The sequence below is a fragment of the Falco peregrinus genome, chromosome 1, assembly GCF_023634155.1.
Source record: "Falco peregrinus isolate bFalPer1 chromosome 1, bFalPer1.pri, whole genome shotgun sequence".
Taxonomy (NCBI): Eukaryota; Metazoa; Chordata; class Aves; order Falconiformes; family Falconidae; genus Falco; species Falco peregrinus.
The window spans coordinates 107,630,774-107,747,027 of NC_073721.1; the positions used below are offsets into that span (position 1 = coordinate 107,630,774).

At 42.9% G+C, this 116,254-nt stretch overlaps 6 protein-coding genes across 15 annotated transcripts in view; 1 reads left to right on the top strand and 5 right to left on the bottom strand.

Annotated features, from left to right (window-relative positions):
• Window positions 1-5,616: 5,616 nt before the first annotated feature.
• On the bottom strand, window positions 5,617-11,716 carry PSMA4 (proteasome 20S subunit alpha 4). 3 transcript variants are annotated; one of them, XM_055805940.1, is made up of 9 exons: window positions 11,609-11,716; window positions 11,399-11,436; window positions 11,193-11,235; window positions 10,262-10,424; window positions 8,796-8,873; window positions 8,463-8,551; window positions 6,848-6,978; window positions 6,497-6,620; window positions 5,617-6,022 (listed from the first exon to the last, which is right to left on the bottom strand). In XM_055805940.1, the coding sequence occupies exons 2-9, from the start codon at window positions 11,399-11,401 to the stop codon at window positions 5,868-5,870; spliced, it is 786 nt and encodes a 261-aa protein (XP_055661915.1). In that variant the 5' UTR covers window positions 11,402-11,436; window positions 11,609-11,716; the 3' UTR covers window positions 5,617-5,867. The 3 variants fall into 3 exon arrangements, with proteins under 3 accessions (XP_055661915.1, XP_055661926.1, XP_013157317.1); XM_055805951.1 differs by having other exon boundaries at window positions 11,605-11,661; XM_013301863.3 differs by lacking the exons at window positions 11,193-11,235; window positions 11,399-11,436; window positions 11,609-11,716 and adding an exon at window positions 10,890-11,029.
• HYKK (hydroxylysine kinase) lies at window positions 10,918-18,324 on the bottom strand. Of its 3 annotated transcripts, none has more exons than XM_055805914.1 (8): window positions 18,214-18,324; window positions 16,592-16,939; window positions 15,660-15,802; window positions 13,190-13,373; window positions 12,089-12,477; window positions 11,399-11,436; window positions 11,193-11,235; window positions 10,918-11,053 (listed from the first exon to the last, which is right to left on the bottom strand). In XM_055805914.1, the coding sequence occupies exons 2-8, from the start codon at window positions 16,932-16,934 to the stop codon at window positions 10,925-10,927; spliced, it is 1,269 nt and encodes a 422-aa protein (XP_055661889.1). In that variant the 5' UTR covers window positions 16,935-16,939; window positions 18,214-18,324; the 3' UTR covers window positions 10,918-10,924. The 3 variants fall into 3 exon arrangements, with proteins under 3 accessions (XP_055661889.1, XP_055661904.1, XP_055661897.1); XM_055805929.1 differs by lacking the exon at window positions 18,214-18,324 and adding an exon at window positions 17,288-17,328; XM_055805922.1 differs by lacking the exon at window positions 18,214-18,324 and adding an exon at window positions 17,155-17,278.
• A 2,127-nt stretch (window positions 18,325-20,451) lies between these two features.
• IREB2 (iron responsive element binding protein 2) lies at window positions 20,452-45,673 on the bottom strand. Of its 2 annotated transcripts, XM_055805907.1 has the most exons (22): window positions 45,549-45,673; window positions 44,161-44,250; window positions 40,716-40,881; window positions 39,376-39,513; window positions 37,059-37,280; window positions 35,339-35,408; window positions 33,953-34,136; window positions 33,234-33,373; window positions 32,241-32,412; window positions 30,829-30,929; window positions 30,226-30,342; window positions 28,885-29,044; window positions 27,891-28,026; window positions 27,114-27,198; window positions 26,356-26,512; window positions 25,949-26,073; window positions 25,560-25,664; window positions 25,159-25,301; window positions 23,831-23,978; window positions 23,624-23,746; window positions 22,779-22,964; window positions 20,452-22,134 (listed from the first exon to the last, which is right to left on the bottom strand). In XM_055805907.1, the coding sequence occupies exons 1-22, from the start codon at window positions 45,565-45,567 to the stop codon at window positions 22,021-22,023; spliced, it is 2,901 nt and encodes a 966-aa protein (XP_055661882.1). In that variant the 5' UTR covers window positions 45,568-45,673; the 3' UTR covers window positions 20,452-22,020. The 2 variants fall into 2 exon arrangements, with proteins under 2 accessions (XP_055661882.1, XP_027647205.1); XM_027791404.2 differs by lacking the exons at window positions 35,339-35,408; window positions 39,376-39,513; window positions 40,716-40,881; window positions 44,161-44,250; window positions 45,549-45,673 and having other exon boundaries at window positions 37,059-37,183.
• A 20,346-nt stretch (window positions 45,674-66,019) lies between these two features.
• On the bottom strand, window positions 66,020-79,547 carry CRABP1 (cellular retinoic acid binding protein 1). Its single transcript, XM_055792452.1, has 4 exons — window positions 79,334-79,547; window positions 78,829-79,007; window positions 76,022-76,135; window positions 66,020-66,353 (listed from the first exon to the last, which is right to left on the bottom strand). Exons 1-4 carry the CDS (start codon window positions 79,401-79,403, stop codon window positions 66,303-66,305), a joined length of 414 nt encoding a protein of 137 aa, XP_055648427.1. The 5' UTR covers window positions 79,404-79,547; the 3' UTR covers window positions 66,020-66,302.
• A 24,877-nt stretch (window positions 79,548-104,424) lies between these two features.
• SKIC8 (SKI8 subunit of superkiller complex) lies at window positions 104,425-112,335 on the top strand. Of its 2 annotated transcripts, none has more exons than XM_055808917.1 (11): window positions 104,425-104,825; window positions 105,016-105,059; window positions 105,153-105,180; window positions 105,524-105,629; window positions 106,522-106,694; window positions 107,819-107,967; window positions 108,325-108,418; window positions 109,179-109,272; window positions 109,903-109,995; window positions 110,647-110,725; window positions 112,088-112,335. In XM_055808917.1, the coding sequence occupies exons 2-11, from the start codon at window positions 105,048-105,050 to the stop codon at window positions 112,175-112,177; spliced, it is 918 nt and encodes a 305-aa protein (XP_055664892.1). In that variant the 5' UTR covers window positions 104,425-104,825; window positions 105,016-105,047; the 3' UTR covers window positions 112,178-112,335. The 2 variants fall into 2 exon arrangements, with proteins under 2 accessions (XP_055664892.1, XP_055664888.1); XM_055808913.1 differs by having other exon boundaries at window positions 104,427-104,845.
• An 856-nt stretch (window positions 112,336-113,191) lies between these two features.
• Window positions 113,192-116,254, bottom strand: part of DNAJA4 (DnaJ heat shock protein family (Hsp40) member A4) — a 5,808-nt gene continuing 2,745 nt past the window's right edge. For all 4 annotated transcript variants that reach the window (XM_055808884.1, XM_055808904.1, XM_055808894.1 and 1 more), the window contains 5 exons: window positions 115,823-115,927; window positions 114,822-115,049; window positions 114,512-114,742; window positions 113,881-113,981; window positions 113,192-113,799 (listed from right to left, as the gene is read on the bottom strand). In XM_055808884.1, the coding sequence (XP_055664859.1) occupies window positions 113,581-113,799; window positions 113,881-113,981; window positions 114,512-114,742; window positions 114,822-115,049; window positions 115,823-115,927 (884 nt within the window). In that variant the 3' untranslated portion in view covers window positions 113,192-113,580. The remainder of the gene's footprint in view (window positions 113,800-113,880; window positions 113,982-114,511; window positions 114,743-114,821; window positions 115,050-115,822; window positions 115,928-116,254) is intronic.

Sequence of the window (116,254 nt, forward strand, 5' to 3'; positions counted from 1 at the left end):
TGCCGTTCGTGGGAACACTCGGTGTCTGAACGTTTCTGAATCGGAATGTTTTGAACTTTCAATCAAAACCAGATAAACCTTAACCGATGCAAGCCAAGCACAGCCGGGGTGTTCCCGTCTTTGTGTGCATCAGAGATCCATCACACGTGTGACAAACTGCACAAAACCTCGCTTTTTTCTCTGTCAGATAAAAAGCTGTTATGCAAGACAACTTTAAATGCACCGGCTGTGAAATATAATTAGTAATTTTCCCTAAATCAGCCTAATGGAGATGTACAGTGTACACATGGCGGTGGAAAGCTGAATGGCTTTACACAGGGTTAATCCATACCCGATTCCTCAGGAGGATGGACCTTGTTCAACCCAAATAATCTCAGCAACTTTGTAGCTTCCTAAAATGAGCATTACCCAAAGCAGTAATTTTATTAAGCATGTTGTCAATTATCAACATTCTTTTATATCAAGTGTTCATTCTACAGAAAAATAGCGTGCCTCTTTGTGTAAATCATGCATCTTTCCGATGACCAAAACAGAGCACTTATGCATTTCAATCCCGTTCTTAATTCTTAAACGCGTGGTTTGCTGTATTATTCTGCAGCTATATTTAGGTTGAACATGTCTGTGCAAAACATAATGCAGTCTGTGCAAGCCATCCAAAAAAGGATGCTTACACACTAGTTTCTTCCAGCACGCTGCCAGTGACACGTTGTATTGATTTTGAATGCTCTGCAGTAAATGTGGTCATTTTATATGCTGCAAATCCATTTGTGTACTGCTTGTCCTCCACAATCAAATATATATGTGTTAAAGGATGCAACATGGCTCTTATTTTGAAATGCTCAGTGTGTATGCAGCAGTCAACCCAAGATTTTAGAGCAAATAAGGATATATTTTAGCCCAAAGAATGGCACAACAAAACCCTATCTTATCCTTTTATGACACATTAGAGTTCCGATGTTTTCTGTGCGCTCCAAAAATCACCGGATAATATTTCTACTGAAGTTGCAAATCTGTAGTTTTTGATAACAACTGGTCCACCGCTGCACCTGGTGTTCCTGACATGAGGTTATCACGTAAAATCTGTATTTCTGTTAGCAGTGTATGTGTGTTGCAGTAAATGCATTTTAGAACCATAATGTCTAGTTAACAGTGTTAAAAATAGCTGCCACTCGAATGTGCAGGACATAGCAAACTGGTTTTATTACATAACTATGAATTTGTTTGCAGCTGGGTCCTAGCTAGGCAAAACAGATGCTGTAAGATATAATAGGATTAAACTGTCTAGGTTACATGCCCAACATTTTGCTAAATATTTTACGTAGCGTCATCTGGCACACATTAATTATGGGGTATTATTACTGTTTTAGAAAAGAATAGTTATAAATAGGAAGCCATTTTTTCCTGCTGCTTTGAACTCAAGAGCACAATGTTAACACTAACAGCAGCACATGTTAAGTTTAATATTCATCATCAAGTGAAAGCCTAAACAATTATATGAGTCATGTCTGCTGTCTTTCAAAGGGTCCTTCCAAGCAGGAGTTGACATCTGAAGGTCCCCACTAAAGTATGTTCTGAGAATCTCCAGTAAATTGGCTGATGGCAGTTTTTACTGTGCACTGAAGAATACTTTAACTGGAAAGCCAAATGCCAATAATCACAGATAAAAAGAGCAAGCTGCTCAGTTTTCTTTGTAAAATCAGAAATACCCTAAAAAAATTTTTGTGAAGCTGAATTTTCTCCAGATTAAAGCCAGGAACTATATAAGGGAACTCTCTGATGAAGTTATTTTAGCAGGTTTTCATGCTGTAATAGAAGTAACTGCAATTAAAACTTGAAAACCAGGCCAACTTTTGCTACAGAAAAATGGAAAATACTCTATAAAGAAAATGAAAAACATTTAAGTGAGGCCTATCATCTCATTCAGTCAGAAGCTACATCATTTCTCTCATGTATGAGGTACCCAAGTGCATTAACTTCTTGGACTTGGATGTCTTATATACCCTTAGCTATGTTACCTATGTATCACATACAGTTCTGTGGTCTCTAAACCTGTGACTTTGCATGCCTTGAAATCATTAATATACTTGTTATCACAACACAGTAGAGAAGCATTGTCTCTAATTTTTAGATTATGAACAGAAAGAATAAATAATTACCTTGGGAATCAGTAACAAAACAGAAGCAACAGTCAAATTTAACATTAAAAGTCCTTTTTTTATCATCTCAATTTGGGTGCTTTTATAACTCTGACAAGTACAAATGTTTGGAGGAATAGGAAAGCATACTTCTGTCTTCCAGTGCACTGACTAGTAAGTCACATAAGAAGCAGTCTTAGAAGTTAATTTTGCCTTTATTTGAACAGAATACAGTCATCTAGAAAACAAGCTAACTGTTTTTTGTTTGTTTTTAATATTGACAGATGCAAGAGACACCACAGGTATTACTGGAGAAGCAGTAGTTTCATTATCTCTTAAACTACTTAGAATAACAAACCACATCACAGTTTCTTAGGACAGTCTATTTGTGAATACTTGCCGTAACAAGTCCTATCATGCACTCAAGTGATATATAAACTATCCAGTCCTTAAGTTTACTAACATCATATTATGCGAACTGTTTCAAGTAAATACTTCTACCTAATTTGAAAAATCTGTCACCTTCCACAGCACCACATGAAGTTCTGGTGTTAAAATAACATTTAATCCACAGCAATAGCTAAATATTTGAAATACTTATGTAATACACTGTAAACTCCACGTAAACACTACAAACACCAAAAAAAAAACAAACCACCAACTAAAAAAACAAAGAACAGGAAGATCATTTTTATTAGCAAAGACAACTCAAATGTATCGCCAAAATCATTTTTCTGTTCTTACGACTTATCCCCAAACCACTCCCAGAGAAGGCACAGATAGTGGTGGTGGTTTTTTTTGTTGGTTTTTTTTTTTGTTGTTTTTTTTAAAAAACACACAAAGCCAGAATCAACACAATAGGCCTATGCAGTCAAACACTGCTCTATTTCTAGGAAAAATAGGTAAGGAACTTTGATTAGTGTAAGGAAGTCCCAAGAAGATTCTAGTCAATAAAAGATCTCCAGCATCTGCTTACTGTCCTAGGTTCAAGTGCAGAGAAGAATCAGAAGTTAAATCTAGTTTAACAGCGCTTTGCTGTACACCTTGACTGTGAATGCCAGCTAGAGTTACTTGCCTGTTCCAAGGTGGTACTGAGGCTCGTCTCACCATCAGCTATTAATGGCACTCAGCAGAGATGTTGCTTTTCAAATTAAATTGATAATTACTGTTCAAAGATTATACTCAAATACAAAATACTCAAATAAAAAAGTATTTGACAATACTTTTACTTTGGGTAAACAAAACCTTTAAATAAATAGGTACCTTAAAATGTAGCGTAACTACACAACTTATCACAATGCTTCAATACATAATGGAATACAGATCAGAAAATTATTTAAATAATTCTGACTTTTGATTATCTACAAAGTTTTGAGTATCTTTTGAGATACTTTTGAGTATCTACAAAGTTCTCCTTTACCAGCAAATGATGCAGTGTTTTGCAAATAAATGCTATTGGTAATTATTTAAATAAAGTTCAAAATACCTTTGTTATCCCCATTTTGTTAGAAACAGAAGCATTTAGGAAAAAATATTTTAATAAATCTATATCCTAAGCTATCTAGTAATATTTCTACTAGTACACTAAACAAATTGCTTTGTATGATTTACATACATAGATGAACCGAAGACTCAGATGCTTTAACCGTTTCCTAGAGGACCAGAAGCATTGCTGCAATCGATCACATTTTGTTTCAAGTGTTCTTTGAGAAGTTAGAAAAAACTCCATTTTGGCATTGCTGCTTTTAGGGCATATTCCAAGCACTTGTATAACCATCATCAGTGATCTAGAAATCTGCAAAAGATGCTGATATATTGCATTCATGGTATCAAAAAATAAGATTGAGCACTGAACCTTCTACATAAAAATGGAGTTTGAGGTATTTGTACAACCCTTTGTAATGGTGATTAAATCTTACCCATTGCATATTGTCTGCAATTATTCAGGACTCGTTACATGAAATATCATTCCTATGTTACTATTTGGAAGATATACTGTTGTACAAGGTGCAAACAAAACTCAAGTCTTTTATTAGCTATAAAATTTGAATACTAACAAAGTACTAAGTTCAGTACAAAAGACTAAAGCAACTGGCCTGCACTGAGACTTAGAAAATTAAAACAAGCAGGTCCTGCAGCCTGCGCAGAACCCGTGCCGCCCACACCACGCGCTCTGCAGAGGTTCCAAGGCAAGTGCAGTACATTCACACAAGCTGCAGCACAGACACCTCAAGTCAGATTCCTTCCCTCCGCTCTCAACAGTGAATCTTACAGCAATGAGCTCAAAAATGGGTTTTGTGGAGACTAAAGGTAATTTCTGGCCATGTTGACAAAGTACATTTTACCAGTCAAAAGTCCATGGGATAGATTAAAAATAAACCACTGTATAGATTCACTCATTTCTTTAAATGGTCATATTAAATCCTGTAAATACCAGCTATCCTTCGGGATTAAAAAAAACCCACCCAAACACACACCATAAAAGCTCCCCAAAACAAAACAACCCCAAAAGCTACATGACAGCACAATCCAGGGGCAGCAGGAAGGGGCTGGATCACCAGTGTCACAGTTTGAAATTCAGAAGGTAAGGCCTCATTTCAGCATGGCACTCAAGTGAGCTTTTCAGTTTGCATCTGATGACTGAAAGGGTGCAAAACAATTTTCAGTAACTTGTTTTCCATCTCTTCTATTAACTCCAGATCCTTTTTTTTTTTTTTTTGTCCAGAACTGTAAGATCTTTTGTTAATCTGAAAATCATATTATTTTTGCATTCAGTATAGGGACAATCTGAAGAGAAATTATGGTAACTTTGATTCATGCACAAATATTATTATTTCTCAAGTGGTTAATGGGTTAGTTTTCTAGACTATTGATCGTCAGAGAAGGGAACAGAATTCTCTGGGGAAGTATCAGCAACACTCAACTAAATATAAAACATCTCAATTTGCTTTCAAGATAAAATGTAAAATAGTCAACACGGACTGAAAAATCACGCACTATTCTGTTTACCTAATTTGTATTTTGACAAGATTGTTTAACATTTTCACATGGCCTTTGTAAAATGTCTTTCTAGTTTGTGTGAATATATATAGTGTTACATGGCTAACTTCTTAGAAAACGCATGCGCTCATGAAAGGCTATGATAAACTGAACACATTTGCTACAGGGCGTGTTTAAAACACTACTGCTTGCAAGACCATCAGTTTGATATAGCCCATTATAGAACAAAATAGGCCAAAATTAAAACTTGGCATGCCAGCACACTTTAATTCTGTATTTGTGAAATGATTTTTCAAACTTAGGAGCCCTTTTCACTACTTTAAAAGGAAACCCCACACATACACACAAAATTCTAACAATTCTAACACAACATTTGTTCTTTACCAACTAGCATATACCTTGTTTTAATAGTTTAAAGTGATTAAATCCCTCAAGATTGTGCAGATCCAGGCATTACTGAGGAAATAAAGACACTCATCACTATTCTTCTTAAATTTTATTCCGTAATAAAAAAGAGAAGATGAAAGAAAGAGTGTTCCAAGAATTAAAGCAATTATTGGTCAATGTAAGGAGCAGTAAACTAATTAGCTGCATGACAATTAAGGACCTGGTTCATCAAAAGTAATTCTGGGTCCACCATGGCATATTTGTAGGCTTCTACAAAACAGAAATCCGGACTATCTTTTACTGAAGCAGGTCCTATATTATCTACAGAACACTTGATTTCATTTTCTATTTATCCTTCTCTTTTTGTTCTTTCTCCTTCTTTTCACGTTCAGCTTTTGCTTCCTCCTCCTCATGTTGTTTTATCAACTGTTCCACCTCCTTTTGCTTCAGAACCCTTATTACTGTCTTTCCGTTCTCTCTTGTCAGTGTTGCAATTTCAACTGAAACATATGGAACAGACAGCGGTGTTACATTTTGTGCTTTAGGCAAAGCAATCATCAGAAGCATAAGATTTACAGTTACAACTGACAACGAAGCAGAAGGCTCTTGTACAGCCTCTACAAAGCTTGACTGACAAGCCAGATGGCAGCAGTCCTCTTCCACAGCAGCCTACACAAGCACATTAATACCTCTCCAGTGATTCTTCTACCAGACACACAGCCATTTCTGCTACCGCACCAATGAGGCCTGCGACCCCGGAGCAGTGGTCTAGCCCCCAGAGCCAACCAAGATGGATCACCCTCAGCTAAGCCACCTCTATGGTTCTTAGAAAGGCCAAGGCGAGCTGCTGCATCTCCTAAAAACGTTTCTCATGTCCAACTAAAAATCCAATAAACCCCATCTAGCGCATATACATTCGCGACATTTCCTTTTTTTAAGCAAAAGGTGTGCTCCCGTCTTAGCAAACTGCTTACCTTTCTCTGCAGAGAGTTTGCTAACATCCATGGTTTTGTTTAGCACCTTAATGGCTAATGCAAGCGCGGTCTTTAAGGTCATTTCTCCTTCTTTGTAGTCTTGCTTTAGCATTGACACAGCTGCCTACAAACGTCACAGAAATTAAAAAGGTATCTTTGGGCAATCAACCAAACAGTTGCTTTTTGCCAGATAATATCACTACACGAGTAACAGCAAGATTTCTACAGTTACCTATTTCCATTCTGCACTAGTAATCAACAACTCCGTTCAATTAGTGTTTGTGAAAAGCAGTGCAATTCATACTTTCTTTTTCGCTTGACTTTTTGAAAGGAAAAAAACCCAGAACTTACAGCACTATTATTTCCAATGCACGTAGCTTTCCACCCTCCATAATTTCCACTAGGATCACTTTGATACAGCTGAAATCCATAATGCTTATCCCAGCCAATATACAGCAACGAAACACCAAAAGGACGTTTTCCTGTTGAAAAGAAGGCTATTAGCAATCTAAATTTAACAAGATTGGTCACAAGTGACAATTATTTTCTTTGATGTTTTTTCATCTATTCCTGTGAACTAGGATTTAACAAGACTGTTCTGCACTTCTGTTGCTTGAGATAAGGATGCCAGCGTTTCTTTCTAAGTCGTGTGGGGGCAGCAGAGATTTATTTCATTTAACCCTAAGAACAGCTCATTTCTGTCTCCACAAATGGTAATTTATCATCTCAGAACTTCAAATCACAACTTAATATTTTAAGCGTGTAGCTGAGCTGTTAAAGCGTGTAACTTCACAGTGTTACCGAAATCTCGGAATGAAGAACTTATCGACACCAATGTGATGTAGATAAGCAGACACTTCTTTATTAACGGCCGGGTGCGTGAGTGAGTCTTCTCATGATCAGACACCATATATAGAACTTATCATGATTATGCATGAATACTTAATGAATATGCATGAATATTTCCCCAAAATCATTAACATATTATCCTCCTAGATCCGATTCTGCGCAGTAGAGCTTAGAAAGGTCCAGAAATGGGTCTGGGGTACGATTTGGGTAGGTGGTACATGAGTCGATGGTCGCGATCTCCCCCTGCCGGAATTACCTTTTACTAAAGTTCACGTTTTCTTGGCAGGTAACTACAAGTTGTTCCAGTCGACTCTCCCCAGTTCCCATTAATTCTATATTCTGACATTTCAATACACTCTCTACATACGGAAGACTAGTTAACTACAAAGAAACCTTTCAAACCCTAAATTTATTACCTAAGTTTTAAACACTGATTCTAACCCATTCTTCTGGCCTTGGTACAGGACTGTACAAAGGATTTCATAACAGCTTTTACTGTGCAAATATATTTCTTATCCCTCTATATTTCTATTAAAAATGATTTTATAAAATCAAATAAAGTCAATCAATCTTAACTTATTAGCAAATCTGTAACAACAGTGTCAAAAGTCAGGTACATAAAAAGGTCATTCTTTCACCCTAGATACATGTAAAATACCAGCTCATCAGTTCATGTACTAAGGAACGCTACTTACAACATCATTTTCTAACCTGTTGCTCGATCCACAGAAAAAGTTTTTAAAAAAAGTGTTACAATATTTATACCCCTACATATAATCTTATTTGTGATTCATTTTGGGCCCATCCAGCGTAACAGCACAACGCTGAAAGTCTTTTGAGGGCATTCACTCAATTTGAAGCGCACTCAAAAGCATTCTACATGATGGGCTACAATCCCAGCCACCAATTTCTCCATCATTACAAAGTAGCACCTTCAGCAGCAAAACAGTAACAGTGACTACTCAACCCTCCTCTTAAACATGACTATTGTTTTTCTCAGTATAACTTGTTACAGAAGAACTTGGTAGAACTGTCCAGAGACTGAGATGCTTCAAATGACTTAACAGAATCATTCTTTAGACATTGAAAAGCAGGGTGGCTCATCACACTTCATTACCTCCGAACTGTGTATAAGCCTGCTTGATATCACATAGTGCTGTTACCAGTTGTTCACAAGGAATAGGCTCTTGATATTGTAACAAATACCTAATAAGAAAGAGGGGGGAAAAAAAAAAAAAAAAAAGTTTTCAAAACTTGCTTTGCTGACTACCCTGTACCACATTTAACAAGAAACAAGTTCCTAAGTTAGAGCCTCTTTGATCTAGCTGTTTTATTTCAAACAATCTACTTCTGCTCTACTAAATGCATGTTCATTTTTATTTAATACATAGGCAGAACTGAATCTGACAATGCAGACAAGTAAAACCATGTTAACTATGAGCAAACCTACCTCTGTGCAATCAGTCTCAGTTCATTTGTTAAAACATTGGCATCTGAAGTTATTCCTGCAACACTGCAAGCCATATCCCTGCAATAAAAACATACAAATTAACTGAATTCCTATCAATGTCCAGCAAATAGTCACAGTTTCATAGAGTGGCTCACGCAGAACACCTACTGTTGGGCTTTTCTGATCAAAACTATTAGCTGCCATGTAAAACAGATTCATCAGCTCCTGCCTTTAGGGTAAGCCAAAAATATTATTTAACCGCTGCACAAGAGCACAGGCGGACAGCAAAAAGTAAGCGGGTCAGTATGTTAAATATACATATAGTTCCGAGAAAAGGATCATGCCAAAGGTGATTGAATCTTGAATGTCTTTCTCAAGAGATGTTTGCAACATGCAAGTGCCTATCAGTAGGCCACCTGACACAGCATACCAGAATACGGAAGGAGAAAAGTGCATCATATAGATGTGACAGGGCTTCAGTGCAAGATGCTGGCTGACACATTGCATTGGTGTAACTGAAACTTAGTGATCTTGATTTGATCATAAGAAAAACAGCACCTCACATCCTTGCTTGTTTCATTAGCTCTTAATTTAAGGTCTCTTCTGCCAAAACCGGTATTGCTACAAAGCTTTCACTACACAGAAAGGATTCAAGAAAAAAAATCCAGGTTATTTTTTCCAAGTGATCTTAAGAATTCTTCAGAATATGGAAGGACTAGCCTAGGCGAGCACTCCACTACACTGTTACACTGCCTCCTTGAAAATCCAGCACTTCCTACAGTTCTAGCTGCTTTCAGGATCAACACAGAATGGGAAACTGACAGGGTGAAAAGCAATTTTGTTTTATGTGCACCTTCTGGCAAGGACAAAGCTCTACTTCCCTGATAGGCAAGAGAGCATAATCCGTAACGCTCTTCACCCCGACATCACAAATTTAACTCCCAGAGAGCTAAAAAGGAAGGCGTAACAGGGAGATACATCATCTCTGCTACATTTGTGGCCAAGAAATCTAAGGCATGTTTTACCTAATTATCTTGTTCTCTTTGAATCACAAAAGAAAAACTTAGAAGAGGATGCAGAGCTGAAACAGCATGGTGATTTTTGTGTGCATTCTTTATTCTGCCCCCTTGAATGGTATTTTGCAAAACAAAGAATTCCTGATTTTCTTAACTGCTGCAATAACTTTATCTTGTATCAGGAAGGACCAACAAATGAGCTATTCCACCTAGAAAATTCTCCTAGACATAGGGGGTGCGGAAGAAAAAAAAAGAAGAGATGCTTCTACTTTAAGGGAACTACTGAAGCGTACGAGGACAGAATAGTCAGATTGCTCTAAAACATCCGAACAAAAAGCATACTAACACTTCAGATAAAATAAAACCAGGTGCAATGCTAAAATGTTTGAGTAACAGCAGTGTTTTGTTACTGGTAACATCACTGGATTGCTGATCATCATTTCAACTTACTCATTAAGTTTGTATATCTTCTCAGAGAAAAACACTTCATCGAGAAGCTTGTGGATGTTGCGTCTCTCTGCTGCTAGCAAAACACCATCATTTGCTAGGATTCCCAAGCAAGTACCTGCATGTCCAATGGCTTCCATTGCATACTCAACCTGGTACAAGCGACCTAGGAAAGGATTTAAATTAGTAACATCATCAAAAAAGTAACATTGAACAATACTAAGTACGCAAGATCACTTAAATTCGCAAGAATCTGACAGATGCTTATTGTATACCCTAGTCTTACTTCTTTGGTCTGTTACCAGTTGACAGTAAATTAATTGGTTGAAGAGGAGGAGGGAGACAGTGACAATCTGATGAGGTAATACAGGTCATCACCAATGTGGAAAAAAATCCCTTTCTTTAAAAAAAAATAAATATCTACAGAACCCTGCTATAGTAGAATGAGCCAAAATGGATTTTCAATAATCAAAGAAAATATTAAGTCAGAGTCCATCCCATCTAAGAAACAGGAACACATGGTTTGTATGTACTTGTTGCAGCATGTATAAGAATAGCAAGGTGAGGTGCGATTGTGGAATATTATGCATTCTTGGGGTGGGGGCTGGGAGAGATCAACAGCAAAACCCACCCATCTTCAACAAAAAGCAGACGGTGAAGGTTTGCTCAGGTTAGTTCAGAAACACGGCAGGAGGCATGGCTCACGCACGGGCACGGTCTCACTGCTGCTCCAGCTGGGATGCACCTGGAAGCCCCCACTTTGGACCCCCGGTGCTCAGAGAGCGCGGGGCGCCGCTGCCGGGGCGAGCAGAGTCTGTGACTCACGTGTAGATGGGAACCCGCTACAAACGGCCATGCTTTGCGCAGGCGGCTCCTTACTCAGTTTTGACAGAACAGGCAAGAGTTTACTTGAAAGTGTGCGGTTAAGAAATACCTTCTGGAGAAAATATGGTCGTTCTGGAGTCGTATCTTCGAGACTGTAAGAAGCAACAGCTGGTTAAACGCCACCCTGCCCCCCCCCCCCCCGGGCCGTGACGGAGGCGGGCCCGGCCCGGGGACCCCGCTCCGCCCGCGGCCCCAGCCCCGCCGCCCGCCTCAGCGGGGCCCCGGGGCAGGCTTCCCCGCGCCGCCGCCACTCACCATGGTGCCGGGGTCGCGCCGCGCGGCCGGGAGCGGGCCTGCAAGACACCACACGGCCGTTACCGGCGCCCCGCCCCGCCGCAGTGCAGAGTCATGCCCCTGCGCACGTCCAGGGCCCCGCCGCCGGCCCGCGCTCCCTCCCCCCCCAACCCCACCCCCCGCCGGCCCTCGCTCCCTTCCCCCCCCCCACTCACTCACTCACTCACTCACTGGCGGCGGGGCGGAGGGGGCGGGCGGGCAGGTCCCGGCCGGCGGGGAAGAAGCGGGCGCTACCGCCGCGGCCGAGCCTTCACCGCTGCGTCGGAAATGGCCGCCGCGCCGGCGCGGTGCCGCAGGCCCCTCCCCCTCCCACCCGCCGGGCGGGGCTGGCGTGTGCCCGCGCCCCCGCCCAGGGGAGGGGCGTCACGCGCAGCGCCCCGCCTCCCGCGGCTCCCGCGGTTCCCGCGCCCCAGCCGCCCCCCGGCGCTGTGAGAAGACGCGGCCGCCCCGGGCTCTGCCAGCCGCGGCGGGGCCGCTGGAGCCAGGGCAGGGCAGCCCCCGGCCCGCCCCCGGCCGCGTACAGACCGCTGAGGACGCGCTGCAGCACGGGCGGCACCGCCTTTATTGCAAGAGAGCCGGGCGTCAGGGTGCGGGGCGGCCGTAGGCCTCGGCAGTCTCGAACCACGCCTTCTCCACGGCTTCGCGGCCCACCTCAAACATGTTCACCAAGTGTTTCCACCCGGTTTTGGCCGTGATCATGAGGTATTCCTTATTCTCCGGGTACAGCAGCGCCGTGTGGGCCGCTATGACAAGGGACTGGGAAAACCTCCCGCTGACCAGGAGGAAGAGGGCCCCCCTCTCCTCCCCTGTGAGTGGCTGGACGCTTTCAAACCCTGCCAGCACATGGCCCCCCACACTCAGGGGATCCGGGCTCTCGATCATCATGTACATGATGGCTATTGCAACTTCAAATACATAATAGCCATAACTCATGTCACTAAAATCCAGGATGCCGGACACTTTGTACTGAGGATTCTCCAGGGAAGCAGAAGTAGAGTCTACTAGAATGTTGTGGTCATTAAGATCTCCGTGATTGACACCTAAACACAGAAGAAAGTGAAACTATTTAATAAGTATTAAACAGTAGAATCCAATTTTTTATTATTTTTTTTTTAAAGTTTTCTTCCCCATTTCTCAGTGAAACAGCTTTGAGAAGATGCATATAGGCTCAGACTAACACTCAACCACAAAACCGTACTAGTCTTCCTCAGCACCAAGTGTTGCCTTTCACAGCCTTACTGCTTCCCTAGGAGCCTCCATCCCAATGACAGGTGACTGGACACCAACTGACAAAGGGAGCGTCACCACATCTTACTCTGGCCCGGTACTACCTGTGATATGCTACATGTTTTCCAAACACAGAACAGCAGTTTTCAAATCAACAAACTCTCAAGTGATCAACATCACTGTCAGCTGAATTCCAAAAATATGATTAAACAGTTATTTGGCCTTTCTGAAAGGAAGTAGTGTACACCATATATTCTTACTAAGCTGATGTAACGGCATGACAATCATCACCTTAGCTGGAAGCAAACTCATCAGAAAGATCAAGAACTGACTGTGGACAGCACATTCCTCCTGGCTTATTCTGTGCTGTGTTCAGTCAGCAAAATATTTGCACTTATCTAGCTAGGGACAAAGGAGACCCTGTAAAGAAGACAATTCTTTGCTTCTTTCTCCACAGACCCAAACTCCTGTAAGAAACTTCAGTGTCTCAGTTCAACAAAATTACAATGAGAATAAAATACTCACAGGCTCGAAAACTGCTTAGCTTGGGTATTATTTTCCCTTTAAACTGCTCAATAACTTGTTCCACAACTTCACGGTATTTGTTCTGGCCCAAGGCATAAATGTACTGATCTAGAAGAGGAACATTTGCCAGGTTCCAAATGAACTGACCTCGATGCAGACTTTTCACTGATGGATGATGGAATTTCTTTGGAAAAAGCACAAGATAAAACAGGCCATAAGTAAAAATCCTGTTTTTTATGATTGCACGGCTTGATTCAAAGCCCCTATTAATTTTATCCGGTTCCTAATGGGGCTCACTGAAAAGCACTGTAACTGTAACTGACAACAAGTAAAAGAATAACCTAAGGAATGATTAAGGCAAGCATCTTGATTTCTACATACAACCTGAATGGAATGTTTTTTTCCCCATTTCCTAGGCACATTAATCACTTAATTTAAAATCAGTACTGACTTTCTGCAATGTGACATTATGCAGCGAGTTTGAGGCCTTGCCAAGGCTGGAGTCCCACACTGGCAGAGCCTGGATTGCACAGCTGGTGCTATGGAAAGCAGTCGGAGCAGGAGAGACACAAAACCTGCCAGTGTGCTGGGAACAGGCACACTCTGTGTGTTCAAAGGTAGCAGCTTCTGGGGATGACCCTTAGCATCAGCTGGTACGTGAAAAACCCTGATGACAGGAGTGCATTATGGAGATACTGGGCAGAGCTTTATTCTTATGAAAATTTGCCTTTGTACAGCCAGGTGGCCTAAATATTTTAAACAAACAAGGTCCTTAACCTCTCTCCCCCTAGCAAATTGAAAAGGTGGTTTGGAAAGTGACACTTGGGGAGGAAAAGCATCTCTCCCACTGCACACCACACCTACCCTTGAATCCTCTAACACACGTATTAACGTGGCTCACGGGCCAGATTCTACCAGTGCATAGGGCAAATAAAAAAAACCTCCCACAAGAGTAGCTGGCTTCTTAAAAAGAAACCTATGCTTGTAATTAAGGCTCTTAAAGGTAGCTAAATGATTGTCAGTGCAGGGTCCCTAATGTGGCGCTTTAAAGCACCACACTGGAAGGAAGAATGCCACCTGGTAAGCAACCGCTGCAATCCTCCCAGCACAAAGCTGGCGTTCCAGCAAGCTATAAATAGGCTACCAGGTGTGTGAAGGGAAAAGTCATGAGCCCTTGTTACTGTAAAGCCACAGACAGTCGCTTTACAGCCATGAACTTCACTTCCATTTAGAGAACACAAGGCACACCTAAACAAAAGGAGACACCACCAGCGAAAGTGGTGGAATACCATTTTGTGCACAAAACAAAAGCATGACACATTGCTTTGCTATCAAGTTGGCAAAGTAAATTAACTGGGTAGAAAAGATAGGCTGTATGTTCTGATCTGCCATCAGAAAACATAATACCATGGGTACTATTTTTAGTGTCAATGATCTTTTGAACTTTTGACAGTAACGATTGTAATTTTCCTTCTTTTAAATGACAAACCTTGGTAGATGGTAATCCGTATGTTAAGGGCATAAAGAGCCTTTGCTGTCAAAATTTGCTTTCTCATCAACTATTTTCTCCTTTGCAGGAAAAGTAACAGGCATATTTTGAGGCTAGCTGGTCTATATAAATTGTTTTAATCACATTATAAAAGCGTAACCAGAATGCTGGAAGGCGACAGTAAATTATCCTTCCCAATTGAAAGAAGCTCTTGTAATTTAAGAAAGTGCTTAGTTAAAGCTGGCAATTCACATTTCATAATTGTCTGAAGCTGATAGCCAGAACATAAGAAGGAAAGGTTAATGAAAGTCAATAAATAATGCAGGAATCCTTTTATGTATCAAACTCAATTACTGGCTGATTTATCAGCTTTATTATCCCGTATAACTCCAGAGTAAAGAAAGAACTTACTGTACATCAAAATTATTTGACTGGAAGTGGTGCAAATGAGAGAAGTGTCACAGATCTCTGTTCATTGGCACAGCTGGTATTGTGGAGAAGGAACCAACTGCTACCAATGTTAAATGACCAGGAGAAAGAGAGCAAGTCAAAATTAATTCAAAATAATAGATCAGCCAGCTGTGCCTGATGTGCACTAAACAATGCTTTAAAACAAGTTTCACATGCTTCTAATTTGAGCACCGCAGAGTTCACTTCCCTTATTTGCCATGTTTGAATCACCAAACAGGTGAGTTTTGCTTAAGTAAAAAGAAATACTTATCTCCCTGTTTGTGGTACAAAAACACATTGCAAAAGGATCACCAGTACCACATCATAAGCGTTAACTGGTCACGTTATTCCGGGCAATGCTTTGATAACAGCCAGCCTAGAGGCTGGCACCTGAAGGATGACTTAACTGACATCTGCCTGCACCGACTTCAGTTTTGCAGACCGGGAAAGCAGACAGCAAGCAGAAAAAGGAATACAAAGGAGAAGTTAATTGAGAAAGAGGTTTGTGAGGCCAGAGCAACAAAAACTCACCTCTGAGAGAGCTTTATCCAGACTGGCAGCTAGCTTACCGATCTCGTACAGAATCTGAGCATTTGTAGCAATTTTTGCTACAGGTGTACCTGGCAGGTAAGTCAGCAGCCTGACCATGTACTTTTTGTTCCCAGGCGCAGTACCTAACAGGCACAAAGAGGCTCAGTCAGTTGCTTCAGTATACGCTACTGAGCAGTAGCTATGGCAAGAGGCAAAAAAGCTTTATCCCAGTGCAGAAGTCATCAAACGTAGCTGATAAAAGAGATTTCATTCAAAGATTTTGTTTACCAGGATGTTGCATGGTGATGTGCAAACCTTCACACACCTGCAGTCTATGCTGGACTTCCAGTCCCTGTGCTTGGACCCGACTGATACAGCCGGTTTCCCCCAGTGCCTGCAGACACCCCCTTACAGCTTTCACAGCAGAATGGGAGGTCTCAGGAATCCCAGCTTTTGTATGGAAGTTACAGTGGAGTTACAAGCAAAATGTCAACATGATTTTTCTTCCAAGCGCTGTTAAAGCAATTTGTTCTGGCATCACAGATGGGCCTGAGCTGTATTTTACACCCTTCTGCAGGCAAATAGTTTATAACATCATTTGGCCTACAAGGCTTTTTTTTTTTCCCTTTTCTTGTGCGCTGACAGGTCAAATCCATGTTTTCTCCAATTGGTTATACTGAAGTTATTTCCTGAGTGCTTTCATAGTTATTACCCTCTTTGCTTTGCTTCTGGTATTCTAAGTTTGGACTACAGCTTTGGATTTGGATTTAAATCCACATCTAAATTTGGATTATGGCTGGACCTACAGGTCACCCAATTAATTTTTAAAAGTAAGCCCAGAGCTTTACTCCTGTGTGTGCATGGCACGCCACACACCGAGCGGCTGCCAAGCTAGGGGTGCCAGCAGTGCAGCAGAGGCGCTAACTACTCACCTCCTGACTCCAGAGACATGATGTTCCCGTCTCTGGTGAGGCGAGGCGTAGCCGAAGGAAAGCCTTCGGCGCTGAGAAACATCATGGCACGGGTCTGCGCCTCGATGAGCTCCGGCTCCTGGCTGTCTTCTGAATTGGTGATTTTGAGGACGTACTCGCCAGCACCTTCGGCCGCGTCTTCGCTTCTCCCGACTCGCACGTGGAAGTTCTGGTCGTCGTAGCTGGGGAGTGGCTGGACCCACGACACCGTCAGCCCGAACACCCGCTCGACCAGCGCCGCCGCCTCCCGCTCGCCCAGCGCAGGTTTGGAGCGCGACTGGGGCCGACCGCTTCCAGCGGACATCGCGTCTCTGGGGAGAGGAGAGACGGGACATGGCGCACCTGTGCCGGCTGCAGCTACAGCCAAACGCGTGCGGACACCGGGGGGTTCCCGTGCTGGCCACACCGCGCACCCCCCGCCGGGCGGGCGGGCGGCTGCCCGGCCGCGGGACACGCGGCACTCCCGGCACCCCCGCAGCGCGCAGGGGTTCCCCAAGGCCCCCCCGAGCCGCCCCCCCGCTCACGGCTACGGGCGAGCCCCGCCTCACGGACCCGGCCCCGCGCCCGGCAGCCCCGCGGCGCGGCCTGCGCGCAGCACACGGAGCGGGGGGCGGCCCCCGCCGGCCCCGCCCCCTCCCGGGCCCGCCCGGCTCAAACCCCGCAGCGGCGTCGCGGCCTCTGTGCGCGCTGGCCCGGCCCGGCGGGGAGGGAGGCCCGGCCCGGCGGGGAGGGAGGCGAGGCCCGGCCCGGCGGGGAGGGAGGCCCGGCCCGGCGGTGGCCGCTCGCAGGCCGGCGGCCGGGGCCCGCGGGGGAAGGGCGCCCCACCCCGGCCGAAGGTCACTCCCCCGGCGGGGCTGAGGCCCAGCGCCGCCCGCCCTTTAGCCCGGGCCGGTGGAGAGTTACGCACTTAATTAACGTAATTACCAACCGCAGTTCCTCACACATACTAACTTTCAAAATCAAGATATAAATCTCCTCTATAATTTCTAATTAATAATAATAAAACCGAAGTAATCTTCCACAATAGATGAGATCCCACCATGGCAGCATTAGGAATCTGAGGGAAAAAAGTATTTAGGAAAGGCTTACTGTAGCTTAAAAAAAAAAAGATTTCAATAAACCCGTTACTAAGAATGCCCTATCTCGATTTTTAAGTGTAATTTGTAATATAAAGGATGTAAAATTGAAAACGCTATTTTAATCGACTAGGGAATTTAGAAAAGGGAAACAGTTTCCCCAAGAAACAAGTATGTTCCTTGTATTTTTTCCCCATGGTTTCCAAACAGACATTACTAAACAAAGCCGTTGAGCAACTAACAAGTATTTTTACCAACTTCACTCTGCTCCACCCCCACCCCACCCCTCAGGAATGGCACAAACATATTTTTTCAAGAATAAAAGCTCCCGAAAATATTTAGGGTGCCCTCTCTGAATTTCTGAAGGTTTATCTCACTGGAACACGGCTGGTGTAACAGGAAAGCATTCTTGCTACGCTCATGACTTTATGATACGTAGGTTACAGAAAAATCAGAATATATTCGTTCTCTGTAAACAAAATCACAATGCATTTTGCAGATCTGTACCTTGTTAATCTTGCCTCAGTTTCCTGACAGAAGTGCCAAGACCTACAGGCTTCTGTGCTCCTCCTGCCAGCCCTGTGCCCTGGTGGGAAGCCACAGAGGTGGTGAGGCAACACACGGGACTCGGGTTGTACTTCGGCCTCTCATTCCCTGTACGAAAGATCAGACTTGCATAATCTAGCACCTCTGTGTCGGGTGCAGGGCTAATCCCCTTCTGACAGCAAGTCCTCAGCTTGGACACCCCTAAATAACTTCTAAAGATCTTGTCATAGCTGTAAGCTCTGTGCGCCGCAGCTGTAACATCGGCCAACAGCTTGGTTTAACAGGGCTTGATCTAGATTCTAAATTAGACATTTTCCTGAAGAAAAAAAATGGGTTATTCAAAAAGTATTTGATGTAATGTCCGGACTAGTATCTGGGGCTCAGCTAACACAAAACTCTTTCTACACCAGCCAAATATGCTTTGGGAGCCCAAAGGTGAGATACCCCTAACGAAAATACAAAAACATTTTGCATAATTTTATACCCTTTTCCTCATTCATCCCACCTTTTATACATACTTACAGTACCATTTTAAGTGTATTCTATACTAGCTATTCAAAATAGATGGTAACACATGAGAACTGTGATCTGCTTGCTTCGTGATACAATTTTCTTTATTAAAAATAATTTACATCATTGGTAACATTTTATGGACAATTGTTATCAGTTGAACTTAAGCTATATCTATACAATACTTACTGAACTTGAAACTTACACTGTTCTGTTGGCTTTAAACAGCAGACACTGATTTGAAGTTGCTTAAATATGATTAATATACATAGTTTCATGTCCTTATACATAGATGTAAAATGTATAAACATCAACACTATCCCAAAGCTCTGTCGTTTTGGAGGGGGAAGGAGGAAGAGGGGTGCAAGGAGAGGAAACATTTAGGAAAACGGGAACAGATTCTTCCCCCAAATTAAATCGGAGAGGAGTCTAGGTGAAATACACCGAACACACCGAGTCCCTTCAGAAAGGTGCAGTTCCGCCTGAGCTGCCGACGCTGCACCGAGGGCTGATCGAACAGTGTTTTGTGTGGGATCCCAGCGATCCTGGACTGAGCCGGATCCCACCGCCGCCAGGAAGCAGATGTTGCTCTTGCCCATCTAAAGCTCATGGGATCCCAGCAGCGTGTCCGAAGTGCAACGTCTCCCCTTCAGCGCTGGGCTGTCCGGTGGGGCTCTGCTGCCTGCAGGAGGCACAGGTGCACAACCGCAGATAACCACTGATAACCAGGGATAACCAGGCAAGCGTTATCCTGCCGCCTGAGGAGCGGGAGGTGGGTGCATGAGCAGCGCTGCTCCTCGCAGCGCAGGGATCGCGAGGGTCGGGGTCAGCCCCTACAGCACACAAAGGCAGCAGCCTGGAGCTGGACAGCGACTGTGCAAAGCACAGCTCAAAGGCCGGTTTGACCAATTGTAAGACATAGGAGTGGAGCAGAGTTAAAGTAGTTGCTATGGCAATGAAGCCCATCGTGTCTCTTAAGAGACGAGGGGCTTTATCAGTGACACCTTGCAGATAAGTCACATCCCTTGAAGCTGCACTTCACAACATTGCTTTACCTTGACACGGCTTGGACCACTGCCGCCTCTTGAAGCAACGAGTGCATTACTGTGCTAGGGAGGGCGGAAGGCTGTGTCCCCTTCAAGCATTAGCAGTTACACAAGTTTTACATAGGCTTATAGTTGTGTTTTTATTTATCATCTGCATGACGCTTCATTACGTGCCAGCACTAAATTCCTATTTGCTCCCCAACAATGAACATGGATTTTCTTGAACTAAATAAAAAATAAATACACCTTTGAACTGGGGAAAAAAATAGTATGAGACACTGCTATACAAGAAATAAGACCTACTCAATAACTTCAGATAAAATCAGCGCAAGTGTACCACACAACAGCTCAGTTCGGTGTTCAGTTGAATATAGTATTCAAAAATGCATTGATTTATCATCCATATCAGTGGAATGGTTTTTGTCTTGACTAAAAGAAAAGCACAGCAAAACTCGAGAAATATAAAACCAGATTATACGTAATTTCAAACTTCAGAGAAATTTATCCAAAGAAATTAAAAAACCAGGTGTATCAAAGTTAAGCCAGTTAAGTCAAATTTATTTGACATTTGAACTGTCAAAAAATTAATGTATTGTAATGATATAATTATGCCAAGGTTTTCTGTTGTTGGTGATGTTTTGGGTTTTTGTGGTTTTGTTTTTTTTAAAAGGAATATCAGAAACATTCTTTAAGATGTGAATGGTGCACCTGTTAGCTTGGAAGTCAACCAGCTTAGTGTCTGATTATAAACTGAAAGCACATGTAGTAAAGCTAATATAGTCTTGACAGTTTTGATGTTAAGACAATGTTTACCAAGAGCAAAACTTAAAGCAAAATCTTGACAGTTTATAGACAAGTTATTGCAGTTTTGTTCTCCAGAAGAGGTTAATCTCTACATAAACTGTATTTATGAAGCTTTTCAAGATACAGCACAGAAACAGCATCTTGAAGCCGAAGACTCCCTTGCGCAGATTAGACCTACCAATGCTCAGTGAAGTGGTAAACCAAGCACTTTCGCAGAAACTGTGCGTCTTCTGTGAGTATCAAACATGGAACAGGGTTTTTACCGAAGTGCCAACAATTGCATTTATGGAAGTTGCAATGGCGTAAGAGGCAGATCTGTCCAGGGTTCTGGGATCTTCAGCAGGGGAACGCGATGCTTGTTTGGGAGAGCTGCAAACTAACAGCAGTTAGACAGCATGACACGGCGGCACGGCTACCTCAGCTATGTAACATCTGACAGGTATAACTTATTAGGCATCAGTCATTATCTGAAGCACAGGAATTTAAACAGTCCTAATAAATGCTTTTCAAAAGATTTTTAAGGGTTAGAATACTAAGGGGAGGTACTTTGTCTAATGATATCGCTGACAGCACAGTAAAAACTGATGTCATAAACGACAAACTGCCTCCCGTGAAGCAGATATGATAAGCTTGAATCAAAGGCCGCTGCTTGGCAGGAGCTTGCCGAATAGCTGGGCTGCTATGCTTAAACCTGCACGAACAAAATAACTGAGCATTTATATATTTTTTAAATTCAGAGATGTATTCCATACTGCTAAGCACACAGTGTTTCAAAGTGTGACCAGTTTTAAATCTGGATCCAGATGAAATATAATGCCATAATAAAGGTACGAAAGTCATGATCTGTGATCCAGGATACCATGGGCCTTATGTAGACTGCTTTTTGTTCAGTCCACAACCTAAAAAGCAAGAAAGTTAAAACTGATTATCTTTTTTAAGCTCTGGGTTAAAACAAACAAACAAAAGAAATCAAAATCTGTTTGGCCTTTAACATTCCATACCATCTGCTACCCTTCAACCAACAAACAGCAGTACACAGATTTACAGGTGCAAAAACTGAGTGGAAACAACTGCAGAAAATCTTCTTACATAATAATCTTCAGCACAATCAGTTTCAGATTTCGCATAGTTTATTTACAAAATGGTCTGATAAAACATCCCCTCCATACTTACAGCTCTCTGCCACATTACACGTTGATTTTAGCAATGTTTAATAGCACCATTAGAATATTATTTAAAATCAGGAAGGATCTTGTCGCAGTTACAATGATTCACAATCTTTTACATCCATGGACGAAGTAACTTTGAGCACACTAGGACTGTTTGCAGTTCCACAGTACAGATTCCTGGGTTCACACAAGGCATTTTCAGAATTACCAGTTACGCAAGGTACCCATATAGTCAGTAGCTATTGTAAGAATCTTCGAGCCACAAAGTTTAGACTTCCACCATATTTGTATAAAGTTATCTCCATATTGTTTTCAAGCAAGGCAATCACGCTGAATACTTTTCCAGTGCTCGTCTTCAAAAGAAAAGCGAAAGAGAGAGACCAATTAAGATTGCTTCCACTTCCCCTTGCTTATTCTCAGTTAACACTCTAACCCCCAGTTCTGTTAACACAAGCACAAGGAACCCGCTGTGCTGCCGCTGCAGATCCCTGACACCGCTGGGCCACAGCGAAGGCTGGTGTGACTGCACAGCTCGGACCCAGCCAGCAGCACGCTACGCACCCCGCGACAGCAGAGGAAAAGCCGCTTCCCCAAGACGGCACAAAGCGTCACTATGGGCGTGCGGTTCCTTTACACCGAAGGGAAAGCTGGAGCCTCTCTCAAACGGTCACCCCCCTGTCTTTGAAAGAGCCCAAATGAGAGACCAGAGTCGATTCTACCCTAATACAGTGCCCACGAGGGAGAAAACAACGCCGCAAAGCGCAATGAAGAATTTCAGGTTCCATAAAAAGTTGCGCAGGAAGAACATGCGTATGTGTCTTTGGGAAAGCCCAACAGCCAGGACAAACTTCAGGCAAGACTAGAAGCTTACTTGCAAAGAGGATTAAGTTTTGTTCTTTCCTGCTTTCAATCATCAGGATTAACTTCTCTTGCTATGCTTTCAATCGTCAGTGCATTCAACAGAGAAATAAAAAAAGAAAATAAATTGCAAAGATACCTTGATATCCAAAGTCATTCCGGGTGACAGCTCTGGAGGGAACAATATAGAAAACTGCTCTCTGCCAGTGAGACCCAATGTACTCGGATTTTCCCCAGGAAGAAACTGAAGTGGAGCTATGCCGATACCAATCAACTGACTTCTATGAACCTTCTCGTAGCTTTCAGCTAGGACAGCTTTAACACCCTGCAAAAATGCAAGTGATGCTGTATTTCAGTACAATAGCTAGGGTGAAATGCAAAAGTAACCTTCAAATACATATTATGTCCAACATCCCACAATTCAAACTAAAGAGTGCTTTGTCTAAGTCCTGTAAGCAAACAGGCACCATCTCTAGCTTTACAGCTAGATGAAAACAAACGAGCCAGAGCAGGCCTGCCCAGCACGAAATGGACTTTTGTAACAGTGACCGTGCTGCAGGTAGCAGGCAGAAAATCCCAGGCCTCATGTAGCTGCTTCCATTACTCCACATGAACAAAAGGCTGACTGAGCACGTTCTGAATATCGGTGGCAACTAGCCTCCAATGGCTATTTAAGTATCAATACCCCACGGTGACCAAACATATGCCAGCACTAGATAAACGTCCATTTTATCTCAAAATTTGGAGGCTAAGGTGGTGAATCACATAATTAGGAAATTCAGATTTATCCTGACTAGTGATTCTCTTCTACGAAGATTCTACGCAAGGAAATTACTGAGAAGTCTTTAAAACCAAAATATGTTAATATATTCAAGATCGAGGACAGTTTTGAAACAGATTCATACCTAAAACTAAACAATGTTTTTTCAGATATTTCCAGAGAAAACAAAAAACACACCCCAAAACCAAACAAACCAGCAGTACCAGTAAAAAAGGCCCTTTTGCAGCCCAGTCTCTTGAGCTACCCAGTCCATACTTCTTTCCTGCTAGAATAATTACAGGGATGCCTTCCTTCTGGTACAACTCTGCTGCTTCAAACACATCTAGCTGTGGGATAACAAAACGAAATACGTGAGTTCTAAATCCGCGTCACGATTTTGGAATAGCTATTGTAAACAAATATATTGTTACCGTTTGTCCTGATGGGAAGTGAATCGTTTTTGGAGCTGGCTTTCCTATGAACTTATTCAGAAGCTTGATATTTGCAAAGGTACCTCTTGTCATCACAGCATCATTACCTCTTCGAGCTCCGTAAGAGTTGAATTCACGAGGTGTCAGTCTAGAATAAAAAGAATATTTAAAAGGGAATCAGTTATTTTAAAGATTATCTGGTTTAAAATTATATTATGATTTTTATAATAATTATTGTGGCATCTCTAAGTTTTCAGAGCAAGATATAAAGAACTATGCACCCAACAAACGTGAAGTATTATAAATGACAAACAAACGTGTAAATCATTACTAGATTACTCATGAGGAAAGCTGCAGTACCAAATTTGTTTTCCATGACTTCATTATAAAGTGCTAGGAGCAGTATGGTACTTACAGAAGAATTATGGGGAGGCTGTTCTCAGAAACAAGCCTGTTCACTAATCCTCTTACCCCGACCAGCATATTTATTAACAACAAGCACTGGACCAAAATAAGAGCATTACTCATAAATCAACCAACCAACCTGGGATTAAAGGCCCTTTACTACTTACTTTCTTTCTCATAACACTACTCATTCAGCTGAATGTGATAGTTACAAAGAAGAGTCCCACCACAGGCTATTTATTTTGTCATGCATCACTGATACTGTAATAACAATAATCATACACCTTTGCAACATAACACAACAATATAATTTCCAAAACATTCAGCAGAGGTGTGACACTGAACAGCTCAGCACTGCATTGTGCTCTGCATCTTTTCAGAATTTCAGCAGAGGTGAAAGGCACCCACTACTGCTGCAGGGTGCCGACTGGCACAGAGGTAAGTCAGAGCATCAATCACATCCATTTATAAAACTGGGCTGAATTTTTTAAGACTACGTTTCTGGAGCTTTGAATTTGTGTGTTTAAGTGACGCTTCATGAGGGCAATGGCAGTAACAGTGACTAACCTCACGTTAGCAGAGGACCAGTCACCTGACTTGTATGTTAGTACATTATTTTTGCTCTGGCACGCATCTGGCAGCCGACGTCACTGTAACGCCAGCTATGAGCATGAATTCATCAGGAACACGTCTCAGCTCTTGTAACTTTAGACAGAAACCGTGGGAAATGTGATTACTGCGATTGCAAGGCAGGTGATTACTTATAAACACCAGTAACACTTGCTGTTTTGATTATCCACTTATAATCGCCACTTTACGCAGACAGGCATTCGTAACGGAAAGCAACAGCGCTGAACAGTTACTCGGCATGTGAAGCAGCCTCCGATACAATCAGAGCTGCTCCGTATATGACAAGTCCTTACCCCTTGTTGGTCAGATACTTGGCGGCGGCACTACTCCTTGCAATGCTTCCAGCGGGGGATATGTGGTCTGTAGTTACAGAATCTCCCAAATAGAGCAAGACGTGGGCGTTTTCAATCGGTTGCGGTGAAACTGGTTCTTTGGCCTAAAAGGGAAGGGGCAGTGGGAACAACAACAATGAAACATTTTTCTTCCAAGATCCTTAGAGACATAAAACATAGCTGCAATACGTGAAGGCACAGCAATGTACAGGCTCCACTCATTCCAGAGATACAAAACACATTTAAAAGACCGAGACGTGTCAGTGACAATCAAATTTGTTACTTAAACATTGAAGATTTACTGGATCTACTTTACTTAAATGGAAAGTGTATAATCTGGCAGATAGATCCAATGTACTTACAAGTTTATCGAAGAAGGAAGGACATCTGATATAGGTAGATTTTAAATCCCAGGGAAATAAAGTTGACTCAGGCGCTTCCAGTAAATTCCATCGTTTGTTTCCTTTCTACCAAAGGAAAATTAACCACCAAGAAATTGGTTTATGATCTTTTTACATTATGAAACCAAAGACTTACTGGTGATTTTGTTTTTCATTTCTATTATATGCTACAAGTTACCTCATTAGATATTACTTAAGAATCGCTATTTAATACAAGTATCCTTCTCAGTTAAGTCATCCTTTACAGTAATGGAAACAACTGACAAACCCATCATATTCAGCTGGAAGGCACTATAAAGCTACAGTGAAATGCAATCTTTAAGTTATATAGAACAGAAGACCATTCTTACCTCCATTTTTTCTTTCAATTCTTTAAACATGGATGATATCACACACTCTTCCTCCACTGTGTGAAGCTCTCTTCGGGTGGGCCAAATATCTCTTAAGTAAATACTTTTGCCATTAAAACCAGTGCCTGAGTAAGATTTTGAACAGAATAGTAACCGTGAAGAATAAAATACTGGCCTTTCTATTTACATTAGAATACAAATCTGTATGTATCCAGGTCTTCAGAGATGGTGCCAGATGTAAAGAATTTCATCAGTTAGGTGGAAGCTCTGCTTTAGCTACAGGCAACACCAACTATGACTGTGCTTTCTCTTCAAATATACTGCTTTTGTATGCTGAAATGCATACGAAGAAACCTCTTGTACATATGCATCCAACGCAGAAAGAGAAGACGTAAGGAAATACTTACCCAAAGGCTCAGTTTCAAAGTCTATTCTAACAGTGCCTGCAATAGCATAAGCAACTACTAGTGGTGGAGAAGCAAGGTAGTTGGCACGGACACAGTCACAGAGGCGTCCTTCAAAGTTCTTTGTTCCAGACAACACTCCACAGGCAATTATATCCCCCTGAAAGGCAGACAGACCCATAGATATTTTTCTATGACTCTGTGGTACTTCAACAGCTTGTGCTATTTTTTATTGACTAAGACAGCATTCCACTTCAAGTATTTACTCTAACTCTTCAACTTAAAAGCATTCTGCTCTCTCTCACTACCCTTCCTCCTTTTCACTCCTGATCCTCTGATGCGTTCTCCAGTCACTTCAGCCAACTCGTCTCCTGCCTTTTATTTCTTGTATTTTTCTTCTGCTTTACAGGAGAAACAGCTACAGCTGTTTGGACGCTGCTGGTTAAAAAAACATCACTCAAACCCACAGCTCTTCAGAACTCTCTTCTTCATTTACAATACAAAATCTGCATGTTGCATCCTCCATAAGATTCAATCCTATGTGTTTATCCTGTAATTCTTATCCATTTGCTACAAATACTATTATGTTTATTTTACATAGCAATGAATTCCCATGGTCTCCCTCTGACAGGCAGATTACAAAAACATAATGTGAAGTCCAATCCAACAATAAAGTATATTTTGCACAGGTTACTGTATTTTTTGATCACTTCACTGGGTGAGAACTGTATTTCTGTACTCAACAAGCCTTAGAGCTTCACCTGTTTTATCGCATTCCTGATGGCATCTGGCAGGGGAGCAGTGTTTCCAACACAGGTTGAACACCCATAACCGACAACCTCAAACCTACATTGGAAAAAAACAATCAAGTAACATTAAATGATTGCAAGCAATTTGTTAGCAAAATTTTTTTCTTTTATTAGAAATCACTTAAGATTTTTTTTCTCCTCTGACAATTAGACATTTTAGAAAGTGAAAAGCAGACACTGCATCTCACTGATGCAAGCCAGGAGATACAAGGTACCTTGATCGATTTACAAAAACGTTAAGTCAAAATATCTCAAGATGTTGTTAGTTCCGCAAGTAATGGCAAAGTAAAGGTGGTAACATTCCTCACAGAGCACAGCTAAGCACTGGTACAGAATTATGAACATAATTAATTGTTCCTGCTACAGAGCAGCCAAGAATATGCTAAACAACTCACAACAGCAGCAATGTTAAGAAAAGACTAATACAGAGCGTCCTGGTAAATTCACACCCAGCTTCCACTTTTAAAATATATGAACAAGTGCATCCTGCCCTGTAAGACACAATCAAGTGGATCGCTACTGACAAAATCTGGGGCAGAGATCTACACATACAATAAATCATAAAGTGGGAATAAAGTGAAGTATAAAACAACCAAGCAAGCAGTTAAAATGACAATCTAGTCAGTTAAGAATTAGCCAAAATGAACAGCAACCGTATTTATCAGGCTGTATAAAGCCCCTGTGCACTACTTTCTTAAAGTCATTAATGAAACAGGAGTCACAACTTACCCGAGCTTACTGAGGTATGGCAATACTCCACTTGAGCTGAGGTAATGTGTTACCATGCCGCTGCCAGGCGATAGACTTGTTCTTATGTAGGGCTTAACCACGAGGCCAGCTTCAACAGCTTTTTTGGCCAGGAGTCCTACCAAAAACAAAATAGAAGAAACAGCTTATGTTTTGTGTACCCCCTAAAGTAACATCTACATGATGCTACCTTAGTTAAATTAAGCATAAACCCCCCTCAGAGGATTAGTAGACCTTCAGTTTATTAAATTAGTAGAGCAACTGCTTGCCCGAACAAAATTTCTTAATTCATAACAAAAACATCCAGGTTTTTCTCCCCCTTCCTATAACACAGATGCCCCCTTTCTTTTCTGGAAGAAAAATCTTCCCCATGGTCTAGCTGACAGTGCAAATCCATTTCTTCTCCTGATACAGGCCACGCAGCCTCAAAAGGAGGCTCGCCTTGGCCATGGCGGGCCTCAAAAGAAAGCGAGCTCTGACAGGATTAGCTGCTCTGGGAGAGCCGCTGGAGCTGCGGGGGCACTGCACATACTCCGTGGCTCCTGTCTGAAGCACAGAACCACTCTTCAGCAACACGGGTTTTCTTTCCAGGACCTGCAGCTAACTATAGGTTAAGCAACCGCCATCCAGGATGGAGTCAAAGGTAAAGGCCACCTCCTGCCTCAACTGTGCTGCTACACGGGCCCATCTGAAAAGAGCCCTAGAACTGGTTACCTGTTGGAACACTACCAAACGGTTATATTTTGTAATCATCATCACTAACGCTGCTTTATGACACAGATTCTGAGATTGTATTATTGAACAGTAACTTTCATTCTATAGCCTTCAGAACAGACAATACGTTTAAGGCTAAAAGTTTACAGTTTCAAACCTCTAGGTCAAGTCACTGCAGAGAACATATGGGAGTGAAGGTAAAGGCTGTGTGAGCACGGGAACACCATCAGGTTCAAGTTAGTTGCCACTAGCCACAACATACCTGCAGCAAGCATGACAGATGGGTTACAGTTATTCGTACAGCTGATCACCGCAGCAATGACAACGCAGCCGTGAGATAGCTTGTATTCATTTCCTTCATACTGGACAGGTACAATGTCATTCTGTTTCTCAGCCGCAATCTGAAACCCTTTAACACCAGACTAGATGACAAAAATACACATTAGCAGTTATTACAGTACAGAAAGTACAATACTACAGCAAGACCAAGTGAACCCTCATCTTAAAATAATACTCAGCTGTCCCATTAGGAACCCTTAAACAGGTTTTAAAAGCAGCCTCAGATGATGCCTCCCTCCATATATACAGCGGTCTCATCCTTCTTTCTTCACAACTGCTTTAACTATACAATAATTGTGAACAGTGCCAGCCAAAGGATGGTTGATCCCACACTCAATTTCCTGCTATATATGGAAGAACAATCCCTTACATGTCTCATTCTATACAATACTACAATACTTTGTTTCTGAATTAGAAGCACACCCAAGATTTCCATTGGAAAAGGATGATAACTAACAGCAGACTAGGTCAATTAACATTTCACACCCCCCCATCTCTTCAGCACTCAGTCATCCTCCACAGGTCCCCTTCAGCCTCAATCACCCTCTGATCCACAACCAGCTATGATTTCTCTTCCCACACAACTGCTTGCTCAGTATTATATGGCTCGTTACAAGCCAGAAATGCTAAAACAAACAGAAAGAATTTTTTAGTGTGTATGTTGTAATACTGCTGTCAGTCTTCAACTTTAATGATAAACACTAGAAATGAAGATGCATTCCTCTTTAGCTGCATTTTTAGATACCTACACATATTCCTAACAGAAAACATCACCTTCAGAGTAAAAACATTTCCTCTGTGAAGTCCAGTTAAACCGCAAGCAAAAATCATTTGCTAAGTGAAGGACCCAAAACACCGATTAGTTGTAAGTGTTGGAAGTCTTTCTGCATGTCCTTTAAGATATGATGAGTTTTATTGTCTTATGTGTAACTCTGTTTAGGAAATTAAGTAAAACACAGCTGCTTAAAAAAACTCTGAAAATGAGACAATGTTTCCCCAAACTCTTTAATACTTTCAGTGTTTTCCTCCCTAGCAATCTAAACCAGGTAATTAAGAATTTTGGCAAGTTCATGTTCCTGAGAAACACACCTATGATTTACCAGCTACTACCCTTCAGACATTTGTCAAGCAAGAAGAGTATTGCTGGGTAAACTCTTTGTATAGTAAGGAGGGCTCAGCAGGTACGCAAAGATGAAGTAACATAAAATGTATTAATGTAGATTACAGGAAGTACCTTTTGAAAAAGCACATCAGTTGTACAAACCTTTTCATTTAAGCAGGCTTGGAAGTCACTCTTCATGTTATTAACAGCCACTCTATCTTGGGACCTCTTGGGGCCACTGACATATGGAATTATAGAACTTAAACTAATTTGCACTACCTAAAAAGAGAAGAAACAGAGAAAAAGTGTGCATTGTCAATCCTAGCCCAGCATTCCACTGAATATGCCCTTGAGACATCCAGGACTTCTTTTGTTGAAAATCTGAATGTTCTGAGACATTAGACCTCTAGGCTTCCATTCTCAAGAGTGCCCACTGTAAAAGGCAGTCATCTTAGGGATAACGTTAAAACATAAAAAAAAAATAATCAAAGGAATAAATTTTCTACCATCTGTAAGACTTACCAGATCCCTCGGGATGGACAGGAATTTGGTATCTGTTAGTGGACACGAACATTATTGTACTTCCCTTCTTTCCCCCACCCCCTCTGTATTTTGCAAGCATACTCTGCTTCTCAAAATTCTGAGTTAATAAATGCAACTTTTATTAAAGCAATGAAAATTACAGTGGGAGCCAAAATTGTTAAATCAGCAGCAGTTATTTGTTACAAGAATCAAGCGTTCAGAAACAAATAATTTCAAGCATACCTGGGAATACTCAGGTTCTCTGGAAGAACTCTCATCATTTCTATATAACTTCACAGCTTTAAGATATGCTTCCATGACCTCAAGCTTGGCCTTGTCAAAACCTTAGGGAGATTATTTCAAACATGAGAAAAATCACATCTCAAAAAAATAAATAGAACAAAGCATATAACTGTCAGAAATTAAAGACGGTTATAAGCATGTCATCCAAAGTACTATTTTCAAGGCACACCACTTCCATCCCCCACACTCCAGGAGCCAGACACAAATGATACACAAATTAAAATAGTTTTAAAGTTAGTTTAACTTTCCTTTTTATACCAAGGAACAAAGTAAGCTGCTCCAACTCTAGCAGCTGTAACTAATTAAATTTACAGGTTTGTTCCTAAAGTTCATAAACTTTTTCTGTGTTAAGATTACTTGTTTAATACAGATCATGTGCTTAGCTGACAACAGGCAGCATTACTGGCTACTGTTAGAAAATGTTTCGTTTGCTCTGCACTGACCAGACAAAACATGTTTGCTATTCAACTAAAAATGTTTAACTTCGAAATAAAAGTGACAGGTTTCAGTTTTAGAAAGGCTTACTAATGTGAATGGGTTTTTTATGATATGTCACCCTGCAGCTTTCTCAGTCTGCAGTAGTTTGATAAGGAATTTACATCCTCCTAGCTTAGCCTGAAGTGACAGTGCAACAACGCTCTCCAAGAGGAAAAACAATCATTGTGAAAAAAATCAGAAACATTGTGATTTGTTTTGTGGTTTCACTTATTTCTAGTCATCATTTTAGATTTTGTAGGGAATCTACAGGTGGTTAATGAATTAATTTCCTCTTGAGATGACTTACCTTGCATATGCTTTTCAAAATATATATGGGCATTTTCTTAACACTTTTCTTTTAAAGGTTTACATATGCTTTCAAAAACAAGGACTTTGGATGGTGAAAAATCCATGTTAGCAAATGGGGTATTAGACAAATGAACCAGACTGGACAGAAACCTCACATGAGAGTCAGGTATCCCCACGCCTGTGCTGTGCACACAAAACCTACAGCCTCACTCAAACACATGGGACACACGGAGATGAAACCGGCCACACGCTAACACTGTGCCAACAAAGCAGGTAAATCACTCGGACTCCAACACCACGTACCAAGCATCCCACAAAACCAGCAAACAGTAAATACATATGGTACAATTTCTGTGGTAGCTGTTACCCAGATGTGTGAGATTCTACAGGATAAGAGCCACGTACATCCCATGACACAGCCTGTCACCGTACAGCAGACTTTTATACATCCACATCAGAGCTCTGCACAAAGTCACTGTTTAAGAACTATAGATTTTTGAGCAAAAAACATACTGCCATGTATCTAAAACACTACTGCAACAAATCTACTGTAATTTCCTCTTTACCTGTATGCTTTAAGTGCTTCAGTGTCACATTATCAACAGGGAAAAAGCTCAGAACAGCACCGTATTCGGGACACATATTTGCTATTGTGGTTCGGTCTGCTACAGACAGCTGTGAAACGCCACTCCCAAAGAACTCAACAAATTTTCCAGCGACATCAGCTTGCCTAAGATGCTGTTTAAAAGAACACACAACAACGTTCATTATGGGAAGAGGTACAATGCAAGCAATGTTTGTTGCAATGGTTTGTGATTAGCAAATCACAAACATTTAAAACAAAAAGTTGAACCCTAAAGGGTCATGTCTGCAAAAAACCCCAAACCATCTCAAAACAAAAAACCACCCAAGCCCCACTGGGTTCTAAAAATCTACTCTGGAAGTTGACATAACCAACCACACCTCCAGCTGCAACTGAGCTCTCCAGATTTCCTGGGCAAGAACAGATACACACTTCTTAAGGCATCGTGCCAGAAAGAAGGATGTATTTTCTAAGCAATCGCAGCTCTTTGGTGCTCTTCACCTATTACAACAGTGACGGTCTGTGCCACCCTGGCAAAATCCTGTCTTCAGAAAACACATTCTTGCATTATACCAGCTACAACCCTAGGTAGGCCGTGCCTGGCAGGAGTGCTTCAGAACAAAAAGGGCATCCAGGAAAAGGGTCTGAGCTAGAGAAGCCACCTACAATCTGTCAGCAGGAGAAAATAATGCAAAATGGGGCTTCTCTGCCCTGCCCCCAAACCTGCACACAATACTTTTTTTTAAAAACTATTTTTTAGTGAAAGAAGGCCTGTAAACAAACCACTACAGAGGGCAAAGAAAAACACACTACTCTGGAGGACTATTAAATAAAAATGGTTAGAGATTATTTGTATCTGCAGTGCCACGATTAAAGGTATACTAAAAATACCCCCAGCATTTATTTCTGTTCTCAAACACCACTGGCAGAACGTGCCACAAGCTTTCCTTTGTTCGGAAAGGCACTGAACTCTTACCTTTGTAATGCTGAGAACAATATCTATGGATGTGGCAAGCGGGCTGGCTGTGCCTGTCAGCTCACACCCAACGACCTCAGGCAAAGTAAGAGTAACCGGCATCCCCAGCATCACTGCTTCTGTTTCAATCCCCCCGACACCTGGAAGGAGGATATTAGGTTGCTTTTCATCAGTTGAAGTAATTGAAGACACTAAATATGCTGAGGTCCTAAAATCTGACAATACCCTTCCTATTGAGCCTAAAGGCTCGTGATGATACACATGCTGCTGCTGAGTGAAGCACATCGCTATCTGCAACAAGGGTACAGCAAGAAATGTAGGCCTTCTCTGTTAAAACACTCATATGTGAAAAATAAAATCAAGCAAGACTCCTGCTGAAGTTAGACTTCCCAGTCAACCAGAAAATATTTTATATCTAAAATTAACTTTCCAAGAGAAAAGAAACCTTCATACAAATGTTATACTGCATGTACAAAGAGCACCTACTTGAATATCAATTGCTTTTTTGGCTATTTTCCCTTTAAATTACAGAAAGCAGTTTCTCGATGGAAAGAAATGTTAGTCGGGATTACTTTTAGACCAAAAAAACATTCTGAAGAATAATTCAAGATGGAGTTTGTTATGCTTGAGCTAGAAATATCCAGTGGGAAGAAAGTATTTCTCAATAATGCTTTAGTATGCCTTTTGAAGTGCTATGAAGTTACTCTTAGCATACTTACCCCAGCCCAAGATACCCAAGCCATTTACCATGGTTGTATGAGAATCTGTGCCAACCACGCTATCTGGATATAGGAAATCTTTAACTTCAAAAACAACTCTTGACAAATATTCCAAGTTAACTTGGTGCGCCATTCCAGTCTCAGGTGGAATTATGGAAATATTCTTGAAAACCTTTGAACTCCACTGCAATTTTTCCAAAACGAGAAAACAAAACAAACCAGGTGCATTGTTTCAGAGGTGTATTCCATGCTTAGAACGTAACTAAAAAGATAAAACTAACATGCAGGGAAACAGTACTTGCCACTCACGCAAGTGGCTTTTGCTCATTTGTCAAACCGAGGTATGTGATCCCCTAGGAGCCTATACATTCTTAATCGTCCACAAACCCATTTGTTCAGTTCCTGCTGAAGGCAGAGTCAATAATTCATACCTACCTTTCAAAAGCTGGGCTGCGTAAACCTCTTACCCTCCAGTTCACACCACTGATTTCAAGCAGAGCTAAGACCACTATTTAGACAACAGAACCTAAGCACTTGTATTTACAGCCAAATTTAGATTAGGTTTTACACTCCTGGATGAGACTGAAGATGCAGTTTAGAAAAGTGTCTTGCTACACGCAAACTCAGGATGCGGGATTTGAGAAAAGCTGACATGGAAACTTGTAACAAGATTCAGCTTGGCAGTTTCCCTCTTTAATAATGTAAAAGCTAATTTGCAGCTTTCAGAAAGAAACCTCCTAGTCCACCTATGCGAAAAGATTTTTAGATCCTTGTGTTGGATTCCTAAACCATGTGAAATTAGTGGATGAGGATCAAATATCAGTGTTGCAGTTCCCTGGCTAGCAACAAAGAAGCTGGCATTCACCACACAAGACTTCCACCAAACCCAAGTTCACTAGTGCTGCTGCCTACTTTGAGAGCAGCAATGTCTCAACACTGGCCTCTACTCAACACTTGTAACTCCAGTAAGATTCGTAACAGACGTATAGATAAACGAACCTTTTATCCACAAACTCATGGTGACCTAAGGCCCTGAGCTCATTAAAAGCATTAGAAAGACTAATGCTTCATAAATGCGTGCTTTGTCCACTACCTTCACACTGACAAGAACCAAACAGCGTAAACTTTTTCAAGTTAGAATTACAAAAAAAAAATATCCTCTTTAAGTAACACCTAAATTTAGATTTAGAACTTCTGCTGCCTAACAATTTTTAGATTCAAAGTCACAAACCATGTTATTTGCCGATTTTCTGTTCCCATATTAAACTCAGATTTAAAAGCCTGACATTTCCAAATGATTACATCTAAACTTGAACACTGGTAGACAAATGGAGGAAGCTCTTAAAACAACCAAAACACAGCACAAGGCAAAGCCCACAGACATACCTTAAAAAACTGAAGCCTCTCTCTATTTCTGCCAAATTCCATTTCTTGATTTTTCAGTACTGTCTCAGGCCTAGGAAGATATCAAGTTTACAAGCACTGTCAGAATTCATTTCAAATTACAGAAGAAAAGTTGTTGTTTTGCTTGTTTGTTAACAGACTCATTTAAGCCTGCAACACAATTTGAACTGGTTTATTAGAATAAATATAATTTCTTCCTTGCAGCAAGCTTTTTGTAAACAGATTTCATCAGTGCTGTGCTTGAGAACATGTTTATTCTAGGTATAGTTTGCCTAAAGCATTTAATCTTAAAAATACTCATTTTAAGAGATCTATTCCAAGCACGTACTACAATACACAGAAGCATTTTTTTCCCTGATCAGTAGTCTTCCAGGCTGCACACCTCAACATTCAATAAAGAACCAAGATGTTCACTAGTTCACATAAAAAAACTCCCCATGTTCAGTACTAGCCCTTTAGCAACTCAGTAGAACACCAGGGCAATTGTAACTATCCTTCATTTCTGTATTTTCTGCCTCCAAGCCACAATTTTTTCCTCACACTCATCAGTACAGCCTCATAAAATGAACCATCTTCTTCTTAATAAGTGTTATTTATTAGGATATCAATACTCATTGTAAAGGAATAACCCCCAATTTAAGAGGGATAACACCTTTGAGAAGGTGGACAAGGAAGGGAACACACTTGCTTTGTACCAGGAAGGAAGTCCTCGATTTCCTAGAGGTGTATTTACATCACGACCCTTCCCTTTCTTCTCTGCAATGTCACAAGGGTAGCAGCTACACTGCTCTGCAGAGCTCCAAGGGACAGTCATCACTCACGCCACAGCTTAATAAAAACCGCTGCTGTTTTGCAACCAGTAATATCAATATTGCTGAAAGCATCACTTAATTCTGCATTTCTACACCTGTACCAAGCAGGAATATTTGCATATCTATAAAACTACCAAGACAATCAGCATCATATCACTGCGGGATATAGATTCGATCAGCTTTTAAATTCTACACCTGTCTAGCACAGGAAGATAAGGATCTGAACAGTCTACCAGACAAAAGAGGTGGCAGCTGAAAGAGGAGGATGAGTACACATAATTGTCATAGATGGAATGGTACGCAATGATCTGTTAATAATACTGAAAATCTGGAAAAGGCAGATAGATGAGGTTCCCCTTGGCCATTACACACAGGCAGGAAATTCATTGAATTTCAACTCTATGACAGACGGACTGTGAGATTCCGCAGAAGCTGGGGGATGATGTATAGATTAATTCTTAGTTCTTCTCTAAGAACCAGAAACTTGAAAAGTTCTCACAGAAAAAATAAAACTTACTTTTAGAAATAAATCAATGCCTCATTGATTTATTCATGGAGGTCTACTTTGTAATATACAGAGGATTGCTCCTATGCTTTGTTGTCCTTGTAAATAAATAAGGGAAGCCTCAAAGTTTCATTTAAAAATCACTGCCATGAGTCACACAGTTGGCCATTGTTTAGTAAAGCCCTTCCTGCAATAAAAATAAATCCCTTGTAGACTAATTCAAATCTGCTATATCAGACCTTCTAGATGCTGAGACCTGTCTATGGCATGTGTGAAGCCGAGTACAGAAGGATGTTTGAAAAAAAATTCACATCTCTGAATCATCATAGGCAGCACTTAACAACACAGAAGGGTACAAATAATTGAAAAAAGGAAGCTTTCATACTCAGGCACCGGCTGAAGGTGGAAAGGACAGAGGATAGGTGTGTTCTCAATCTGCGCAGAGAACTGTCCTGAGTTGCGACTTGAATCTCCAGCGCTACACGGCCCCTTGCAGCCAGTCTGACCCCTGCACGGTAGCTTCCGAGGCTGTGCCTTAAGCGGAGAAAGCTTTGCCATCGGCTTCTGTGAATCACCACCTCCAGGATTTGGAGCATTCTGTATTGCACTGCAACATTAAACAGAAGAATAATTTTGACATTAGGAATTTTGCTCTTTTTTCCCCTTATTTTTTGCAATCCTTTAAATCTATTATAAAATATAAATATTATTTTAGATATATATAAAATAAAATAAAAAGTTGTTTTACTACAACCCTGTTGCAAAGCAAACTACCACTGGATAAGCTTAGTTAACTAATGTAGTGTGGTAACAAGTGAACAGAACTGGATTGTCTGAAAGATTAACACCAGACCAATGACTCCTTCAGTTTGATCACAACAGACTAGAAACGTTGCAAAGCCTAAACTTAAAGGGGTTTAAACTTCAAAGGCACGGGTAGACCTCATCCAGGTGGTGGACTTGCTGAACATGGGGTTTTTTGTTGGTTTTTTTTGTTGTTGTTGTTGTTGTTTTTTGTTTATTTGTTTTAAGACAGTGCTGTACATGTTCTGTTAAATCCACAAATGATTACAGTTTTCTCAAGGAAAGGAGCATAACACTACTATTTATTTAGGCTTCTAACAAATTCTCAAAGGCACTGACACATTTTATACACTATTAATGTCAGTCAAAAGACAGAAAGGTTGGGGGATACATTTTGTAAAAAATAAAGTCCATATAGCATGCTGCCCTCTGTACAATATTCAGTCTTCACATGAAAGCAAAGAAAGCTTGTTGTGAAAAATTATTTAATTTTACCTCTCCATATTTACCAAATCATGGATTTGTAATTAAAGCCACTGCTTTCTTCTGCTTTAGTAACACAGAAAGATACTTGGTTATCCAATTGCAGGATACTGCATGGCCTCAGAGAATACCTTATCTAAAGCCCAACTTCACCCAGGAGCCACTGATCAGCAGGAGATGGAAGCTATATAAAAGCAGCACAAACCATCCCGTAGCAAAAGGTTTCTTATCACATGCCAGCAGCTGCTGAGATCCTGTAAGCTTTCCAAAAGTGAAACTACAGAAGCTGGATTTATCATTACAAAGCAGCATGTTGAGACCTCTGGCCAGCACTTGGTCTTTCTGATAATTTTAGGCTAGCCTAATTGCAATCCAATCAGCTGTCCCTCCAGACATAAAAATGCATGGAGCATAGAGTGAAACCACACATATGCAGCACAACAAATGATCTTTAGCTTCTTGCTCTTCAGTCTCCTAATACTAACCAAACTGAAATCCTGCATGGATTTGGAAGGTCTACAGAAATGACTCATACACCCATATATATTTGACCACAGGCTTTTCCCCCATGAACTTTTAAAATTCCCAAAAAGCTTGAGCAATTGACACAATTATGCATGAGTCTGAAAGGCTCCACAGTGGAGAGAAGCTATATTATTTACTTTGCATTTACTTCAGCAAGCGCTGAACAAACCAGAATTTTTTTCCTGTTCTGCAGTATTATGTTTCTAACAAAAAGCAGCCCCAGGCTGTTTTCATCACATTACTGCCTGTCAGAAAAGGAAAACCACGCTGTTAGTTTTCCAGTTCCAATACTTTTCCAGTCTCCTACAAGTACACTTCTCTCTCTGCAAATATATGCAGCCTTTTTTAATCTGTTGTAAAATCCAGGCCCATTAAAAAAAAAAAAAAAAACAAACCAAAAAAACAACCAACCAAAACCCAGTCATAAACTATGGGCTGAAATGACAGTCTTTCATACGTCCAGTATTTGTATTGCAAACAATTTCTCTGGAGCTGTGACAAGGCAGTCACATTAAAAAAAAAAGATTTGTTTAACAGTAAAACCAGGGCAAAGCAAAATTACAAACTCCCTCTGCCTTATTCTCTTCAGACATATTATTTTCTGGAAACCATGACAGATCCAGTTATTTCGGCAATCTCTTGCCCAGAATTTGGGTTGGCTGTCAGCTTCATCCATAACCCCTCACAACCATTCCTTCTCTCCTTCAGGAGTGTTATTTTACCCATTTTTATCCAGCCTCCTTTCAGATACCATCAGGTCTACTTTTGGGGATCCACACATGACAAATTACTTCATTGGACAGTACCAAGACCAGAATGAATCCATACCTCAGTATCAGACAAAAATGTATGGCTCATTCAAAAAACCTCCAAACCCTGAGGTGCGTTACCATTTGCTGAAATCAATCTGCAGAGAATGGTCAACAGTGAGATCAGTTGGGCAGGCAGGATTGACTTTCACAGGATCTCCTCCAGCGCTTCTCACAGCTTCCCTCATGGCAGCAAAATCCACCATTGCTGGAATTCCACTAACAAATGGAAAAACAAAATAGTATAATAACATCAACTAGTATAAAGACATCAACTTAATAAAACATACAGGCTTCTTTTTAACTTTGCCTAAATCTACCGAAGTTTGTGTCACATAATAAACCTACACCACTCTATTCCCTAAGTTTTAAAGAACTTGAAACATTTTTAAAAGCTAATGGAGTCTCTAGTCATTCACAACAAACAAGCAACAGTTTGTCTGAAGATACCATACCAAACAAGAATATGGGAACATCTCAGAGAAGAGAATCATATTTCTCTTTCATCTTGCAATGCTTCTGAATTGTGATGGTGTACTTTATTACAAAACTAATTTTTAGATACCCATTACCTTTAAGACAGAATCTTGCTATGCAAACAATGCTCCTGCTATACATGTTAACATTTCAGCACATATTATTACTCTTCTTAGAGCCCGTCATTTCTGAAGCTCACAGCATTTTGCAAAAGTGTTCCTGCTGCTCTTATATAGGTAAGAGTACCTGAAGTACAAAACTGAGAGGGCAACGTTTATGTAACACAGTACTATATAAATCTTCTGACTTTGCTTGCTAAGCAGGAGTTACCTAATTTTCCTTAGTAGTATCACAATTCCTTTTTTTAATTATCTCACTCAGTAAATATATAGTTCACAAATCAGCAAAGCAGCTTAAATTTAATATTTGCAAATTGCTGAAGGACTGCCCTTTTAGCTATGCCACACTCAAATCGCAAAGAAAGTTAGTATCTGAAGAGACTTATTTTTAAAGATAATGTATTATTCATGGATCCAACTGGATTACACTTGTGGAGTAAGCAATATTTAATCTTCAGTCATCTCAAGCAAGAATTCTACATATTTCAACGAACTGTCAGCCATCTGGCTACACCAAAATGTCACCACTTCCATTTGTGTTTTGGCTCTTATCCTGTAAAGTGTTCCTTGTAGGCCAACAGCTTCAGCCTCGCCAACCTGCGCTAAACCCAGGGTACCCTACGGAACAACTCCTATCCTTGTGTCACACAAAATTACCATGAGGAATCTACTTGACCACAGAAGCAGTGCACAGGTTTCTACTGAGAGAGAAACACTCCAGCATCAAAAGGCTAGGTGGTATTTATTTTCAAGCCAAAGATTTGTACATACAACTCGGTGAGTTTACACAGTTTGTGTCAGTGGTTTTGGCACATACACACTTACGTAAAGTCTTGAAGAACAACTCTGGCAGGACAGAAGGGCACTTCAACATTATTCTGCTTTGTTTTCCACTCTAAGATGTTCATAGCATCTGTTTCTTTCACTAAGAAGCCATCACAGTTGCGGATACTGGATTCAAACAACACTCGTATGGAATAAGGCAGAGTATCTAGGGTAAAGCAAAGTAATCGATTTAATTAGTGACACCTGCAGCTTACATAGTTTGTTTAAAACTACAATCTCACATTCTGAAGAATTCCACTTTGCTAGGGATCGGAAGGATGAGAGCTACAGGAGCCTGCTTTTCCAGCTGCCTTTGGGTTTTATCTTCATTACACAATATGGAGCAGTATGTTGCATAACATATACTTTGCAGAAGATGAGTTATCATATGGGATTTGAATGGAAGATACCAATGGCTTGACCGCACTGTGTTAAGACAGTGACATTTAAGAAGGTATGCTGTGCTGGCAGGAGAGATGCAAGGAATCTAGAGCTGGGATTACTGATCAGAGTGGATGAAAGAAATATTTTTGACTATTCTAATTGTTGTTGCTAACTACATTTTACCATTTCATTACTTGAGATATCAAGCCAAAAGCAAAAAGATATTATTTTTTTTAATAAACAGTAGTATGAAGACCAGAAATTATTCTGCCGCGTGCCCTAAAATTAAACACATTTCATAAAATATAAAGAATGACATTTCACTAAATACAGCTTTAGTTAGTTTGTTACTGATCTTGGTTAAGGTATTGACTAGGAGTAGCTTTCTGCCACAAAAAAATGTAGGGAACTGGAAATGGTAATTGAGTGGGAGGAAGAAAAAAAAGCAGATGTCACTATTCACTGCAAACAAACAATCAAGATTAATTTGCATTTCTCCCCAAATCCCTTTATTTTCATCACCATGCAAGCAGGCAAACGACTTTGAGAACAGAAAGGAATATAAAAAAGTTAGCTGGAAAAAGGTGAAACAATTAAGTTCAGGCTTTAACAAAAAAATTATATTTGGTGCTCTCAAACTAATCCAGAGGTTTGTCTGCGAGCTATTAGTATAGGATTTTCTAACTGTTCTCATCGTGTGCCTTTCTCAGATATTATCCATTGTCTAGTTAGACAAGTCACTCAAAATAATAAAGTAATCAAAACCAAGTCTAATCAGCTGCAATGCCACCACTCACATTACTTAAAAGCCAAGTTACCAGAAGATGGTTTTGCTTGGATTTCAAATAATACACAGTGCATCCTTGCAGTGATAAATCTAACGTCCAACGGGTTGCTTGGCAGCCAGCAGCTCTGGAGAAGTGATTACTTCTATTAGGCACCAGGCAGGCTCACATCTGCAATACTGTGTGTGGTTTTGGGCCTCCCAGGATACAGGAAATCTCAAGAAACGAGATCACATTTGGTGAAGGGCCTTCTAAGACTGTTATGGGGCTGCTGTACCTGACACACAGGAGCAGCTAAGAGATCTGGGTTTACTCACCCTGAGAAGAGAAAGCTATGTGAGCTAACTGTAGTCATCCACAACCTAATAGGAACTATTATGTTCCTATATGAACAGAGAAGGTGATGCCTGACTCCTCAGAAGTGCACAGTGAAAGGACAAAAAATGTCACAAGGTGCAGGAAGGGACACTGTGACTGGATGCAAGGAAAAAGAGGTTCACAGGGAGGGTGGTTAAACACAAGACCAGGAGAGGCAATGGAGTGAGTCTCCACCCTTGCAGATTTGCAGAGCTCAGTCATGAAAGGCTCTCCCAAATTAGCTCCAGCCCCAGCAAGGGGCTGGACTAGATCTCCAGATGCCCCCTCTGCCCTAAATCATTCTGAGCTCTTTCTGGCTACCGTTTCCGCCATAACTTAATACTATTTTAAACACTAGAAAATCAGATTCTCCCTAGAAAATTGGCAAATAAATCAATTAACATTTACATTAGTAATCTGATTAATTTAAACAGACACTTATTGTCAGATTACAGTCAGAAGCCCCAAGGCAGAGGGCAAACAGGTAAAACCCAAAATTGTTCTAGCAACAAATGCAATGAGCAATTCCAGATGCCGGATTTGCTATCAGTGCTGTCACACTGTGCCTAAATTTTATTTAGTATCTTGCTAATATGTAGTTAATATAAGCCTTCCAACTCCTGCACAGAATTTTCTATTACAAGACAGATATGCTCTTAGTCTAGTCTATTTAGACTCCTCCAAACGTCTTCAGGAATATCTGCTGCTGCTCCAAGCTGTGTGGCACATCTTAGCAGGAAGTACCTTCTGTTAATTTCCACTCCTGTCATGAGGCTTTTCAAAAAACTGCTGTAGTACTGACTGGTTTTGTTACTACCAGACTACTGCTTCTTCCTGGACAAAGGCACAACCAGAAACATTCTACCTCCTTCTCGCGCGCTTACCTGAAAGGTTAACTTCATTATTACAAGTAGCAGAAATTTGTAAGAGCACACAGCTGTCGCACAAAAGTCTCAGCAGCCACTGTGCGCTACCTCCCCTCTCTCTTCCCTTCAAACAACAGGGAAGTAACTACTGCTATCAAATATAGGTTTAAAGTGAAACACCTATTGGTTATTTTCTAGTGAATTCATTAATTCTGTGAATATAGGGCAGTAATTCAGACCTTGGAAAACTGAAGAAAAAAAAAAATAAATCCTGAGTACCCTTAATGTGTACCACGGATAAGTATTTTAGGAATTTAATGTGAAAGCAAAGGGAGAGAACAATGAAAGTATGTTTTGATTATCTGCAAGAGTAAAGTGTATTCCAGCTGACACTGATCTATTACTCTCTATCTGCATGTATCCCGCTCCCCCATCACATATGCACATACTTCTTATTTTCTACAAGGCAACCAGACACAGGTACCCCATAAACATATTTTTGGCACATACCACTTGGCGTTATATTCCACACTAATGGCATGCTGAAATTAAGCAATTGTATGAACACCATAAAACCTCATCTTTCTGCAGCAGCTGCAGCAGAAGCTATGTTCTAGTAAAACATTTACCCACTATCTGAAGTTGCCGGGTAAGGTGAAACTAGAACATCAATAAGCAGTTCAAAATTATAGTAAAAACGCTATATATTTTTGAAGGAGCTCTCTGCCACTTCATTTTTTCCAAAAGAAAAATTATTCCGATTTGGAGTATTGCTGAAAACCCCAGCAACACCTATACTTTCTCCCTTACTGAAAAAAAAGCTACAAGTATCACTCCCTATTGACTTCAGAAAGCAATAACAGATTGGAAAGTTATATGCTTCCAAACATATATTAAGAATGAACATATTCACGATTGCATCTCATAATATTTTACTTCCTTATAAGTATTGTAATACTGTAAATACTTATTGTACTATGCAAATACTTGTAATATTCACATTTACTGCTGGTACCATCCAGCAGCAACAAAACCACTAAAAAGTATCATTACCATACTTGGTGCCTCCAAGCTTCGAGACATTGTAGAACTTCTTTTGCGGATAGTTTCCTAATGCTTCAATTAGGGGCTGGTAAGGGCTTCCTGGGGAAGGGGGAGGGAAAAAAAAAAAAAAGTTACAGCCATAAAAGAATGGAAGATTTGAGCACTGGTAGAGGACCTGTAAGAACAGCTTCCTACTTCTGATTTTACCAAAAAATAATGTTCCTCTAGGACCATAAGTAAACTGCAATGTGGAAAGGTTTCTAAATGGATTGAGACACCTCACGATGTAGATGTGTGACTAAGATGAATTTTGAAAGTATCTGTAACGCTAGGTATATACAGGTCATGCAAGTAATCAGCACAGTCGCACGCCTGAATACGTTTGACCTTTATTGTCTCAGTTTACCATCTACAAAACAGGATAAATGCACCTCACCAACTCAGATAAGAGATACAGATTTTAATATAGTAGAAAACACAAAGCATTAAGTGCCAGGCTAATGAGAAGCAAGAGACAAAACCAAACCTCATAACAGCTATTAGGCAGAGAAAATAACAAGCTTCTTCAGAAGAGAAGCTGCATTTTACAAAGAGAACGTTTTAATTCAGTTGCCAGCAAACTGAAGGGGCAGTGCCAGTGATATACCCCCTCAGGCCTAAAGAACTGCAGATCGTTAGAAGTTTAAGGGATACAGATGACAGGCAGCGGGGAGACCGGTGCCGGCTCCGCCATCGCCGAGTGCAAACACCAAACGCTGGCTCTGCAGCACAACGCTTACCCTTTGTCTGCCGTTTGCTTTGATCTTAACATACTACAGCTACATTTTCCTGGCACAGCACCGGCGGCACCACCGCCAACCCAGCGAACCTGCGCCCCTCGCACACCCGAGCGGTTACACAGCCCCCCAGCACGGCGAGCACCGCCCGCAGCCCCCCGGGCGCGCAGCGCACCCCTCCCCCGCCGCAGCGTTTGCGGCGGAGGGAGCCCGACGAGGGACAAAAATGGTCGTCAGAAATAACGGGAGGCCCGGCGAGACGGGCTGGCCCCGCCGCCGAGAACAAAGCGCCTCCCGCGGCGGGGGCGGCCGCCGCCGGGGGCGGTAACGGGTCCGGCCGGGGGGCGGCGGGTGCCCCAAGGGCGGTCGAGGGCGGGCGGGGGGCGGGGGGGGCGCCCGCCGCCAGTCGCGGCCCCGGGGCAGCGCCCCCACACAAAGGGCCGCGGCGGGAGCAGGGGGCCGCCGCGCGCCGCCTCAGCGCCGTGCCCGCTCCGCCGCCGTGCCGCGGCGGAGGGGACGAAGCGCCGGCCCGGGGCCGCGGTGGTCCCGCCGAGGCGGGCAGCGGCACGTCCTGAGGGCGGAGGCAGCCCCGCGCACGGCGGCGGGCCCGCTCCCACTGACCTGGCCTGACAGGGTCCATCGCTGGCGACCATATTAGCTCTGCGGGGAGGGGAGCGGGGGGCCGGGGGGAGCTTGCCCGGGCGGGGCGACCCCAACTCTCGCGAGACTGCGCCCGGCGCCGCAGGGCGCCGGGCGCAGTCTCGCGAGAGTAGGAGCCGCCCCGCCCGGGCCTCCCGCCGCGGCACAGCGGGGGAAAGGGCATGAGCTCTCGCGAGGCTTTGGGGAGAGGGCGGAAGCTGCCGGCAGAGGGCAGTCGCCGATTCTCGCGATACTTGCGAAGGCTGGTGATGAAGGCGGCGGGGGCGGAGTCGCCCTGAGGGGCTGCACTCCGGGCCAGCGCTGTGGCATCGGTGGGTAACGGAGCCCTAGCCACCCTTCCCGGGGCACAGCATGAACACCCCGTGCGCCGATCCCTGACGCAGAGCCTTTATGTGACCGCAGCCCACACTGGGAACAGTGGAAGGGCTTCTTGTCGGCCTTCTGTCACAGCACTGCGCTTAACCAGGCTCAGGTCTTGGTCGCCGATTCTTTTGGGAGGATTTCTCTTTTCGTGTTTTTCGTCATCCTTTTAAATATTGATCTTAGCTGGATGATGGAATTTTATTTTTAACTTGATCTTAAGTGCAACGGTGGCAGTAGTGAGGTCAAGCTGGCAGTGGTGGCCAAGCCCAGCGATGCTAGATTCTTCAAGCTATAATCTATAGATAATATCAAGGGTTTAGGCACCAACACAACCAGAACTCATCAGCGGGCTCAGGCAGCAAAGATTACCAAAAAGGTGTCCGTGACTCAGCCTTTAATTGACCAATTTGGCTGCAACTGCCATTGCTTTGCTGAACTGTGACAGAATGGCTTGGTATGCTGGTTGCAGAAGCTACCCTCCAAACTGCACGAGCAACCATAATCCTGGCATTTTTCTCCCTGTTGCTGATTGTGATGGCATCTGGCATGCCTTGGAGAGACCACAGGCAGAAGTAGCTAGGCTGGTGGGAAGGAATATGCTGGAGGACATGGCTGAGACGTGTCTAGAGGAGCTCCCCCAGTTCAGTTGTGTAAAGTATGTTCAGTATGCCCAAAGTGGTCTGTTGCTTCGTGTAGATTATTTACACCTGGCATCTTGTTAATCCCTTTTACCCTTGCTGGACCAGCGTGGTCATTTTTCATTGCAGAGCCCCGACGAGCAGCTAGGGCTGCAGACTGACATCATGGTACAAAGGGCAGCTTCACCCTCTGCCCCACGGCACGTGTGGCTGCCTCACACATGCTGGCCACGCATTTGCTCCCAGAGGACTGTGGCGGGGGCTTCTGGGGTCAGTGCTGGGAGGTGCAGTGACAAGCAGATGAAGTGCTGGCAGACAAATGATGGCAGCTTTGTCTCGTCACAAATTCAGATAAGATGCATCTCCAGGGACATTCTGCACCATCACTGACCCACTTGTTTTCCTTTGTGAAAGACACCTCTAGTCTCACGGGGCTGAGTCCGCAGGATGCCGGTGACAAAATGGCTTCTGGTTATCTTCCACTGCTGGCTGAAGGCTGACTTCGGTGGGTCAGATACATCCAAGGAAAGGTATTTTAGGGAGTATGGAGTATTTCTTGTTCACGCGATAAATCCTTTAGCACCAAATGGTTTTTGTGCCCTTCCTATATATCAGACAGATTTTTTTGAAAGCAAATTGCGTATATATTTGGTTTTAGCACAATGTTTGGCCATTTGATGTTTGGCTTTTAATATAAATTTCTACAGAAAATTTTCTTTCTTTTTACTTATTAGCACCTGGGATACTCCACTGTTCTGCCTGATGGTTTTTCCTGTGTGATTCTTCTAGAATCGTGGAGTCCTTTAAGTTGTAACAGTCTAGGAAGAAAGATGGTTTTGCAGTTTCCAGAATGTTTTCTCCATTTCCCAGCGGGCATCCAACATCTTGAAATAAGTCAAATCCAGAAGAAAAAAAACGGGGATGGGTACTGCTGTTTGGTATTGAGAGTTGACAGAAGCAGGCTGAATGGGAGTGTCTTAGTGAAGAAGAGAATGTGAATTCAAGGAATTACTTTGTGCTACTTCTGCAAGAGGTAGTCACTCCATAGAGAGAATTTCAGTATTGCTGTTCACCATATTTCAGCCTTCAAACAGAGAAAACAGTTTTTTGTGGAAAAAGCTGAGCTAAATAATGCTGTCAGATCTATGTTCCACAGCAGTGTCACATAAAAGAGGGATCATGCCAAGACAGAGAGAACCTAGTGTAATGCAAGACGCTTTTCTGCTTGTGCCTTTCTTTTGTCTTCCTCCCTTTTTCTATAAAGATGGATGAAAGACAACAGCAGGAACAGCCAGACAGCACCTATGCCATACATTCCTCTATGCAAGAAGCAGGTTGGTCCTACAATTTGAAGTACAGGCCCTTGAATGAAATCTCTTCTACTCCTGGCTACACACACACTTCGATAGGACAGTTGCATTTAGAGCACAAATGCAGTAAAACTTACACAGTTCCCCTAAGGGCAGTGAGAGATCTTCAGAGGAGGAGAGTAAAACCTAGTTTTCATATCTAGCTACAGGTGAAACAAATAACACAGCAACTGAAGGGTTGGGTTTTTTCCACATGAGTGAGTTTAGGGGATTAAGAATGAAAACGTAAGAAACCTCTGTAAAATGTTTATTAAGAAGTATAGGTCAGTCCAATCAATTAAGTCTAAGATCTGCAAATGAATCTACAGATATGGGTTAGACATGTAGTAATTTATGCATAGATTATGTCAAAGTTGGAGCTAGTTGGGGCAGCTAATTAAAAAGATCACAAAGACATTTTGACATTGGCGTTTTTAGTGCGAAACAGAAAAAGAGGTTTGTATTCACATTGGATGCTTTGTAAGAAAAAACGCAAACAGTCACATTCCCCTATGTCTTGTGCCACAGCAGCAAAGCCACAGGAACTAGGTGAGCTGTAAACCAAGAACGTGGCAGGCTGGATATTTCAGTAAGAACATGACTGATTAATTAGTTTTGGTACCACATGGTTTGAGATACAATCTTTGCTTTTGTAATATTTCTTTTCTAAACAGTATCCTCAGTGTCACCATGTCACCTTCAAGAATATGAAATTAAGCTTCACTTTTGATTATATATTTCTTATAATCACTACACAAAATCTCTAATATCAAAACAATTAGATTTATAACTGCCAGAGAAGAAAGCATTTATTCCTAACACTAGCTGTATGGCAATGAGTCTGTGCTGCATGAGCCAGTGGCACAAAAGACATTGAAAGTCAAGTTTCTTACCCTTGCTAGGGCTCCACTGGGAAATCACACCCCCTAGATTTCTCACCCCTGGGATATTAATTACCTCAGATGGATATTTATTACTTGATTCACCAATAGCAATTGCTGTGATAATTTTTCCTCTAAAATGCTGGCACTCAGGAAGTCAAAAAGTCAGTTTTACTCTCTTGCAAGAGCTGCTGTTTAGACAGATGTACAGAACTCTAAAACCCTGCCAAAAGACCCTCCCAAGCATTCAGCAGACTCTCGGTAAATCAGATGATAACGCTGTCTCGTAAATGTCTAGAGGTAGCACATGAACTGTTCTAAAGGTCAGGCTGGGTATAAGGAGAGGCTCAAGTATCATGGAAGCTGCTTTGCAAAACTTATTTCTGGGCCTCAGTACCTTTCACTTTTCAAGATGAAGAAAAGAGGTGTTTGAGATGATTTTTACTTGTGATAGAAGTGCTAGTAAATGGGATCCTGCACAAACTGTGTTTGGGAGAACAGCCTTGCTGGGAAGAGTTTATTAGTACCAAAAGGGAAATTCAGCAGAGTAAACATGCTTACTTCCAAACAGATCATGTAATGAAAGAATAGGATGGTGAACTTTTACTATTGTGAAAGCAGGCACCTATTTTCTGGTTGCACTACTACTGGTCCTCCTGTATGATCAGGGAGCTTGAAAAATTGCCTTTCTGAGTTACTCAGCAGAGTCTCATTGTATGCAAAGTCTTTTCCCAGAGATGTCAGGAAGAAGAAGGACTATTTTGTGCTGATGGCAGATTAACTGGATCCTGAATTGTGAGCATGAGGTCTTCATTTCAGGAAGTACAACAAGTAACTGGAGAACCTCAAGCTACACTGTCCAGCACTTATGGTAGTCTGTGAAATATCAGGCTTAACAGCCATAGAGATGACATCTGTTTTGGTTCAGGCTATGGTTGTTACTGACATGCTTGTTTTAAATGGATGGCATCTGTTGCCTTCTCTCCTAAACAGTGCTGGAAGCTGAGGGGGGAGGCACAGTTCAGCTTTCTTACCTCAAGATGTTTTGCAAGCCCAGGCACTGCTGGCCAAACTTTCACCCCTAGGTCTCCGGGAACAAGTGTTTTCCCTCCCAGGAAGGTAGAGCTCACCTGCCATCAGCTCACACCCGCTCTGGGGAGCCAAATTGCTTGCTTTCCTCACTCACTGCAGGAGAATGCTTAACTTGGCAAGTACTGCAATGTGTATTTCTCGCATCTGGAGGGAACAAAGCGAGCAGGGCACCACTGCTGGGCACATCAGAACTGCAGAGAGCCCAGAGCTCCATCCCTTTAGAGAGGGATGGCAGGAGGCAACACATCCCATACATCCACAAGAAAGAAATTTGGGAGATTTAGTGAAACAATTGGGAAGAAGGATCATAAAGTTACACCTTCAGCACCAGACACTGTAATTCCCTAGCGCAAGGGAAGTACGGATGGTATTAAAGCTCTTTTTAATGGCTGATTGCTATTAAATGCTTCTAATATGATGACAGCTTATCCACACGTGACAATCTTCAGTCATCCGTGGAAACCTCCACAGTAGGACAAGCCACTTTCTGCATTTTGTTTTCTGGTGAGTTGGGACCTGGCTCACAGTAAGTTCTGTTTTCAGCTCAGTCTTGATTTTTCATTACCTGCACTGTGACCCAAAGGACAGAGAGAGATGTTGGGGGTGTGCTCAGGACTTCTTAATGTACTGCACTGAATGAGGCTTTTAGCAAGACAAAACCCACCTCAAGAAGCTCATGACCATTCAAAACCATACCCATCCTCCTTAGAAACCAGTAACAGTCTGAGAGGAGAACACCGTATCGTCTGTCTTAGAAAATGGTCCTCAGGTCAGGACTAGGTAAAAATCCCAGAGACCTGTGTATTTAGGAGAACCCAAGAGGCATGTTGGGGAAGATGGCAGCTGTGGGAGCTGACAATTCCAGTCTTTCTGGCTAAATACTGTCAAACACACTTTTGCTGGAGGTGGGAAGCTCTACAGAGAGAGACCTTCAATCTACAACCTAAAATAGGGGGGGTGCCTGAGGCAACCGGTGTCCCCCACCCCCGGGCCCTAGCTGAGATGCAGTTTGGCTGCCACCCCCCATTGCAGCTCTTTCCACAAAAAAGAATTGTACTGCCTTCTCGGGGCGCAGGCAGGGGCACAGGCAGAGTCTTTTCTGACACCTCTTCAACCACTAGAATTAAATCTTCCTTCCACAGCTATTGTAGCTTGCAGGAGATCAGATCGAGCAGCTCCTGCAGATGGCATCTGCATCCTAGGGATGAAGTGAAACCCAGGCTAGAGCACAGTAAGAGTCTTACTCGACACAGTGCATTGGAGAGCAATCAGAGGAGCTTAGACAAACTCTGAACCACGCTTCCGTCCCTCCGCTGTTCAGCTTCCCACCAGGGTCACCCATCTGCTGCTCTTTAGCAGAAGAGGAGCTGCTCTGGTCTTGCTGTCCTGGCTTCTTCAGTACAGGCACTCTCAACTGTCATCGTTTAAATGTACACGCTATTGCTCACTTCCAAGTGCAGTTACAGACCTGAGGCTTCCAGCCCTTCTTCATCCCTGCATTGCTACCAGAGGTTTCTGCACCCCATCAGCCACAGCAGAGATAGAAGCAATTAATTGTTGTTGCTGGTTGTGCAGTCCTCACCACCTGAACGTTTCACCTCCACATGGCCTGTCCAAGGAGACAGCTGTCCTGCTGCCCCTTGCCTTGCAGCCCCAAGGCAGATGAGGGGTCACCTGGCTACAGCAGCGCTCTCCTTGTCCCATCAGCGCAGGAAGAACCAGCTAGAGCTATACGCTCCTGGTGCCTGAGCCGTGTAGTGGGGAGAGTGGAGCAAGAGGAGCTTGGCATCTCCCATACTCACAGCTTCGCTTGTTTGCGTGTGCAATTTCATTTGCTTACTGGTAACCCCTTACCATGCTCTTCTCAACAGCTTTGTGCTGAAGGTTGTTGCTGGGAAGTGCAGAGAGCATGCACTTGGGGTGGAGACAGGTAGACCTGAAGTGAACATACAGGGGAGGAGGAGGAGGAGGAGGAAGTGGAAGAGCAAGTCCCTGAGCTAAGCTGAGCAGTGTGGTGTAGCCTCCAGAAGAACAGCAACAGCAGGAAGTGGCATTTGCTGGAAGCATTTTTAAAACCAGTTGGGGAACAGCTGTGCTGATTTTAATCCAACTGGACCGAAGTGCCTCCAGAAGAGCCATAAAGCCCTTTGATACCTGCCGCCCAGGCTCATCTCAGTTGAAAGTCTTTGTTCTCTTCATAGTGGTATTTTTCTGTTTAGAAGTAATATACTGCTGCCTGCAATCAGAGGCCCCACTGTAACATGGACTGTGCATGTGTAACAGAGGCGGCTCCTGCTGTAAAAACTCTAGCACCTGAGAGGCGACAGGCAGCTGGGGAAGCCCCGAGTACCAGGAGCATCAGGAGCCATGGCACAGCCCATCTGCTACACACCACTGTCCTGTCTGTCAGGGACTCCTTGCCGCAGCTGGGTTTCCTGAGGAGGGATAATATCGTGGCTCTGGGCATTTTTATAAATGTGTGGCAGTCTCAGAGAGCTACAAGAGCAAGTCTGAAAAGGAGCAGGCTGAGGTTTCAAGGGCAGGTGTGAGATACAGTCTCAAAAGCATATGAGATAATAAATTGGTAGTGGAGAGGCCCTGAAGGGCTGGCTACATGATCATTTCTAAACCGTCCCAGTGAAGTTAGTAGTCAGTCTCCCGCTGGGAGGTCACAGGGTCCCGTGATATGTGTACGGTTTCCTTGGATAACAGATTAAACCTTATTAATACAGGCTGCCAGCTGTACTTCCAGCACTGATCTGTAAGTACAGCTATTCCAACAGCGTGCGTGTCACTTACAGCCTTGCTCTGAGCAGACCTCAGTGACAACATCACACTTGCTGTGCGCACAGCAGGCCTGCCCTGCTGCGCCAGGCCCACACGGGCTCAGGCAGTGCCCGTGTTATCCGGGAATCCTGAGATGAGTTTGGCAGAAACACACCAGGCTTTCTGCTCCCCCATCTGTTTCATCCCATCCTTGAACCTTCTCAGTTCTCTCTTCAGAACTTCCAGCTCAAAATATGGTATTTTCTGTTCCATGTAATTTAATTTATATAATCCAAATTTTTCTTCAAAATCAGAGGAAGTGACACAGAAGGACACTCCAGCCTTACTGCACTGTCAGATAGCATTGTGTGCAGTGATAAGGTGACTAGTATCCTGTTTTAGAAGTGCATATAGTTCAGATTTCTTTCTCTCAGATCTTTTCATCATTTCCAGGGATTAGGAGAAGCTTCAGGCTGCCAAAAAGCTCTTACCATAAACAGGCATCTTCCATATCACCAGTCTGAAGCTCACAGCATCATCTGAAACATGAAGAGGGACTTGGAACTAGCTTTCTCATATCTCTTGTAATACCGTTGAGTGCCAAAATTACTGGGATGTTTTCTATACGTGGTTGCATTTTTTCAGTAGAAATCCTACCCTAAACCTACTGAATTTTCCTGGCTAATGTTCCATCGCTGACAGGAGAGGTTTGGGGCCTGATTGTTTGATGTTTCTTGATAGAAAGAAATGTATTTCTGAAAACATTCTGAGTATTTTCTGCTTAGCGCTGTGTTCTGAGATATCTCATTTTGGAGAGGGCACTAGAGATGCTACTTGTACTATCTGCAAGTAAAGACAGCGAGGCCATAGTGTTCTGTTCATGTTTCCATGATCTCAGCAATGATTTCCTGCCTCAGATTCTTTTGTACACTTCATTGTGAGATTTTAAATAACTCATCATTCCTCTAGCTTTTATCTGTTTCTGCCTTGTACTGCATTGATAGTCTCCATTATGCATTATTGCCATCAGAATCTAAAGCTGAGGTGAATTCTAGGCATAGCTTGTTTCCATTATCACCTTTATGTTGAAGGAATCATTTGTCTTCATTATCTGCAGCTGCATCCCAAAGGATTTTGAAAAGGTATGTGCAGTATTTTCCTCTTACGAGAGCTCGGGTTTTATGCAGGACTTTCCCTCTTTCTCCTGCCTGTTAAAAAAATAAAAAAAGTTGCTGCTCCACTGCTGGCGTGACAATACAGAAAGCGCCTCACAGATGGACTGACTCTCAAAGAGGCAAGAATCTTCAAATCCAGCAGATCTTAGCCTAAACCCCACTCTTTCCCTGCTGCATTATGAATCAGTATACCCTGGTGTAGTTTCTTTCCCTCTGCAGTTTTCAGCAGACTCCATCTTTTTAATTTCCTCTGTAACTCTGCCTACAGCTGGCAAACTAATCACTGCCTGAGCAATGCACCTCAAAATATTTGTTTATGCTAAATGAGTCTAGCTGGATTTTCTGTTCCCTTCATCCGCCAGTTATCTTAATCTGTATCAATGTTTGGTTCATGGTACTGAGCCCAAAGAACAATTATTTTATTCAGCGATGGAAGTGAAGCAGTAGAAAAAACCAGTGTGAGCTAGCTGTGAAAATAAGCATGCTATTAGCATGAAGAGAAGGAGAAATTTTTAGCAACAGCACAAGTTAGACAGTTACAAGGTCATTGTGTGGACTTAAATGTACAATTCAGTTTCTTCCTACTGCAGAGTCTACATGGGTACAGACCTCTGCTCCCACAGAATATTTAACACTGCAAACATCTGGCTTAGACAGCTGTTGAACATAGGTAATTTCAGCTTCACTCCTTTTGCCTTCAGTCAATCCCTCCCCTAGCCTTTGTTGCTGTGACCTAGATTGTGAACAAATGCTTTCTGATGGCATTTCAAAGGAAACTAATCTCGCACTCCGACTGCATCGTGACTGGATTCATATGTGCTCCATACTCTGTGCGTGCATAAATTTATTTCTGCCTCCATCCTTGAGCAGCAAAACCTTAATGACCTGTCCTTACACACAGCTTCACCGGCAAGGCACAACCTATGGAAAGACGACTTACGTGGCTTTTCTTTCTCCAAAAGCAAAGCTGCTGCCGGCTATAGGGACTAGAGATTTATCAACACTGTTCACAGGTTTTTCAAAATTTTAACGTACAAAGTAAAATAAAAGCCTTAATTAACAACTGCAAAAACACGTTGTAAGACTGATAATGACACCCTAGTAATTACCACATACGCTGGTTATACTGTGCTAACCAAATTCCCTGTCCAATTGTGCTGCCTGAGTGGAGTAACATACAGTCAATAATACACCATGTGGAGAGCAAGATACCAGTATTAGCGTTTTCCTTGGAGTGAGACTTCCTCACAGCCCCTTGAGCTCTGGGATCAATAATGAGACAGAGCAAAAGAAAAATGCAAGTAAGAAAGCCAGCTGCTCAAAGAACCCTTTTAAATTGATGTATGTACCATTGGATTTCTGCATGAAAATGGTGACACTGAAATGGCCCTTAGAGAATGATGTATCAATATTAGCACTGCTAAATGTGCAACTTACATCGTATATGAGGCGACTTCTGCTTTGTTCATTTATTTCTCCGAACTATACTGCCCATTCCCTTCCTGTTAAAGGTGCTGAAGCATCTGCTGTTGCATAAACCTGCCCTTACTGTTTTTCACACGGACAATGCAATTGTCCTATTCCCATGTTATTAAAGTCTTGCTATTACAAGGGGACAGTCTGATTTAAACCTCTCTGGCACTATCACATTTACACAAGCACTTACTCCCTAAGAGGGACTGCCCCAGAGAAAGTGCTGGGTATATGGATTTGAAACATGCAGCATCGTACTCCCAGGTATGGAAAGGTTTGAGTTGGCATCCCTCTGATGCTTCCTCTCATAGACTAAGAGCATCCTCCGCATCACAGTAACGAAAAACACAACTCTTTCTTTCCACCCCCCTCCCAGGACATCACTGGCATTATTCTTGTGCACATACAGTCATTTACTCAAGTGGAGTGCTCCATGCTGCTCACTGAAGCTAAGACATGGATGTAAAGGGGAATGAAATCAGCTGCAGTAATTCCTGGCACTGAGGGCCAGGGCTGATGGGCTTCCTTCCAGGGACATCTGGTCATTAACCCTCACAGAATAAGGGCTTTTAGGTCCTTTCAGTCAGGACAATGGGCTGTATGCTAGGAAATGCTAACTTCATGCAGCAGAGGCTTAATCACACCTTTTGGGACTTTAAAAGCTGGTAGCTATTGATTGAGGCAAGGGTGGTGAAGCGAGGTCACAGCTGCCTTCATCTTTCATATGGGGTCCATGGAGACCACACGTAGTAGCATGCAGAGTTCCCTATTGATTCAAGTGGCCTGGCAATTAAAAAGTCCTGTGTTCATCCTTTCAGTCATTTACCTTTCACCAGATGAAGCCAAGTGTCCTCAGCCAGTTATCGTGGCTGCCCAAACCAAGCTGGATGCACCCAGCTGTAACTCCAGACTAAAGCTGAGCACAGCTTCATTTCATGGGAGTGAGGGTTGTCCTGAGTCACACACGCACCCCCCACGACAGATGGGGCAGTGTTTCCGAGGCCCAGACTGAGCCAAGGACGCAGTGAAGTGAAAATGGCGTGGCTCTGGAGGAAGGCTTCGCTGGGGAGACAGCTGAGAGGGGAGGTGCTGAAGCCAGGCTACATGAATGATTTCTGTGCTGCTCTAATCCTCCTCCTGTCCCTCCAGCTCCCCACTGAAATACAAGAGATGACAGCCTGCGTGTGGAGCATTTGAACCCCGTGAGGAAGAGGAACGTGTCTTTCCATCCGCAGGACTGTTGTTCCAGGGCATTTGCAGAGACTGAAGCTTGGGAGGTCCTCAGACCGTCTTTGTGCAGCACCTGGCACCGTGCAGTATGGGGCCGCAGAGCAGCCCAGTCCTCCTGTGCACCGCAGTAACAGAAATGGTGCCTAACTCCAGCAAAGGCACGGCCTCAGCCCACAGTCAGCTCTGGGGCTTAAAGCACATACGAACTTCCCAGCAGGGCAATGGATGTGTCTTTTCATAAATCACTTTGTTGCCCTAATAAAATAAAAGGCCATTTAATTTTCATAGCCCCGGTTTTATAATACAATAGTCAAAAGCACCCAGTTTATCACGCACACAGATGATGAGACAGCTGAATAATGCATTCAAGCTACAAAGATTTCCAGAAACAATAGAGGACTTTACCACTGGTTATGGAGAATACATCTCTGGTGCAGACTTCATGCAGACTGAATGCCTTCTGGCTATTCTTGCAATGCTAAGCATGAGAAGACAGTAGTTATTGTACCAATATAAGACAAATTATGCCCTTAAAGTCATGTATACAAAAGGCACTGTTGCTATTTTTAAAGTCAGCAATGCAGCTGGCATTTTACAGATGAACCTTAAAAGACATTCCTTCTGCCCACACCAGCAGTTTCCTTCAGCAGCCTTGCACCAAGATCTCCCAGTGCAGAAGTGTGTGTGTGCATGGACAACACATGCTATGCAGCCTTTGAGCAAGTAACCATATTGCTTTCAAGTGAGCAACGTCCAACACACTGTCTGCAGGACTGAGGCCTTAACTAGGTGGAATGAAAGCGCTGTGTGAAAGGGCATCCTCCAATATAAGGATAGTCTTGCATCTGTTTTCAAAGGATAAAAGTGTGTCCCAAACAAACATCTTCCATTTCGGTGAATCATGGCTGCACTCCCTGACCATTCGCCTGCCTGTCTTTTCCTACATTCCTGCTCCTGTTCCCAGGCACACCCAGGAAGGCACGTCCTGACTGTGGCCAAGCAGGTGCAGAGGAGGAGCAGGAGCAGCAGCTGCTTCCTTGGCCAAAGGCAAGCTGGCTTTGCCTGCTGGCTGGCACTGGCTCCGTGCGTAGCATTCTCTACCCTGTGGCTCCATGACATCTCACATTTGTGTGAGGCATAGGTCTCACATTTTATTTCCATGGACACCCCTCCAAAGCCAGCTAGGTCCTTCCATCTTCTGTGCAGCTGTACTAAACTCTGGACAGTGCAGAGACTCACTGGACTCCGCTGGGAGCATATGCCCCAACTACAGAGCCAGGAATTTATTTTAAAAAACACCTTTACATATTTGTAGGCAGCTATGGTAGTGAAATCCGTGCAAGGCAATAATAGGATTTCATAGGAATGACCTAAAAATTGCTGCCCAGACTGCAGTGTAAAGAATGATTATAGACCTCCCAGAACCAGGTAACTAAGCGGGAGGTTCATCCCATTCCCAGCCAGTGAACACCAGGATGTTTGTAGGTTCTCATTTCCTTGAGACTGACCTCATCTGTTTACGACCAGCTTATGTGAACTGTTCCCTGTAGCAGACGCACGTCAGTGCGCTGCCATCAGATTCTTACGCCCTACTCAATACAAAGGGCGGCTGCCCCCAACCATCCCCATGGGCCACCGCCTGCTTCTGCCTCCAGCCACCCAGCTGTGACGGCAGCTATCTGTGAGAGCGACTCTGCGACACTGTCACTGTTGAATCAGCTCCAAAAACCTATCTAACTCCTGTCTTTCTTATAGAGACACATCTTTTAAATTCTTGTCCCAATATCTTCATCTTCAAGGCACAAACTTTTCCTCCTCACCCAGCAATTTCCTTCTGTTATTTGCTTTGTGTTATTAGATGTTAAAGCCTGACTAACAGGCACCCTAATTATTGCAGCATCCAAATGACAGGCTTCAGGCAAAATGATAATTACTTACTCAAAAGTATTCATAAAATTAACATATTCCTGAATAAATTCAAGCTAAATTTAACAGGCCACTGCACTTACTACAAGCATTTAGTGCATGCAATTGTTTAAACTTAGTAGAGAGCAACTTACTCTTTCACAAGATATCAGGGTCAAAAGTAGATGTAACCAAAGTTTGCCCTAACAAGAGCAAGTGTCAAACAGTTTAGGGAGCTACACAGCAATTTGTTCAAATTCACATGAGTTAAAAAGCATACAAAGACGCTCTTTCCACGCTTTTAATTATGGCAGAATATTCAAACTCTTCCTTAAATTCTGTTTCTCAGCCAAAATAAAGAAGAAAAAAAATGGTAGGAAAAGTTATAAATTCCCTTTCTCTCCTCCTCCCTACCTTGGAACAGATTCAGGGCTTTATTCTGAGATCCTTCTATGGTTCCAAGTGTTGTATTTGAGATTTTTTTGACTTCTATCTACAACGCAGAGTGTTCCCCGCTGACATAACACACAGAATACTATCCATGGTGAGAGGGGAAAGAGCTGTTTGAGTTTTGTACGGAAAATCTTGTGTGCCACAGTGTCAATCTGCACAGTAAAATCAGAAATCTTTTGGGAAAATAACGGAACGGTACATTTCACAGCAGGGTTCACCATACCTGCAGGAGGAGACAGTGTCCCCTTCCGTCACTCAAACTGTGTCAGCTGTACACTCTCAGGTATTTTACCCTGGTTTCCCGAGACTGGAGCAAGGCCCTTCAGCCGTGCCATCTGTCTATCTTTCAGTCAGATAGAAGTGAGTAACTTTTGAGCAAAATTGGTCACTTTCTGAAAGGCAAGCGAGCACTGTGTTGATCTTTAGCTGTTAGTACTAGAGCCGCGTGAGAACTAGGTGTTCTGACATGGTGGCAGTTTCACACACAGACAAACACACACTACACCTTTCTTGCCTCCTTCCTCCCTTTACTGAAAATGTAATTTTGTGTCTGTGCTACTTGGGACTCTGGATACAGGGTTGGGAGAAACATTGCAAGATGCGCCCCAACCCAAGTCCTGCAGTATCTTCAGAGATATTTTTCCAGCAGGATGAAATGTCAGCGATAAACCGGTGGATTAATTCATTCTCCTGTTTCTTGAACAATAGCAAGGAGGAAAGCTCTGTCCCTGAAAATGGTCCTTCTACAGCATTCTGACCCTTCCCATAGCTGCCCTGTGCCCTGTTTTGAAGGTTCTCTTTGTTGCTGCAGCAAAGGCAACGACCGCAACATTTCTGCCTAACCTGTGCCAATGGAAAGTGTTAGAGACCCTCACTGTTTGTTCTTCATGTTCATTACAAAGTATTGATATCAAGTTCATTAAAGGAATTAGGAAATAAATCACACTTGAGAGAACATGGTGCCAGTCAGGTCCAGATGATTCCAATTTACTTCACTAAAAGACTTCTGATTAAAACACATTGCTGGTGAAGTGCCTTAAAAGGAACTTGGACTTCAAGCTCTGTAATAACTGCAATATGTTCTCAGTCTCTAGCCTTGTCACAGACTGCATAAGCTCAGTGTTAAAAACTCCTGCAGAAAGAGTTATTAGGTGCTTACTTGAGACACAGACTTCTCACTGCAGCCATTGCTGATGTCCTGGCACACTCTATGGAGGATCATATGCAAATTAATATCGTTATTTAGATGTTCCAGGCTCACTATGCATCGTTATGGCACAATGTCAATTTTACATAAACTTCCACATATGGAACATTTTAAAAATCTCCCAACTGCAAGAGAAATGGAAAGAAATAGCTTCAGCAATCAGCAGCCTCTTAATGGCATCAGAATCTCAGCACTGACATGGGCAATAGTTAGCGGTCAGAAAGTCTCTCCGAGTCACAATGATAACACTGCTTTCTATCAAGATTGTTTTAAATCACTGATCTTTCTCCAGAGGTGCTAAGATAAACGCCCATCTCGTGGGTGTATTTTCTGGGTTTGTGTCACAGTGCAGAATGGAAGCTAAACACAAAAGGATAGCAAACTCTTCATTTTACTCACAGTCGGTAGAACCCCTAAGTCCTTGGCCATCAAAACTGCTGTGTATTTCAGTGATGCTGTCTGTCTCAGCCCAACCTGAGACACCAAAAATTCTCAATGCATTTTAAAAGTGACAGGTCTCTTGGTCTCTTTGATGGGAGTAAAGAAGTGCTGCCATATTTTTGTGCATGTGGAACACAGCAGCAAGGAAATTAGAGTGAATGGGACACAAGCACACAGAGGTATTTCCAAGGTGTGATTTGGCGGCATACTAGCTGTGTGTTCTTCAGCCTGCTGAAGAGATATGCAGGTTCACAGGGATCTCAGGGAAGAGTCTTAGGCACAGGATACAGGAGGAAAGAGGACCTTTGTACTGACCTACTATAGCTGTTCCTATCTGCAGTTTCTGTAAGATCACTTGATTTCCAATTGCACCTTTATCTCCCAGCAGGCAGCTACTTGGAGATGAAAGCTTCAGCCCTTTGAAAACTTTCTGGGAACTCATCAGACCTATGATGGAATCAGTCTACCAGCTTTACATGAACATCTTGTAAAGATTAACATTGAGATACATGTCTGCAGGGCTTTTAAGAAATTTGTAGTTCAGCCAGTGACCTAGACTGTCACCCCCTTTCTGCTTGAGCCACTGAACTGCCTCCCCCAGTAAGCAGCTGATTTGTGCAGGAGGCAGCAGTATCGCAGAAGGCTGCAGCACTGCCTGCTGCAGGAATCGTTTCAAGCCTCACCACTTCCCTCTCTAGCTGCAAAGTCCATAGAGCACATTCTAACAGCAAATCATGCTCAAGCTTGTAAAACAGATTAGCTGCCAGATTCCTCTCTGAGAACATGGCAAAAACCCTGAGTGCCTGCCACGGATCGTGCTGGCGGAGCATCACTGACAGGCCCTCGGGTGGAAACAGAATGAGATATAAGACAAAATCCCTGGTTTCAGAACTTTCCTCTGATTCAGCAGCGTGCAGCAAGAGTCAAGTTAAAAGTGAACTGAAATTTCGAGAATCCTGGGGTTTTCTTGATTGCGATCAAAGCTGGCCTTATGTTCTGGGGCGCAATGTGGGGAATGCTGAAAATGAAGAAATTAGCAGAAAGCACTCTGACATCTATTCCCACCTATTCCTCCATTATTAATAACAGCATTTTTCCCCACCACCATCCTTAGCCAGCCAGCCAGCCATCTGTAGTATCAAAGGGAACACCTCAGGTTGTTACACTTCTGACATGGCAGTATTCAGACAGCACATGTTTTAACAGGATTCAAAGACTCTGGATTCTGCAGCCATGTGGGATTTGGAGCTTCCCGTCAGCAGAAACAGATCTCTTTGCACTCAGAGTGCAAAAAGTGATCACTTGAGCCAAAGCAGCAGTAGCTCTCCAGGGCACAGGGCATGCGCTGGGACAGCTCTGTTCCTACACAATAGTAGCTGGTGGTACAAATACGTGTGAACTGAACAATTCAATGCAATATCACATTTCTGGCTGAGATATTACTTTTTTTTTTCATATTTTGGGTTTCCCAGGGTGGATTATTTTGAATTCAGCTTCACTGCCTGATCTGTTTACTAGTTAAGATGTTTATTTTTCCTGGAGAAGAGAAAAACAAGAAATGTTTTATAAAAGCAGAAGTATGGAAAATCAAAAGAAAATCCTAAAATGAACTCTTCTTGCCTTAGGGCAGAGAATATGGCTGCTGTGTCCTAGTGTTCCACTCATGTGGGGAAGTGGGTTTTTTTGTGAAATGTTACACACGTGCCAAGCTGCTGCAGATATCTGTAGAGCCCTTTCTTTGCCTTGCTGTGGCTGTTAGTTATCAGCATGGTCAATGCAGCGCACAGCACTGCAGGCGTTGTGGGGAGTCAGTCCCTAACCACAGCTATCTGTGGGCGATGCCCTCAGGCTTTGACTCAGGTCTGCTGCTGCCTTTCCAAAAAAAAGGCACAGATCTCATGCAGAGCCTGTGTTATATGCCAGCTTTGTGCTGGCATACACAGGACACTAAAATAGTTGTAGATACCTAATGCTGAGGCAACTGAATACTCACTTGTACTCTATCCATTCAACCAGCAGGACCGTTCAGGCAGCTGCAAGGCAAAGCCTTTGGATTTCAGGGAGGAAGAGTTCTCACCTTCTTAGCTATCTGTATTCTGCTGGCCTTGTGTGGAGAAACGATCTCAAACATAAACAGTGGTATGTGATAAACTCACTGGGAAGGGTTCCCTGACACATTCACTCATATGGTCAGAAAGATCTTAGCAACAAAGCCTGAAAGTCATTTGGCCATCACCACTGAGCACTGGCAGACCCCAGAAATCCGGCTTCTTGGGCAGGGAGACTGGCAAGCCAGCAGACACCAGCGGGTTGTTACGTGCACAGGGGTCCACCGGCTGCCATCCAGACGCAGGTGAGCTGTTTGTCACCATCCTATGCTCGTCACCACTGAGTGCTACCAGGTCAAGTGGCAAGTGCTGCCTAGAACAGAGCGGCGTGAGGGGAAGGGAGCTCCGGCTTGCTCCCCGATACACAGAGCTGCCAGCTGGGCTGTCCCAGCCCCCAGCCCACATCCCACCACAGGCCAGATTACAAGACCCAGTGATGCAGGGAGTCTGTCTTTCCTTTGAATCTGGAAGGCACGACCCATAAAATCCTCAGGGCCCTTTTCAAACACCCACAAGCTATCAAGGAACCCACAAACCATTTGGGTAGCCCTTAGGCTCTCCGCTGTCCTGGCACTTTTGCCTGCAAACACCCCTCCCTGCTACGTGCAGAGTGGCTGCCTGAAGCTCTCGGGATCCTGTTCCACCAAGCAACTGTTTAACACTTGGACACAGTGAGACCAAGTTTTTGTGGATGCCAGCTACAGTAACCTTGCTTCCATCACGTCATCTAGGGAGAGTGAATTCATGGTTTCTCACACAGAAAGTGGACAAAACTGTCTCTGATGGCCACCCTGGCATTGCTCAACTTCTGTGTTCCCCCAGGAGCTTAATCTCAGCAAAGAAAAGAAAGGCAGAAGAGAACTGCAAGGCTTTTAGCCAGTAAAATCACTCTAAATCCTTGTGTGCCTAGAGCTTTTAAATCCAGGAGGACTCACAAAATGCAATTTGGCCTTTGCACTGTTTCAACAATGAGCCATAAAACTAACACCCTGGACCAATTCTAGTCTCCGTAAGAATTTACCCATGCACCAGTAACTCTAATGTAAGTCCATGGAAGTCAATCAAGTGGTGAAGCTTCCATGCTGAAATTACTACAGAAAGGAACTTCTGCTGTGCCAGACTGCAAATGAAGCTTAGGGGAACAGTTTCAGTCCTGGAAGAAGAACGTTCCCAGTTATGCAGGGTAGTTCATATCTCAAGAGCCTGTTTTTAATCACAACCTCTACAACCCAGTCACACAGCTCACACTTTACTACTTGGATAGTAGTTGCCAACTGGATGGAAACTTGACTTGGTATTTTTGAGTTAAGGGGAAAGCTTTCTGAAGGATATTTGCTGGAGCAGCACAACAGCTTAGCATGAGCTTTCCCAGAAACGGAACACAGCGATCACTGCTCCCATTAAATGCACTCGCTTCAGGCAACGCAAGGTTCATTCGTACCCACACCTCGCCGAGCTCGCAAACCGTGCATCAGGGCTGCTTTAGACACAGGCAGAAAAGGTCATTGCTAAGAGTAGCATTTTTCTGGAATGGCAAAACAGCCCTACTACCTACTGGCCTTGGCCATACTGCCTGCCTCATCAGCCTGTCCCAGCCCCCCACACCCACCACCCACTTTCTGGGAGGCAAAGCACTCGCAGTGCTGGTGGGCTCCTGTTGCTGCAGGACGCAGCATGTGCCAGCACGTCCTGTAGCGCAGTGCGATTCACTCCTCAGCCTTGATGTGGCAAGACAGTTTTGTCGGCACCACAGAGAAGCTTTGAGCTAGCTCAAGCCTGGCACTTGTTATGGAGTCCCTTTGGCACAGCTGATTGCACAAGCAGGTCCAGATACTCCTGAAATTGAATTTGTTTGGAGAAAACCACCCAACTATTTTAATTTCAATCTTAAAAGAAGACAGAAAATAAAGATAGATGACTGTCATTCCCCCTCATGGTTTAATTCTTACCGAGAGGTAGCTTCAGCTGCATCCAAACCACAATTAACTGATTTCAGTCCACGCTTCATGTGAGCTAACGTGCACTGTATTTAATTGGTACCAACTGAACCAAAGTCTTGGAAGCAGGGTTTGGCTTAAGGATAGAGTGTGGAAGAAAAGATCCCCCTTTTCAGTTGCAATATTGTATCTTGAGTGCTGATGGCAGAAAAAGAAAGTGTGACCTGTCAGAGCAGAAACAGAAAACATCCTATGTTCTCTCCTGTTGCACTGCTATAGCTCACTCTGCAATATATAGAACAGGAGGCTGAGTTCTCCATGGCAATCTGACAATCCTACCAAAGGGGATTCCTCTGCATAGCTATGTGAGTGACAAAGAGACAAAGCAATTTGTTTCCCACGGATATCCCAAGACGATCAAGATTCGGACCCGTATTCCCATTCTGAATACTGAGCACAGTCCAGCGAACAGGGCACATGCTCTGCTTATTCTGAACCTCTTAAAAATCCTCTATGACTAGGTGACATGAAGCAGATAAATTATTCTTGCAAAGCTGAACAGATAAGCTTGGCTATGGCACTGAAATAAGTAGTGCTCCTAGTCTCAGTCTCCAGGTATTTCCAGGGCTGAACAACAGAAGAGTTTCTGGTTCATTAGAGTAATGTCTGTTCAGCTTGAATCTAATACTTGATAGTGCTGTGGCCAGAACTCTTGAGCCAGAACAAATACATTAAATTGGGTGTTTCTTTCATTCTTGAACTATGGCCCTGGTTTGTGAAATACTTGGTTGTTCAAAGAATGAAATATTGAGGCACCAAACCCGAGAGCTGTAACGCTGAGGGGGAGTGCAGCCATCGGTAGGTCTCTGTCGCGGGTGAGGAGGTAGGCGAACGGCAGCTTTCCGCAGCGTTACCTTTCACGGCCCAAGACAAGTGAAATCTGTCAGATTCTGCTGACTCTGCTGACCTGAGGTGCTTGGGTGTGATGACAGTAAGTATTAGTCATGATCGCAGTGTTATTTGTCCTGTAGATACAGCTGGGTTTTCTGCTTGGATAATGAGTGCCCCAGCAGGGACAGTCTGGGCATTCTTCAGGGATGCAGCAGGGAAGAGGGTAAAGATCTCGCCTGGTTCTACTGAATCACAGTCCCAGTAACCACAGGACACAGGAATTACTCCTCAACAACTCTGCCAAGGAGACAGGACAGCAAGAAGGAGAGAAGCAGAGTCCTGGCTCTGAGAGCGCCCTGTGCCAACCCTTGCCAGTCACTTGCCCTCCCACAGGAGGGTCCCTCGGCAGCACCACACCAGCTAACAGCAGCACGACACCGCTCTGACGTCCACAGCATACAAACTGTTTCAATCTAACCAAAGCACTGCTGGGTTTTCTGTTAAAAACACCCCAAAACGGCTGTGAGTTATGCCCAATAAGTTTAATAATTGACGAAACCATAGCAAGGGACAACTACAAAATACAAAGCAGACATGGAAAATGATGGCATAAAAGTAGGAAGGAACAGTGTCTGCGATGAAAAGTGAAATCAAAATACACAAGGGAGGATATGGGTTCAGATACAACACACACGGTCACATACAACACGGCATTGGCATTAGTAACAGCACACACAGATACTCATTATACTGGGGATTTTTCACAGTTCTCCACTTCATCCCAGATGACAAGTAAATTGATGGGTTTACTCTCTTACATAAATTCTTGTGCACACAACATCATCAGCACCAAAGGTCTGGAAAAGAAACAGAAATCAATCAGAAGAGATGGAATCAGCAAATATTTAAGATATTTTTTTGTTATTTTTGCTATAGCAGCTAGTTCTACAGCAGAAATACATTTTCTTATGCCTTTTGACAGCCAAGAGTAAAGAAAGGAGTCATTTTGGAAGAGGAGTGCAATGTAAGTGACCTTTTTTCCAAGGCAAGATGAATTTTGTTAGAATGATAAATGACACAGAAATTCCCTTTCTCTGTAGTTTCTTGGCATGCATTTAAAATAAACATGAGAAAAGAAAGAGAATTTGGAATGTACTGTTATATTTAGAAACAGTTGCAGCACTTTGAACTGGAAATGCTGAGGGTGGAATTCAGATGGCATGTTCAAAAGGTATTCTTTGGTATCCGCAGGTATAAATCACAGGAGTTCAAACGAAGCCAAAGGAGCAATGCTGAAGATCTGGAGAAGGTACACCCAGCCTGTAAACATAACGCTGCTGCAAGATGCTGACACACCTTGCTGGGATACCGAAACCTCCCGGGTTGTACGGTGGGCAGTGTCAATCGCAACCTTCTTTGAGGATACTGTGACCTTAAGCAGTGAATTCATTAACTTTGATAAGGGTTGGAAATGAGGGCACATAACGCAGAAAAATGTGGTGGAGATCACTCCTTCCACATCACTTAAACCTCATTTCCTATACCAGGTTCCGTACCTCAGTGCACCTTCATTTTCCAGAGACTTCAGAGCTGGTGTTACATGATGTTACACCACCGACTGAAACAGTTTCAGATCTGCATCTGACAGCCCGTGTTTTTTAAATCACTGTCGTTCTGCCCTTAAAGGTAACTCCACCAGAGCAGTACAGCAGTACAGAGCATCAGGACACGCATGCGGGACAGAATTGTGGCAGCGACCTGAGAAAGTGACCTAACCCCCAAGCACGTGTCTGTAGTGGCAGGTCTGGCAGGCTAAAATCTAAGCAAGCAATTAAACATGAAGGAAATAATGGCTGCAAGAGCGAGGAAATACTGACTGCGAAAAACCTCACGTTCAGCTACACTGACAGACAGTTCTGAGCTCACCACCACCGAGCTGCAAGGTGGGATGCTGGGCTGTAAGAACTGCCAAGGTCTCACTGAAAAATATAATCAAGACCTACCCCAGTGTGTCAGGAAAATTCAGCTGGACTTTATTTGTTTTAATGATTTCTACACCTGTTTTGGCCAACACCTCTTTGAAAGGACTTGGCTTTAAAACTGACTCTGGCTTATAATTTGTTCACTTTACCAAGGAGAAAAATTTGTTAGTATTCTGGAGGTACAGACTTTGGGTTTATGCATATAAAAAGCTTATCATATTGATCTTTATATAAATTTTTAGCTATACATGAAAATGTAATGTTAAAGGATGCAGATAGTTTCTTGCTCACAGCACCAGCTGTAAGTACCCTTACTACGGCTTCCTTTGGCATTTCCAAAATTATACACAAAGGTGAAATTATTTTGGCAGGAGCCTCGCCAGAGAAAGCAAGTCAGAGTCAAGGCCATCCAGGGCTTGAGGTTGTCTGTGGGGACTGGAAGGTCACTGCGACAGTGACTGGCTTCCTGTGGCATGTTCAGGCACTGCTAAGCATGGCGAAGTTTGGGTCCCCCACTGATATTTCAACACAAATCACCAATAGTAATGAACCCATCTTTGTACAGTTTCTTCAGGAGCTGACAGGGCCCCGGTCTGACATCTGGAGCTGCATCCCAGGACGTGAGCGGGTACCACATCACCAGCTCAACCAGAAAGGCCGCAGCAGCCCTTTGCTAAAGCTCTCGTAAGCTCCTAGAATGTTTAAGCGTCTTCTTTCGGGGAAAGTAAGAGACAAACTCCTTCCCCCAAACCTTGCTATACACAAGGATTGTCATCCTCTGCAACACGCCAGCCTCACAGTCTGAAAAACCACTATAATTTAACACAATCTTTCAATCTAGATCATAACAAGATAAAAGGAATGCAAAGCCCAATTGCAATTACTCTGGAGTACCATGCAGCCGCTGGGCACTTCTCAAAGAGCCAGGCATCCTTTCCTTGAAGGCCCAGCTTAGGTTCTGTGGCTTCTGACCTGTTTCAAGAATAAGCTGCATTTTTTAGCACTTAGATTTTATACCTTACACCCATTCAGATGATTAGCAACCTAATTCCATACTGAAGCACATAAATAAATGGCTTTGATTGTCATGGTTATGCATGTGGTTTAAGGGTAGACTAAGGTAAAAGGCGTTTCTTTATCTTATTGTAACTTACTACTGTTGATAAAATTCCATTAAATGTTGCTAAACAAAGCAAAAAGGAACATGTTCAGACTTGCTGTCTTCCTTTCCTCGTGGTTTCTCACAGAAACATCTACTATGTACAGCTGGGCCCAAGCTCAGGGGAAGATCCACATCAAAAGGTGGTTACTCCTCTGCCCTTCACACTCAAATCCTTGTATTCAGGGGTAGGATAAAGCAGTTTGGTCTGTGGTTCCAATTCTAGTGACAGTTCCTATCAGAACAAACGGACTTTAAAGATTTCCGTGACCCAAAGGAGAAGAACTTCCTAATAAAAAGAAAGAGAGCAAGCAATCCTGGCTATTTGGTGGTGAAGTTTCACCAAAGCAACTAAAAAAAACTGCAACGCTACCAAACTGCAATTCAAATCTGATGGGAAGATGCAGGATTTTCATTAGCTTGCAAAGGTCCCACTTCTCTTACAAAACGCTGCAATGCAAGGCTTCTGTCTAAATCTAAACCAGGATTTTAAATGTGCAATGGCTGCAAATGACAGAATTGTTTTCTTCACTTAGCTTGTCATAATCTATAGTTGAGTCCAAAAGCACATTGCAAACAAAGCCCCGCACAGTGGGTAATCCAACAATTGACCTCTAACATGTTCACTCTGAATCTGATGGCCACTGGCATCATTAGAGATTGAAAGAGAATTACAGGGCAGTAATATATTACTGTATGAGTAAATCTGCTTTTTGAAGGCCTTCTTTATAAACATTTGCCAAGAAGCCTTTGTGATAAATGGAGCACACAGTATAATTAGGAAGACTGTCATTGAAACAATCACCTGGGAAAGACCACTTCTGCCAGTGTATGCAAAAATCCCGTTAACCTGCTTGTGACTGACCAGCCTGCAGAGGCAACTTACAAAGGGAAGACAGAACACATCGGCAAACAAATGGAGAAAAGAGATTACTTAAATGAATCCTCAGGGAAGGCTTTGTCCACATGCATACTTCCATGTTATCCAGAATAAAGATATAAATCTTTCCAGTAAAGGCATACTGCGTATTTCTGTTCTACTCCTGACTCCTGTGATGTTCCATGAAAGAGGTTGATCATTACGGTCAGAGAAGGTGCAGCCCTGACCTTCACACTTGGACGTTAATAGCAAATCACCCAAAATACAACCTCCCTTTCTGCAGGATGTGAATCACAGGACCATGCAAAATCAGGTCATTTACCAAGGTAGTTAAACATTGGCACTTGTGTTTGCATACTGCTATATTACAGAGTTTCCTCCGAGCCATGCAATGCGTGAATGACAGAGGTAAGAACGTGAGACAAAGGTAGTCTTGAAAGCCAGTACACAGCAAACATCTGAGCTACAACTGATACTGTAAAAGGCTATATACATAAATATAAAAATATATATATATAAAGATGCAAATGGCTTTGGCTTCTTGGAGCACTAGTCTTAAGAAGAGCAGCTGAGGAAACCGGGGGTTTTTAGCCTGGAGAGGAGCAGACTCTGGGGGGACCTTATCACTCTCTACAACTGCCTGAGAAGGGGTTGCAGGCGGTGGGGGTTGGTCTCTTCTCCCAGATAAGAAGTGACAGGACAAGAGGAAATGGCCTCACGCTACACCAGGGGAGGGATAGGTTGGATATTAGGAAAAATTTCTTCACTGAAAGGGCGGCCAAGCATCGGAACAGGCTGCCCAGGGAGGTGGTGGGATCACCATCCTTGGGGGTGTTTAAAAACGCTTAGGGACATGGGTCAGTGAAAGGCTTGGGAGTCTTGGGTTAATGGTTGGACTTGATGATCGTAAAGGTCTTTCCCAACCTAAATGATTCTATGAATCTTTCTCTGCTTGTATGTTTGGGATGTGACCCAGACTAGGCTGTACTAGTGAGCAGAGACTGCAGATACCTAAGCCCCCTTGTAACTCTGCTCATGGCAAATAGTAAATTAAAGCATTAGGTCCATGCAACACATACGTATGTGTTATTATTATAAGCTTCTGAACTTTTATCAAGACTGCTTTAATGAGGTCAGCAGCAAAAAAACCCACTGACCTCAGTAAGAGTAGACCCTCCTTTTGATAACTGATTTTACTTAAGATCACTCTCCAAAAGCTATAGAAAAGTTAAACACTTAGGTAGCCTAACCTTGCTTGATACCAGGCTTAGGCACATCACAAATCTCAGCATTCGGCTGCAAAGTATCCTGTCAAATCTGCACTGACCCGTCTTACCTACTATGTTTAATTTTAGAAGCCAGCAATATTATTTAAAAAATGTTCACTCGCTCATCTAGGCTCCACAGCTCACCAGTTTTAATCAACTATGGCATAATTTTTCTGGGGAGGGAATGTAGAATAGAAACCATGCTTGAAACCCCCCTAATGTTCTGATCTTTGACCCTTGCTATAATTGATTCTGAGAACCCCTGTGTGATACGTGAACTGTGTAAAATGCGGTTTGAGGCTGTTTTTAAAGCCCCTCTTCAGTAATCACCCACTTCAAAATGTTTCTGTGTTACAGATTAAACTAAAATATATAGAGGCATGAGCAGCCATGAAAGCAGTAATGCAGATAAAGTCTGAATATAAATGTTTCTCATTTGAATAGCTAACATTTGGAAGAAGCATCCTTTAACTTTGTAAAGAGCCAACCTTTTGTTCTTCTGACTTACACAAGTGATTGATAGCTCATTAATGTCCCTGACAAAAACACACAGCCACAGCAAAAAGATAGAGTATAAAAGAAAAGAGAAAGAGTGTTAGAATAGACTTTATCCCAGATCTTAATTTTTAGACAAGGAAATAAATATTTTTATGTTATATTCTGATCTTAATTGCTCAAGTGCTAATCCAAGTATAATTTATGAATGTGGAGTTGTAAATACAGATACTCTGATTCTCTGTGGTTACAGTCTTAAAGTACAATGTAATACAATCTAAAGATACAACCAAGACAAACAAATGTGGACTTTGATGGGGAACTGTCATTTTCACCCTCCCTTGCTCGCATATTCCCTGTAAAATTTTTTATCTGTATTGTTCAGCACTTCTAAAATGCAGCACTGAAATCCCAGCAAGTGCTTCTGATGGGATTAATATAAACAGCACGGATGGAAGTAGTTGCAATGTTCTAACGCGTTCACAGCACCTTTTTTTATAAAGCAGAGCTTGATCCTTCTTCCTTTACGCAGCTGAAAGGACTTTTTCTAACAAGACTTTAAACCTACCTCTGCCATTGTATGAGCCAAATATTACTCATGCTACTGATAAGGGTAATCTCATTCTCCATGCTGCAAGGAGCCAAGGAGAATTAAAGGCAAACTTAACTGGTACCTGAAGGTAAAGGAAACCGTTGCTAACTAGTTTACTCCCAGCATCTGTGTACCAGAGGATGTGATGTGACATGGAAGACCACATATTGCTCCAAGGGAATATCTTTGAAGAACATAAGGAATACTTCTGCCAGGATACAAGAAAGATTGATAATTACACAGTAATATGGTTTCTATTTTAGCTCTGTGGTAGTCATGACAATTCAATACTGATTTTTAAAATTATTATTATTATATGTGATAATAAATGCATTTATTTAATGTGCTGTGCTGGGGAGAAAAATACATCCTTCCACTAGGAAAATGTCATAATCAAATGGACCCCTTAAGCGACGTAGCATATTAGATTAAAATGATGTGGCAAAGCTCCAACATTTATGCAGCCAGTATTAGGAGAGTAAAACTCATTCCTTACCCCCTGCCTGTTGCCCCAAGCCTTTTTTCTATTCATGCCTCAGTCTAACACAGTTCAGATTCCTTCTTGCAAGTTTTTCTGAACAGGGTATGAGTTTTCCTGATTTCTTCTGCAAATGCATGTAATAGCTGAGCAGGAGACTCAAGGCATCTTGGAAGATTTCTTTGGATAGAGAAACAGGCGCAGAGACTGTGAGAATTAAGTACCAGCCTTAGAGAGTTCCTAAACTGCTACGTCGCAGGCTCTGCCCCATAAAGACAGCTTCCCAGCTGCAGACATCTAGGACTTCACAAGAATGTGGTTTCCTTCTCCTTATTTAAGGTGCTCTGCCAGAATGGAAATGAGGAGGGCTTACCGGAGCACATCAGAAAGAGCAAAGGAACACAAAGTATTTCTCAGGTAGGGAGGGAGGTTTGAGAAGTGTGAAGATGGGAACTGCTGAATGTTTGAAGTGGTATGGGCAGCAAGACAATGAGAATGAATCTCAGGCCCTAGAGAACCCTAAAAAAGCTGGGGGAATGGAAGAAGAAAGAAAGAAGACAAAGAAAGATCCCTTCTTACTGTGATCCTAGGTTTGAAGAAGTAAGATGTAAGCAGGGGTTTGCAGACTCAGATCCAAGGAAAATTTCCAAGCATAAGATAAAATATTTTACAATAATCTAAGATGAATATTGTATTTATTAATAGATTACTTTATCTTAAATTGAATCTTTCTTCACTGGTGGGATGAAAACCCCACACGCAATCGATGATGGGATCAAATGGGATCACAGGGTCTCCTTACAAAGAGCTGCTATCCTTACTGTGCTCCCCGTTACAGCTGAGGAGCACACCTCAGCCAGTCCCTCCAGGTAGTTTAGCTTCTAAACCCAAATAATAGTCTAGATGGAATATTCTAGCATTCTAAAATTAGGGGCCACAGACAAGAAAATGTCACTTCCCTTACCCTCTTCTGCCTTCCTCCAAACAGCAGAACGCTTTGCTGCCTCCCAGAAGAGTTAGCTTTGGCCATCTCAATTTCTCTGAAGGACCAGACCCCTCACACTCACCACTGTTACTCCTAGAAACGCGTCATTGCTGAGCATCAGGGTGTCAGAAGATTCTGAACACCTTGACCCATGTATTTAAAAGATTTAGTACATTCAGTCCCTTCAAGTGTCACGAGGGGCTTGAAAATCTTTGTCCTGAGGACCAAGTCATGTCCTACCGTTTAATAAAGCAAAAGAGGCCACTACACTCCAGAAGGAGGCAGGAGAACGGAACTGCACATCGTATTAAATAGTGACGGGCAGAGACAATGCTCTGGACCATGTAGAAGCAAACACTACTGTTTTCATCATGGCCACGGTAAAATGGTACATTTTAGTTTACCGACGAACACAGTCCCAGCTTGGAGGAGAGGGGAAGGGGATCAGTCGGGGGAATCCGAAACCAGGAAGATTACTTGGGATCGTGATCAGCTGAGCATGAGTTCCCGGAGTCTTTGGATATAAAGCAGAATAATTTCAGGTAAGAGTAGGGAGATGAAGTCACCACTATGTCAGGTGCTAGTGCGGTTGCTAGCAACACAGTTACGTGTGGTTCCGATGTTCATAGTTTACAAAGGATACTGATAAATTGGAGCTTATGGAAGCACTGGAAGAACAATTCCAGGAAAGCTTGCTTTATACTGAAGGGCTCAAGGTCTCCCAGTGGTTTAGCTTAACAACGAGAAGGTTCTTCCTTCCAAGAGGCAGCTTGATCAGTGCTGTTAAGACAAGTATTTGCAGTAACTTCAGGCATATTATTTAGGTTCTTTTATATGCAATATGTAATCATGGAAGTTGAATCCAGACATGTACAGATTAGAAATAATGTGTACTTTTAATGGAAAGGAAATCAACCAGCAAAACAACTTATCAAAAGTTGTGATTGAGTTCCTACAAATGGAAATATTTTAATAAGAAGGAAGTTTTTCTAATTTATACCCTAGTTTGAAAAATAATTAATTCAGATAATCTCAACAGACTGCATTATACAAGAAAAAAGGTTAGATAGCTTTATAATCTTTGAACCACTCTGGTTTCTTAACCAACTTCATTCTCCTTCCCCAGCAGGGCAAGTTCACATTGTTGATTGCAGGAGGCAATTGTATTATGACTGGCTTTCCTGCTTTCCCTGGAGCAGTTCTCTTCATTTAACAGCTGCCTCATTAGTTTGTTGCTTAAATAATAAGCTACAGAAATGGATTGTTAGAAAGCTGGAACAATTATCATTGTGAATGTATTTTGTCCACTGCATTATACATAAAGATGTGAAGCAGAGATCAAAGTACTTTGCCTCCCAGAGTTTTTTGATAATATAAGGAATTCCAGTGGCTGAGTCAAAAGAAATTATCCAGAATTGGAGTATTCATTCAATAGAAGTCAGTGTGATTTCACTAAGAGCATACACCTCCTCATAAGGGGTGGGTGAACTGTTCCAAGATGTCTGGAATAATATTAACACTTTAAAAGCCTTTTGTTTACACTTGGTTAGGTTTGGGTCCTGTTTTTGTTTCAGATGCAATCTTAAAAACAGAGCTTCAACTGCTTTACAGAAACACCGGGGAGGGTGTTTGTTTTTTAAAGTGCAGAGGTTTAGTTCATGTGAGAGTCTGAAATAAAATCTCCCTGCTTTGATGTTTTCTTACCCGTCATTCCAGCAGCCTGTCTTCCATGTCCAAACTGATGAGGTGTAACAGTCAAATCAACTATTTATCCGGAATTCGCCAGTAAGAACATGTACAATAAAATGATTCTGAACTCAAGCTGAACTGTGCGACTTGTAACCCGGAGAAAGTGTGTCTCTATCCAGTTTTGAATATCGTTTCATTAATGTAGAGTGACTACTGAGGAAAGATTCAGTGAAGAGAACTCAGCTGTAACAGACTGAGTTCAATATAACTCGCCAACCCCCCACGATTCGCAGCACACATGGCAAGGCAGTTGCAGAGGTGCTGCCCAGCGCGCCTGCTGCGACCCTGCTGCCATAGGAGGGTCACGCCGGACTGGGGGTGTTGGCTGACTGCACATGTGAAAACCGGCATATTGCGGAGAAACTCAAGGCAATTCTGAACTGGTTCAGATCTGATCGAGGAATTGGGGAAGGTGGCAGAGATGGGGAAGGAATTACATGTTCATGAACAGAATGAGATTAGAGTATGCTAACAACATGCCACATCTTTCCTGCTATACAGCGTGTGATTGTGGATAAGAAGCAACTTATTATGCACATGACTAAAAGAGAAGGTTCTCCAGAAATAAGGTCAAAATGCCTTGATCTCACTTTCACCAGAGAAGATCTGCAATAAATCACACGAATTCTTCGGTGGTGGTATGAATTTACAGAGCAGAAGTGGCCCACTTGTGATTATTCTACCAGTAGGAGTACAACAAAAGTTATAGCAATAAAATGTGACAGCTGGCATAGATCTTCATTTGTTCTTAAAAAAACAACCCCACAACAACAAACATTTTAAAAGAAAGGAAAAAAAGTGATGTATGAATTGTACTGCAGAGGATTATGAAAATGGTAGTTTTCCAGATGGATTTCAGTAAGGAAAAATAGTAAGTCATGCTACATGGTAAAACTGTTAATATGGTGCATGTATTGGGTGGGTTCAAGTTTCTTACCAAAATCAGCTCATCATTAGCTAGCTCTCGAGTCCAGTATGTTTTGGGGCCATCTCCCTCAATAAGAGTTTGTTTGCAATAGATCTTGTTTTCATTCTCCCAAGTGGCCAAACTCTGCAGGCAAGAAAACCATTAGGAATAACATTAATTATATTCCCCAGCAGCATGAAGCAGAGACAACAATGAGCAGCAGTGAGAATAATTGCTGCAGCAAAGGAGCAACACACAGATAAAGGCAAAAAGAAAAAGGTATCAGTGGAAAGTGGTGAAATCAAAATTAAGGTGTTGAGGGGCCATTTTGGAAACAGGCATATATTAATCAAAAAGTAATTGTAAATGTGTCTTTTCAGTGTAAATCCACATCTGTTGCCAAATTAAAAAGCCACCCAGTTTTCATAAAACGCTTGATGCTGAAAAGTGTAATTTAGAACCACGTGATAATGCAGTGTCTACATTCCCAAGCATCTTTGCACACATGTGGTTTGATCTGACATGTTATTTATCACTACAGAATCCCCTTAGTGTAAAAGCATAAAGAACCTTAAGTATCGTGTCGTCATCATAAATAACACGGTACTTGTCACTTATAACCTTTCATGCTATATGGCACTGTGCCATGTTAACTGTATGTTAAACACTTACTGTGCTAACAAACTAGAATAAATCACAACTAAATTAAAGAAACTTTGTTACAATCCTAGTGTTTGCAGTATTACTTTTTTTACGGTTGTGAGCCTGGAGATTGAAATACCCTTAGGCATTTTTCAAAGCATTTCAATAATGACTATGAAACCACTGAAAAAGAAAAAGAAGAAAAACATAGGATTTTGTTTAGCTTTCACAAACAAGCAAGCCCTGACTCTGCTGCTTTTCATTCTAGCACTGAACTATTATTCTACAGTGCAATGGAACAGCTGTGCAGAAGGATGCCCTGTAATGAATGTGCAAGTAATGTTAGTTTGTGAACATATACATATACACATACATGTGTGTGCATATGTATGCATAAGTTCAAGTTAACAATTCCCAGACTTTTGAAGGAAAAAAGCCTTTACTTTGATTTAAAATTAGCTGTTTAAGTATTTTTTTCAAAACAATAGGTTTTTTAAGCCAACAACCCTTCACAAACAGCAGTTATAGAAGCTATGCCTTGCAGTATGACTACATAGGACTCCCTCTTTGTCTGTATGAACAATGGATCAAGTTAGTTGGCAGAACAAAACCCTCCACCCCGTAAAGTGTATCAAAATCTATCACCAGTCAGCAATTTTGCCAGATATTGTGAATTACATCCTGAAGTATTATTTTATTATCTGTCAGTTTCTGCTCTGTGGCCACATTTTGGTTATATACACACAGCAGTACGACTTACTCCTGAGAGTGGACTATAAATAATTTCACAACACATGGAAAAAATTTACTACTTCACAAAACACATTTCTTTCAGATTTTTCCAACTTTCATAGCTTACAGCCATAATTATTGTTTTTCCATCTGCAGTGATAAATCCTGCTCTAGAAAGCAGGTCACATTTATTGTATATGCATTATGCATGAAGACACTAAAACATACTTTTGCCGAACAAGATAAATTAGCAAAGCCGGCAACATTTCCTGAACAAACTGTTAAATATATGGTAACTCGTCCTAGAGATCAAGTGGATGTCCTACATGGTCCCCGATGCCCAGAATCTGCCTCCCTTTTGCATAAATTTAAATTTACAGCAGTTGCGCTGGAGACAGTAAGTTCGGAATTTTAAGTGGCGCAAAGGGTTTCAGGAGCCAGCCCACGATCTAGCAGAGATCGTATTTGGGAAAGTCGAGTGTTTCACCAATCACAGGGTACTTCTAAAACTGTATTCTTATTTGGGACTACATTCTGAAAGTCTTTATTCATACTTTTAGAAGTGTTTCCTATATTTCCCTGACAATGTGAGAGTGCCCGAGGACAGGATAACTAACCCACCCACGCCTTCGATACCTTTTTTGCGAAGGACAGCCACGGTCACCGCCCAGCCCTCCGACGGCCGGACCCCACAGCGGGGCCGCCCCGCAGCCCCCGAGCGGTCACGCCGGGGGGACGCAGGGGCGCGCAGGGCTCAAGCCCCCACGCTCGGGGAGCGCCGCCGGGGCACTGCTGCTGCGGGGGTGGGTGGGGGGTGGGGGTGTGTGTCATCATGGCTGCTGCAACACCGGCTGCAGGGCTGCCTCTCGCTGCTAAACACTCACCTGACAGCAAACCGGAGGCACGCACCTGTGCGGGAACGGGTGAGGACTGCAGCCCCGGTACCGCCGGTCCGCGGTCCCGCTTGCGAACTCGGCTGGTTCAGTTCAGGACAAAAGTTATGTCAGGTCTGTGCACCAGATTCTGACTCTTGAGGTCTCTCTTGCTCCACCGTTCCCCGCGTACCCGTCAGGGACCGGCTGGGCAGAGCTCGGGCCGCACGGAGGGCTGCGGGGGAGCGGGGAGCAGAACGCGCCGCTCACCCCGCCGGCCCGGAGCTGCCGAGCAGGGACCGCCGCTCTCCGGGTACCGGCCCGCTCCGCTCCGCGCCTGCGGCTCTGCCCCGCCACGGGGACCCGGGCACCGGCCCGCTCCGCGCCCGCGGCTCTGCCGCGCACGGGGGAGAACGGCGCTGCCAGCCGAGGGACGAGGCGCGGGGAGCACCCAGAGCCCCCCGAGCGCTGCTGGGGGAAGGGGGTGGGGGGCTGCGGTGCCGCGCCCTGGGGACGCCGCCAGCAGGTGCGTTTGTCCCACCTGAAAAACACCCGCCCGCCCAACATCCCCCCGTCCCGCTCTCCTCCTACCCTGCACTTTCGCCCGTCCACCGTCTCCTCCTCGAAGCTCTCCCCGATCTTGAAGTTGATCTCAGTGGTGCGGACGGTGGTGGAGGTCTTGATGTAGAACTGATCCCCGTCCTGGCGGATCTCCACGTGCGGCTTGGAGGCGGCCGCCACCGCCACCTTCCTCAGCATGGCGTTGACACCTGGGGGAGCCGGGGGAAGCGGAGCTGCAGGAGCCGTGCCCGGCTCAGCCCCGGCGCCGCCCGCAGCGACAGCGCGGCCCCAGAGCTCGGCGCGCAGCCCGGCCCCGCAGCCCGCCCGCCCCGGACGGCAGCGCGGCCCCGCGGGTCCCGGAGGCGCCCCCGCACAGCGCGGCAGGGGCCGCCGGCCCGGCGCAGCCCCCGAACCGGGCAGATGAGGCTCGGTCTGGCCCCGCCGCGCCCCCGGCTCCCCGCCGGCACCGGGCACCGGAGCGCGGCCCCGGCCGCAGCCCGCCGTCCGCCCCGCTGCCGGGCTCCCCCTGCCTCACCCAGCGCCTTGAGGAGCTCGTCGAAATTCTCGCTGCTCCTCATCTTCCAGGTGCCGGCGAAGTTGGGCATGGCGGGGCGGCGGCGGGGACGCGGCGCTGCTGCTCGCTCGGCGGCTCGGGCACCGTGTGAGCGGGGCGGGCCGCGGCGGCGGCTGCAGCGCGGGTCACACCCCCCGCCCCCCCACCCCTTCCCCCGGGGCTGGCGCCGCCAGCCGGCCGCCCCCTCCCCGCCGCCGCCCCGCCGGCCGCCCCCGGCCCCATCCATCACGCCCTGCCCTCCCGCCGTGCCGCCTGCCAGCTGCCTGCGGGCTGCCCCGCACGGGGGCCCGGCTGTCGCTTGTCCCGCAGCCGCGGTGCGCCCCGAGGGCTCGATGAAAGGCCGCAGAAGCGGGCAGGGAAGGGACGGCGATCCCACGGGCCATCCCAGTGGGCGCAGCCTGCCCGGGCGCGGGGCTGGACCCCGCACGGGAGCACCGGGCACCCCCGCCCCGAGCCGGGCCCAGCGCTGCCACCGGGGGACCGCCGGCCGCGGCGGTGCCGGGGCGCGGACCCTGCCCGGGGTGGCGGGGTGCAGCCCCCACGCCTGCCCCTGGCGAGGGGCGAGGGCCGAAGCCATGGCACCCCCGCGGTCTGACCGCGCTGTGCCCCCCCGGCAGCCGGCGGGCAGGGCTGCAGGACCGGCCCGTACTCCGGTGGCACCGGGAGGAGCAGTGCCCGCCGCGGTCACCAGCCTTTCTGGAGCAACACATCGAGCTGTCTCACGCTTCTCAAAATTAACACCAGTGTGCTAAAGATCAGAGTGCCGCGCTGTGCCTCCCGCGCTTCCCACGACCGTTTCCATCATCTTTGCATTGAATCCCTGTGTCAGGTCAAAGATTCTAAATTAAGATTCCTTATTGCTGCTGATTTATCCACACAATTATGGGGAACAGAATCTGATGCGTTACGGCATGTGGTGTTTTTCTGCTGTTGTGCATAAGGAAATACTCAAAACATTCAGGGGTCTGTGACTTCCCACTCAGAACAGAGCCAGATGTATTTTAATTGTAGGAAAACCTTTGCTGAGCCAGCTTCATGGTACATTCACAACCGTTCTTCACTTCTTAGGCTCACTCTGTAAAACCAGCAAGTCAGTTACTTCAGGTATGTATAAAATGCGTTCACTCCTGGAAAATGTATAGCTCTGGGAGTTAATTTAGCCATGTGTTAGGCAGGATTCTCCAGTTCCTACATGCTGAAATTTGCTCTCATTTCTTATCCCAGGAAGTGTTTTACCTGAGTAAGAACCACAGAACAGAACCAAATATTTGGCTGTTAATAGTCACTCTTTTTCTACTGATTCTTTTTCCCCTGTCTTTTCAGAAGGACACCCTGGAGACCTGGCATAGCTCTTTAACTGAAATATTTTGATGGAAAATGTGGGTTTTTTTCCCAGGAAATGAAAATTTCAGTGAGGGATATCTGTTTTTAATAACAGGGTTTCTCTAAAAAAAACCCAAACCAAGGAACCAGAGCACAAAGCATTTTCCAGTTTTTACTAAATGACAAAATAATTGGTCCCCATCTGAAATACTTTGTTTAAAGATTTCCAATAGCCTCAAAAAAACTCTAAAACAAACAAACAAACAAACAAAAAAAACACTTGGGGAAAAAAAACGCAGAGACACAAATCGCTTCCCTATTGCAGGTAGGGTCAAGCCTTACAAAGAGAAGGCTGCAGGCCCAAGAAACCCCTACCAGGTCTGTGTATTGCTATGAAACTGAAGAAAAACGCTGCTCAGTCCCTCAGTTTCAACTTCCTATTTGCGCAGCTGATGACATACTACATGACCCAGGCCTGCTTCCAGAATCTTGCAGAACATGTACAGCGAGCCTCGTGGAAGTGATACGGCGCACACTTTGCAGGACAAAGTCTTTAGCTACCTCTGAGAATAAGTTTGTGCAGCATAAAAGAGATAGGAACCACCGATCTCTGCCTGAGAAAATAAATTGGCCCAGAAGATTTTAAGGGGGAACAATTTATTCTTTAAAGGACCATTTAAGTTCCACAACTCTTCTTTCCTTTGCTGCACCACCAATACGAACAAGAACTATTCCAGCACATGTTGGCTGTGAGAGTGTTGCTAAGATGCAGGACTTGTTTTCTGGGTGCTGGACTATGGCCATTGACCAATTTTATCAAGACCAGGAGAGAGCCCTCAGAACACCCTTCATCTAGAAAGTGCATCAAGCTAGAAGGAGCAAGGGCCTTTGGGCAATAAAGGGTCTCTTCTGCAGGGGCAGTATGTTGAGCTATTCATCCTGATTCCATAGACATCAGTTACATTTTTATTTACATGATAATCTTGTCTAATGACCATGAGGTACCGATCCACCTCTACTGTACAGTTTGTGAACCCCCAGATACGCTCAGGGGTGTCTGCCTGGCCCTGGCGGTGTGTACTCATCCACACCTTACTCACACGCTGAGGCATTCCCTTCATCCATGGCATACTGTGGCCTCACCAACCGGTTACAATCAGACCCCGAAGTTCAACCACAGAAGGAATTGTCTCTCCGAGCCTGTGTGGCCCCTGCTGCCAGCACTGGCTGGAGACAGGCACGTGCGTTTCCAGAGCCAGGACCTTCCCTGTCACCAGGGGTTCTTCATGCAGACACAGCAGCTGAGCTGATCACCAGCAGCTCTTCCTCCCTTGCCCATTGAGTTACATTTTTCTTTGCATCCTTTCTGTAAGCTTCTTCCCTTTCCTTTTAAATCATTCATGTTTCTCCTCTCTATCTCAAAAATATGCACTCATGTTTCTCTGACTTTACTAATTAATTTAAAAGTCAGCAGGAGCTAAACTCCAAACTCATAAGGAACCACTCCATCACAAGTTTAAAAGCAAAACAACTCATATTCCAGTCCCTTAAAACAGTGAAAGCTCAGGGAGAAAAACGGTCTTTTTGTTTTTCCATTTTGTGTTTTATGAAAATATTGTGGATTGTAATCCCATTGCATTGCGGAATACAATTCCCCACTCAGACTGATAAGGCAACAGAGTGAGATGTAACTTAAAGGGCAACAAATTTCACATGGCTTTTGTACTAGTTACACCAATTAATTATGCGTATAATAATAAGATATAAAAGTCAGTGAGAGCTACGTTTCTATTTTACAAGCTGTGATCATAGCAATTAGCTCAATACTATTAGATTGATTTGCATGCTGAACTTTTTAAAGTTTAAAGGAAAGAAAAGAAAAAGATAAGGAAGAAAACATGGAAAGAGGCTTAAAGGGAAGGAAAACAGATGTGGGATGTAAGGTCCACAAAGAATATAGCACTGTTATAATAAAAAAAATTAAGAGGAGACAGAATGTGAATTAGGATGCATGTCTTGGATCACTCGAAGGACAGAAATAATATCGCTGTGGCAGATATGGCTCAAATCTCCACTGTTATAAGGTGAAGGTAGCTCCACTGAGATCAGAAAGCTATACTGATTTATATTAGCTGAGAGTATTGCCCAGGGACTTTAACCCTCTTCATAGATCCTTATCCTAGCACAGCAGCAATAGATGTTTATCAGGTCACACTGAAATAACCCAGACCAAAAGGCAGTTTTACTTTTCTTTTAGTCTCCTTCTGTATGTAATTTCCCCATTAATGTTATGGAAAACAGTTTGATTTTCAAAACATCCCCCTCAGCATTTTTTCCCCTTGGCATTTATTTTATTTACCTGAATCCCCTAAGGCTGGTCCTTCCTTGCAGATGGACCTAATTAATCTCTCCAACAGTGCTCCTAAGACAAAAGAGAGTAATATATGTGCAGATGGGACCGGGGCACTCCATCATCCATCCAAATAAGTGACCAGTAATGTGACCGAAACTATCCCCTTGGGGTTATTGACTGACCACTGCTAAGTCACACAAGGCTCAGTGTAAACAATAAATTTTATTTACTAAGGTGGTACCCTAGGAAAAAAAAAAAAAGATTGGTTTAAGGGAGGATATAATAAATTATTTCTGACATGAATAAATTATACAACTGAAAGGCAAATTGCCATTGTAAATTTATCTGCCAAATTAATTTACAATGGGCCTCTAGCATGACAATAGGTGAAACGTAATACGAATATACGCAGAGTAACCAGCATTTCTGCAGTGTTGCCCCGTATCTTCTACTGCACTCTCATTAAGCTGAAAGAATGCCCACTATTCCCAAGCTAAAACGCTAGAGGGATTTCCAGTCCCAAGTTATCCTTTTGGGTTTTGAGACCTAACTAATAGGAAAGTAAATGAATTCTTGGATTGTTAGAGGGAGATAGGAAAGCGTTTGCCAGTTTTATGTTCCTGAAGAAAAATAAATATTATAATCTTAATTCCTTCCCTACAGCATAACCTTTCAAGGGGAACTAATTGATCTGTGTTCGCTTCCGCTGTCAGGCTTTAAGCTGGCCACCTGCTCTTTCTATCTTCTTTTCTGAACTGCTACAAGAATACAATAAAGTTGAGAATTGTCTTCTTAACCAAAGTAAAATTTGCTGCTCTTACTCTGAAAACAAAGGGAGTTTGATTGGCTTTTCACTTGGGCATTAATTCTGCAGACTGCTGAGCAATTTGATCCTGATCCGGCAGTGCCTATGAGCAATGTTAGTAACACAATAACTATGAACTGTGTTTTAGAGGTGCTCATGGGTGTGTTTTCCTGGGCCAGTACCAGAATAAACCCACAAATATCAGTGGAGAGGAAAATCAAGACCACTGAGTCTCAGACTAATATTCTATCTGTAATATAAATTAGTTTAGATCACTGCTTTGGAAAACCACTTACAAACTGCTAAATCGTTATGCAGAAGGGTCATATTGAATAACCAACATCCGATACAGATTTTTAGTAGTTGGACCTTTTCATGTACGTGCACAGACTTTGAGCATTGACTGAGAGTGTTAGGAACATAAGTGACATCACCTTCTGTCCAAACCATCCAGCTACCACCAGCTGCCTTGAACAATTCCTGCCTCCCAAAACTTGGGTTCCTCCTGTGGCTTGGCAGCTGGAAGGGAGTTACCAACCCCCAAGCCCCTTCAGTTCAGATAAAGCAAAATGGCAGAAAATAACAGTTTTGAAGCAACATGAACCATCTGCCAAGTTTTAAATACAGCCTTGTATGAAAAAAATCTATTCAGATGATTAAACGGAGCTTTATAGAATAGAATCAGAGAATCATAGAACCATTTAGGTTGGAAAACACCTCTGAGGTTATCAAGTCCAACCATTAACCCAGGACTGCCAAGTCCATCTAAACCTTGTCCCTAAGCGCCGCATCTACCCATTTTTAAAACACCCCCAAGGATGGTGATCCCACCACCTCCCTGGGCAGCTGTTCCGATGCTTGGCCGCCCTTTCAGTGAAGAAAGTTTTCCTAATATCCAACCTATCCCTCCCCTGGCGTAGCGTGAGGCCATTTCCCCTTGTTCTGTCGCTTCTTATCTGGGAGAAGAGACCAACCCCCACCGCCTGCAACCCCTTCTCAGGCAGTTGTAGAGAGTGATAAGGTCCCCCCAGAGTCTCCTCCTCTCCAGGCTAATTTTTTATTTTATATATGCTAACTTACATTTTATTGGGTAAAATACTGTGCTTCAGAAAGAAAAAAAAAGAATTTACTGAATTTCAGAATCCATAATGGTTGAGAATGTCCTGGGGGTGAAAGTCATGCTCTGTGAAGAGCTCTATGCATGTTTTAATGGATTTTTTGTGGATCTGTGAATCAAGGATGGCTCTCTGAATGAAGAAGATCCTGGAGAACCCAAACAGATTTTTTACGAACTAGTCAATCAGGCTCTAGCCTCCTTTTCTCTTTCCCCAGCTTATCCTTTACTGAAGGAAGCTAAATGAAATAGTCTATTCAGATTGATTCAAGCAATTTTGGGGATGCTTCCCTTTGGCCCAATACCTTTGCCTCAGACAAGATGATGAACAGCTCTCCAAGCAGCAAAGTCACTTGCACTTGCTCAAGGGCAACATAAGGCAAGGCCTGTGCTAGGAGAGCTGAGGATCTGAGGAAGGAGCTTCCTGAGCTCCCACGGTTGGGACACACTAGTCTATATAGATCTCTAGGGAATAAAACCAAGCTATCTCCAAGGCAAAAAAGCCTTCATAGGTATGTCCAAGTCAGGAACAAAGTTCCCGTTCCCCTATCAGAGGCTTTTAAATAAATACCTCCTATGGTGTATTTATTAGATGTCTCCAAATGTGCACTTGAGTCAGGCAAGGGGTAGAGATGTTGATAAAGCAGCTTTTAACCCCAGCTTTTCCTTTGAGCTATGTCTGGTAGTTTCCCTGTGTGGTCACAACAAATAACTGAACAGTGCTAGGAAAGCAAGAGCAGTGCTCAGCGCGTCGCACAGCCTTGCTTTGATACTTCAGGTCATGACACTGCTGAAGTTTGGTTGTTAAATTGGAAGCATTACCCATAATCACTCCCCATAATCACTACCGCAGGAATCACGACATCAGAAATCAGTGATTTTCACAGAAGCTTTCAAGAACTCTGCAATTCTCATTCACTTCAACAAAAGGCATTAATAAAGCTGTAGCTGTCAATATAAAAGTAATCAAACCGTGTCAGCTCTTCTCTGAAGACAACACAGGTCTATTAAGATTTACTTATTTGGGCAGATGGACCAAGCTGATGCATGGTCATTGGAGACTCTTAAAGGACCTTGGTCTCCAGGGATTGAGGGCCATGCTATTTTTTCCAAATGTCCAGAAGAAGAATGAGTGAATTCAAAGGAATATATTCTCATTTAGGACTGGGCTGAACTCCCAACAGGGCCATGTCCTGAAGCTATAGGGGCCACGCCATTTGCACAATCCTAGGTTTTACTCTGGTGCCCTGACCTTTATGTATATGCTAACTTCAAAAGCTTTCCACTACATCTGTCAGACAAAAAGAAGATGAAGAAAATTCATTTTCCCTTTCCTAACAAAACAGAGCACTTAGCATTCCACATAAATTAGAACCAGGAAATAGGGATCTCATCCGTTAATTCAATTTAAAATTCCAAGTGTTTTTGAAAGGTTTTTTATCAGCCCATTTCAAAGCAGTAATAAGTCTGAGGGTCTGGAGTTAGCCCTTACCGATATAAACAACTATAATTTCACTAGTTCCAGTGAAGAAATGACAATTTATACAACCAGAAGATGAGGTCTAGAAATATGTAAGCCATAGGTGTCCTAACTCCTACCAATCCTTCTCCCATCTTTGTTTTGTCCTGCTAAACTTTGCTCAGAAAATGACCTTGAGTACAACTGCTCCTTCCATTGTTAACCCTCTGACCTTCTAAACTAACATCCTTTGCTCTTTCTAATTCAGAAGGTTTCTGGGGCTTATTAACTAAACAGGCCAAGTGACCGTTCCCAACTGAAACCAGAGTCTTTGACAAGGAGGTCATTGTTTTCCAGGCTTCCTCCCTAGTACTAGATCTGCAGATTTCAGACTGAAAAGGAATAATGCAGACATTCTTTGTCTAAACATTATCTGGAAAGCATCAAGATAACTCAAGCCACTTCCTCGTCAGTTAAGATTAGAGGGGTCATCTCTAGGGACCTAAGTGATTATGGCCACAATTTTCAAACTTGGATGCTGAAATTTGTAGCAAACTATACAATAAGGTGTCTAAATGAAAGAACCTCTGCCTTCAGAACTAATAATAATTTGAACACCCGCTGATGTCAGTAAAAGGAGAGGGTAGTCAGCTCTTTCATGAACAGCAATATTTTTACGTGCCTCACTATATGCTTAGATGAATAGCTGAAAGCAATCAAATTTGGAAAGTATGAACAAAATTCTCAAAAGAAGATGCTGTATTTAGGCTTCTACATGTATAGGTTAGGATCCACATGATTTCCAAAAGTGCTTATGAGTGAAGTACCTATTTTTGAAAATTCTTTCCCTTTTCTCTAGGTAAGACATAAAAAGTTTGATGTTCTGAATGGATGTACAGGTTGATGGATCTTCGTATAATACGACCTGGAAAAGCAGAAATTCTGGCTTTTCAGAGATATCAGAGATACGGGGGCATACTACTAGGGGCTTCAGTCCATTAGGAACAGCAGACATTTTTACATTCACACAATCCATTAGTACAAATAAGTAACTCCCTACGGAGTTTGTCTCATTTTTCTCAAGGGCCCCTTCCTCAAAAGAGCCCATTCAAAATCTAAGAATCTAAGAAATCCGTTCTGTACATCTCAGAATGTCTTTGAACTCTTATTTTAAAGATGATGGCAGTAAATCTGCTGGAGGAGTAGAGGCTGTAGTTCTCCCATCAGCACCACCTAGTGCAGAACAAGCTTCGTGTCGCTGCACCCCCACGTAGCTCTTCCATCTGCATCCCAGATGCGTTCGGCCTTGAGCAGTTTCCTATGAGCATCTTCCATCAATAATGTTAACAGGAAAAACATGGGAGAAGGACAGGATATTATGTCAAGTTATTTCAAGACATCAACTCTCCAAGTAAGACTAGGTGAAACACTACAACTGCATTTCAGGAGGGCATCTTCATAAAAGCTGACCCACAAACAATAGATCTGTATTCCCCTATCAGAGGGCAACTGCTGAACTTTAAACTTGATTGTGCTGATGTAATCTCTCTACTTTTCAGATCAGAGGTGGCAGAAAAAGGGGCCACAGTGAAGCTGCAGGGGTAATTAAATTTTTATTTCAATGTCATATCAGTTTATTTTGCAAAGAGCATTAACATCTTTCCATTTGAGAAATCTAAACAGCAATCCCAAACCGCAGATTTTAAAGTAAAAAGCTAAACAATTCCTTTTTACTATTAATTGCCTTGGGTCACTGAATAAAGAGCACTTTCCTCATTTGAACTCAATTTTTGCCACCAGAGCGTCAGATGGCTATGGCTTTGCAACCCATACAAGAGATTCTCCCTTTAAAAGCGGGGAGAAATAAAAAAAAAAAAAAAAGGAAAAAAGAACGGCGTTGTTTGTTCTATCATTTAGAGTGTTTGTGTCTGGGCAGACAGTCTACAAAAGCAGAAATGTCATTATGAGCACATTTTAAAAGCAATACTAAGTCTACACCCAGAAGAAAAACTCAATAGTTCCATGTAAACAGCCAGACCTAAATCATAAAAAGGCCTATGAACACGGACAACGCTAATCTTTTTCAACTACGCACTGTTTTTTAATATTACATTAAAAAGGCCCTGCCAAGATTAAAGTCCCCATTATACCAGATGCTACAGATGTAATTCTGTCTACATCTTTTCATTCATAAATAATCGTGAATGATATTTTCTTGGCACAAACAGATCAATGTATATATCTAGGACCCAGGCTGCTGAACCTCTGCTAAAAAGAAGTCTACAAGGCTAAACAGAATTGCTACAGAGAAATGGAGCCCATATGTCAGAGACATAACTCAAGATTTTGACATCTGGAAATAAAGAAATTGTAGCATACAGATTAATTTTGATTTTGCTTAATGAGCTATGACAGAAAGCCACTCAGCTGAATGCATCTTCCTTTCTGGAACAGGAAGAGTTCTGCCCAGAATACCACTGACCTGGAATGGACTCTCTAATTTTGTTGTTGGTGGTTTGTTTCTGAACTTCCGTGATCAGCTACTAGAGTAGTAGTAATGAAAAGACTCAGACTAACCAACTTAGAGGGGAAGAGAGTTTAGTAATGGAGGCTGCTTTTCTGAACAAAGAGACGTTCCACTATCAGCAGAAAGATGACTGGGCTGTCTGTGGTCCAAAACAGGAGGGAAAGATCGGTAAAGATCAAGGCAACTCAACTGTATTCGGGAGCTTGTTGTGCTCTAGTAATTCAAACTCAGTGTCTGTTCAGGACTTGATATGCTGTGGATTTCAGTAGGCTGTGGCACAGGTGTACCAGCTGTGGCACAGCTGGCGCGATGCTTAGGCAATCAGCCTATGGGCCACCAAACACCTTCGCCTGCAGGCCCAGATGCAGGAGCCATACGGGTGGGTGAAACCCGAGGGGCACGAGCGCTGACAAGGGAGGGAACTAAGAGCTGGGCAGGATTCAGCACTGGTTCGGTCACAAGGGAACGGTGCTCTCCTGACAAGGCACACAAGGACGGATTGTGACACCAGCTACAATTGTCTTTTTCCGCTCTTATTTGTGTGAGAGGTTTGCTGGTCTTCTCAAGTGACACCAGGAAACCTCTCTGCAAAAGAACACCACTTTACTGCTTATGATTTTGAGATATCCCAGTTCCAGAAACAATATTTGCCTTTGCAAAATGGGCTAAGCACCATGGACTTAATAATGAAACATTTACATTAACTTGTTAGAACAATTATAGATGCAAAAAGCGAGGTTCACCATCCCTTTTAGGGTAAACAGCATATAAATGCCTCCTGACTTTCTGCTGCTAAATCAGACCTTCATTCCGATGATTTATTTCCTGCTTCAGAAAGATGCTGCCTGTGGCTGTGATTAGGCAGGACACACTTCCACAGCAATCTCTAATGCTCTTCCCGGGTTCTTTAGTCTAATGCCTGTGACAGCACAGTTTGCTGCTGGCTAAAGGTTTCCAACTCTCCTTTATCTGACGGTTCTAAAGGCAAGTGGTGTGACACTGACTGTACAGAGCATGTCACACCACTACTCACTTTGGGCAGGAAGAAAGCCCATAAATACATGTAACGTACTGCTGGCTTAAGCCATTATCTCACGCATCTGACATGATTTGCGTGGCCAGTTCAGCTGGCACACGTTTCAGACAGAGGTCCCAACTTTGGAAAAGGCTAGGCAAAAAAAAAAGGTGAAGTATTTGACTAGTCATACTGTATGATCCTGCTGAGGGAACCAGTCTGTGCAGCCAGCTCTCAAATGTCATTCCTTCCTGTGGATGCTGTGACATTAATTACATCCGACAAGAAGAGTAGGTGGGCCACCGTGCTAAATACGAAACAGACTCACAACGGCAATGAAAAGTGAGACAGGAGCAGAAAGGATAAGTGACAGACTGGAAAGACAAACAGACAGCTGACTACCTGTGTGGGAGTCCAGCTGAAGCAGTACTGCCGTATGCTTCCTGAAGCAAGAATTAAAAGCCCTTAGTACCTTGCAGGATTTGTAACTTGATTTTCCTAGCACAGACCTTAGCTCTTCCCAATAAACCCATTAATGAGCTGGAAAAAAAAGATCTGCACCATGGTCTCCCAATTCTAAATGTGTATCAAAAGTGGAATGTAAATAGTCTGTAAGGCCAGCTAGAGCTCGTACAGCACTGATGAAGTGCATGACAGTCCTGACTATTGTGACTAGACTGTTTACTGCTGCTTGTCACAGCCCAACAGCAGCACATCAACACTCCGCTTTCAGAACAGATTAAAACCTTTCATTTCCTGGCCTTGGGCACTGACAGCAGTAGAAAAGAGAAGGTCATTTATTCATGATATCTCTGCTTGTTTTGCAGTAGCTCTGCTCGAGTGACTCTTTGTGATCTCTAGACACCATGTAATGTTGTAGCAGATGAGAATATTAGGGTAGCACTGTATGCATGTGCAGAAAGACAACAGGAGTATTAGAAACATTTACTTTACAAAGCCATCAAGCGTACAAGCCAACACACTGGAACAGTTTTTAAGTTCTTGGCATCTCCCCCAGGCTGTTTCATTTGTACGTGTACAAAAAGAAAGAATGTATATTTGGAAGTTTATCAGAAGAATACAAAGAAAAATCACTTCCCTTAGCCTGCAATTTGAAAGAATAGTACTGTAGATAATACCATGTATCTTAATATTATTTTTACATAAAACTGATGTAATTTAAGGTGCCACAAATTAAGGAAACAAATCATATCTGTCTGTAATTGTCCTACAAATTCCTGTAAATGTAAAGAATTGGAGAAAAAATTTCTTCTGATATTATTTTCAGATTCTTTACCCTGTGAAATGTAAGGCCCAGTAAATCCTGATGTTTTCTTCCAGTTCCCTCTGGATCCAGCTCTGCCCTATGGGGTTAGTTTCAATTTGGAGATGAGAGGGAAATCTAGTGAATCTTAACCAGGACTGTGCATGGTCACTGTGGCAATCCATGGGCATGCGGTAGCAGGGTCACAGCATTTAGTTGTTCATATCTTTACCAAATAAACAGTATAGAGAAAAGCATTTAAAAAATTAGAAGTGGTAGCAAAGCCACAGACCTACAGTAAGACTCCATGCAGCACCTATTTCTGTTCTAAATGCATTGCTTTAAATTGATTAGATTTTCTGCCTGCTGTATCTCACTCTCATAGCACATATTTACAGTGACAGCATGAAAGCAAAGTCACACTTTTAAGTGAGATGCCAGAATTGGAATTCAGTAAGGAAAAAAAATGTGGAAATCACGTTTTAAAAATCCTTGTTCTATCCCTGTCCTCACAGGAAAGCACATTGACAGAATACGCCTCTGGGTCAGGCACGAATAGAAAACAAAGACGAGAGTGCTGTACTTGCACGCTTCTAGAGGAACCCCTGTGGTATAAAGCACTGCGGGGCAATGTGGCAGGCGCACAGACTGCCACTGCAAATGCTAATATGGTCTGCTGCTTTAGGAAACCATTAGTTTTCCTCCACTTGGATCTGTCCTGCGAAGATTAACTCCTACCAGAATGGATGTCACTGTACTGATCTCTATGAACTTCACCTGCCAAAACCCAAATTAATGTCTTTCACATACGTACACTTTTGTATACAGCACCTCCTCACCATTTTTCCCTACACCGAATGGTGCAATCCTGCAGCTAGAATGATAATACTTTACCTATGAGACTGATTTCACTGTTAAGCAAGCTTTTATAAGAAGGCAGTATTTTATCTGGAACATCATAAAAATTGAGCAATTTGCTATCCCTTTCATTAAATGCATGTCACATTCACATGCAAAGAGCGTTTTCCCACCAGCTTAGAAAGGTACTCGTAACTGAACTCTTAATGCAATTGAAAATGGGGGAATATATTCAAACGGAAATTATAAAGAAAGCAGCTAATGACTTATTTGTGCCACTTTCAGAGTTTAAGATGTGTTTTTTACATCATGGAGTCTGCATAAACCATTGCTTTTCACCCTACACCATTTAAAAAATAAACGTTAGTAGTCACCAAGTTTTTAGTTATTATCTACTCCAAAGTAGGTAGTGTTACCTTTCTGATAAAGCATAATATACACAGAAACAGATCTTTACCCACTATACAAATAAACAAACCAAACAGCAAAGAATTCCAACTGCTGTTCTAGGAAAGTCTGCATCTTGGATTTGAAAGGAGCTGTTTTGTTCAGCAAAACTGTTAAACCCAATCATCTCTCAATGATTGCGTGATTCCCTGTGGCCACAAGAGCTACTTCTAGTTTACTTGATGATGCTTAACTAAGTCTCCATTAATGCTCATTTTTAAACAGTTTCATCATTACCAAGACTGGCTACTATTGACTGCAAAGAGGTTGACTGCAAAGAGGGTAGCCCTGGGCACAGGGATATCAAAGATTAATATATCAGCTTATTGTTCACCAGTGCAATTTTAAGTCTATCTATATTTGTCTCTGAAAGCTTTCTAAACTAGCTAATGGTGCAGTATTATAGTTCTCATTGTATATAAGTTTATTTTATTATGCTAATTATTCATGGTTTCCTTACCCCTGTTATTATAAAACATGAGCTGATGGATGTTACAACAGTCAGGGCATTCCGGCTCAGGCATCTATTTACTCCACTTGTAATGCATGTTAACATGACGATACATCTGTTCTTGTTACTTTACTATTTCAAAGGATACCGATTTTGAAATCAATCCAATTATTTCATCTGGACGTTGTTTATTACATAATAATAATTCAGAGCAGATTTTCCTAACCTTGCTCAGAATGGGTTGTATGCAATCTCTCAAGTACGCCGATTGAAACCAAAGAGGCTACTCCAGGAGTAATATACTGTTGCATGTGAAAAAGAGAAGCAGACTCCATCCCATGACTGTTGTTACCATGATCGTTGCAGAACCTGTTACACCGAGTGACAGACGATAAAAGGGCCACGGTTCGTAGCTACAAATGGTCTTGAGAGCAAAGACAAGTAGCTTATGCTTAGTGTGATAAAGATACAAGAACAAGTGAGTCTGCACAGATGAATCAGAATGGTTATAGCAAAATCATTCTGGATAAAGCAATCCAAAGCATCAAGACAGAGAAAGGAATATTACAGCAGCAGAGACTCAAGTCCCAGGATGAAGGCTTAGCCCTGTGGCTGTCATAACCACAGAGCTATTACGGAGAAAGACTCTACAAGCCTTAGAGACGGACTTATAATAACATAGAAAAGAGGCAAGTCCAATGTGAAGCCCAAGTCTGAGAAACAGACCTGAGAAATACAGTGAATGATTATGGTTTCCTCAGCGACTGGGAAACACAGAGAAATGGACTTAAGGCAGAAAGGAAGGAGGGAGTCAGGGTATAGGGAAGATAAGGAGCTCTTTTTGGCTAGGTTGAACTTCAGCTGGTTGTGAGGCCTTAATGAAAAAAGACAGACCTGGGAGATACAAGTACAGCGATTCCAGTTGTAACTGTAGTAGGAAATGACGTTACTCAGAGGTAATGTAAGATGGGCAAGAAAGAGATTTATTCAACAAATAAGCTTTAATAATTGTATGCTGTTACTAATTTTACACTCATTTTACAAGGTCAGTTCTACCTCCAAGTACAACTGAACAACTACAGCTACACGCAGAATGCATTTCCTTTGAAACAGTGGGGAGCCAGAAGCATCAAGGAAACATTCGCCCCTACACAGAGAAGGGGATCTCCAGAAGAAATCTGCACTCACCTACTAGAAAGGGTCTCTGGATTCACTCCAAATCTTCAGGTTTGTTCTTCCTTCTCTGTTTCAGCTGTATGTTTACATCCTGATTTTCTGCAGTGCTCACTGTCTTCTGGTGCAAACTTTATTTACACTCCACATGAATCCTTTATCTCACATAGGCCTCATATAGGATGGCAAGAGATGCCAGTTTTACATTCCTGGACCTCTGATATCAGTGCTTTTAATTATAACAACTCTGCAAGAAAAAACGCACCTAAACCACAAATATTCTGCCTACAGCATTAATTTATCTGAGCATGTGTGTTTGCAGTGGAATGCACTGTAATGATACTAACGTTCTGAAAACCTTAATCTCGAGATAAACATGTCTCTGATCAGAATTCAGTATATGGTCTGTGTTGCAGAACATGGCTCATGGACTTTGGGTTCATCAGAGGTAAAAACAAAAACTCCAAAGAGGAAAGGTTATAGCTGTTCTTGCAAGGAGTTTGGCATGATGTCAAAAAAATGTGTTGTCTTGACAGGATTGCCTTAGGGCAGGACCATCTAGCAAACCCTAGGATTTCTTGTGTTCTTTTTTTGGGCAGTTACCTAAAAGAGGAGGAAGGGATGAAAGAAACTCTGGAAAGAGGGGTAGTCGTGACCCCCAGCCACTTCGTGTGCAGCAGCATCCACTCACGGGACAGCAAGCTGCAGCAGTGCCAAGGGCAGCAGAGAGCACACCCTCCCCCCTCCCTCCAGCCTCCTCTCCCCCATTAAACGTGCTGGAGCTCTGGTTCCCTGGAGCCCAGTACTGCCCACACTGCCCAGCTCGGCTCCTCTTGCCTCAGCTGAGGTCTACTCGACTTGCAGTAGCTAGACCTCACCACAGAAAAGCAGGTAAAGAAAGAAGCAGTAGCCTGGGGCCGTCTCCTTTCTCCTTGCACAGTGTAGCAGTCTGAGAAAGTTAGATCAGCCTGAGAGGATGGTCAGTCCACCCTAACTGGGGGTGTATCTCAGATCTCCCTGCTCATCTTCCCCTTCCCTTATGGACTGCCTCCCAGATCTGCTTTACCAATCAAAACATAGTCCAATTAGGTTTTCAGCAGTCTGCTGAAAAGTCGGTCAATGAAGCGCTTGGAAGGAACTGAGATTGTGTTTTCCAAGAGATTAAATTCCTTCAAGGGCAGAGCCTTTCTTTGCTGCCTTACACCTCCCTCTTGAAAACATTGGAATGTTTGGGGAACTGTCACATTGGATTTTGTTACCATGCTCTAATGCAAGGAGACTGGAAAGTGACCCAATTCGTACAAAAAACCCCCAACAAACCAGACCAGCAACAACAAAAAGAATTTGTGCAATGCAAAGATGGCAAAGCAAAGGGGATTGTGTTTACTCAGCAAGCTGGTATTTTCTTTAAGGAGCTAGGCAATGTAAAATCCGCACAGACAGACTTACTCTGTTAACAACTGAATTTTGTCCACTTGCTTTTGGAGGAATCCTAGCTCTCAAATTCAAGATGTTGATCACTGAAGACATCACAGTGATCTTTCTGCTATTATTCAGTCTTTCTAAGGTAAAACTGTCCACTGAAACCCATGACTTACAGTCTTTAAATCAGCACCTCATCAGCAATTGCTGCAACATATTTCTATTACCACACATAATAAACCCAGGAACTTCCCATCTCTGGAAAAGAAGCTGTTCATTGTGCTGAGGATAAACAGCCAGCCAGGTTTACTACTCTTCCACTTACAGGGTCAGGAGGAGGATGACTGGATTCTAGCTATCCAGGACTTAAGGCTCCAAAGTGTATCAGATTCCACCTCATATTACTAAGTCTCCCTTAGCTTTTGTGCATTACTCTCCCAGCAAAGGCTGCCTTCTGGGCACTGCTCAGCTCCTCAGAAGCCGAAACCTGGAATCAGTATTTGGAAACAGGAGACGATTGGTCCTTGATACTTACACTGCAAATCTGTAATTTGTTTTTTCTTCACATTGTAAATTATTCCAATTCTAAACACGTGCTGGAAAAGCTGCTTTTCACAATCTAAAACTGCTGCAGAGGATCATGTGCCAATATATAGACCACCCAGCTATGAAGCTGCATTTCCCGTTCTCTCTTCTGATGTTTGATAGAGCACCTTTAATATTGAAAAGTGACTTTTCTCACAGAGGGCCCCAAAACCTGCACACATTTTATCAAAATGCCTGGAGACTCTCCTAGGAGCATCTCCAACTAGGAACTGGAGATACTGACCTTGGCAAAACATCAGCCTAAAACATCTCCTTAAAATTGGTTCTTCAGGATTTGGGCAACAATCTTCACTGAGGAGTTGGGAGAGGGCGTTTATTACCTTCATCTCCTGTTAGTAAAGCTCAGAACCAGCAAAATACTTAAGCATCATGCCTCAAAATACTTTCACTTCAGCGTTAAAACACTTAGTGTATGCTTAAATATGCTGCTGGGTCAGGACCTGAGCACACTTGTATGTGCTTAGTTCAGAAGCGCAAAAGATCCACTCTCACAGACCCCCATTCGTAATGGCAACCCAGACAGGAGCACTGCTCTCCTTTCTCTTATTCAGTACTGAGTTACTGGGCCAAAACTACAGTTCTCTGCTTTCTAAGATCGCGTCCGTGTGGGCAAGAACCAGACCTCTGTCTGTCTGTTTGCACTAGGCCGGTGATTGCTGTGCTGGCCAACACTCACGTATTTTTGCTACTACCTTGCTCAGCAGTAAAATTTCTGTGTGTGAAACTGCCAGTCATGGACTTGTACCGGTCCCGTATGCTATTACTGTGAGACACCATATATCACAGTAATACCCAGCAATGGTATTAATTTATCAATATCAATCTTAAAAATTTATATTATTTATTTATTAATTTAGGCAATTATTTTTATTTATTTATTTTAATTATTATTATATTTACTGTTAATAATATTAATAATACATATAAAATTTGAAGCATCCCAGTCATTTTCATGGTGACTGCAGTACCTCAAACAATAAACCTCTACGTGCCTGCCAGTAACCAAGATATGAACTACGACGAGTAAATGAGAGCTACAGACTGCACTGCACGGAACCTGACGGCGCATGGCAAGGGCCTGAAAGCTCACTCTCTTCATTCCCGACGTCAGAGTTTGGGGGTCAGCAGGTAATTGTTTTCATGCAGGATCAGCTCTGGCCCAGACCAGACGCACACCGACGCGTTGCACACAACTCCACGCCACAAGGAGCACCAAGAGCTGCAGCTAACTGGGTCACCGATGGAAGGACCGCGCAGCACAGCCGCACAAGCCAGCTGGCCTCTTTCGGAGGGACACAGAGGGCACTGACTCCTGCACAGTGCAAAAGCCACTCACTAACCCCTGCCAAACATCATATGATGAGCACGTCAGGGTTCCTCACCCTTGATACCTCTAAGTCTGCTCCTGAGGGCCAAGACACCACAGGGAACATTGCACTCTCAGTATTTTCCATGCATCCATCGCTGAAGAAAACCTTTCCTCAGAAGTTTCCTACCATGGTTTTGGGAACTTGCAAGTCCAGTTTGGAAAGGACATTGCGTTTTAGATGGTATTTCCAAGCCAGCAAAATTCATGAATCTCTTGTCAAGAGCACAGGGTGCGAGTTGTCACCTCATAAATTAACACAAATGTTACAGTTCTCAAAGGATAAGTTTTCTTGTCAGGGAAAACACACAGAACTGAAGATTTCCTTGGGATCACAGTGTCCAAATTCCAATACAGTGTTCTGTGCTGTTGGCAAAAATCCGCCAGTCACAGTGAAATCAGGCAGCATTTTTCTTTTTTTTCTTTTTTTCTTTTTTTTGGGGGTGTGTGTGTGTGGGTTTTTTGTTGTTGTTGTTTTTGTTTTTTGGTTGGTTGGTTCTGTGTCTGACTTAGAAAGCTTGAGACCTCGAGGATGACTACCTCACATACAAAATCTGTTATTTCCTCATGCCATGCTTCTGCTCACGTCACTAACACATTGCTAAACACAGGGGGACCAAAGTTAAATAATCATCTCATTAGAAGTCAGGAATTTTATTCATTATATGAAACACCCATCACTGGTGCGACATCAAATGTGAATGAAGTACCTATGATGGGAACTCACAATAGCAGGGGAAAGCGTACAGCATATTATCTGAGGTATTTATGGAACCAATTCAGCACACACTTGAACATGTGCTCAGGACCTAGTAAAATCCGTGAGACATGAACACATGCCCTTGCCGTGCAGAAATGGTATGTTGAATCACCACTGTAAAATGGGCTTTCACAGCCAGCAACTGACACAGATTTAACAAACATACATCGTCTGATTCAAGCACCTCATCCAGAAGTAGCTAGACGTACTGTTGCATGATGTGCCATGCTTAGTCCTCCTCCCGCTGACTGCCATGGGAGCCAGAGCATGCAGAGCAGTGGCGTTTATCCTCCAGCATAGCTCCTCTGTGTAAGGTTAATACCGTCAATTTGATTCACAAGGGTTTGTGAGCCAAGCAGGCAAACTGAAGAAGAATAAGCCTCTCTCACAAGGAGACAAGAACACGAAAGAGGTTGCCCAGCAAAGTCATCAAAGCAAACAGCATGAATGAGACAGTGTTGATGAAGACAGAAGTGGCATTGAAGGCTGCAATAACAAAGCAGGGCAGTGACATGAAGATAAGTGGCAAAGTAATTGGCTGGTTGAGCCAAGTGTATCCATGTAGCTGCCTGCCAGCAACCCACGCAAATGGATACCGGGCACTGAAGATCTAAGTGCCTATTTATGTAAATATATTCCAGACCGTGACACAAAAATACATAGGAACAAACACTTACTAAATATAACTACAGGTTTCTGAGGGTATCTGAGCTAATTATGACAAACTTTTGCATCTACTAACAATGAATGAAAGGTTTTATTCCTGAGTTTTCTTACTAATTATTCTCAAAAGCCAGTGTCATGTCTTCTATATTTGATCCTATAAAACTTTTTCATACCAAAAAGACCCTTGAAGTTCCAAAGGTGCCACATTGCCAGGTCAGTTTCCAGCTCCCCACTCAATTTTACCTGCTAAATGGATTGGTTGTTTTTTAAAAAATAGTATCCCTAAGAAGCATAAAATTAGTAACATTTTACAGTGGAGCACACGATGTACCCAGAGACCATGATGCCTTCATTCCAGCAATAGTGAATTGTGAGCAGCTTGGTCAGGCAGAGAATGTCCCACAGCAGGTGGAGGAAACTCCTTTCTTCCTCCCTGTGTCCCAGTCCAGCAACCTATTCAAACATTCATCTACATAGACCAGAAAAAAAAGTTGCTTTCTCTTGTTGTCTTTGCCACCACCCTCCATACATTCACATGACCCAGATGCAAGTAGAAAAACTAGCATTCTAGTGCATGGGATCCCTGATGCTTTCATACTCTTGCTTTATGAGAATAGTATCTTGCTTTTTACAGGTAATAGCTGCAGACATTCATTCACATTTGAGAACTGAACATCACTTGGGCGACATTTGGCACAGAAAAGCCTACCAATATGCATGTGTTTCTTACTGCATCTTCTTCTACAGCATCAGGCATGGATCCCAGAGTAGAAAGTACACAATCAGATTTCAAATAGTGGCTTAGATTATGTGTTTTTTATTTAGTTGCTCACAACTAAACAGACAATTATTAACTGACAGCCAAAAATATTTCCATAGAGCTTAAGTCCTTCAGTTTCGGTACATCAGGTCACTAGCTGTCATGTGTATCTGAAGCCACAATAGCAAGGGACATTAATTTTGGTAAAACATGTGACATTCATCATGCTGGACAGAAAAGTCTTATTGCTACATTTGATGGATGGATTGCAACTTTGTGCTTTCTAAAAGCAAGTCCCTACTACATGCATGATGTTTTAAAGGGCGTTATTCCAATCCTGACAGATGAGCACCAGATGTTTCTTTTATTGTACTTGCATTTTATATAGACATTCAACATTTCAGGCTCATGTTGAGGTCTTAGAAACCCTCTGACCCACTTCTTGCCCCATAAAAAATGAGAGGCTGCAAGAGAGAACAAAATCAAGAATAAAATAATTCTGATTAAATACAGCAAATAAATAAAGGAAGAACTGAAGTTTTTTCACAAGAACAAAGAGAAGATAGGGTGAGAATAATGTCTGGGTTCAGTTATCATCAAGCACAGACCAACTGTTAGAAAATCTCTCATGAAGCACAATGCTTTTTGCTTATTTTTGGTTTATTTTATTACTCCTTTCAAAACAACTGTGCTCTGAAAGGTTCCCTTTGACCTATAAATGCCATAAGCAGGAGATTAAAAGGCCTGTAATTACATCTAACTTCTGTCTTCTCTGCAGGTGACGGTGGAGATGAGGTTGCTTCCATGGAAAAAGGAGTCTAGCTTTTAGGATTTATTTGTTTAATTAACTGTTGTATTTTCTTCTTTCCTTCCTTGCAGCAGCTGTTCATTCACTCCGATCTCACTGCCCACTGCATGCAGTCTGAAGAAACCTCATCCATTCTGAAGGGAAGTCTCTCCGGGCTGAGCTTTCCCCTGACCAGTGCCCGGCAAGGACAGCTTGGGGTGGAAATGCACAGTGCCAGACAGACAAATTCCTCCCTGCAAGCGCGATCATTTTCATTCCTGTTTGGCTCTGTCTCTGGCAGTTTTGGTTTTCTTTTCTGTTTTTGTCTGTCCCAAGAACATTTCACTCCTTGTTGACTGAAGACATTGAAAGGCTTGCTTTCTTGCTAGAGAAGCAATTTAATATTTAAGTGTAAGCTTAAAGCAATGTCAATGTGTAGGTACAGACTGAGTTAGAGCACATACCAATAGGTTGAGAAAAGGGTTCCACTCCTTGAGCTACCACTGACTAAATTCGTCACCTTGCTTCAGATTTCACCCATCTGTGAAATGGGATAATGATCCTTCGTTAACTCACAGGGCAAGAATGTCATTAATATTTGGACTTGGTTTCAGAATCTTGAAGAAGAGCTTCTCCATTATATCATTTCCCTGCTTGGGCCAGCACTTGGACTAATGATGTGTGTGCAGTTCCAACTCTGTATCCTATAAAGCCTGGTGGCTGGGTGTGGTGCCGTCACCTGGAACATGCACTGCCTTTACAATGGATGTGTGAAAAATAAGAGGAGAGATTGTTTTAAAGCAAAGCCTTGATGTGAAACTCTGAGCTTCAGGAAACTTTATACTTGACTCCACATCCCAGTTTAGCTGCTTGAGACCATCAAAGACAAACCAACCTATCAGTGAAAAAGCAGATGAAGTTCCAAGAAAACAGAAGAAAGGGGACTGCAGCTGAAAAAGATATAACCAAGAAATAAGTGAGCAGAGGGAAAAAACCCCAAAGCAGAAATATTATCAAATCTGCATGCAAGCAACTGAACTAACTTCAAAAGTGGAACTGCAGACTGTATTAGGATCTGATTTTCTGTGGCTCTTGCTTTTGCCTCAACTACCCTGATGCTAATGCACTACAGTGCTGATGGGAGCATTATACATGCTTTTGCACTCTTTGAAGACAAAGGTATATGTACTGTGTGTAACTGTCTTCCTGGAACTTGATGGAGGGGACAGATATCTGAAATGAATGAGCTAACAGTGTGAATGCCATTCCGATTCACTCCCAGGAGCAGTCCCTTAATGGTTTCCTGCAGGCACATCAGGCAACATAAGCAGAGGATTCTTTGCTCCTGCCACAACAGTTCAGAGTCCCCAGACACAGAAGGACGTGAATGATTAATGTTTCATTGTGAATGCCAACTCGTTGCTACTGGGAAGAGGTGGAGATTGTCTTGATGCTGCTGCCCCACAACGGGCAGATGGTAAAAATCTGCAGACAGGCTCCAAGCTCTGTGAGAAGTCACCCTTTGTTTATGCAGCGCCTGCGGGCTTCTGTGACTGATCCGACACTGAAGCCTAAGACGGAAAATCAAACGCAAAATTGACGGATCAGCCCCGAAAGGGACCTATAATTGAATCCAAACCTCTGCAGGTACAGTTACATTACACATAGGTCTGGAACTGACAAGGTCGTTCCATCTTAATAACCACAAGAATACATATTCACGTATTACCCACACTTGGCACACACCACACAGAACTTTAAATACCGTGATCGTTTTCCTCAAACCGACTATTAAGTGAATTATTTAGTGTGGAGAGGGAGAGGAGTTGACACGTCTGACAACGTTTGAATGCTGTAGTGTTTGTGTACCTGCAGAGCTGAAGCTCCCAGATAATTATCTAGCTTTACTGTTCTATGGAGGTTCATGTGTCTTCAAGACCGTAATAAATCACGGCTTACTTGGCATTTGTCTTCTGTGTAAGGCTGAGCAGGTGCTGAACTGTGAATGCTGATCGGAATTGTGATTGCCGTAGCTGGCCACAATGGCACTCAGTCTATTATTTTTGAAACGAAGTGTTTTGCTCTGTTATTTCTCTGCAACTGAGCTTTGGGACAGGAAACGCCATCTGCAATATTTATATAGCATCTCAAAGACTTGACCTAATTCGCTTCTCTGTGTCAGCACAATATCAGGGCGATCATAATGTTTTTACATACATCAGGCTTTTTCCTTGTAACATTGTTTAAAAACCTGACATTTAAATACATATGCACTCATAAAGTATTACTCCGATTAGGGCTGAAATATCTATATAGATACAAAGCGTGCTAGTCCTCCAGAACAAGGACAAACATAGAATCACGCTCGCAGTTACCATTCCAAGGAGGCAGTTTATCTACAAATTAAAACATGTGGCACACTTTGCTTCAGATTATCCTCCTGATGCACCAAAGCAGCATCTAATCAGCTTTCAGCCTTAACAAATACAGATTTGTGTCATAAGGGATGTAGGAAATAACCCACAATCTCACTCTGCGCCGCAGGAGAAAAATACCAACCTTTACGCCACCGGTCTGAGGTGTTCCATGTACAAAGTCAATACTGGTGTGTAGAAGAACTTTGCATGACGTGAAAACCCCAGAGGGATTAGAAACACTTTGCCTGTCAAAGATTATATTACAGTACTGCGGCGCTCGATACAGGATTGCGAAACCAAATCCTGATCGTTTAAATGTAAGGTAAAATACTATGTTTTGAGAACAAATTTACGTGGAAGAATTATTAGGAGAATCCGGCTAAGAAATCGGAACAGAGTAATTTCTCTGACTTTTGGAAAGTGCTTACTGTGGCATGATTAGTAACAAGAAAATGAGATTTCTGAAATTCAATATATTAAAGCAGTATGCCTTAAAATCCTCTGAAAGCTCAATCTAAATAATCAGAGAACTAAGGATTCTGTAATTCTGTGTAAGAGTTTTACCCAGATTTTCATTCTTAATTGCAGAACTGTGTTAAGACACTGGGAATTCCTGGTTTGGCGGTTCCCGTGCTTACTCAGGCAAGCTGCAAGCGCCGCTGATCGCCAAGAGCTCTGTGCCCACATCGGACCGATTCCGGCCGCGGAAGGCCGCGGATCCTTTGCCGGTAATTTTAAGCCACAGGGAATCTCACTCACTCTCCTGAACTTTAATTCTGGCATTTCCACCCCCACCCCCCCCCCCCCAACTCAAGCGGAGGCAGCAACATGAAAACACCTCCAGTTTCCCCAGCAGTCGCACCCGGGTTGGTTTTTCAGGGGCAGATGGCTCAGAGAGCCACCGCCGCGCTGCCGCCACACCGGGCACAGCTGGGGCGCCACAGCCGCAGTGGGCACGGCACGGCCTGTGCCGGGAGCAGCTGCTGGCACGGCACGGCACGGCACGGCACGGCACGGCACGGCACGGCACGGCACGGCACGGCACGGCACGGCCTGGCATGACCCGGCACGGCACGGCATGGCCCGGCACGGCGTGGCCCAGCACGGCGTGGGCCGGCACGGCATGACCCCGCACGGCACGGCCTGGCATGGCGTGGCACGGCATGGCATGACCCGGCACGGCACGGCATGGCCCGGCACGGCGTGGCCCAGCACGGCGTGGCCCGGCACGGCATGACCCCGCACGGCACGGCACGGCATGACCCCGCACGGCACGGCATGGCCCAGCACGGCGTGGCCGCCCGGCCCGAGCCCACCGCCCCCCGGGGGCTGGCGCTGCTGCCCCTCCCCGCGGCCCTTCCCGCCCGCCACAGTCCGCGCCGCTGCTGCCGCTTCTGTCGCAGGCGCGGGCAGTCCCTGCTGCACAGCCGGGGCCCGGCCCCCGCCCGGGGCTCGGTCCCTCAGGGGGGCGGCGCGGCGCAGGGCCGACAGGGCACGGCGGGCGCCATCCCGCCACCATCCCCTCACGCTCCGGCGCGGGGCTGGCACCCCCAGGCTGACGCCGCCCGGGCGCGGGAAGGGGCGAGGGACAGCCCGGCCGGGCGCTGCCCGGGGCCCTGCTGCTGCCGGCGAGCGCCGGAGGCCGCTGGGCCGCCGCCCCGGGGCACGGGCGACGGAGGGCGGCGGGCCCACGAGGCCGCAGGGCGCCCTCTCGGCCACACGGCGGCAGCAGAGAGCGCCAGGCAGGCGCCCCCCGCCGCGGCGGCGAAGGGCTGTGGGGAGAGGCGCTCCTGCCGCGCTCTCGGTGGTAGGACACGTCATCGCGGTGCGGCGGTGACGCGGAGGCCGTGGGCCCGGGGCTGAGTGTGCGGGACGGCCCGGTACGGCGCGGGGAGGCCCGGTGAGGCTCGGGAGGGCGAAGACGGGGCGAGAGCCCCCGCGGGGAGGCGGCGGCGCCGGGCCCCTGCGCGGCTGGCGCCTCTGGGCGCGGCGCTTCCCTCAGGCCCCGCTGCGGAGCCCGTCCGTGAGGCAGGGCCTTACTGCTGAGCCTAATGGGTTTTCTCTTTCCAGAGCGTTCCTGCTAAGACCGCTCCCGTAAAGACATGACCACACAGGTAAATAAAAACAGCGTTAATTAAACTAATCGCTAGCTTGATAATTATTTTTTAGGTTGCTCGTATGTAATATTAATTATTTTTTCTTTCTAGTACGGTATTCTCTTCAAGCAAGAGCAAGGTGAGAAAACACTGACATGTATTAAATAATACTGGCCTTCTTGGATGATGTAAAGTCGGTAATGGCGGATATACTTGTGAGATGACTTGGATTGTGCTTATATGAAGTATAAATCAGAGTAACTCCGAAATAGCTATGCAGTTTTTTCAACAGTGACCTTGGTGAACAAAATACATCACAATGACAGCGGTGAGGAGACTCTTGGAGCACTGATAGACCTGAAGAGTCAGGGGTCTATTGCCAACATCACAAGCAGGAATTTTAGCATGACCAAAACTGGTAGTTGTCTTCCATCAAAAGAAACCACTTTATTTTTAATTTCTATGTTTATATTCTCTTGTAGCTCACGATGATGCCATTTGGTCAGTTGCCTGGGGAAAAAATAAAAAAGATGGCTCTGAAACAGTGATCTCTGGTTCTTTGGATGATCTAGTGAAGGTCTGGAAGTGGTAAGTGCACCATATTAACCAGTTCTAAGCCTTGGAAGTAGTCACTATGGAGATACAGCAGTCTTGAATTTCCACAATCTGCAGGGAAATTAGAAGTTGTATCAGGGAAGGGGTAGCCTGGCACATCTCTTGAGTAAGCTTATCTTCATTTGGTGCATGCTTTCTCTTGGAGTGGTAGCATTCTGATGTGCTTTAATTCAATTACATTTATTTAATTTTATTAAAAGAGTGCAAGCCTTTCTGAAAATGCAAGCCAAATTTTACACATTGTCTGCCAGAGAGTAGTACAACTTGTATTTCTAAACCAAAGAATTAGAATGTGCAGCTTTTTATGAAACAATGCATTGGGAGCATGTGTACTGTGAAAGGAATAATGAGAACAGAGTAAAAGAAGAAGTGACATCTTACTGTTTGAAAAAAATCCTCATAACCCTTACACAAGTGACACTGAAGTATGCTTTTGCGAAGAAATTGTTCTCTTAGCCAAAGCAGTATTAAGTATGTGCTTCACTTCAGTAACATGAGTAGCTTGGTTGTGGCGATTATGAAAATGTTGGTCGTTGCATTTTGTGCTTTGCTACTAGATTGACAGTCTGCTGTGTAAGTACCAGTGCATTGATGCGTAATGGTCATGTTTCAGTGGGACTGCTTACAAACTTAAGATGATGCTTTGCAGAAATGTGGCAAACAAGTGATGTATCAGTTCTTTCCCTTAAGTACAGAGAGCAATTTGTGCGTAGCTATTTTCACATTTTGTGGGTGAAGTTGGATTCCCCATTTGTTGAAGAAAATGGAGAAATGTGGGTTGTCTTGTTTGTTTCGTCTGAGGTTGTAGATGGGTTAATTACCCCCAGCTATTCATAACTAAGCTTTTCTTTCCCTTGAACAAAAGGAATGATGAAAAATTGGATCTACAGTGGACTTTGGAGGGTCACCAGCTGGGCGTGGTATCTGTGGATATCAGCCACACAGGCTCCATTGCAGCATCCAGCTCCCTAGATGCCCATATTCGCCTTTGGGATTTAGAAACTGGCAAACAAATCAAGTCAATAGATGCTGGTCCTGGTAAGATATCAGTGTTTAGCTTTTTCTGCATATGAAGTGTACTTACTCTGGATAGTAAATACTGTACAGTGTATAATTAGGCTATATGAGGTCCCTAAATTGTTTGGTTTTTTCCTTTTTTATAAAATCTTTATTTGTCTGCAAAAATCTTTGTGATTTTTATAAACTCAGCATAAAGTAGTATCAGGCAATTTTACATGTATTTTTTCACACTACTTACACTTTTTCAGATACATTTAGATATGCTTTTTGCTAGATGCATAAAGCAGAGTGGAAGCCAGCTTGTTTTTACAGATGTATTGATTAAAGGATGTCTTAAAAAATAATTAAAATGCTTATTCAAATTGATTTACAAAGCCTGAACTTTCATCGTAAGCACTGCACTGCACTGAATTTGAGCCATATATGTGATGCTTATTTATGTAGTACATCCAGTCCTGAGTAAGCATGTCAAAACACAGTAAAGCTGAACTCTGGATCAATGTTATGTCCTCCAAGTTGGAAATCTGGGCCTAAGATCTTACTCTAAATATTTCATTGGTCCACTGGCAGTCCCTTATTTAAGAACAATCTTGCAGGTTTTAGGTAGTTAATATTAAGCTTATAGGAAAGAAAACCCTGTGAATTACATTGTGCCAGATAAATATGTTGTACTGCTGTAATAAGGTAGGGCTTTTTGAATTCCGTTGCAAGGCCTGTTGATCTATGTTACAGTCATATATCTGTTTCTCCTGCATCTTCTGTACTTCGCTACATACTAGTTTTGCTTTCTTTTACTGGTTCGGTACCAGGAGAAAAGTATTTACACTTCACTCATTGCCGTCTTAAATTCTGAATTTATTGTTACAGGAGAGTCTAATAAGCTCAGGGTCTTGTTAGAAAATGTAATCTTTCTTAGATCTTAGAAATCTTAGAAATATCAGCCCAAAATCTCAGAAATAAACGGCCCAAGCTATGCTCCATTAATGACATTGAAGGAAGTAAGCTTTCATGAGCTTGTACACTTTCTTAAGAGTACATAGTAGAGTTTAGAGTATTTAGAGTAAATGGGGTGTGTGTGTGGTGTGTGTGAATGTCTAAATAGAAACAGTATTCAGCTAACTGATGTTTTCTTTTTAATACAGTTGATGCTTGGTCCCTGGCTTTTTCACCCGATTCCCAGTACCTTGCAACAGGAAGTCATGTGGGAAAAGTAAATATTTTTGGTGTTGAAACTGGAAAGAAGGAATATTCACTGGACACCAGAGGGAAGTTCATCCTTAGCATTGCATATGTAAGAAGAACAACTGATAATGTCTTATATGAGATTGCTATTGCTGTAATACATTGTAAATCAGACATTTTTTGTTTTCACCTGTCAGTTTATCTCTACGTAATACTAAATGACAGCCATACTTTGATAGTTCCAGATATAAACTGCATGATATTCCCCCACTGCATATATGGAAAATAGACCTTGTTCTTGCTTATATACATATTGTGAGTAAGTCCACTGAAGTCTTTAGGATTTTTGGAGCCCAGGTATCTTGCATAGATCATAATTGTTAAAAGTTGCCAAGAGATGACAGGGAGGTGCACAGCATAAATGCATACTGTTGTTAGATGCATACTTTTTTGTGTTTTATTACAGAGTCCAGATGGAAAATACTTAGCCAGTGGAGCAATAGATGGCATTATCAATATTTTTGATATTGCCACTGGAAAACTTCTGCATACGCTAGAAGGTAATGGTTTGTGTATTTGCAGTACTGAAGTTCTGGCTTCCTTCCTCAAAAAAATTAAAGGATATAACGCCAAATCTGAGTATGATACAACAGCCATGGCATAAATGAATTGATGTTTCTGTCCATTAGAGAGTATTCAGTTACTTAGTGTGCTGTAACTTAAATCACTTGAAATATTAGAGGCAAACCCTGAACTCAGGCTTTCATCATAAAATGCCTATCTCAAAAAATACAGTCAGTAATGCTTACCTAAATTCTTGAACGGCAGTTCCTTCTTGTATTGTAGTGCGGTACAAGGGAGCGAAGCTAAGGCAATTGCATGCTGCCACATGTATGATTTTTACTATGGTATCAGTTTTATTCCCGTTTTAAAAAACAGCCAAACATTTTGTGTTGTAGAAGACGTGCATTTTTCTAACAGCTAAATGGGCTTTTAATGTTCATGCAGTGTCTGTGCAGTTGTATAATAAAAAAACCCAACCACTTAAACAATATGAAATCGTATTAGAAAATATGACATCCTAGCTAATAGATCCAGATCAGTGGATTTTGTTGCAGTGGACATGGCTTAACATTCAAAGTTCAGAATTACTGTCAGTTTGCATTTTATGTTGTGCAAGGAAGCCCACAAGAGGCATGGAGAGAAAGACTTTTCAGAGGTTGCTTTAACAGGGAACAGTGTTGTGGTGTGGCTTCTTAAGCACTGCCATTAGTAAGAGGAATAGTTACATTCTAAGCCATATAAAACTTTGAATTTCAGGTCACGCGATGCCTATTCGTTCACTGACATTTTCTCCAGATTCACAGTTACTTGTAACTGCTTCAGATGATGGCTACATCAAAATCTACGATGTGTAAGTTGTTTTGCAAGACATGCTAAAAGGAAAACAACTGTTCAGAGAGGCTGATACTGCAAAAAATATATCAAACCCTCTGCTTCTGTAATTCCCTTCAGCTTCTGGTGACTTCTTTATACTATGCCCTGAGATAGTTTTTAAATAAAAAGTGCATAGGTGGATGACAGCCTTCAAATTACTTTCCCTATATTTGCCCTGTAGGCAGCAGGCTAATTTTTTTGTATATCAGTCCTGCATGTTTATGTTTACCCATCTTAAACATCTGTTCTGTACCCAAGAAATCATTTATGACCTACTTCTCTTGCACTGTGCAAAAACTTGGAAGACCCTGTGGAGGAAAAGGCACTGTTCAGTGATCTTCACTCCCCTAAACCTGTGTTACTTTGCCTTCTTCGTGGGGAAACTGTTTTGACCACCGATGTATATATACTCTTGGTGACTTCTTTTTATGTTAACCATTTGAAATGGAAAATCTGTTGTAACACCAGTTCAGCTTGGATGAACAAATCTCCAGAAGTCACCTTCCATGACCTTGCATTGAGCCATTCCTGACTGCACTAGCTATATTCCTGTTGCTCTTTCCCTGGAATTTGCAAACCAAATATTGAAAATTTGTTCTTTCCACAGGCAACATGCGAACTTGGCAGGCACATTAAGTGGTCACGGATCCTGGGTATTAAACGTAGCCTTTTGTCCTGATGATACCCATTTTGTTTCCAGGTATTCAATTTAACTTGTTTATGCTTACTGGGGGGAAAAAAAACCCCAAGCAAACAAACTTTATATTTATAAAGGAAGATGGATCATAAAAAAGTACGTGTACACATTACCATGGAATCTATAATGGGATAGCATACGTTACAATTAAAGACTCGAGCCAATCTGTGATGTGATACCAGTTGTAGTGAATAGGATTTCATAGTGTAAGTCATCCCATTGCAGCATACTTCCCTACAAGTGAAGAACATCTAAGAGAAGGGCAATTTGATTCTAAACAGCTGAAAAATTGCCATTGCATTAAAAAGTACAACCTAATGTGGTAGAACATTAATCTAGCTGAACTTCAGTGTTAACTCTTAGAACAGCTCAGGCAGTTGGTGCACCGAGTCTATGTAACACGTTATCCAAAGAACTTGCTGCTAAGAGTTCTGGCTAAAATGGGAGTCTCATTTTCATGTTGCAGATACTGAAACAGTAAATGTATTTTAAAGGTAACTGGGACCTGGCAGAAGATGCACTTCTTTGCTACTTCATCCCTGTATTTGATGGGGGAAGAAGGTTTCTTATATCTACCGTATGAGAGCTTTTAAGCTTTGCACTAGAGTTATTCTTACTAATTCAAACATTGATCCAATACTGTTTTTCATCCAGTTCATCTGATAAAAGCGTAAAAGTTTGGGATGCTGGAACAAGAACCTGCGTTCATACTTTCTTCGACCACCAGGATCAGGTATGTCTGCTATTGAATTATCTGGGTCACTGCTCACAGGCGAATTTGTTGTGTCATTGTGCACATTTGTGCCTCAACTTGGTGCTATAGCTTCAGGGCTAAATTTCAGGCTGCTATAAGAAAATCTTAAAAGTTGTTCATGATTATTTGGCACTTAATATTGAACTGATACTCCAATTGTGTAGGTTGATCTCTTCCATGTAATTAAATTTTTCCAGTCCGAATAAGGGCAATCCTGAGTGGCCAAAAGCATTCTTCAGACTTTATTTTTTATCTTTTGTCTACGGTCTTACTTCTGTCACTTACATGGCATGTGCCTGTAGGGTAGAATGCTTATTTAAAGGAATGGAATTACCTAAAAAGATGCTTGAAAGCACACTTGAAACTTCGGACTTTTCCCTCCTCAAATGTAACACCCTAATTTTTGTTTTCCTCAGTGATAGTTACCCATGAGGGAAGTTAGGCATCTACTTTCCAAATGTTATGTGTTAAGTAGAACAATGCGATTTTTTAACAAACCATAGAGGAAGATGTAACAAAGCAAATTATTTCAGATTTTATTTGGGCTCTTTTTTCCATAGTACTTTTTTTACTGTAACCTTCGTTTCAGCCGTGGCGGGTTTAACAAAGTGGAATTGGATTTCCAGTGGTGTTTTAGCTGTTGTCCGTAATCTTCCAAGTTTGTGGAAGGCAGATGTACCAGCTCATGGGAAGGCTGGCTTTTAGGCATTAATGCCAAATGGTGTACAAGTCCCCCACTCTGCTGTCAGCACCCACCCACTCTGCAGTCCCGTGTGTGTGTTAACGTGGGTGGCCTTCACTCTTGCTGGTACCATCCTCTCGATGGAGGTGGGGGGTCACTTAACTGCTTGTGTAACTGTCCTAAGCCAGAGGACTGACCTGAATTTTTCTCTTTTGCACTGGTAAGTGGCGGCTGTCTTAATTAGCCCAAGGATAAACTGGATCATCCTTCGGTCTGTCATTATGTCTCAGTCTACATGAAAAACACTTGTCCTCTTTGCAGACAGCACTGTAACATACTCTTTTCAGAGATGTGCAAGAGTGAAAATGTTAGGTTTTATTTTTGTAAACTGGGACAAGGATTTTTCAGCCTTTTTCAAGTATCTGTAATCCATTGTCAGAAGCGGACTGTAAGATCGTGTCAGGCTATGTGACAGTGTCCTCTGGTTCATCAACCTCATCTGCTATTAAAGCAGAAGCCATAAGTGGGCCAGCTCCAGTAAGGTGATCTTAAATAATCCTCCCTCTTCTGCTTGTTGTAGTCAACAACTGTGACTGCTGTCAAGATTTTTTTTTTTCTTCCATGCCCTATTGATAACCTTGCCCATGTGCTTTTTGCAGGTTTGGGGAGTGAAATACAATGGAAGTGGGTCCAAAATTGTATCTGTTGGAGATGACCAAGAAATCCATATTTATGACTGTCCAATTTAAATATCTTGATTCAGGCCCTTTGGTTAACTCTCGTGGCAAGTTTGTAGTACTGTCCTTCCATGTCGTGTTTTAGTACTGCAAAATGCAGAGCTGCAAAATCAGATATATTTTATTTTGCATGAAAGCAAGTTTTACTTTTTAAAAAATAAAAGCTACAGATGCAAGTAATGTGTCTAATCCTTGGAAAAAGGTATTTTTGGAAATACGTAGTCATGGGTGAAGTAACTGCTCAGTTAATCTCCCCTGACTTTATACATAAATAGACTGGAGCTGGGAAGTGTTGACAAAGTCCCACAGCAGCTTATTTTAGCAAAAGGAAAAGCAACTGAGGCAATGGTGTATGTGTGGGAAATGACAGCCTGCACTCATCTTCGTGCTGCCCCAGTGAGCTTAATAGGGTCACTTAAGTTCAACACCTGTTCCAGCAATTGTATGGTGGCATGTAGCTTAATTCATCATGGGTTTCATTTCACAAAAGGGTGCTAGTTCTTTCCAACCCTGACTTTGTACACACTACTAGAAAACAGATAAAAGGGGGGAAGAAAAAAAGGCTTCAATGTGCTCATTCTGCTATGGTACCTTGTCACATTACAGGACAGCAGCAGCATACCCAAGGCATGCAGGTTTGATTTATTCATCTTGATTAAGGCTCTAGTGTACCACATACTAGGGAAGGCTGAAATGCAGAGCCTGAGATGCTGAAAGATCAAATATTTGCCTGTCTGTACATTTGTGTGGTACACTATGCACAGTAGAAGGATACCTCATAAACACTATGGTACAGAGCTGAGGAACGCACTCTTAATACCAACAGACTAACACAGGAAAGGCTGCCATTACACAGGGAGCAGGGTGCGCAAATTGCTTGAACAACACAAAATGAGACAAGCACGAGCATTACAGCTAATGATGTTCAGTACCAAGAGTGATCCAGGTGATAGGAGCCTGAGCTTAAAGAAATTTACTTGAAAGGCGTTGTAGAGTAGCTTAGGAAGTACAAGCAAAACATGACATAATGTGAAGAGTTCTATTTATTAGAAGTTATTTCTACTATGGTTTATTCTATGAAATTAATTTTCCAGTATGAAAGTATTTACATAAGACACTCCACTTAGCCTCTATCAATATTGCCAAAGTCTTATATAAATAGCATTGGTGAAATAAATCCAAGAACCTTCACAGCAAAGGAAAATGTATACCAACTCAGTTGGTTCTCAGCTGTGTGACATTTGCTTTATATATAAAGACTACAAGAACACAATATAAATTAGTTACAAAAAGGTGATACTGACAGCGCAGCAACTCAATTTGCTGAACACAAAACCCACAAGCAGTGGCTATTACAGCCATGCAGTTTTCATTGTGAAAATTTACATTTGAGATGACATCCATTCCACCTTGCTTTAAGATGTCTGACATTGTACTCCTGTTCTTGGACCCTCCTCATCTTCTTCATATGCTTCTCCCCCACTGTTGCGGTAGGTTTGCTCACTTGGATCGAAGTCTTCAAGGTCTACCTGATCCATCTCATCTGTGATCATGACATCTTCTCGTGGAGGGAGCAGAGCCTCCAGCAGACACAGTTTCTCCCTTGGGAGCCAGTAGTGCTCTGGGAACTGGACCTACAATTTAATGTATTTTTTTAATGAACAGTTATTCCTGCCAACACGTATCTTTGCTACAGAGAAAAGCAGTCAACTTACCAAAAATTGTATAATTAAGCTGCCTTTGTCCATTGGAGATTTGTAGACAGGCATTCCTTCGTTGTAGATACACTTTAGGTCACCATGTTTTATCACTTCACCTACATGGAGGTAAGAGCAGGAAGTAAGCTTGTGTGAACAGACGTTGCACAACCATGAAAAGCTGGGCTGTACACCAGCAGCGTTCCCACAGCATCTGAGGGACACTACTATGCAACCCCTAGAAAAGGCTGCGGACTGGGAAGCACTGCAACCAAGCTACACAGAAGTAAGGCCATTTAGACTATTTGCTCTACTGTAAGATTCAGCTGCTCTTAGCCCAGCTTTCAGGCTGAATTAACAGAATCTAACAGAGTTTAAGTTTCTGGCCTCTTGAGTATTTTCCTGGCTATCACCAACCGAGGGTGAAGTTCATTAAGAGGCATTTGACAGCTTTAGCTGTAATTCCGCATGTAATGCTTTAGAAGCAGTGGCAAGAACAAAGAGCCAACTAAACTAAACAACTGTTTCCATCTACTGCATCAACTTGTTAAAAACCCAAAAAACACACACCCAACCCCCCAAAAAACCCAGTCCAGGCACGCTGGAACATGCGAGCAGTTTACGTAGCATCACAATTCTTAAGACCTACCTGGCCTAGATGTTATAACAAGAACTCTGTTATCCAGAGTTTCAATGGTCTTTCTGAAACCACATAAAGCCTCTGAGAGTTGAATTCTCATTTTTGTGATTAAGTCATGCCCTCGTCTCTGAAAGACACTGTGATCCTTTTGATCAAGCACAATTATAACATCACCAGGCTCCAGATCAGGCTCCTGGTCACCTTCTCCATGAAATACTATCTTCTGACCGTCTTTCATACCTGGAGAGAAGAAACCCATTTATTCTCTGCAGAATTGTAGGCAATGATCGGGGACATGAAAGAAATACAGGGTTCTTACCCTTATCAACATGAACTTCTATGATCTTTTTCTCTCTTACAACCTTACAGCCATTGCAGTTGTCACACCTGTCCTTCGGATTTATTCTTTCACCTTGGCCTTTGCATTCTGGACACACAGTTTGGATTTGCTGTACCATACCAGGTCCAATTTGCTGAACTATAACTTGCATTCCTCTTCCTTTACACACAGGGCACTTTTCTATTGCCCCTCTCTTTCCGCCATAACCTTTGGAAAAAAAGTTAAATCTGATCTCAGTCTCAAAAAGGGAAAAGTTAACTCCAGTCAGGCTGGAACTCAGTGGCTTCAAGAGTACCTTTAGGACAACTTAAGAGTAGTTTAGTGATTTATTTCCAATGTTAACTGGAGTTTAGTTTCCTTCATGAAGCATGCTCCGTAAGTTAGAAATTTCTACAAGCAGAAGAAAGGCGAGCTTTCTATATACCACTTTATCAGCCTCTGCCCCACCTCCCAATACATCTTGGTTTTCAAGAATCTATCAGAATACTGACTTCAAGACCTAGACATTCCATTAATACTTTGGAAAGAATCCACTTGCTGAATATTTAATTGAGTATCAAGATACAAGACCTCATTAGGATTTATCTCAAAGAGGACCAGTCATTATGGATACTTAATAGCAGTAAAATGAGTTGCTTAATACAAGTTAGACTTCTACCCAGAGCAATTTTAGTAAAAGGCTGTTTCATTGAACTTTAAAAAGTTCTGGATCAAGACACTTTTAGTTTAGGTGTTCTTAACTATGATTTGCAGTGAGTTTAAGTCTGCCACTAGAACAATTATTACACTGTGTTTAAGAAAGCCTTATTCCTGGATAACTTTAAGTAAGAACTAAATACCCTGGCAGACTTTCAGGCGCAGGAAGGAGAAAAACATACGAATAAGAAAACATACACTTAATTCCCAGTCCCTCCCTCAATATTAAAAAAATAAAAACCATGGAGTAAGAGGGGTTTGGAACCATTAGGGTATTTTTTTACCTTCACACTTGCCACAAATAACATTCTTTTGCAGTGCCAGTTTCCTTGTAATACCATTATATAAATCTTCAAGTGATACACCTAACTGGTGTACAACGTTTTTGCCTTTTAAAAAAAAAAAAAAGATAGGATTAATTCCGGTTCAGCTGTTGTAAGGAAAAGTGTTTATTTAAAGGCTTCTACTCATGTTCATACATGCAGTCTCACTGAAGAAATGTAAAGTTAATTCCAAACTGAGCACAGTTCAGCTCCCTTAAAAACATGTGCAGTTCCATCAACTTCCACTGAGCTGCACTCAAGTACGTATGTGAGAACAAGGTTTAGCTGCAATTAAGCAAAGCATCAAAGCCACCCTATCCCTGCTCCTACCTCTAATTGTGTAAGCTTAACTGAAACAGCAAGATGCAAGGACACTACCAGCTTTCGAAGTTG

Coding starts and splice junctions, on each gene's coding strand:
- PSMA4 (XM_055805940.1), bottom strand. Junction 6,979..8,462: donor GGCTTATACACAGTTCGGAG/GTAATGAAGTGT, acceptor TCTTTTCAACAG/GAAAACGTCCTTTTGGTGTT. Junction 6,621..6,847: donor GCATTGGAAATAATAGTGCT/GTAAGTTCTGGG, acceptor TGACGTTTGTAG/GCAGCTGTGTCAATGCTAAA.
- CRABP1 (XM_055792452.1), bottom strand. CDS start 79,403: ATGCCCAACTTCGCCGGCACCTGGAAGATGAGGAGCAGCGAGAATTTC. Junction 76,136..78,828: donor TGGACGGGCGAAAGTGCAGG/GTAGGAGGAGAG, acceptor TCTTGCCTGCAG/AGTTTGGCCACTTGGGAGAA. Junction 66,354..76,021: donor CTAATGATGAGCTGATTTTG/GTAAGAAACTTG, acceptor TTTCTTTTCCAG/ACCTTTGGTGCTGATGATGT.
- SKIC8 (XM_055808917.1), top strand. Junction 107,968..108,324: donor TCATCCTTAGCATTGCATAT/GTAAGAAGAACA, acceptor GTTTTATTACAG/AGTCCAGATGGAAAATACTT. Junction 109,273..109,902: donor TACATCAAAATCTACGATGT/GTAAGTTGTTTT, acceptor TTCTTTCCACAG/GCAACATGCGAACTTGGCAG.
- HYKK (XM_055805914.1), bottom strand. CDS start 16,934: ATGTCCGCTGGAAGCGGTCGGCCCCAGTCGCGCTCCAAACCTGCGCTG. Junction 12,478..13,189: donor GCTAAGCAGTTTTCGAGCCT/GTGAGTATTTTA, acceptor TTCTGTGTTTAG/GTGTCAATCACGGAGATCTT. Junction 11,236..11,398: donor GGCGCGACCCCGGCACCATG/GTGAGTGGCGGC, acceptor TGCTTCTTACAG/TCTCGAAGATACGACTCCAG.
- IREB2 (XM_055805907.1), bottom strand. Junction 32,413..33,233: donor TTGTTCTCAGCATTACAAAG/GTAAGAGTTCAG, acceptor TCTTTTAAACAG/CATCTTAGGCAAGCTGATGT. Junction 23,747..23,830: donor ACTTCCCATCAGGACAAACG/GTAACAATATAT, acceptor GTTATCCCACAG/CTAGATGTGTTTGAAGCAGC.